This window comes from Pipistrellus kuhlii, unplaced genomic scaffold, assembly GCF_014108245.1.
Source record: "Pipistrellus kuhlii isolate mPipKuh1 unplaced genomic scaffold, mPipKuh1.p scaffold_m20_p_25, whole genome shotgun sequence".
Taxonomy (NCBI): Eukaryota; Metazoa; Chordata; class Mammalia; order Chiroptera; family Vespertilionidae; genus Pipistrellus; species Pipistrellus kuhlii.
This window is the reverse complement of record NW_023425524.1, coordinates 8,040,020-8,184,198: the sequence shown is the minus strand read 5'-3', so window position 1 is coordinate 8,184,198 and position 144,179 is coordinate 8,040,020. Positions and strand designations below refer to the sequence as shown.

The following is a 144,179-nucleotide window of genomic DNA, read 5'->3' as shown; positions in this document are numbered from 1 at the left end:
TAGTAGCAGATGCCAAAAGTTTACAATTCCATGACTGGGGGAAATGCAAAATCTGGGACAAGTTGAACCGTAAGCTTAGCTTTGTATCTGACCCAGGAAAGCAGCGCTTTTATGCCTAGATGTGGACCAAGTGTAAGAGTGCACGGAGAGTTGGGGAGACAGTTTAGGGACGGAGCGCAGGACGCCAGGAGCTGCAGAGGCCGCGATGAGGATGTAGAACACGGGGGCAGCCTTCCTCCGAGGGGATGGCACAGGCCTGCTGGGGCAGGCGGAGGGACACAGCAGCCGGCGGGCCCACTGGAGGAGGCGGTATATTTACGGTTACTCATTGCGGACAGGGACCCATGAGAAATCACATGTTTTCACTTGAGTTAGTTTACAGTTCTTAAACCCATAACATACTAAAGGAAAACAGTAAACCAGCCAGTTGCTACCACAAAATAGCAGCTCTCAAACCATGAAGCAACAGCAGTTACCACAGCATCTCCACGCCAACCACCCACTTAAACCATCTGTCCCAGGACACGTTAGGTCAGCTTAAATCTAGCCAGCGGTGGGCAAACTCATCAGTCCACAGAGCCAAATTTTTAAAACTTAAACTTCTTCTAACACCACTTCTTCAAAATAGACTCGTCCAGGCAGTGGTATTTTGTGGAAGAGCCACACACAAGGGGCCAAAGAGCCGCATGTGGCTCTTGAGCCACAGTTTGCCGACCCCTGATCTAGGCAATTTTCCCTTAGGCAAATGGGAAACCTGTATCGTTCCAGCTGGGATCACAGGACGATGCTGCTTCTATTATATCGGCATTTACTGCAGAGATTACTGCTTGGACAAGAAAAGGCTGAGCCAAGCATTGCAACTAACACAAGGGGAAGCATTTGAACGATAGTGGAAAAGAAACTGGGTGGTGTGTCTTTCTTTGCCTTATATTTTCATAAAGATTTGATAATTTTAAAGAGACCCAATCTATCTCAAAAGTTGGATTCCAATACCGTTTCTGGAGACAGAAGGCCTTGGTTGGAATTCTGACTTCACGATGTGCTAGGTGACCTGGGAGAGAGACGGGCCCTCCCAGTGTTTATAAGACGAGGTAAACAGTACTACGCAGAGGGCTACTGTGCGGGTTACACAAACGAGTGATGTATCCATTACTTACACAGTGCGTGACCCATAGCATAGTGACCACTGACTGCCAGCAGCAGCAAACACATGGCTATTGACAATATGATCCTGTCCTAACATTCCTGTCCTGCAGACCGGTTCTGGCTCTGTGAATTCTCAGAATGTTCAAGAACCGTTGGGAGGAGATCAAATAGCCCGGAGCAGCACCTCCCTACAGTGAAGAGCAAACAGTGGCAGAGTTCACTTGACTCTAGGGCTCCTACCCGCAATGAGGCCTCCTCCCGGGAAGTACAGACCTGAGTGGAAGTCTGTAAGAAGGCAGTGGTTTCATAAATGCTTCTACATGCATGAGGGGCAAGAGCAGAGGCTGAAGAGCCACATCTCCACGTGGAGGACCCTCTCGCCTTGCACGTCTAAGACTATGGAGAGGGCCGCTCTGCAGAAGATGGCATGGAAGAACACCAACACACAGCCGCCTCTGTGCCAGCCAGGGTCCCTGGTGTAGAGCAGCGGCCGCCAGCCGGTGGTCCGGGAGGCCCGCAAGGTGGGCGACTGCTGGTTAAAGCATTTTTATTTTATTGGTTATGGTATCACATAATTGTCCTCAGCCCCCCTTCCTACCCCAAACCCCTCCCCATGTCGGCCCCCACCCCCTGTTGTCCGTGACCACTGGCTAGGCTCACATGCCAAAGCATTCTAAAGTATTAATGTAACAAAAGACAGGAAGAAACAAACCAGAAAAATTATCATCTGAAAATATGTGGGATGGCAATAAATATGTAAGTATGTTTACTTTTGAGACCAATTTTGCCTCAATACTGAAAAAAAGAGGCCTAAATATTTCTATTATTTTAAAGCACAGTTTATAGAAGAGAGCTGACTGTGCTATATTATAGTCACATACTATTAAAATGTTAAGTTAATCTTCTGACAGAGAACTTTCATTAAACTTCATTTTGGTCAATGATTCGCCTTATCGATTTAATAAAATTTTATGCCCTCTCCCTAGTCTGGAACTTAAAACACTTAGCTAACCACTCGGTCTGGGCCTTCCTTCCTGAACAGGCTCTTCTGAATGATCGGACAGCATAAAGCACGGCTGTTTCCTCTGAAAAACCAGAGCCCGTGTTCCTGTGGGTCAGAGCAAGTGTTTTATTTAATTGCCATAAAAAGGTGCTTAGGGAATAGAGAAGGCGTTTGATTACTGAGTTACAAATCCAAAATAACGGTGACGCGGGAGACTGTGGGGTAATTACAATAGCTCCGTCTCCTATAAAACTGTCCTTGGAGTTCATGTTCACACGGCTGAGCGACCCTGTCAGGTCCTGTGCTACCGTTTGGGCTGAGTCCCAGATAATCCTATAGCAACTGCCATTTAACAGAAAACCACATTAAAATGCTGCCTACGGTGCCTGAGCATCTGGCTAGTCATAAAGTGGAGTCAAAAAATCCTCACTGAATGAACTGAGATATTCTAGTGTCTTTTAGACAAAATCACAAACATCCAGGGCTATCTGTTAACTTGCCTTAAAATAAGAATAGATCTATTCCATTATTATTATTTTTTAATTAAGATATTATACGTGTACATACCTCACCAATCCCCACCCCCTATTATTATTTCTAAGAAAATATTCAATCTTTTCATTACTAGAGATGATCTAAAATAAGCACGACTCACTTTCTTGATCTTAGAAAAAAATTATATAACAAAAACATTTTCATTACAATGCTACTTATACATTGTTAATTACTTTCAATCTTCTAAAGTAATTTTTCCTGATTACAAAAGTTTGCCAGTGGGCTTTTGGTTAATAGTATTTCAAGTTTTGTAAATGTTCTGTAAAGCCTTTTTTATTTCTTTTCAAGATGATGTAACCAGACATGAACACATGCACTAAAGCCAGGGGAGCCTAAGTCCTATTTCCATCTGTTCCAGCACAGCTATTCAACCCGCTTCCTCTCCTGCTCAAGTCCGTTTTGATAATAAATGTTAAGGTTAGTCTAAAGCTGGCTTAATTTAGGACTGTAAGTTTTAACAGCTCGTAAGCACAGTCCTGAACTCATCAGTGTGAGTACTCACAACTACATACTTACCTGCTAATACAAGGAAATGTATTTTGTATAAAGCTAAAGTTTCCTCCTCTTTATCAACCAGATTAATTTTCAACAACAAATTATTGTGCTTGCAAAAAGACCTAATTTTTAGGATCCACAAGCTACACACAGATTATGAATTAACTTAAACGAGAACAGATTTAAAAAAATATATATATATTTTATTGATTCTTTACAGAGAGAAAGGGAGAGAGATAGAAAGCTAGAACGTTGATGAGAGAGAAACATCGACCAGCCGCCTCTTGCACACCCCCTACCGGGGATGTGCACGCAACCAGTACATGCATGCCCCTGACTGGAATCGAACCCGGGACCTTTCAGTCCGCAGACCGATGCTCTACCACTGAGCCACACCGGTTTCGGGGGAGAACAGATTTTTAACTGTCAAACCAAGTATCCCTTGAATATTTTTAAGATTAAATCTATTTTATTCATAACCCACAGTTGATGAGAAATAGATGAGCAGGGTATTGTCATCAATTCCAGATCCCATTATCACATCTATGCCAGAAAACCCTCCTGTCAGCACTTGGCTTTAGTTGTGTCTGTCTGGGACTGGTATCAAATATGTTGGCAAAATCCTGAAACTTCTTCTAAGGCTACTTGTACTTGACCATTCCCTTGGATTGGGCTCTAAGCTGCATGAGGTCTGAGACTGAGGCTTACCTACCTGTGCTTCCTCCTGATGCTTAGGTATCACATTATTCTAGTTAGACCACCGAATACCAAGAGTTGAAATGTAGCAAGGAGTTTATAAGCCTATTTCTTTGTGTGTGTTTTTAAATTACAGATAGATATATTTTAACTAGTGGCTTGGTGCATGAAATTCGTGCACATTAAAAGGGAATTAATTAGAGGAAATAATTTAATATTGATATTTGCCCTTTCTCTATAATAGAAGTATCAGAGATGAAAGAAAATTAGTAAAATGTATGAAAACCTTCCTCCTGTCAGAGCCTGGGACGCACCCGGGGGACTTAGAATCAAGTTCCTACCCACCACCTGCACATGCTTCGAAAACACGGGAGACCCAGACCCAGCCGGCCCCATCCCCATCAAGCCCCTCTGGGCAGGGGGCGCAGCCTCTGGACCCCCGCCCGGCGCCAGATGGAGGGGGGCACAGCCTCAGGTCCCCTATCAAGCCCCACTAGGCTTCAGGTCCCCCAGCCTGGTGCCAGGATGGGGGGCGTGGCCTGAGGTCTCCGTCCAGCCCCGCAGGAGTGGGGCGTGGCCTGAGGTCTCCCGGCTCAGTACTGGGGCAGGTGGTGCAGCCTGAGGTCCCGTCAAGCCCTGCCAGGTGAGGGGTGCGGCCTGAGGCCCCCTGGCCTGGTGCTGGGGTGGGGTGTGTGGCCTGATGTGCCATGCAGCCTCAGGTCCCTGCTGTTCAGTCATGACACTACGGCGTCCTGGCTAATTTGCATATTCCTCTATTATATAGATAAACATATATACACTGAATTGCCAGATTATGATGATCTCTGAACGCATAATAATCTGGCCACTGTGTGTGTGTGTGTGTGTATATGTGTGTGTGTATACATTAGAGGCCCAGTGCATGAATTCGTGCATGGGCGGGGTCCGGCCAGCCTGGCCTGTAGTTGGGGGGGAGGGTATGGGCAGTTGGACAGCCTGCCTGCTGGTCAAACTCCTGGTCGAGGGGACAATTTGCACATTAGCCTTTTATCATATAGGATATACACTGAGTGGCCAGCTTATTATGCGTTCAGAGATCATAATAATCTGGCCACTCAGTGTATATTTTAACTGTTGACAGTATTACAGATCTCTCCTGCTTTTTCTTTGTATTGTCCTTAATTGTGACCTATGGAAAAGAGCCTGTCCATTTTTTTACTCACTCCAGAAATACTTCCTGAACACCTACTATGTGCCAAGCACCAGCAAAATAGACGTGAACATGAAGGTCCTGTTCTCAGGGAGCCTGCATTCTTGAGATATGTCCTGGAACCTCTCAGGGCTCCTGAAATCATTACGGTGGGTCACACCAGCATTATTTCAAATGAATAAAAATTACGGTAATGAGATCGAACTAATGAGAGGACATCACACAAAGCAAGGTGTCTCCTAACATTTGTTTCAGGACTGTGTGTGTGTAATGGGTGTGATGTAAAATGACTTCTTGTTGGTCCAGGATAAAACTGAGAAACACTATTCCAGAAGGACCTGTGAGTTTCAGTTTAAATTTCACTTCATTTTATTTTTAATCAAAAATTCTTTTTTCAATTATAGTTTACATTCTACATTAATTTGAATTAGTTTCAGGTGTCCAGCACAGTGGTTAGACAATAAATCTCATTTTAAAGGTTTACTTGCTATAAAGCAAGTTAGACAACTTTGCTTCCATAAAATGTATGCACGCCTGCCATGTGTCAGGGACTGCTCGACACTGGAAACAGGATGACCCATTCCCAGTCCCCATGTGGAGGAGCTCATTAAGAATGCAAGCAATCACAGTTTGATAGGTGTTAAACAGAAATCTGTGCAAATATAGTAAATCAATAACTCATTTTTTTGGATGCCATTCAAAAATAAACCACACTTTCACTTATTTTGTTTTTCATAATGAGAACAGTCCATGTAAAATAAGTAAATCACATTAGGGATGTTCAGGCAAATAATACGCCCGACATTACATAATGAGTGGCTAAGCTATGTAAGTGAGGCCCAGGTTTCTTAGCCTTCACCCACTCTTGTTTTTGTCACGTATCTTGTTTTATCTATTTCACACTAGAGGCCTGGTGCACGAAATTCATGCGCTGGGGGCAGGGAGGGACAGGGTGTCCCTCAGCCAGGCCTGTGACCCCTCGCAGTGCAGGACCCCTCGCTCCTTCCTGCCCGCCTGCTCCTGCCCCTGCTCCTTAGCGCTGCCAGAGTCTAGAGAGGCTCCTGTCACTGCCATTACGCTCGCAGCCGGAGCCTAGCTGCTAGCTGAGCAGCCCTCCCCTGTGCATGGGTAGGGTCCAGCCAGCCTGGTCGAGGGGACAATTTGCATATTAGCCTTTTATTATATAGGATATACACCGAGTGGCCAGATGATTATGCATTCAGAGATCATAACAATCTGGCACTCAGTGTATAAAGAAATAGTTTAGGGCCAGGCCCGGAGCAGCGGCTGCCAGGCTAGGAGCGGCCAGGCCCGGAGCAGCCGGGTCTGGTGTGGCCAGGCCTGGGAGCGTCCAGGCCCGGAGCAGCTGGGCCCAGAGCAGCCGGGTCGGGTGCGGCCAGGTCGGGAGCAGAGGCAGCCAGGTCCAGAGCAACTAGGTCGGGAGCGGCGGTGGCCAGACCTGGAGCAGCTGGTTGTGGAACGAACCAGAGCAACAGAGGCCAGGCCCGGAGCAGCCAGGCCCGGAATAGCTCGCTCCTCGCCTGCCCCTGCCCCACGGCTGCCTCTCAGACATGGCTGGAAACTTTTGCGGGAACTTGAGGGTCTGCTGAATCAAGTGATGAAGGCTTAGATCTGAATGTGTTGAGTTAGTATAGGGCTGGGGTGTTGATCTGTGAGTGCCTTGGGTGGGGCCTGGATGGGGCTGGTTGACCTATTTGGAAATGTCTTTTGTGTGAAATGTATCATTGGGCATATGGTGGTATTATTGATATGAGAAAATGCTAAGTAACTGATTTACTATTGGGGAAAGGGAGGGAGGAAGAGACTGAACATAAACTGCACCTATGGATGAAGACAATGGGGGATGGAGAGGGGGCGGAGGGTGGGGTGGGAACCTGGTGGAGGGGGGAAGAAATGAGGAACCTTTGTAACAATATGAACAATAAAGATTGATAAAAAAAAAGAAAAGAAAAAAAAGAAAGAAATGTTTTAGGGCAATGGTTGGCATGAAGAAATCATCAAAAATGGTAGCTCTTATTTTGGGAAGATTCAATATTGTGTAAATCTATCAATTATCCTAAAAATTATTCACAAATTTAATGTCATTACACTTAAAATTACAGTGAGTTTTTTGAGAAATTGATTCCAAATTTTATTTGAAAAATGAATGTGAGATAAAGTTCTGGGAAACCTCCATCCCCAGATAACAAAACACACTGCAATACTGTAATTAAACACCTAATAAAGGTGCAGGAAGAAGTAACTAAATAGATGAACAGCAAAGAAAGTCAAGAAACAGACTCAGATGGCGCTGATGATTTAGCAGGGGACAAATGTGGCCAGTACTTCCCATTAACCAGGGGCAATGGATCACACAATGAACAGTGCTGGGAAGACTGGCTTTCTACTGGAAACAAAGGCAGGCTATTTGTATCATTTTAAACGTCGTTCCTAGGGACGACATGAAGCTGAAAGGTCACAGACAACAATAGTTTTGGCCACATGCAATTTTCAGCTCTGTAAAGCAAAGGACCCTATAAACCTACTTAACAAGCTTACAAGGGGATTTTAATTTATTTACTGTCATTTCATAATTTATGCCTTTACTTGTCTTCATTTTATACTTGTCTTTTTTGTTTTCTCTCTTACATCACGTGGACTATATTTTCTCTTCTGTTTCCCCTCTAGATCTGATTTTATCCCAACAATACTTCCATTTACATGAAAAAAAAAATTACACCCCACTCTGATGGACTTTCCAATTCCAACAAGAACCAATTGTGCCTACTGGGTTAGTGCTTATGTAGGATGCTATGCTGGATGCTGCTCTCTCTCCCCCCCCCAAGGCTTGGAGAATATAACCTGAGACTTCGTTTTTCGTGTTTCACACCATGTTCCTTCTCTCTGAAGAGGAATTCTGGGTACTGGCATTTTTAAACCTTATATCCATTAGGCTGCATCTATAGTAAACAAGTATGGGTGCCCAGCGGTGACTCTTTTATACTGTCACCGCTTTCTCAGTGGCCTGTCACCTCCGCAGGCGCCTGCATGGGAATGACATGGAGAAGCAGGAGCATCCAGAAGTGGCTGCCCTCACTGCACACAGCGCTGTTTCACTGGGCGCTGCTGTCACGCGTGAGGAGCCTGAAGTAGCTTAATTCTGTTCCCTTCTGGTAACTTCTCTGCCTGTGCGTATGTGTGGGTTTCTGCTTTCTCCTTGAAGTGTGGAAGTTAAGCCAGGCTCTGGCTCGATGTTCCTAGCGTTAAGACAGTCTGCCTAGCACTTCTGGAGATCAACACTGACCCTTACACTCAGGTTCTGAGAGGCTTGCTAAATCTCGCTGTTTTCTCTTCAGTTTTCAGTCTGTCTGTTCAGTAACTCCTTCCGGTTATAGTTTTAAATTCGGCAATGGGCCTTTCACCTTGGGAATGTATCCTAACCTCAGACTGGTCCTTTCTGGATGCTGCCTGCTGTTATTTTCAATGATCTCATTCATCGACGTGCGAATATAATTCATGAATTCCCCCCAAAACATCCTGATTCTTGCTGTACATTTCCTTAAGAGGCACGTGGGCCAACTAATCCGCTGTGGTGCTTACCTCTGCCCAGAACATTCTCTCCCTGGACGTCCCCGGGCAGCCTGGCCCTTTCCGGAATGCCCGCTGCGGAGGCCGTTCTTGGCCACATGCTCGGACCTGCACCCACTGTCCTGCCCGCCCCTGCCTCAGGCTCCTCCTGAGCCGCCTGTCACTCAGCATACCATGTACCTTCCTTCTTTATTAAGCCTATTCTGTTCATAGACGGCTCAGATACAGGAGTTGGGCCTTAACTTATTTAACTACTTGATGTATTTTCTGGATAAATATTTCAAAAAGCAAAAATAAATAAACAAATAAATAAATACATCATACTTTTATCTGGGGTGGGGGTATTATAGAAAAGATGCCAGTTCTTTCTAAATTAACTTATAGGTTTAGTCCAATTCCAATTTAAAACTAATTTATGTGTGTGTGTGTGTGTGTCTGTATATACACACACACAGAGAGAAGAACTGAAAACAGGGACTTGGAAGAGATATTTGTACACTTATGTTCACAGTAGTATTATTTACAACAGCCAAAAGGTGGAAGTAGCCCAAATGGACATTGTCAAATAAACGGCTAAACAAAATATTTATCCCATACAATGGGATAAATATTATTCAGTCTTAAAAAGACAGAAGCTGACACATGCTAAAACATGGATGCCCTTGAGGACACTGTGCAGAGTGAAATAAGCTATGAAAAGACAAGTCCTGTACAATTCCACTTATAAGGGCACCCAGTCAAACTGAGAGGCAGAAAGCAGAATGGAGGCAACCAGGAGGTGAGGGCGAGAGGAAACTGGGAGTTGTTTAGTGGATACAGTTTCCGTTTTGCAAGATGGGCGAGAGGAAACTGGGAGTTGTTTAGTGGATACAGTTTCCGTTTTGCAAGATGAGAGATTTCCGGGGGTTTGGGGCACAACAACTTGAATAGCACACACACTACTGATCTATACAGCAAAGATGGGTTAAGATGGTAAACTGTGTGTTTTGACACAATTTAAGAAAATAAAAAGATTAAAAAATGTATTGTTTCCAGAGAGCCTTATAAAGTATTCATAGAAAAGGAAGTGAATAACAGTCAAGAAAACTTGGGAATATTAAACAAAGGAAGCTGGCCTAGCCACATACTAAGATATGCTGTGAAACTGTAACAGTTAGAATAGTGTAGTGATGAGTAATTGCAAGAATTCTGTATGGCAAGAATTTAGTATGATAAGGATGACATCACGATTTAGTGAGGCAAGGCTTTTATTTCAAACTGGAGACCTGATGCAAGAAATTCCTGCAAAGGAGCCTGACCTCAGTGGATAGAGCATCAGCCTGCGGACTGAGGGGTCCCAGGTTCGATTCCCGTCAAGGGCATGTACCTTGATTGCGGGCACATCCCCAGTAGGGAGTGTGCAGGAGGCAGCTGATGGATGTTTCTCTCTCATCGTTTCTAACTCTATCTCTCTCCCTTCCTCTCTGTAAAAAATCAATCAAATATATTAAAAAAAAAAAAGAAAGAAATTTGTGCAAGGGGCTCAGCGCTCACAGCCCCGGCTTCTGGAAGGTCGTCCGGAAGGTTGTTTGGCTGTCTGGTCTAATTAGCATATTATACTTTTATTGTTATAGATAATGTGGGCTCAATTAATTAATTTGTGAGTTAATGTTTTGGAGCTAGGGAACATCAGAGATATACCAAAACACAATCTGGATAAACTGAAGCATTTTCATGTATCTCATTTCCCTCTATTATTTTTCCTTCCTTATACTTTAAGACTATTTTGGCAGTTTTCCCTTTAAATTCTATTAACCAACTGGGTGACAATAATGTTGCTTTTTAAAAATTTAAATAATCTTATAGAAAATCTGACAGTCAACAAATGCTAAGTACATCCTCTCTTAAGAAAAATGCATTTAATAAAAGAAATCTCCTAAGACAGAAGCTCTTCTTGGTCCCGGAAGATATGTAACTCCTGTTCTATTCAGTTCTATGTTGTTAACGTCTCGTCCTCAGCGTGACCTTGGCCGAACACACTACGCACTGCAGGCCGAGGGCCTGTGCTCACCAGCAGGCGTGGACCCGCACGTCTGCGTATTGCCAGTCACAAAAGGTTTCCACACTCTATTTTCCGAACACTTCACATTCTCCAATGTAAGCTAAAATTTATCCACGCCAAGTCAGGGCTGTGGAAGGAACACTGCACACATCGGGGTTTACACACCTTTCATAGGCGTGTGGAGCAGAATGGCTCCCTACGACGGGGCACTCCGGCCCCCAAACCCGCGGGTGTGTCCATGATGTGCAGAGGGACGTGCAGACGTAATTAAAGTTAGAGGCCTTCAGACAGGAGCTTGTCCCGGAGCATCCTCTGGGTCCCTCTAATGACATAGCCTCTAACAGGAGAGGACTTGCTGGGGGGAGGGGAGGATAGGTGCGGCAGGAGGGGGGCAGACAGGTGTGAAGAGGGGGAGGGCTCACTGCACTTCTGCTGTGAGGTCTGAAGATGAAGAAGGCGGGCCTGGCTCTCCTCGCTGACCCCAGGCCTCTCCCCCATTAGGGCTGCAGCATCGTGGCCCGGCCCAGGGAGCAGGGAAGAGGAAGAGACCGGAGGAGGAGGAGATGAAGTTGGACAGGCGAATACAGTTCCTCAGTTCAGTGCCTTCCCTGTCCTCCCGAAGCCCGGGGCCACAGCGGCTCCTTCCCGGGGAAAGCCTCTGAGCGCCTTCCCCCGCTGCTGCCCCTTCAGCCCAGTGCACCACTCCTTTTCCTCTGGGATTCCCCTGGAGCCCCAGGGGAAATGCAAAAAGAGGTGAGCGCAGGTACCAGAAACATGAAGCAGCCAGCAAGGAGTGAGACCAGTCTTACAACTTCGAACAACTGAATTCTGGGGCAGCCCCAGTACCCTGCCCCCTCTCCTCTCCCCCCCCCCCCCCCCCCCAGCCAGGCAGGCTGACACAGCCCCAGCAGTGACCGCCCAGCCCACCGCCTTCTGATCCACAGGAGTGAGGATAGCTGGGCTGAGTTTCTGGAGTTTCTTATGGCAGCAATGGAGAACAATACACACCGCGAGTGAATTCTTTCCTCACTTCATCTAAACCAAAAAAATAAAAATACAGATGCTCCACGGATAATTAGGAGGACAGACTGATGACTGTCCTCTTTTTTAATTTAGCTAGACCAATGGTTGGCAAACTCATTAGTCAACAGAGCCCAATATCAACAGCACGATTGAAATTCCTTTGGAGAGCCAAAATTTTTTAACTTAAACTGCTTCTAATGCCACTTCTTCAAAATAGACTCGCTCAGGCCATGGTATTTTGCCGAAGAGCCACACTCAAGGGGCCAAAGAGCCACATGTGGCTCTCGGGCCGCAGTTTGCTGACCATGGAGTTAGGACTCATGCGTCAGTTTCTATGTCAAGTGGTGGAAATGGCTCTGGCCCAATATGCATACTTGGTGCAAGAAGATTAAGTCTACAATAGTTTCTACTAACTAGTAAATCGTGTTAAATTCAGGACTGACGATGTTTTCGGAAAGATTGTGTTCCAAGGAATGACTAAGATCCAACTTCAAAAAACAAACATTTAAAAACATTTCCTCAGCCTAGTCCCATGATGCTTAAAAAAACTGACACAGAAGAATAGTTGATATTTCTTCTCTCATTCCCATGATCCTCCCTTTCATTTGGTCACCCTACTCCAGTAATAAAGCTAGAACCCAGCAGTACACCAAGTACAAGGGAAAAAACACAGAAGTAGATATTTGGCACAAACAGAGGGAGATCAGATGACCTTTTCATGCTACTTCAGTGTTGACGCCATCCCTGGTAAAAAGGCCTCATTAAAACCCACTCGGTGGTAAACGTTTACTACAGAACACCTGTGGTGACGGGCCTGTGGCAGACACTGGCCCAGAAGATGCTAGTAAGGAACTCAGTCTTGTGGGATCCACAGAATCACAGGACACGCAGGGACGGAGACAGGTGGGCAGGCCGAGGGCACAGACGTTCACCCATGTGAGGAAGGCTAAGCGACAGCCAGAAGGAGCAGGAGGTGCCGCTGATTGTTTCTGAACAGGACATCTCAAACAGAAGGCCCAGCATGTGCAAAGGCACTGAGGGGTGCGCTAGTACAGTGCAGCCTGCCTGGAAACGGAAAAACTTTCCTTGTGTGAGCAGAGAGTGGACAGGGCGTGTGGGAACTCGCAGGGGATTCGTACGTGGTTACATCATAAGTCAGGGAGCTGTTAGATCATAGAGGGCCCTGGACTGTATCCTGTAGGTGATTTTAACACAAAAATGCCACAATCACTTATGGTTCAGTAAGATCCCTTGGGTAACAGAAGGGAAGATGAGTTAAAACGAAGTAATCCCCAAAAATGACACTAGTAAGAAGGCTATTATATTACTACGCAAACAGATAATTTGAACTTGAGAAGCAGCAGTGGAAATGATGATCAGGTGACCACTTTAAAGAACACTCAGGAGTCCAGCTTCGGGCCCCCATCTTAGAGGAAAGGCTGGGGAGGAGAGAGGAAGGGGCAGGGGGAAAGAACACTCAGAAAATAAAGGATGTGCTAGACACCATAGGTCCCAGCTAACTGCCATTTCCAACTCCCTGCCCCCTCCCCGTAACCCCACAGAGCCGAGGCCAGAGGACCCACGTGACAGCTGTGGACAGTCTCTGGGAAAGCTGTCTATTGAAATGGGAGGTGCAGGCAGACAGGCCTGCTCACCTGTCTGCCTTCCCGTCCTGACAGGGTAGGGTCTGGGGTGCTATGATGTCATTTTCCAACTCCGAGGGGACAACACAGAAGGCAGCGCCGAGGACAGCGAGCGCAAGTGTGGAAGTCCAGGTCCCGATGACACGCCGAGCCACGGGCCTACCCCAGGTCTGTCTATTTGTGGACTTAAGATCCTTATCCTTCCAGGTTAAGCCACCGATTATCAAGTGGTTCCTTCCAGCAAAATCAACCAAACAAAACAGACAGGGTCTGTGACTTAACTGACTGCTTGTTTGCAATGGAGAGGAACTTAGTTTTATTCCCAGGGTTCTGGCTTGGAAGCTGAGCTAGTTACAAAAACCATTTCCACAGAGAGGTGCGGGCTGTGGGAGTAAAGGGGAAGGGTCTGCTGTGGGAAGGAGGGGAGGGAAAGGCTGTTACTGAGCGTGTTGCTGCAGAGATTATGGAATTATTTAGGTGAAGGACACGATCTGATGAACTGCTGAGCTGGGAAGTCAGAGCCTGACACGCCTGCAGGGCCTCAGCTTTCCTGGCGTCTAATGGAGGGGACGGGTGCGGGTGGGGGGTTCAAAAGAATGGAGCAGACCAAATTTCCTTATTTGAAGAGTTCTAGGAAGTGTGTTTATTTTCTATTAAGACTTTGGAGATGTACAGATACTATTTAAAAACAGGAAGAATAGCCAAAACCGGTTTGGCTCAGTGGATAGAGCATCAGCCTTTGGACTGAAAGGTCCCAGGTTCGATTCCGGTCAAGGGCATGTACCTTGGTTGCGGGCACATCCCCGTTAGGGAGTGTGCAAGAGGCAGCTGATCGATGTTTCTCTCTCATCGATGTTTCTGACTCTCCACTCTTCCTCTCTGTGAAAAACCAATAAAATATATATTTAAAAACAAACAAACAGGAAGAATATCAATAAAGTATACTTAAAAATAAAAATAAAAACAGGGAGAAAATTGTTTGACAATCGACAAACATCATCACACTAATGCATATGCTGGTTTTATGAAAATTCATTAGTAGCCAAGATAACACGAGAGCACATGACCTGGAACTACGATAGATGAAGGGCTTGTGCTAGAGTGACTACACCCAACTGTCCCAGCAGCGAAATGATCTGATCATCTGCTTGCCAATGTGGGCCAGTCAGCTGGGAGTATGGGGATAACCTCATTCCCAAGACTCAGAGTAACCCCAGGACATGTTTCATTGGGGGCAGGTTACCCTCCCCCCCAATAAAACATGTCCTGAGAGAAACATAATCACCGAGAAGGTGGCGGGCAGTAATTTACAGCGTGGTCACGAGGTGACGTCAGGGGGATGCTGCTCCTCCTTCAGGGAGGACGGTCACACAGGTGATCCGCACCAGGCAGAGTTAGGGGAAAGCAATGACCAGCAGCTCCCACCTGGCAAACAGGAGCAGGTGGCATCTCACAGCCAAGAGGCACCGGAGGCATGGCAAGAGGCCCCTCAACACAGTGATGATCAGCGCATGTTTACCACAGCCGACAGCAATCCTCACCAAGGGGCCCAGAAGGAGCAGGGAGCACTTTCAAAGATAAAGAACATGCCCTTGACATCAACCAAAAGGACTCAAAAGCCAATCCGGAGTTGAGCATAATAGACACATTTGCACCTCAACCCACTTAATTCTAAAACGCAAGTCATGCTGCTCTGGACCACAACTTTAAGTGGGTCCCCCTGGCTCACAGACACCCCCCCCCCCCCCCCCCCGGCCCAACCCTTCATTCCAGCCCCAAACTAAGAAGAGTTCTCATCAGACTTTCAGTGTGTCTCCTTTCCTGTATCCTACCCTCCTGTTCTTCTGGACCAGCTGCTGCTTCCAAATCCAGCCTGTGCTTCCTGCTCCTGCCATCTCCCCACCTGCCGGCCTCCAGTGTCCCCTTACCTTTCCCTGTCTCCTCACCCACAGCCTGGTGGAGCCCGTCCTTCACTTCTGGCTATGCTCTTATCCAGATCGTGCTCTTCTACTCTGAGTTGTTACTACTACTGCACCTCTCCTGTGACATTCTCAACTCCTTAAACAAGGACAACTCATTGGACAGGGTCATACTTCCGTAATTGTAGATTGCTGAATTAGTGACATGAAACAACCGAGGCCCCCAAAAGAACATCAAAAGCAAGTTTATCAGAAGCCTAATAATTCAATTCTTGACCATTTTGATACACAGTTATATTCCTCTGCAAAGCAACATATAAGAAATGAGAAACGGGAATTGGTGGAGATAATGAATCAGACGGCGGCCTGGAAATTCCAGCCCCTCCCTGCTCTTAGTTACCTGGGCAGGTTTCACTTCCTCTTTCTCCACCTGCTTTCTCGCTACCAAGGTGAAGTGAGGAACTAGTTAACAGTACTAATCTCTTAGGACAGTGCGGCAAACTCAGTAGCCAACAGAGCCAAATACCAACAGGACGACGATTGAAATTTCTGTGGAGAGCCACATTTTTTAAACTTAAACTTCTAACGCCACTTCTTCAACATAGACTCGCCCAGGCCGTGGTCCTTTGTGGAAGAGCCACACTCAAGGGGCCAAAGAGCCACGGTTTGCCGACCACGGTCTTAGAAATATTGCTCCCTTTAAAATATAGTGGTTTCGGCCCTAGTGGGTTTGGCTCAGTGGATAGAGCGTTGGCCTGTGCCTAAAGGATCCTGGGTTCGATTCTGGTCAAAGGCACAATGCGGGGTTGTGGGCTCTAAGCTCCGTGTGGGGCGAGCAGGGGGCAGCCAATCAGTGATTCTCTCTCATCACTGATGTTTCTCTCTCTCTCTCTAGCCCTCTCCTTTCCGCTCTGAAATCAATATATAAAATATACATATTATACATATATATGTACACACATATATATACGTATATATGTATATATCCCTACTAAGTGCCAAATATAGGCCATGAAGAAGAAAAAATAAAATTTAAACCTAGAGTTATTTCTTAACCAGCGACACCAGGCCATGTTTTCTAGGATCCCTGGTTCCCATTCTTCTCTGGAAAGTGATCAAGCTTCAGGCTCCTAAGCACATTATCCTCCAGGCTCTTAGTGGACTCAGTTGAGAACCCACCTCCGGCCCCAGGCGGCCGCCAGGCCCTCCCTCCAGCCCTCCCTCCTCCCCAGGACGCGGGGGAGAAAAAGTTCAGGTCTGGGGCTGGGAACCGAGACCTCTGACCTCGAGGACCTGGGCTCTCCTGCACACACAGTAATGGAGGGACTTTCTCAGGTGCCCAGCCGCTTCCAGCCAACTTCAGGACAAACCGTCCACGACAAAACCAGCTCATCGCCAAAAGCAACCAACCAGGCACCGACCGGGAGCCCCGGCTGCGCTCTGCCCGGGATCCAGGCGCCCGGGCCGGGCCGGGCTGGCTCCCAGGCGGGGTGCCCCGCTCCCGGTCCCGCCTGACACCTGTGGCATCCCCCGGACGGGGTCCCCGGCTCCGGGAGAGGCGCCCCCTCCCCTCCATCGGATGTTTCTGCACAAACGCCCCGGCGGCCAGGGGCGGGCTCCGGGCGCCTCCGGAGGGACCGGCCCGGCCCCCGACGGCGGGACTTTCTGGACGGACTTTCCGGGGGGCGGGCCGGGGGTGCTGAAGCCTGGGGGTGCTGTGCCCGGAGCAGGGTGGTCCGGCGGACCCGAGAGGGATTGGGGGGGAGGCGCCCGGGGCACCTGGGCTGCGAGTCGGAGGTCGGACCCGCGCCGAGCGGGGGCCCAAGGGCAGTTCATGTCGCCCCGGGCCCCGCCGACACCCTCGCCCTCGGGGATTCGGAGCCACGGCTCCCCTCCCCCACCCTCCGGCCTCCGCGGGGGGCGGCCTCCGCGGGGCCCGGGTCCGAGGGGCGCGGGCCGGGCCGCACTCACTCACCATGTCGTACACGTTGAGCACCACCAGCTGGTTGGCCCCCATCCTCCTGCCCGCGGCCGCCGCCTCGCCCCCCAGCCGCTCGGTCTCCGCCGCCCCGCCCCGCGGCCGCCTCAGGGCCCGAGCCGGGCACCTACGCCCGCGGCAGCCGGCGCAGGGGCATCGGGAGGCCGGGCCGCTCCAGGGCGCCGCCGCCGCCGCCGCCGCCAAGACCTCCGCGCCGCCGCCGACGGGGCCGCCGACTGCTGGCCGCCCGCTCCGGGCCCAGGCGCCTCCTCCGGGCGGCAGGCACGTGGGGGAGGGCGGGGCCTGGCGAGGGGCGGGCGCCGGGAGCTCCGAGGGCGGAGCCGGCCCGGCGCCCGAGCCGGGCCCGCCTGCGCTTCTCTTACCGCCGCAGCCGCACCTCGGGCCTAAAATGGCGCAGCCTCCCTCCCCCGCCCCCCCGCGCGTCTCTCCACCTCAGGGAGAGGAGTTCCAGGGAAACTACAGTTACCAGCATGCAGTGGGGCTCACCCGCTGCGTGCCTAAGCGCGGAGGCGGGGTCTCAACTATTACGGTCCTTCGTCGCGGGGTTCTTGCCAAGCCTTGACTACAACTCCCAGCATGCTGCGCGGGTCCCGACCCTATCAGACTAGGGCTTCCCGGGAGACTACAGTTCCCAGCATGCAGTGCTTGGGGAATCTGCGCCTGATCCTTTGCGGCCCGCCCTTGACTGCGGTGTGAAGTCCTCGACGTTCGGTCCCTTTTCATTGGTCCTGGTGATGCTAGTTTTGTCCGTGGAGCCCTGGTGAAGATAACGAAATGTGGCAAAAGACCGCAGCAATGACCTTGTTTTCCAAATCCCTCTTTTTTTTGTTGTTTTTTTTTTGCTAGGGGAGGGGGTGGGGAATAAAGGTAGGCGGGTCACTGGTGGTGGGTGGGGTGCAACATACATCCAGTTAATCCTCAAGGTGGAATTTTACATTTTATGAAACTGTCCTCATGAAACGTGACTCAGATGAGCCCAACCCTAGCACCCAGTTGGTGCTTTTGCATGCATTTAACAAATATTTGTTGTGTCTGCCACGTGCCAGGCCGTGTTGTTGGCCCTGGGAAGTACAGTAATAAACAGGAAGGAGGACAAACAAAATATGGGTGGTTTGTGCTTTGCAGAAAATTAGAATAGGATGAACTGATTGAGAGTAATCTTAAAAGAGGCTGCAGCGTGAAAATCTTTTGCCAACTTGAGTTTTAAGCTGAGATCTGGAATGACAAAAAAGCAGACCTATAAATATCAGGGGACAAGTATCCCATTAATAGGAAACCACAAACCTAATTCATTCAACTAATTAGGAAAGCTTTCCTAAGTGCGCGTCAAAAGGTAGTTTGGATATTGGGGTTGTGGGGGGACACAGAAAATTAGAGAGCTTTGGAATATTTTGGACGAAAAGAGCCACATGCTAACCTGACAAGCTCAGGGAAGGCCTGCGAGGCAGTTTTGCAAACTCAGAGACCTAAAATAACCACAAAAAATGGTCTGAAATTAAATATTTAACTACAAACAGGTACCTTTAGTCATGTCCTGGGCTGATATTTTCCCTGACAAAGATCAACTCAGATCTTCTTTACTGAGCCCATTTGCCTATTTGCCTCTAAGATAACATATCTGTGAGATGTCTGGGTAACTTGTAACTTCCCTTTTTTCCTGGAGCCCTTGGGGCACAACCTAATGTGGTGGGCGCCAGGACTGATACCACAAATTCCTTCTTTATCATGTTAATTGTTCCTGTACCCACCTAAGTATGTGCCCATCATTTTACTTTTTATCCAATCCCAGGGATTTCCCACCACTTTGCTTTATCCCACCTCTTTAACCCGTCACCAATGAATTTCATGTAACCCACCTATGTTACTCCTTTGATTACAATGTATAAATAGAAATGTCACCTGCCATTCTTCGGAGCATTATCTCAGTTCATTGAGGTTCTTCTTCCCGGCATATGTCGACAGTTTGGCTCAAATAAACTCACAAAAATTCTTTACACGTTTCAATTTTTTTTCCCGTTAACAAGAGTATCTAAGACTTGCTAATGGGTTGGGTGTTGAGTTTATTAGGGAGAGAACATTCAAGGATAACTTCTAGATTTTCAACTTGGGAAATTGTGAGGATGTTGGTGCCAAGATGTGAAAATTGGGAAGAACAGGTTGGTAGGAAGAAAGTCAAGAGTTATGGTTTGGTCATGTTAAGTTGGAGGTGCCATTTATTTATTTACTAGAAGCCTGGTGCATGAAATTCATGCACTGGCAGTGGGGAGGGGTGGCCCTCAGCCCAGCCTGCACACACTCCAATCTGGGACTCCTCAGGAATGTCAGACTGCCAATTTCCCTCTCACAATCCGGGACTGCTGGCTCCCAACCACTCGCCTGCCTGCCAGCCTGATCACTCCCTAACCATTCCCCTGCCAGCCTGATCGATACCTAACTGCTCCCCTGCCAGCCTGATTGCCCCCAACTGCCCTCCCCTGAAGCCCTGGTCCTCCTCTCAACTGCTCTTCCCCTATCAGCCTGATTGCCCTTAACTACCCTCCACTGCAGGTCTGGTCCCACCCACCTGCCCTTCCCCTGCTGGCCATCTTTGACCACATGGAGGCAGCCATCTTATGGAAAGGTGTGAGGGTCAATTTGCATATGGAAGCAGCCATCTTATGGAAAGGTGTGAAGGTCAATTTGCATATTACCTCTTTATTATATAGGATTTATTTGTTTTTTTAATCCTCACCCAAGGATGTTTTCCCATTGATTTTTAGAGATAGAGTGGGAGAGAGAGGGAAAGACAGAAATGTCGATGTGAGAGAGACACATCGACTGGTTGCCTCCTGCACACACCCTGACTAGGGCCCAGGCCAGGGAGGAGCCTGCAACCAAGGTACATGCTCTTGACCAGAATTGAACCTTTCAGTTTGCTCTATCCATTGAGCCAAACAGCTAGGGCTGGAGGTGCCTTTTTGACATCTGTCATGTCAATGGGCATTTGGATAAATGAAGCTGAGGGACTGATTGGATTACCTAGGGAAAACTAGTTAAAGAGAAAGGGGTCAAGGATAAAATTCTTAGACCCTTCATTTACAGATCAAGTATAGGAGGAAGAGGAACCGTGTGCCTGGAGAGGATGGTAACACAAAAGCCACAAGACTAGATGTAGCAATATGAAGGTTACTGGTAGCCTTGACATGAGCAGTCTCTGGGAAGGAGTGAGGTCCAAAGAACATCTCGAATGGTTTGAGGAGTGGATGTGAAGTGAAGCAATGGAGACTATAGCAGCTAGGGTACAAATGGGATCCGGCTGTGTGGTCAGTGGAGGCCATTTTAAAGATGAGAATACTAAGGTCTACTTGTATGTAAAGAGGGAACTTGATGATCTAGGAGAGAGGGCGAGGTTCCCAAGGGCAAGGTAAGAAGAGATCCTCCAGTGCGCAAGTGGAAGGAAGTGAAGAGGTTGACCATTAGTAGGAGGGATGCTTTATTCATAGTGGCAGCATGTAAGGTAGATGCAGGTGCATAGCGATGGCCTAGAACAGTGTTTCCCAAAGTGTGGCACGCGTACCCCCAGGGGTACGGGAAGAGTTCGGTGGGGATATGCACTGCACCGTGCTTAGCGACGCCTAATTCTGCGTTCTCATGAGGACGATGGGTACTCAGCGTTACGAAAATTATAGAAGGGGTACACATATGTCAAAAGTTTGGGAAACACTGGCCTAGAAGATACAGAGACATTTGAGGATGGGGAAATGAGAGATTGTTTTGTTTTTTTGTTTTCTGATTTGCTTTTATTTTCTCAATGAGTAAGAGACAAGATGATTAGTGGAGAGTGAGAGAGGGGAGAGGTGGAGTGGAAGGAATTTGAAGAGAGAAGGTATAAAGTAGGAAAAACAAATACATTAGGAAAATAGGATTGAACTCCAGGAAGTGCTGAGTGGCAGTAAATGCTGTGTGCATGACAGTTCTCAGACAAAGTTGTGGACAAACTTTTAGAATTGTCAGCTAGCTGAGGAGAAAGCATAGCTGGGATTCAGAGAATAATACGTTTTTGTCTTAGATGTCTCTGGCTATGAAGTGACTTTTTAAGCTTGTTGGTATGGCAGTGAAATGTGGTTGATCTTTGACCAATCTCTGACTGTAGGGGTTGCAGTCACTGTCCAGGTAGGCACAGCTACTCTGTATCTGGAGTGATAATCACCTTGGCAAAGGTATATAATCTTCCCTGGCTAGGTTCAGCATGGCTTACCTGTCAATCCAGTATTTCATGTATCTGCAGGAGAATTATTCCATGTTGGTGCTAAGGTAGAGATCATCCTTGTTGAAACTTGGGTAATCAGCTGCCCCATTGCCTATTTCAATATATATATTGAATATATATGTGCATATATATATAAATTTCATAGAGGAAGGAGAGGGAGAGATACAAAATCATTGATGAGAATCATTGATCGGCTGCCTCCTGCACGCCCCCTACTGGGGATCGAGCCCACAACCAGGGCAAGTGCCCTTGACTGGAATGGAACCTGGAATCCTTAAGTCTGAAGGCTGACAATCCACTGAGTCCACTGAGCCAAACCAGCCAGGTTCTGTTTCATTTGTCATTGGTACAAGGGGAGCTGAGGCCCAAAACCTGTGACCCGACCAGACAGGAACTTGATTTGCTGTTGGTTATCTGTATGAGGATGTTTACAGGGAATTCCATAGGATCAGCAGGTAATTGAATATTGCTGACCATGTGAGTGTGAACTGTGAACTGTTTCTGATCTTCCTTTCACAGGGGACAGCCTTGCTCCTGATCATTTATATAGAACACCTAGACAAAATAGTAGCAAATAAAACTCATCAATATATTAAAAAATAACATATCCAGATCAGTTTTTGAGATAGTTCCTTTTTATTCATACCTAAGATGATTTAGCTCCAAGGAAACCAAGCCACCTTGGTACTCTGCTCCATGGCCATGAATCAGGCCAGATTCCTTCGTGGCAGACTTCCTGTGAAAACTATCTTCAGGGCCTAGCCAATGACTCTTCTGTATTGAGCAACGTCTGCTAATAAATTCTGTGTCAAGAAGGAAATACCAGTTGTTTATTTTTTATTTCATTCCCCTTGCCTTTGGCATTCTAATTCACAAAACCACCACTTCAAGGTCTACAGGTTTAGTGCCCATGTTTTCTTCTCAGTATCTTACCGTTCCAGTCAAACATTTCTTGGCAAAAAGGGGCCAATGCTAACTAACATAGGGAAAGCCATGCATGGCGGCTTTGCAAACTCAGAGACCTACAGTAACCACAAAGGATGGTCTGAAATTAAAACTTGAAAAGCAGTCCAATGGTGGGTAGTCATGTCCTAGACAGGTATCTACCCTGACAAAGATCAACTCTAACCTTGACTGAGCCAGTTGTCTTTTTGTATCTACACTAATAAAAAAGAGAAAGATGCAAAAAATGACCGTACCTTCGTGACGCCCACCAGCCAATCAGGAGTGAGTATGCAAATTAACCCAACAAAGATGGCAAATTAATTTGTATACTCAGGCACTGAGCGGCCAGGGGTGGGATGGTTGCATCATCACCATGGCGACAACACAGGCATTGCGCACTGCCCCAGCAGCTCCGGGCCTCTGGGCATTGTGGGAAGGCGGAAAGGCGGCTCTGGGCCAGGTCAAAGGCAGTGTCAGCAGCCAGGGGAAGGAAGGTCCATTCTTACACGAATCTTTGTGCATTGGGCCTCTGGTCTACGATAACATACCTTTGGAAAGTCAGGGTAACTTCTAACTTCCCTTTTTTCCAGACCCCTCAGGGCACAGCCAATGCGCCAGGGCAGCTTGATCCCCAGTGGGAGTTGTGCAGGAGGCAGCCAACTGATGACTTCCTTTCTCATCAATGTTTCTATCTCTCTAGTTCTCTCCCTTCCTCGCTCTATGAAAAACAATAAATAATATTTTTAAAAAGATAAATGCAAACACATTAAGAATTAATTTTATTATATGAGATACACATGAAAATATTTGTGCTTTGGATAATTTAGGAACATTTTTTAGATCTTGAGTTTGATGATACTTACTATGAACTTTTATTCTTAGTACTTCTTGGTCAAACACATGTTTTCAATATAAATACAATATATATTTATACTCTGAGTATATTCCTATATATATATATATATATATATATATATATATATATATGGTAAACAAACTTTCATTTTTTCCTAATTATTCTTCTGTTTTCTTTTGTCAGTTGATCCATAAAGATGTTTGTAGATCCTCATGTAATGGAAGTAGCTAAAAGTTAGAATACTGCAGAACAGTAGCATCAGGAGAAAGAGGACAGAAAAAACCAGGTAGCCATTTGGACTGAAATTAAAAAAAAAAAGTCATTAGAAATGATTGTTCACTTTGGTTAATTTAAGTTAGACAAACAATTTCTGAATTGCTAGCTACTATTCCACCGACAGAGAACAAAGATGAACAAGACATCCTGTCCACCCTCAAACTGTTTACCTTTTAGTGGTTGAGGCTGACCAGGCAGGAAAATAGACAGTATGACCAATAGCATGAGAGGCTGCTGCAAAAAGGCGAAGCCCATTCCCCAAAGTTACTTAGAAACAACACATGGCTCTTCTCATTTGCAGATTATTCGCACCATTAACCTCCCATCAGTGCAACAAATTGAGGACTCAGTAATATTTAAAGTAGGGCTATGATTAATGACTTGTTGTGTATGTTTGTTTAATGTTTTACAAAACACACACACACACACACACACACACACACACACAAACAAAAATAAAATCAGGTCCAGGACAGAGAAGCAAAGTCATTTGTGGTCCCAATTTCCATCTAAATATATATTTAAGCTAATATACAAAGTGTCGTCCTGGGAGTTCAATCACTCGCTATGATGTGTGATGACCACTAGGGGGTGGCTCAGAACAAAGGAAGGCCCTGGCCAGCAGCCAGCCGTGAGGGAAGGGAAGTTGGCAGCCACTAGGGATCCTATCTGTGCACAAATTTCATGCACTGGGCCTCTAGTATTAACATAAGACTTTTCTTCTGCTCTCCAAAGAAACTGACATGGAGTCCAGGGAAATGCTTTTACAACCAGTTACCTGGGTGTATTGGGACAATGGACATTGGTCTAGGGCTGATTCTGCTGCCATGTTTGATGGGAAGAAGGTAGCTGTAGAGGATGATGGAATAAAAGCGGAACCCAGCTGAAACTGGTTTGGCTCAGTGGACAGAGCATCGGTCCCAGGTTTGATTCCGATCAAGGACATATACATTGGTTGCGGGCACATCCCCGGTTGGGAGTGTGCAGGAGGTAGCTGGTCGATGTTTCTCTCTCATTGACGTTTCTAGCTCTCTATCTCTCTTCCTTCCTCTCTGTAAAAAATCAATAAAATATATTTAAAAAAAGCGGAACCCAGCCCAGCTGGTTGAGCATGACCTAGGAACCAGGAGGTCATGGTTCAAGTTCAAATCTTGGTCAGAGCACATGCCTAGAGTTTCAGGCTGGATCCCTACTGTGGGCATGAAGGGGACAGCTGATGAATAATTCTCCCCTCCTCTCTGAAATGAATTAAAAATATATTTATATATATTTTAAAAAGAGGAAATTAGCTGCAGTAACACTTCTCAGGAGTTCCCTCCTGCTGGGTCCCTGTTGTAACTGATACAATTTCTAGGACAGCATATTGGGCAGAAATATTAGGTCCCAGGAAAATGGGTGAGGGTTTTTTCCTTTTTAGCTACCACCTGTGTCTTTTACAACTTATTTCTTTAAAGCCTGATTAGGCACAATTATTACCTGGGAATCACTCCATAGGTCTCTATTGCAAAGAGAGCTGTTAGGTTACAGTAACTGCAAATTAAAAAAAAACAATATTAAAGATTAAATTAAGTGCAATACATTAAGGCTCCCTCCACATCTCTATGGTAATGATCAAATCATGTGTAATCTTAGTATCATCTTGACAAAGGAGAGAACAGATACATTTATATAACAGCAGTGATGATTTTTCCGTAGGTGTGCTACAGAATTCCTCGAGCTGGTCACTACAACCTCACTGACCTGCTAACAGTTGTACTTCATTTTGATAGTGGTTCCCAAGACAGATGCAATAACGGTATTAGTAATAATTAACAACAGTAAGTATTGACAAAAATAATAAAGTTATTTTTTTTAATCATTAACACGGACTGCAAATAATACTAATTGAGTATTTGCTAGGTACCAGGCAATGTACCAAATTTATAGCAACTGTTCCTTTTTTTTTTTTTAATATATTTTATTGATTTTGTACAGAGAAGAAGGGAGAGAGATAGAGAGTTAGAGGGAAACATCGATGAGAGTCATCGATCAGCTGCCTCTTGCACACTCCCTACTGGGGATATGCCCGCAACCAAGGTACATGCCCTTGACTGGAATCAAACCCGGGACCCTTCAGTCCCCAAGCCGACGCTCTATCCATTGAGCCAAACTGGTCTCGGCGCAACTGTTACTTTTAGATGAAGAAATGGCGACTCAGATAGGTTAGGGCAGTGGTTGGCAAACTCATTCGTCCACAGATTCAAGTATCAACAGTACAACAATCGAAATTTCTTTTGAGAGCCAAATTTTTTAAACTACTTCTAACACCACTTCTTCAAAATTGACTTGTCCAGGCCGTGGTATTTTGTGGAAGAGCCACACTCAAGGGGCCAAAGAGCTGCCTGTGGCTTGCGAGCCTCTATTTGCCGACCACGGGGTTAAGCTACTTATAAATGTTTACACAGTTGTAAGTGGTAGAGCTGGGATTTGAATTCAAGGTTTTCTGATCAAAGTGCATGTGATGTTTACCTGATGTAGGCTAATTCCTTCAGGAAGCTGAGAACGTTAGGAAGTCAATATAGGAAACTGTTGTTATTATTTCTAAAGTTACCGAGTCTCTTATAATTTAGCATGTTGCTCGAAATGAGACAGGAGATAGCTAAATAAACATTAATAATGTCATTTTACCTACCTTCATGTCGCAGGAAGAAATACAAGGAACTTTTTTATTGGGTATTTGCCAAGTGCCCAGCAAAGTTAGGGATTTTAACCCAGGTTCTTCATTTAATCCCCAGAATACTATAAAATAGGTATTATTATTATTTTTTAAAAATATATTTTATTGATTTTGTACAGAGAGGAAGGGAGAGAGATAGAGAGCTAGAAACGTCGATGAGAGAGAAACATCGACCAGTTGCCTCTTGCACACCCCCTACGGGGGATGTGCCCATAACCAACGTACATGCCCCTGACCGGAATCGAACCTGGGACCTTTCAGTCCGTAGACCGATGCTCTACCACTGAGCCAAACCGGTTTCGGCTAAAATAGGTATTATTGACTCATTTTACAGACAAAGAAATAACCTCAAAGAGACAAAGCAGTTTGCCTAAGACTGCATAGCTAAATTAAGTGCAAAATTAAGACTCTAAGTGCCCTCGCTGGTTTGGCTCAGTGGATAGAGTGTCAGCATGCAGACTGAAGAGTCCTGGGTTTGACTCCAAGGACACATGCCCCGGTTGTGAGCTTGAACTTCAGCAGGAGGCAGCCAATCAGTGATTCTCTCTCATCAATGAAGTTTCTATCTCTCCCTCCTCCTTCCTCTCTGAAATCAATAAAAATATATTAAAAAATAAAAAATGAAAATATATTAAAAAAAAAAAGACCCAAAGTAGATTTTCTAGCACAATGTCCTCAAGGTTCATCCATGATGTTGAAATGGGAAGATTTTCTTTTTTTTTTTATAGCTGAGAAATATTCCCTTGTATATATGCACCACATCTTACTTATCCATTCATCTATCGGTGGGCACTTAGGTGGCTTTCAAGTCATGGCTATTACTGCAATAAACATGGAGGTACAGGTATCTTTTTGAAATAGTGTTTTGTGGGACTCTTCGGTTAATGGTGAGCCCAGATCCCATGACATTTTTTATTCTTTCTGCTAAGTCAGAAAATTATTTTAATAGCTATAAAATATTTTTAACAGAATCAGTATAAAATAGCCATTGATTTCTTCATAATTATCAGAATTATTTACACTTGAGGTCTTGGCTAAGTGGGGCTGAAATCATTAAAGGTCTTGGACTGTTGGCTCAGAAATCAGTCTAGGAAGCCCGCCTTGTTGACATATGTCATGCTTAGCTTTTATGAGATGACCTGGTCCTTTTTGTATTAAAAAAAATATTTTTATTCATTCTTTGGAGGCTTGAATGACTTTGGCAGCGTTCATCAAACACCTTCCAGCTCCTGTCATTTACCACTTCTTCAGCATTCAGTTCAGACAGGATCCATTTCAACTTCATCTGTTCTTTCCTAAGTTGCTTTAATAACATGAAATTGTCCAGATTCTTTTTTTCTCTCTTCTCGGAGGTGTTTTAATGCAGATGAAGTCTGAGCTGTACAGTCTTTTATGACTCTGTCCCTACTGACATGAGCCTCATCAAACTCATAGAGTTGTTTACAGATTTGGCTGGCATCGTTTTTTCCTGCAGAGAGAGCTGTTATAACCGTAGTGTTTAATTCATGTCCTGCCCTGTCATCAGTCGCCCTCATCACCTTAGTAATTCCTGGAACTGGGCAAACTACTTATGGTTCACATGCCACTGGGCACCATCATATTGGACCTATATCTTTTCATTCTTCCTACTAGGAATTTCCTTCCCTCTTGACTTAATGATATTGACATGCCTTCGTGAAGCTTACTTATTGGACTTTGCAGAGTGAAATGGAAATTTTATCTTGTCATTATTCCTTTAAACAAATTCTCTGTGGAATTGTTCTTCCCCATCCCTGGATAAAATATTAAATGTAAGATTTATACCATTCTTTGTGCTCTTCTCGGGCTAATTTTTTTTTAGGAACTTAACTTTCATCACAACACCCCCCTTGTAAAAATGCAAAGGAGGCTCTCTAGGACATGGTTTGAAATGGACTTCAACATTATGCCTTACCTTAGTCTGCCTCCTTTGTTTTCTACCTTCCTCACTCAAGGTGTTTTCCACCTTCCTTCATGACCCACAAGCCAAAGACATTTCCTTATTAGTGTGGCTTCTGAAGGGTGTATTCTAGTCCTCCGGCAATATAAATTCTACCAATGTTCCTTATTCTCCATGAAGTTTTCTTCCGAGTCTCAAAATAGCATTGATATTTCCCATCTTTGAATTATTATTCTGCTCACTAATAATACAAATTATTATATTTGAAAATAACTCAGTATTGCTCTGATTTAACTTCCTTTGGTTTTGTGTGTCTTCCCCATTTTTTCTTTTCCAACCAGTTTAATTATAAGTACCTTAAAGGCTGAGGTTGTGCTTATGTTATATTTGCATCTATCATAACCAAGGAACATAGTAATTGTGAATTGATTAATTAATGTTTAACATGAAATCTTATCTCCCACCCCCATAGAATGCTTGTTGTGATTGCTACAAAAATTAGACAGCAAATATGTAAATCATGACAAAAATTGAATATCGAGGCGACACCAAATCAAATTAAATTAACACAGACAACAGCATGGTGATTACCAGAGGAGAAGGGGTGAGGGAGGTAGAAGAGGGTATGGGAGAAAATGGAAGAAGACTTGATTTGGGATGGTGAACACACAACACAATGTACAGTTGATGTATTAGGAATTGTACACCTGAAACCGATATAATTTTATTAACCAATGTCACCCCAATATATTAAATTTAAATGTAAAAATTTAATTTTTGAGGAATTAATACTAAAATGATTGTAATAAGACATTTATATTCACCTATAGTTTGGATCCAGGATCTTCACTCGAAACACATACATTCCAGTACGGTGCATAGGCCAAACCAAATGGTTCCGGTTAGACTTGTTGATAATCTCGTAGGGTTGACTCAAGTCTCCAGGTTTCCCAATAGCATAAGAAAAACAGTGCTTATAGTTCTGAACAGGAAACAAAGACAAAAAACCCGCTTGGTCAAGCCATCTAGCCTCCGAGAAAACCAATCTTCCCTAGCCTCATGAAGTACGCCTTTCTGGCCGAGGACTTCTCAGAATAGTGCGTCAGCCACGTCTAGAAACTTGAATCCTGTCTTGAGTTGTGTGTGTGTGTGTGTGTGTGTGTAGCCAACAACTCAGTACCCACGTTCTCCCTTTCCTTCTCAAGCTCTAACATTAACTTGGAAGAACATGTGAAAAATGTCACTTTTTCCTTTTGAGTCCTTCAGTTTTTCTTCTGAGAATTTACATCTCTAGAGTTACTTCTTAGATCTTTTATGCAGGCTATTTATCACTGTAGAAGAGTCAGGACCTCGTAGCATTAGCGTGTGCGGCTCCAGGAGCTAGAATGCTAGTATTTCATTCAGGGAGAGAGAGCGCCTCTGGTGGCCATGCTCAGTTAATACACCCTCGGGACCGGTAGCTTTTTTTTCTTCTTCTTTTCTTTTCTTTTCTTTCTTTCTTTTTTTTTTTTCTTCTTCTTTTTTTTTCTTTTTCTTTTTCTTTTTTTCTATTAGTTTATTTTTAAGTAAAGGCCCGGAGGAGAAAGCTGGCTATTCATAGGGGTAGGGCATAGCAAATAATAAAGGCTTTGCTGTAATGGAGATGGAAACCATTGAATGGTTTTGAGCAGAAGAGTGACTTGTTCTCATTTATGTCTTTTTTTTTTAATAATATAGTTTATTGATATTTTGCAGAGAGGAAGGAAGAGGAAAAGAGAGTTATAAACATTGATCAGCTGCCTCCTGCACTAACCCCTACGGGTAATGTGCCCACAACCAAGGTACGTGCCCTTGACCGAGATCGAACCTGGGACCTTTCAGTCTGCAGGCCGACACTCTATCCACTGAGCCAAACCAATTTTGGCTCATTTATGTTTTGGAAGCAACTCTAGCTGCTGTGTTGTGACTAGATTCCTGGTGGGCTAGGCTGAAGCAGGGAGACATACTAGTAGGGATGTTGCTGTTCTAACCCAGATGGCTGGTGATGGAGGAGCAGGGTGGTGACAATTGGGGGGAGGGGGTTGCGGATGGTGAGGAATGACCAAATTCAGAATAGACTTTGACAGAAGAGCCAACAGATTTCCTGAAAGACCAAATGTGGGCATGTGATGATGCTCAGAAGCTTCTTTCCTGCTCAAGCTGGAGGGTGGAATTTCCACTCACCGAGGTGGGAAGGACGCTGGGGCATGTTTGTGGGAGCCAGTTTTCAATGCTCATCATAGTTGACCTGTCTGTCTTAGTGTGGATTTGACACAGTTGATCCCTTCCTCCTGCGAGACTTGCTTTACATGATGTGTGTCTGGAACACCACATTTACCTGGCTTTCCTCCTACTCCTTGGATTATTCCTCTTTCATCTCCTTTGCCCCCACCTCATTTCTCCAATCTCTAAACAGTTGAATGACCCAGCATTTAGTTCTCCTCTTTTTGTCTCTATATCAGGGTTTCCTAAACTTATTGTGTGTGTGTATAAGTTTTTTATGTGGGTCCTTTTGTCAGTTTGATAAAACCGATGAATAACTACCCCCTAACTCCTGCCCTCTCCCTCATAGCAAGCTTTCAGCTCTGCTGGCTGCTCTGCGCCTGCATGCATGCTGCCCAGAGTGGCTGGGGGGGGGGCGGGGCTGCCACCATCTTTGCCAGGTTAATTTGCATACTCATCCTTGATTGGCTGGTGGGTGTTGTAAAGTGATGGTCAATTTGCATATTTCTCTTTTATTAGTGTAGATAATGTATAACAGAATATTGTAAAAATTAAGTTATTAAATTTTTATTAAAATGTTTCTTACATACTGTTATATTGTCTAGGCTGCAGAAATATTCATTGTGGGTTGCATGTGGACCATGGGCCCCGGGTTTGACATGCTTGTTCTAGAGTTATGTTGCTGGAAAGTTAGGGAGTAGTGGATGGAGAGTGGAATGTTTGGAATACAGAGGACAATATACATCATTTGTATATATCTTTGTCTTGACATGCATAGATTCTGATGCAGAAGCAAAGTAACATTCTGATTTTAGGGTGAACATTTTATAGGCTGAAGTACTTTCTCTGTCACTTTTTATTCATGAGATATGATTTGATTCTCCAAATAACATACATTAATTTAAATTTAAGAAAATTCAATTGCAAAAAATTAAAAACGGTCTAGGGTTGGTAATTAGCCTTAAGAAATGTTCTTCTGCTTGGCCAGTGTAGCTCAGTTTTAAGAGTCAGACTATGAAGCAGGAGGTCAAGGTTCCATTTTCAGGCAGGGCACATGCGTGGCGGGCTCGATCCCCAGTGTGGGGCATGCAGGAGGCAGCCCATCAATGATTCTCTTTCCTCATTGATGTTTCTCTCTCTCTCTCCCTCTCCCTTCCTCTCTCTAAAAGCAATAAAATGACATAATAAAAATAAATTAATTAATTAATAAATCAGTTTGCAAGGTAAAATTTTTCTTACCTGAGGTCCCCAAGCTTCTTCCAGTGGGAGGTGCTTGTTAAGTGTGGTCATTGACTTCCACGTCTGGGCCTCATTTAAACAACCACTCTGTCAAGATATATAGATATATATATAGTATATCAATTTATTCATAAGTACTTCAGATATTTTAATGCCATTGGAAAGTATATTTTAAAAAAATGTTTAATTATTTAAATGTTTGCTGATATACAGAGAAACAATAAACTTCTGTATATTAAGCTTGTATGGAGAGAACATCTTAAATTCACTTAATTTGATTTGAACTTAAATCCATTTAATTTGAACTGTTTCATATAAACAGTTATGCCACCTGTGAATCTGACAGTTTCAGTTTTTCCTTACCAATCCTTTTACTTTTTACATAGTTTATAGTTTATATGTTTATAGTTTTCCCCATTACAAAGATCAGGAACAATATTGTACTGAAGTAGTGGTAATTGGCACTCTTATTTCATTCCTAATTTCAGGTTTTCAAATTTTCACCTTAAGTATGATGTTTTCTATAGGATTTTAAAAATCTATATTTTATTAGATTAAGGAAGTTACCATCTATTTATAATTTTCTAAGATTTATTTTAAAAATAGCCGGGACCGGTTTGGCTCAATGGATAGAGCGTCGGCTTGGGGACTGAAAGGTCCCGGGTTCGATTCCGGTCAAGGGCATGTACCTTGGTTGCGGGCATATCCCCGGAAGGGGGTGTGCAAGAGGCAGCTGATCGATGACTCTCTCTCATCGATGTTTCTAACTCTCTATCTCTCTCCCTTCCTCTCTGTACAAAATCAATAAAATATATTTAAAAAAAATAAAAATAAAAATAAAAATAAAAATAATGTTATCCCTAGCCAGTTTGGCTCAGTGGATAGAGGATCAGCCTGCAGACTGAAGGGTCCCAGGTTCAATTCCCAGTCAGGGCAGATGACCAGGTTGCCAGCTCCATCCCAGTGTGGGGCATGCAGGAGACAGCTCTATCCACTGAGCCAAACTGGTTTCGGCAGTATATTGTATTTTATATGTTACTAATCCTCCGGTATAATTTTAAAAGCAGTATTTTATGCAGTTGTCTTTTGAATCAGGAAAAGTAAACAAAAACATTTATATTATCTAATTACCTACATGATTCCCTTTACACCTCCTACTGGGAATGTGCCCAGAACCGAGTTACATGCCCTTGACAGGAATCAAACCTGGGACCTTTCAATCTGCAGGCGGATGCTCTATTTACTGAGCCAAACCTTTTTTGGCTATGGTGGATTACTTTTGATTTTCATTCAACTCTTTTATGTGAAATGAATGAAAATTTGTCTGTTTATTGATTTTTCTTTTTTCTTTTTAAAGAGAGAGAGTGAAACATCAATCAGCTGCTTCCTGCATACCCCCTACTGGGGATCAAGTCCAAAACCTAGGCATGTGCCCTGACCGGGAATTGAATTGGCACCTTTTTGGTGCATTGGATGATGACCAACCAGTTGAGCCACACCAGCCAGGGCAGAATATAATATTGTTATTATATTGATGAGTTTTGTTACTAGTTTGTTTTGGTGTTTTGTATCAATGGTCATGAGTGAGATTGTCTCATAATTCTGTTTTGTTTTAAGATTCTCTTGGATTCCCAAAGCAAGTTGGATGAGAGATTTCTATTTTTTTTTTCTTGGAATATAAGAAGCTTTGGCATTTGTTCATTTTATCCACTTGTCCATTGGCAAACTGGTTGGGATGCATTTATTTGTGACAACCTCTATTACTTGGGTTGTAAAGTGATGATAGTCTAATTCTGACTTTTTTTTTTTTCCATGTGTGAACTGTAATAATCTTATAAGAGATGCTTCCCCTCATCTACTCTGATGAATCACTGGTACCGTTTATTTGAGGAAGGCAGGAAAAGAGGGAAAAGGATATCCTGTGAGGAACGCATATTGAAGGCCTTCAGAGCGTTGAACCCTAAGGCACCCTGGGGAAGTTTGAGAAGCTGGAGAGTAACGGGAGCCTGGGCCACGGATAGAACAGTTTCAGGATGGGGCTGGTTTGGGAAAGGGGAACAGAAGGACTTACACACTGAGTGTTCAACAAGCGCAGGAGGAATGTGTGGTGCGAGCATTATGTTTGGTACCTAACTAAAGGCCAATTAGTTCTGGCAGTACCCTGTTTCCCCGAAAATAAGACAGTGTCTTATATTAATTTTTGCTCCCAAAGATGCGCTAGGTCTTATTTTCAGGGGATGCTTATTTTTCCATGAAGTAGAATACGGTACACATTGATTGTTAAATAAAAATAAAGGAAATTTACTACCTGTATATGGTACGGTAGTACGGTAGTTGTCAACAGAAACCAGACAAACTGTGAATCCTACAGTATCAAGAATTTACTCATTTATTCAATGACAATCATGTCATCATCTTCTGGAGCATCATCATAACAACCCAATTCCTGAATTTCCTGGTGAATTTCTTGTGACTCCATTTCTTTCAGAATCAGTGGACCAAATCTCTCAAGTTTAGCCTAGGGGGGTCTTATTATCTGGGGGGATGCCTTATATTTCACTCAGAAGGAAACCTGTAAGTAGGTCTTATTTTCGGAGGATGTCTTATTTTCGGGGAAACACGGTAGTAGAGGGAGGGGGGGCAGCAGGTGGGAGGAGGTTTCTCAGCTGCCAGCTGGTGGGTGGTTCTTGAAGAATTAAGGTCGCTGATGGGGAAGAGAGTTACAATACTTTGGAAGGAGCAGGTCACTTGGGCTTGTTTGAGCATGCGCTCTCTGGGGACTCTCAGGCATCAATGCTGCAACTTCTAGAGAAGCTCGGTCACAATGCCCTCTCAAGGGCAGAAAGCCCCACGCAGGGGCGGCTGGGAGGAACGTGGGAGTGGGGATGGCCCGGCCTTCGTGCCCGGGCCTGCAGGGTGAAAGGCAGAATGAGGGAGATGCACTGTGCAGGCCACGCTCCAGCAGGCGCAGAAGATGCAGGGAAACGGGGAGGAGAGAGTGCGGACAGCGAAGTCAAGGTCAGCGAGGCACGAGAATCAAAGAACCCAAGCGAGGTGAAGCCGGGAGCGCGTCTGTCTGATTTAGCACAGATGTGATCCATGTCTGGAAGCCAGGGGCAGACTCATAAATTCCCCCAGCGTTAAATATAGTGTGGCGAGAAAAGCGAGTATTGATCTGTCATTGCATCATGCTACTATAAATATTATTTCGTTTCTTCTAACCCCTGTAAGTCGGTTTTATGTGACAATGGCTTCTTTTTCGTAAATTAATTTTAGCAGTCCTAGGCTATAGAGATTATATGCTTCTTTTTTTTCCCCTACCCTCAGCAGGCTGGTTTTATTTTTCTTAGGTAATTTATCTATAGGTTTAAAATAGAAAGGCATGTCTAATCGCAGGCTAAGTTCTGCCTGATTCTAGGATGGCGTACCTTCTGCATCGTCATGTTAAAGCTGTAGTCATCCCTGCCGTGGATCTCCCACACGATGAAATTTACTTCCACGTTTTCGATGTAGCCATTTTCATTGTGTCTGGAAAACAGCAAACACAAAACACCACTGCATCATGCTGCTATAAACGTTATTTTATTTTTTTAAATACATTTTATTGATTTTACACAGAGGAATTGAGAGGGACAGAGAGTTAGAAACGTCGATGAGAGAGAAACGTCGACCAGCTGCCTCTTGCACACACCCCCAACTGGGGATGTGCCCACAACCAAGGTACATGCCCTTGACCGGAATCGAACCCGGGACCTTTCAGTCCGCAGGCCGACGCTCTATCCATTGAGCCAAACTGGTTTCGGCTGGGGAAGCTCCTTCAGCTCTTGAGGCCTCCATGCTCCTGCCTGGGAAACCATCACCGTGCCTACTGTGCGCATTTCCTCCAGCTCTAAGAATACACCAGACAGTAACGAAGCAGGTTTTTTTCTTGTTGTTGTTTTGTTGTTTTTTAACAGTTGGAGCTGTAACTTCTCTTTACCTGACAGGAACCATGTATTGATAAGGCGAGGGTGGCCAGGGCCCTGTGAGCAGGCTGGCAGCAGGGAGAAAGATGGAAGTGAGCGAGGAAGGGAGGGGAGAGCAGAGCAAGATCCCCTGCTGTCATTTAATCAGTGAATGTCCAGTGTGGCCTCGTATGTCCCCGGGGAATGAAACCACAGAATGACCCCTGTGAGGATGGAGATGCTGCAGGTCTCCCTGGAGGAGGCGGCTGGAGGTGGCACTGGGGTCAGAGGGCTGGCTGCCCTCAGGAGAACGGGGGGTAGGCTGAGAAGCAGGAGTCATCAGAAGCTCCTGGAGTGATGGTCACGCACGGAGCATGCTCAAGGACACGTGAAGCCTCTCGCCAGCAACAGGCATCGGCACACGGACAGACTGCCCACTCCCTGACACAGGCACCTGAGACATACACCCCATTGAGATTATTTACCCTAAACTCAGTGAGTTTTAAAAGAGATCTGTTGCCGAAACTGATTTGGCTCAGCGGATAGAGTGTCGGCCTGCAGACTGAAAGGTCCCAGGTTCGATTCCGGTCAAGGGCATGTACGTTGGTTGCAGGAGGCAGCTAGTCGATGATTCTCTCTCATCGATGTTCCTAGCTCTCTACCCCTCTCCCTTCCTCTCTGTGAAAAATCGATAAAATATATTTTTAAAAATAAATAAAAGAGATGTGTTACTTCAAATTAGTAAGATTATTTTTTCCTGCTATCATTAGGAAATAAGCACTTGACCTCGGCTGGCGTGGCTTAGTGGTTGAATGTTGACCTATGAATCAGGAGGTCAAGGTTTGATTCTGGGTCAGGACACACACCCAGGTTACAGGCTTGATCCCCAGTAGGGGGTGTGCAGGAGGCAACCAGGCAATGCCTCTCTCTCCCTTCCTCTCTGAAATATATTAAAAAATAGGGACTTGAGACCAAAGTTAAAGTTCAGGTGCTGATAAAGGCACACTTTTGCTAACCAGAGCTTGTGACTGATTTAAAATGGTTCTGGGTCTGTCTTCCTTCTCTGTCAGTTATTGCTTGTTTTTCTCAATGGAATTGTCCCCCACGCTCCTGGGATGGGCATTTCACGTAAGACCTTGGGCTCAGGCAATCCTCAGTGTCTGATGGATTTTCTGGGTCCCATCTCTGTGTCCATTCATACAAAACAACAGATCCCTGCTGGCTTCTCCTCCTTCACCACCCAGGTCTCTGCTGACTTTGCAGTTATTTTATCTGGCTTCCCAGGCCAGCTACAAATTGCTACCATCCACTCCTGTTTATAAAAAGCAGTTATTGTCCCATTCTCACAAACTGGGCAGAAAAAAAAATTTAAGTGTCAGAAAGTGGTATCTGAGAAGCTATTTCGTTTTCATGTGAATTTTTCTTAGAAATCGTAAAGAGAGATCAGATGTGAGTAACCGAGTAGCGGGCTTGTTCTTGGAGCGGTAGGAAAGTCATGGAGAACTAACATGTGTGGGAAAACACACAATTTTGTATACAGTTTCAGAGATTTGGGTCAGGCTTCAGTAAAGCTCTAATTCTATAACTTCTGAAGGTGCACCATGCTTGATTGCATCTTCTATAAGCAATCATATTTTTTGAATGACTGAGACTAGTTGCAATGAAAAGGATCTTGAACTCTGAGCTGGCATCTTTTAACACTCACAAAAAACAATAAGCTACAGTGCCATCTAGTGGCAATAAGATAAATTGCATGACCCCTGGATGTGGGAGTCCTAATATTAATATTCGGTGACTGGGGAAGATGTGACTTTGGGTGGTGGAAAATACAGATTATGCCACATAGAAACCCACATCTGAAATCTGTATGTTCTTGTTGGCCAATATCATCCCAATCAGTTTAATAAATAAATATTTTTTAATAATGATCTTAATTAATATTTTATTTATTCCATTGAGATTATGGGACAAAAATATTTGCCTGGGTAAGCATGGCTTATTTTCATTAATGTTCACTAATAGAAGATATACTATTACTAAAATCTGGGAAATTTAGAAATGGCACTAGTAGTCAACTAACTGCCTTACAATTGTGACTTCCCTCTTCAATTTCTACTTTTGGGAAGGAGAGACCTCTCAGCTGACGCTGCAGACACATGATTTCAATCCTGGGCCTTGTGACCCTGGAGGGACTGACCTCCCAGGGTTAATTAATTTGTAGAGACAGAGCTGAAACCGGTTTGGCTCAGTGGATAGAGCACATGTGTCAAACACAAGGCCCGCGGGCCAAATCCGTCCCGCCAGGCCTTGCAATGTGGCCCGCACCGCGCTGTCATCACTGCACTCTGCTGCGTTTCCATCACAATGACAGTTTATGACTGTTCAGTAAACCATTCGGCCCGAGATTTAGGCTGGATTTTAGATTTTGGCCCCTTCTCTGATTGAGTTCGACACCCCTAGGATAGAGCATCGGCCTGTGGTCTGAAAGGTCCCAGGTTCGATTCCGGCCAAGGGCATGTACCTTGGTTGCAGGCACATTCCCAGTAGGGGGTGTGCAGGAGGCAGCTGATCGATGTTTCTCTCTCATCGATGTTTCTCTCTATCCCTCTCTCTTCCTCTCTGTAGAAAATCAATAAAATATATATTTTTTAACAAGAAGTGTAATTTGTAGAGATAGCAAATAATTGGCCTTTGAGCATGCCTTTCCTATGCTCAAAGGCCAATTATTTGGCCTTTACAAGTCAACCAATCCAGAGCCCCCACTCCAACCACCTCCTTCCTGGGTGCTCATACTCCAAGCCACTATCTAACTGCCCTAATCACCCAGGGCCAGGTGTCAGACAACTAGTGGCAGCTCTTAGGCCCAGAGCCTGCTCACATTTTTCAAAACAGATGACCCTAAGCCTGATTTACCCTCCTTATTCAGTCCTTCCCACAGAAAACGCTGCAAAGGCTCTCACCTCAGCTTCCCCTCATTCCCTTTGCTCCTGACGACCCTGGTGCTTCCCATGTGACCCTATATGACCTGCTGTGCCTCCTGTTTCTTGGGATCAGTGTGTAGAACAAGTGTCTTCCTGCACAACAGTCATTTCTGTCTATGTGTCTTCCCATCTATATATATATAAAAGCCGAATATGCAAATTGTCCCTTGGGAGTTCAACTAGGAGACTGGGAGTTCAATCGCACATTATGATGTGCACTGATCACCAGCGGGTGGCACAGAATGAAGGAAGGTCCTGGCCGGCAGCCAGAAGGCCCCCATCAGCCCTGATCGCTGACCAGGCCTAGGGACCCTGTCTGTGCAAGAATTTTCTGCACAGGGCCTCTAGTATCTGATGAAAACAAATCCCGAGTGCCCCTAAATAGCCATAATGCCTGTTTTTTAACTCCCTGCCTCAGAGTAGAGCAGGGTGGATTCTGTGGCACCACATTTCAGTTTGGGAAGGATTGTCATGGGCGTTGAGAAAGCAAAGAGGCAGCTGGGATGACTTGCATTGCTGGCTGGACCATATTCCCAGGACTTGCTTCATTCTTTTTTTTTTTTTTTTTTTAATAAATTTTTATTGTTCATATTATTACAAATGTTCCTTTCCCCCCCTTCTCACCCCACCCTCTGCCCTTTCCCCACCCGCCATTGTCCTCATCCATAGGTGCACAGTTTATGTTCAGTCTCTTCCCACATCCCCCTCTTCCCTTTTCCCCAAGAATAAACAGTTCACTCCCCTTCCATACCTCTGATTCTATTATATTCAACAGTTAATATTGTTCCTCAGATTTTTTTTTTTTTTTTAGTTTCCTTGGTTTTTAGATTCACTTGTTGATAGTTACATATTTGTTGTTCATAATTTTTATCTTTATTTACTTTCTCTTCTGAAAGAACCCCCTTCAGCAATTCATATAATTCTGGTTTGGTGGTGATGAACTCCTTTAGCTTTTTTTTATTAGTGAAGCTCTTTATCTGACCTTCGAATCTGAGTGATAGCTTTGCTGGATAGATTATCTTTGGCTGTAGGTTCTTGCTATTCATCACCTTGAATATTTCTTGCCATTCCCGTCTGGCCTGCATGGTTTCTGTTGAGAAATCAGCTGACAATCGTATGGGTGCTCCTTTATAGGTAACTACCTGCTTTGCTCTTGCTGCTTTTAATATTCTCTCTTTGTCTTTTGCTCTTGGAATCTTAATTATGATTTGTCTTGCTGTGGTCCTCTTTGGATTCCTTTTGTTTGGAGTTCTGTGCGCTTCCTGGACTTGTAAGTCTAATTCTTTCACCAAGTGGGGGAAGTTTTCTGTCACTATTTCTTTCAGTATGTTTTCGATATCTTGCTCTCTCTCATTTTCTGGGACCCCCATAATTCTGATGTTGGTTCGCTTGAAGTTGTCCCAGAGGTTTCTTACATTATCTTCAACTTTCTGAATTCTCTTATCTTCTTCCTTCTGCAGAGGAGTGTCTTCTGGCTCTTTATGTTCCAAATCTTTGACTTGATTCTTGCGATCTTCTATTCTGTTTTTAGGACTCCATAAAATATTTTTTATTTCAGACAATGTATTCTTTATTTCTTGTTGATCCCTTATTATTTCTAGTTGATTCCTTTTCATATCCTCATAGGTCTTGTTTATTTTATAGGCCTTTTCTAGGAGATTCTTGAACAACCTTATAAGTGTGGTTTTGAACTCTATATCCAGTCGCTTTTTGTCCTCCATTTCTTTCGTTTGTGATCTATTTGGTTTAGGCATTTTCGCAGGCAGCTTTCCTGATGGGGTGGGGTTTCAGGGTGGAGCCTACAGCCTTGGCTTCCGTCAGCCCCGCCCTATGCGACTCCTGAGACTCAGGGTCCTTCAGTACTTGTTGCGAGCGCCTCTGAGAGAAAGGTGCCCTCGATTTTCGCCTGCTGCCAAACTGTCTATGCTCTCCCCCAATGAGTCCGGTATTGGGGTTCAGTTCAGTTGGTAGTGGGATTGGAGGTGGCGTTCAGAGCAGTCTGGAGCCCCTGTCTCCTTCCCGTCAGGGCAATCCCGCGGCACAGCCGGCCGGCCCTTCTCTGTGCGCAGTGTGCTCACCTCCGGGACCTCCTTTCGCCGCTTCCCCGGAGTCCCACCTTACAGCCCGGCTCCCTATGGATGAGCCTGGATCCCCGGGGTCTGGCCTAGAATTGGGGTTCAGAGCAGTTGGAGCTGGGCCCAGCACAGTCGGAGCTTTTCTCTCCTTCCCGCTTGGGACCGCCAGCCAGGCACTCGGCCTCCCTCCTCTCCGGCTCTGTCCTCTCCGCGCGCGCGCTGCGTGTCTCCGTACCTTGGGCTTTTACAGCTCCTCCGCGCTTCCTTCTGGTTTTCTCCTTGCTTCTTGTTGTAGAATTTCCAGTCAGTCGACTTTCCTGTAGTTCTGGGTAATGTCCATTTTATATTTTAGTTGTATTTTGTTGAAATTGTTGTGTGCGGCTGCAGCTAGTTGCCTACCCGAGCAGCCATCTTGGATTCTCCCACTTGCTTCATTCTTGTTAGTGTTTGATGATGAATCTGTTGTCCTTTTATCTGTAAAATTCTGCCCAGCCTTGTTCCTGAGCCATTCTCTATAGAGGTAAGGTAATCTGGTGTTCTAGGCTACAGGCTAATTTCCCAGGTGAGCAGGGGCGCCAGACCGAGGCGGGGCACTGGCCACCGTCATCGGGGCGAGCCTCTGGTGGTTATCAAAAATTCTTTGCTCCCATGTGGCATGCCCAGCACTCGCACCTGCTGCTGGTGCTGACCCTGGTCGCTCCATGCCATTAGCGGATGCAAGTAGGGCCAGCGCTGTCAGTCAGCACATGGGAGTGGAGCTGTGGGCAGAGAAGGAACAGGGGGCCGTGGTGGAAAGAGCCGGGTAGGGGCATGGAGGATGGGTCAAGACCCGCCCCTGTGCTTACCGCAGCCTGGCAGCCCACAGTTCCTTTCAAGGTGCACGAATTTGTGCACTGGGCCCCAAGTATGAAGTAAACAAAGTATAGTGGGCATTGGTGAGAGGAAGAGTGTGGGGTGCCCAGGAGGAGCAGTGGCCTAAGTGGGTGTAGAGAAGATCAAACTAAACAAGACAGCAGACTAACCGGAGGCTCAGAGGACCCGTGACAGAGGGATTGTGGGAGGTGAGGTAGGAGCGTGAGGAAACAGCGGGGAGTCTTTCAACTGCCATGGTGAGGAGTGTGGGTTTGGGGGGGGGGGAGATATATGCTGGCAGAGGCCTTTTGGATCCTCACAGGGAAAAGTTTGATGGCAAAACTGAATTGGAACTCCTGACTCATTACTCCACACCCACCCACCCTGTGGGATCCCAGAAACTGAATGCCTTGACTACAATTTTGAGGTCTTACACCTAGGATTTTACTTTCAGTAATGCATCCTAATGGCATCTCTAGACTAGAGTCCAAACATGTACATGAGTGGATATTCACTATTATTCTATTTATAACAGCAAAAACAATTAGAAACATGATCATTTGTCTTTTTTATATATATATTTAAAATTGTTGTAACAAGCTATGTGATTTCTGTAATCATAAATCAAGAATAAAGTCAGAGAAGCAAGCAAATGAATATAAAATTACTTGAAAAAGCCTGCCTCAGAGCATTTTTTTACTTAATATTTTAATACCGTTTATAAGAATTAAGAGATATTTCTGAAACCTCACTAATCCCTTATTAGTAATAGTTTCTTTCCTTGCAAGCTTTTGTTATTATTGGCCCATAGAAAGAAAAGTCAGATGTCACCCCAGGAAGGTAGTTTCTATTAAATCTTCAGTAGGAGCTTGGGATGCAATTTAGAGAGGGAAAGCGAGGGTTAAGAGACTGCCTACAATCCTGCCAGCGTGACTGAGTGGTTGAGCATCGACCAATGAACCAGGAGGTCATGGTTTAATCCTCATCAAGGCACATGCCCAGGTTGCGGGCTTAATCCCCAGTAGTGGGTGTGCATGAGGTAGCTGATCAATGATTCTCATCATGGATGTTTCTCTCTCTTCCTCTCCCTTCCTCTCTGAAATCAATATATATATATATATATTTTTTTTTTTTTAAAGAGACTGCTTAACCTCTGAGAAGAGTCTCAGCTTTCTTAAATTGTAACCTCTCTCAACGTGCAGGAACCCTGGGTTATATAACTTTAGTTAACTAGTACTGAAAACCAAATGTCACATATATTGGGTGCCCAAAAATATTTATTATTAAATGCATGATTAATTAGCCCTCTTTTCATCCTTTATTTTGAAACTTTAAAAGTAAGTTCAAATTTTACAATAGTAGAATATACTTACAGTTCAAGCAAAGGGTGAAAATTTGTTCTGAAATCAACTTTTAATGGGCAGCCATATTTTTTCCAACTATATTTTACTCTCTAGAAAAGGAAAAATGCTTTGGTTACTTTCTATATTAGGCTGATTAATAAAATTATAGTTTTCTTACCAAGTTTTTATTTGGTCGATGCCTCAGATATGACCTGGAAAAAGATATTTTTATTATTTATGTTTCCTCTTTTCAAACTTAAACATTAAACCATTACTTGGTTTGGGTAGGGAGTTATCACAGAAGTCAAGTAGATAATCATAATTCCAAAATACTATCAAAATATGTGTACAACAAACAATACAGTTCTAAGTAATACATGAGTGAAAGAAGAAATCTTAAAAGAGAAATTTAAAAATACTTCAAACTAAATAAAAAAGAAAATGCAACTTTTCAAAATTTGTGAGATGCAGTGCCTAGAAGTAAATTTATAGCAATAAATGCATATATTATAAAAGACTGATATTAATAGGAATGAATACTGATTCTAAATTATTGATACTAAATTAATAAAAAATCAGTGCTTGTGTTACAATATTTCTTACTTTTCAATAATGTAAAAGAAATCATGCCGAGGACAATCGTTGTAATCAAATCTACAAAAGGAAACATATTGAAATTGTAATATAATTTATTTTTAGTACTTGCACAAACATTTAATCATTTAACTCAGTAATTCTAAAACTTGAGAGTAATACAGAGTCGTCACATATTGAATTACAATCTCTGGGTTGGTGTGTTGCCCTAGCATTTCTGTTTTTAAAATTCAGTGACACAAATGTTCCTGAAGACACCAGAATTTGAAGTCTATTGATTTATTTCTCCTCTTTGATAACTGTGAAAAATTGATAGGAAATCTATAAAAAATGAAGACAAATTTCTGTGGATGGTTTTATTCCTCATACGTTTTTTAATTTTTAAAATATATTTTTATTGATTTCAGAGAGGAAAGGAGAGGGAGTCAGAAACATCAATGAGAGAAAATAATTGATTGGCTGCCTCTTGCATGTCCCACACTGGGGATCAAGCCTGCATCTCAGGGATGTGCCCTTACCGGAATCAAACCCAGAACCCTTCAGCCTCCAGGCCAATGTTCTATCCACTGAACCAAACCAGCTAGAGAAAATATGTTGTTATTGATTTCAGAGAGAAAGGAAGAGGGAGAGGGAGATAGAAATATCAATGATGAGAGAGAATCATTGATCTGCTGTTTCCTGCATGCCCCCTACTGGGGATTGAGCCCACAACCCAGACATGTGCCCTGACCAGGAACTGAACCTTAACCTCCTGGTCAATGCTGAACCACTGAGCAACACCTGCCAGGACCTCAGACATTTTTTAAAACATACATTTCTAATTTATTCTAGAGACTCAGTTGTGCAGGTAAGAAGCTACTTTAAGGATTCACATATTTCTTTTCTTTTTTTCAGGAACAATTTTTAAAATGTTTTTATTTATTTATTTTTAATAAATCTTTATTGTTCATATTAGTACAAATGTTCCTCTTTCCCTCCCACCCCCTCCATTGGTCCCCTCCACCAGGTTCCCACCCCACCCTCTGCCCTTTCCCCACCCACATTGTCCTCATCCATAGGTGCACAGTTTATGTTCAGTCTCTTCCCACATTCCCCTCTTCCCTTCTCCCCAAGAATCGTCAGTTCACTCCCCTTCCATACCTCTGATTCTATTATATTCAACAGTTAATATTGTTCATCAGATTTTTAAAAAATTTCCTTGGGTTTTAGATTCACTTGTTGATAGTTACATATTTGTTGTTCATAGTTTTTATCTTTATTTACTTTCTCTTCCAAAAGAACCCCCTTCAGCAATTCATATAATTCTGGTTTGGTGGTGATGAACTCCTTTAGCTTTTTTTTTTTTTTTTTTTTTTTTTTTTTTTTTTTTTTTTTTTTAGTGAAGCTCTTTATCTGGCCTTCGATTCTGAGTGATAGCTTTGCTGGGTAGAATATTTTTGGCTGTAGGTTCTTATTATTCATCACCTTGAATATTTCTTGCCATTCCCGTCTGGCCTGCATGGTTTCTGTTGAGAAATCAGCTGACAATCGTATGGGTGCTCCTTTATAGGTAACTACCTGCTTTGCTCTTGCTGCTTTTAATATTCTCTCTTTGTCTTTTGCTCTTGGAATTTTAATTATGATTTGTTTTGGTGTGGTCTTCTTTAGATTCCTTTTGTTTGGAGTTCTGTGCACTTCCTGGACTTGTAAGTCTAATTCTTTCACCAAGTGGGGGAAGTTTTCTGTCACTATTTCTTTCAGTATGTTTTCGATATCTTGCTCTCTCTCATTTTCTGGGATCCCCATAATTCTGATGTTGGTTCACTTGAAGTTGTCCCAGAGGTTTCTTACATTATCTTCAATTTTCTGGATTCTCTTGCCTTCTTGCTTCTGCGGAGGAGTGTCTTCTGACTCTTTGTGTTCCAAATCTTTGACTTGATTCTTGCGATCTTCCATTCTGTTTTTAGGACTCTATAATATTTTTTATTTCAGACAATGTATTCTTTATTTCTTGTTGACCCCTCATTATTTCTTATTGATCCCTTATTATTTCTAGTTGATCCCTTTTCATATCCTCATAGGTCTTATCGACCTTTTCTAGGAAATTCTTGAAAAACCTTATAAGCGTGGTTTTGAACTCTATATCCAGTCGCTTTTTGTTCTCCATTTCTTTTATTTGTGATCTGTTTCCTTGTCTCGGCATTTTTGCAGCTTCCCTGAGTTGGTAGCCTTAAACGTCTCTGTGTTCAGTTGGATGGGGCAGAGTTTCAGGGTGGAGCCTACAGCCTTGGCTTCCATCAGCCCCGCCCTATGCGGCTCCTGAGTCTCAGTGTTCCTCAGGGTCCTTCGGTACTCGCTGCAAGCACCTCTGAGAGTGAGGTGCCCTCGAGTTTCGCCTGCTACCAAACAGTCTAGTCTCTCCCCCAATGAGCCCGGAACTGGGGGTCAGTTCAGTTGGAAGTGGGGTTGGAAGTGGAGTTCAGAGCAGTCTGGAGCTTTTGTCTCCTTCCCGCCAGGACAATCCCGCGGCACAGCCGACCGCCCGTTCTCTGCGCGCAATGTGCGCGCCTCCAGGACCTCCTTTCGCTGCTCCCCTGGGCCTCCGCCTCACAGCCCAGGCTTCCTCTGTATGAGCCTGGGTACCCGGGGTCCTGCCTAGAACTGGGGTTCAGCGCTATCGGGTCTGGGGTTCAGCACAGTCCAGAGCTTTTATCTCCTTCCCGCTAGGGAACACCAGCCAGGCACTCAGCCTCCCCTCCTCTCCAGCTCCGTCCTCTCCACGCGCGCAGCATGTCTCCGTACCTTAGGCTTTTACAGCTACTTTGATTTTCCTTCTGGTTTTCTCTTTCCTTCTCGTTGTAGAATTTCCAGTCAGTCGACTTTCCTGTAGTTCTGGGTAATGTCCATTTTATATTTTAGTTGTATTTTATTGAAATCGTTGTGTGCGGCTGCGGTTAGGTGTTTACCTGGGCAGCCAGCTTGGATGCTCTCCCAGGATTCACATATTTCTAGTTAGGGTTCATGCAGCCATAAGGCTATCATGGTATATGAAATGATAGCATTTTCTGGAAGTTAAATTATTCATTTGACCATTTTCATTGGCTGCTTCCAGTGGAACTCATAAGGATAAACCACGGTGTCTAGATAGATATTGGAAGTCTAGACTATCTCCCGTCTCACATGCAAATTAGACCCCAAGAAATGCCCTCCTTCATTGACAAGTCTCCCGTCAGAAGTACCTTGGGCCCCACAGGTCTCCTCTGGCAACTGTAAAGCGTTAGGCCTCTACAACCACAACCTGCATCTAAGATATTAGGGTTATTTTTAGGTTCCAGAACAGTGAGCCACTGACTAAGAGGCCTGAACCTCCGTCCTGAAGTCTGTGTTTTGTAAACACGCTCTCCCGGTGATTCTGATGAGTCACTAGCTTGACGATCTGCTGTCTAGACCCTCCCACAAGTGGATTGACTCAAACTGATTGGCCCCTCCCTGAGGCAGGAAACCCACATCAAGTAGTACTGGGAATTCATTTTGGTAACTTGTTGCTTAGAGCAGCTATTCTCAAATTTTCATGCCCCTACTAATTTTATGGAAAAAAATTTAAAAATAGAGGTTCTGACTCAGCAGACGTGAGATGAAACCTGACATCTGCATTTCTAATAAGTTCCCAGGGGATGCCTGGTCCATAGACCATACTCTAATGAGCAAGGATGTAGAGCATCTCAGAAACAGCATGTTATGGGCTGTATAAATCAATTAGCCTTTGCGTTTCCTGGAAATGCAGATTCCTTGCTGAATGAGATGGTAATACTTAACACGTTTCAGATGGATCACGAGAATTTGAGTGTTTTCTGTTCTAAGGATTGTGGCCAATCACGAGAATTCTTAAAAAAAAAAATAAAAAAATTAGCTTGTGGCAGCAGAGCTAAACACCTAAACTTGCAGCCTCGAACAACAATTTCAAAACTACAACTGAGTGGAAAGTCTACAACTAGAAGGAAAGAGAAGGGCAGTATGAGTCTGGGTCCCCAGAGTCTCACCCGGAACTGGAGTTGAGAGCAGTGGGGAGCTTGTGTTTTCTTGTGGATTGAAAAAGCCAGCTGCGTACTCAGTTGCCAGCCCTCTCCATGCATGCACCTCTGTACTTTACTTCCGCAGCTCCTCTGGGTCTCAGTGTGCTTTTCCCTTCCCTTCTACAATAGTTGTAGACTTTCCACTCAGCCAGCCTCCCTGTGGTTCTGAATGATGTCTGTTTTGTCTTTTAGTTGTAGTTTTGAAGTGATTGTCTGAGGCTGCAAATTCAGGTGTTTACCTATGCTGCCATCTTGGTTTCTCCTCAAAAAGCTGATTCTCAATTCAGTTTTTTTTTTTTTTTATTACACTATGGACATGTCAGTCATTAGCCTAAATTATCACTAATAATTACCAATTAGTTTACCACTTGTTTTTAAAACGTAGAGTAAGACAGGTCAAATGTAAATATACTTGCCCTTTAACCACAATGTATTTGCTGGCATCACAGCCAATAGCTACTTGGAACACCTAAAATGAAGTAATTAGGTTGGTAAGTTCAGTGGTTCTGACCTACACATTTCTATAGCTAAAAGCAATTCAATTTCAAATTAGAAATAATAACCTTTTAAGTGTATTTTCCTACTTCTTTGGTCACTTTTTAAAAATACATACATACATAAATACACACACACACACACACACACACACATACACACACACACACACACACACACACACAAATATATTTAAGCCGAAACCAGTTTGGCTCAGTGGATGGAGCATCAGCCTGCAGACTGAAAGGTCCCAGGTTTGATTTTAGTCAAGGGCATGTACCTTGGTTGTGGGCACATCACCAGTGGGGGGTGTGCAAGAGGCAGCTGATTGAGGTTTCTCTCTCATCTATGTTTCTAATTCTCTATCCCTCTCCCGTCCTCTCTGTAAAAAATCAATAAAATATAAAAAATTTAAAATTTTTAAAAATACTTTTTTTTAAAATTGATTTCAGAGAGGAAAGGAGAGGGGGAGAGAGAGATAGAAACATTAATGATGAGAGAGAATCATGGATCACCTGTCTCCTGCATGCCCCTACTGGGGACCGAGCCTGCAACCTGGGCATTTGTCCTGACTGGGAATTGAATTGTGACCTCCTGGTTCATAGGTAGAAGCTCAATCACTGAACCACACTGGCCAGGCTATGCATTATTTTTTAAAATTTATTGTTAAATTGTAGTTGATATACAATACTGTATTCGTTTCAGGTGTACAAGATAGTGATTAGACATTTATATACTTTATGAAGTGTTGCCCCCACTCATCTAACACCATACATAGTTATTACAATATTACTGATTATATTCCCTATGCTGTGCTTGACATCCCCGTGACTGTAACTAGAAATTTGTATTCATGTATTACTGAAGTAAATTGCTGCACTGTACACCCTGTGGCTATTTTTATAACTGGAAATTTGTATCTATATATTATTGAAATACATCTTTTTAAACCTTTCACCAGTGTCACTTACCCTTGGGGGTGTTGGGCATGTTTTTCCAAATTCACTGGGCCTCACCTGGATAATCATGAGACCCGTGTTCTGGTCTCTAGGGAGAAACAACAACACAGGTCAGTACAGGCTCACAGGGGAGTAGACATGACTCTGCCTTTATGTAGAGCAGACAAGAGCCCCATGTGCCTGCTGTGACTGGCCCCTCCTGAGAAATGCTGGGGGACTGGGAAAGGGTGGGGTGACAGCTTAAAGCGTACCAACATCCGAATTTCCCCCCCCATTTATTTATTTATTTATTTATTTATTTATTTATTTAAATTATTATCTGTGTACATATTTTAACAATGCCCACCCCCTCTTATACATACCCTCCCTCCCCAGAGTTTTGTGTCCATTGGTTGTACTTATATGCATGTATACAAGTCCTTCAGTTGATCTATTATCTCCCCCAGATCTCCCTACCCTACCTGCTGTAATTTGACAGTATACTTGTTGCTTTACTGTTTCTATATCTATCTTTTGGTTCATCAGTTTATAATGTTCTTTATTATCCATAAATAAGTGAGGTCATGTAACATCCGGATTTTTGGGGTGCCAGAAGAAGAGAGCAAGCAGAATATTGAAGGCCTATTGGAAGAAATAATTACAGAAAACTTTCCCTACCTGGTGAAAGAAATAGACTTACAAGTTCAGGAAGCGCACAGAACCCCAAGCAAGAGGAACTCAAAGAGGACCACACCAAGACATATCATAATTAAAATGGCAAGGGCAAAAGACAAAGAGAGAATCTTACAAGCAGCAAGAGAAAAACAGTTAGTTACCTACAAGGGAGTACCCATACGACTGTCAGCTGATTTCTCAACAGAAACTATGCAGGCCAGAAGGGAGTGGCAAGAAATATTTAAAATGACAAATAACAAGAACCTACAACCAAGATTACTCTATCCAGCAAAGCTATCATTCAGAATTGAAGGTCAGATAAAGAGCTTCACAGACAAGAATAAGTTAAAGGAGTTCATCAACACCAAACCAGGATTACACGAAAATGCTGAAGGGCATTCTTTAAGAAGAGAAAGAAGAAGAAAAAGGTAAAGGTAACAATTATGAACAACAGCTGAAACCGGTTTGGCTCAGCGGTAGAGCGTCGGTCTGCGGACTGAAAGGTCCCAGGTTCGATTCCGGTGAAGGGCATGTACGTTGGTTGCAAGCATATCCCCAGTAGGGGGTGTGCAGGAGGCAGCTGGTCGATGTTTCTCTCTCATCGATGTTTCTAGCTCTCTATCTCCCTTCCTCTCTGTAAAAAAATCAATAAAATATATTTTTAAAAAATATGAACAACAAAAAGATATCAAATATATACCTACCAACAAGTGAATCTAAAAATCAAGTGAATAAAAAATCTGAAGAACAAAATGGACTGGTGAATATAATAGAATTAGGGACATAGAAAGGGATTGGACTAACAATTCTCAGGGGGAAAGGGGTCTGAGGGGTGCGGAAAGAAATTGGACAAAAATTTTACACCTATGGATGAAGACAGTGGTGGGGGTAAGAGCATAGGGTGGGGTCGGGAACCAGGTGGAGGGAAGCTATGGGAGGAGGAAGGAAGGAACACCTGTAATAATCTAAATAATAAAGATTTATTATTTTAAAAAAATATATAAAATCAATTAAAAAAAATAGCACCCCTTTTTTTGCATCTTCACCTGGGTGAGTGAGAACTTCTGATAGGTCAGTTTCCCTTTAGGCACAAGGAATCTTCTACGTTTTTACACACAATACCGATGTCCCGTCTATCCAGACACTTAAAGGAATTTCCAATCTGGATATTTAAAAGGATATGGGGCTATTCAAATAAAAGGATAGCCACAAATCAATAACCTGAATAGCATATTTAGCATGAGCAGTCTCTTCTAAAAGTCACACTCACTGTAGCTTGAAGTAATCATGTACTGCCTCATAATTTATAGTCTGATAAAGCATTATGTCCTGAAAAAAGAAAGTAAAAAAGGTTTTGTAAAGCAGGAAAATTGGAAATGGGAAAAATGGATACTTTCAAAACAGATTTAAATCTTTCTTTAGGTAAGAAAAATAATATATTTAGCGTTTTTAAATTTTTCTTTACTATCTCAGAAACTCCAACTATGTACATATTAGATTCCCTTTGTTACGTTTTCCTTTTAATTTTATATTATTGATCTTATTTCTACTGCTTCTCTCTTCCACTTCATTTGACTTTTGTCATGATATCATTCTTATTTTTCATTTATATCCTGAGCATAGAAGATTTTTCACTTTTCTGTTTTCTAATAACCTTGTTTCTGGAGCATTTTATTTGTTCTCTGATAGTTTTAAGTGATTAAAGATACCATCTTGTCTGCAATTTCTGAGACAATGAAAAATTATCTGTCTGAACCTGTAGTTTTTGAGTCATTAAAAAAAAAAAATCTCCATTTGTTATTTGCATATGTTCTTACAATTTGATTCCATCTGGGATATGTTTCATCTTAATTTCCAATATTTCAAAAGTTGGCTATATTCTCAGGTACAGTCATTAGATGATATTAAAGGCAGAAAATAATAAACCTTGCATTTTTATTTATTTATTATTTTTTAAAATATATTTTATTGATTTTTTACAGAGAGGAAAGGAGAGGGATAGAGAGTTAGAAACATCAATGCGAGAGAATCATCGACCAACTGCCTCTTGTACAACCCCTATTGGGGATGTGCCCGCAACCAAGGTACATGCCCTTGACTGGAATCGAACCCGGGACCTTTTAGTCCGCAGGCTGACGCTCTATTCACTGAGCCAAACCGGTTTCGGTCGCATTTTTAAAGTATAGTGATCTTTCTCCTTACACCTTTATATTTATATATAAACACACACACACACACACACACACACACACACACACACACACACATTAACAGTAGTTCCTTTCTTTGAACATGGAACTAGATTTATTTTTAATGTAATGACTCTCACAACCTTCAACTTTATCACAAGATTGTAGATTTTGTGTTATACCACTCAACATCCAGCTTATGAGTAAGTAAACTTTGTCTCAGAAATGAGATTTTTTCCTAAGATTTTTCAGAGGCACAAGGACTGTTCTGATCACAATATATTAGCCAGCACCAAACTGATCTCCCTCTAAACACACACACACACACACACACACACACACACACACATCATTTTATATCTCTCAAGATAAGTATGAATGAAGAAACACTAAATCAACTCAAAATGAGATTCGTTACTTGAATGGAACACCTGAAACCCTGAACAACTCCTAAAAGAAAATACAGGTGTAAATGCCTTCAGATTGGTTTTGACAATGATTTTTCGGATTTGACACCTAAAGCAGAGGCAAAAAAAGCAAAAGGCAACGCTGTCTCCGAGTGTGAACCAGGAGGCAGTAGATGGCTAGTTACTCCCAGCTGCTGCAGTGAGGATGACTTTTAGGAGAACCTGCTCGTGCTAAATATGCTCGTCAGGTTCTCCATTTGTGGCTATCCTTTTGTTTACATGGCCTCAGATCCTTTTAAATATGCAGATTGGGGCCGAAACCGGTTTGGCTCAGTGGATAGAGCGTGGACCTACGGGGCTGAAAGGTCCCAGGTTCGATTCCGGTCAAGGGCATGTACCTTGGTTGCGGGCACATCCCCAGTGGGGGATGTGCAAGAGGCAGCTGATCGATGTTTCTCTCTCATCGATGTTTCTGACTGTATCCCTCTCTCTTCCTCTGTGAATATTCAATAAAATATGTTTTAAAAAAAATGCAGATTGAAAATTCCTTCAAGTGCCTGGATCGATATGAAATCGGTATTGTGTGTGAAATGTAGAAGGGTCCTTGTGGCTAAAGGGAAACTGACCAGTCGGAAGGTTATTTCCTCCTTCTGGGAGCAGATGTTTGCAAAGATGGCTGCAGGGACTCCTCTCCCTCAAGCGTGCAGGACCCTGGACAGCACACTTGAGCTGTTCTATTAAGAGGTGGGCGGAGTCTGTTTCCCCATCCTCTTAACCAAGGCTGGTCTTGTGAACCGCTTTGATGAATAGGAGGAGGCCAAGTCCAGGCCTCAGGAGGCCGGGTCGCTTCCTCTCTCCCTGGTGTGGAACATTGCCCTGAGCCTGCCACGCAGGGAAGCGGGACCTCCCGTGCAAAAGGCAGCCCCATGGAGCAGAGACAAGCCTCCAGCCCAAGCCCCTCACTCCAACAAGCCAGTGCGTGGACCGGCCACTGGACCCGTGAATGAGGCCACTGAGACCATCCTACACAGGCAGGTCGCCCAAGGACCACAGCTTCCTGAGTGAGTCCAGGTGAAACGCCCTGTTACTCACAACCCTAACTGTGGATTTGATGGCAGAACCAGGCACTAAGAATAAAATAAAAAGATAAAAGGAAGAACACAGTCCAACTGACAGATACTTTTTGCAGGAAAGAGGCCTTAGATATTGCAAGTGGAAACTGTGGCTCGGGAATTAATGGCTTATCATATTATTTATGAAAAAAACACGCATGTTTCTCAACATGTTCCAAGCTAAACCTAGAAGGGAAATCTGTTTTAAAGAATATTAACATTATGCTTTTACATTTATTAAAATCAAATGACATTTTAAAATAACAACTTACCATGGTTTTAGTGCAGAATCCTGAAGCAATTTCATACTTATTATGGAATTTGTATTCTAATAGTTTTGGGCCATAAAGTTCCATAATAATATACAAACCTTTATTTTCTGGGTAGACTATTTGAGCCCAAATTGACAGTTTCTTTTTTTTGTCCAAGATGTAAAAAACACGATCAATATTATTATGAAATGCTACAAAGGGGCATTTTTCTTTTGTTTTGTAAGTTGCACTTCGTATTTCCAGACTTAAGGGAAACTCCTGTACACCTAGTGTGCCATTTTCAAAAACACTTACAAAATTTACTTGACTAACTGAATTCAAAAAAAATTGTGTTTTTGTTGCTTTGTTTGTCCATAAAGGTAGCTTCACTGCATCTCTAACATAAATCTTGAAAAAAAACAAGTTATTGTTTTCCATTTTTACCAAGATATTTCCATAGTAATCTGGAAAAGAGAGAGAGAGGTTTGTTATTCTAAGTAACCATAAATTCATGCTTTTGTTTAAGTGGACTTTTAACCAAAGTAATCTTTTTATAATGACTATTTATGTACTTTGAGAAAATTAGGGTGTCCAGGCACAAACCTGCAACTTTACACAATAGCTTCTCTTCCACTTCACAGTACAGTAGGTTTTTCCTGCATTCACGATATCACTTATATATCACATCATATATAGGGGGAAAAAAGAGCTTACTAATGTGTATTAGTGAGAATGAGCATGACAAGAATGGCATTATTAGGAAGCATTTCAAACTAAATGTGTATATCCCCCATTCAAATGCATATGGTGAAGTCTTAACTGCCATTGTGACTGTATTTGGAGATAAGTCTTTAAGGAGGTTCTTTAGATTAAATGAGATCATAAGGGTGGGGCCTTATTCCTATGTGTCTGGAGTCCTCCGAAGGAAAGGCACTGGATCTTTCTCTCCCTCTCCATGCTCCCCGCTCCTTTCCCTGCATGCACAAAGAGGAAAGGTCATATGAGGACATAGTGGGAAGTTGGCTGCTGTCTCCAATCCAGGAAGAGAGTCCTCATCAGAAACCAACTTGCTGACACCTTGATCTTGAACTTGTAGCCTCCAGAACCATGAAAAAATAGATTCCTATGGTTTAATCCACCTACTCTGTGGCATTTTGGTATGTCAGTCCTAGCAGAATATAATTGGGATGAAGAATGGGGTGGGGTGGGCACTTCTTCATGTTCACTCTGTAAATAATAAGTTTTCTTCCCTTAATAGAGTATTATGTTTAAGACTTAGAGGTTCATGGTACATCTACACAATGGAATACTATGCTGCCATAAAAAAAGAAGAAATTCTCATCATTTGCAGCAACCTGGATGGAATTGGAGAATATCATGCTGAGTGAAATAAGCCAGTCAATGAAAGAGAAACACCACATGACCTCACTCATTTATGCATAATAAAGAACATAAACCGATGAACCAAAAGATAGATATAGAGACAGTAAAGCAACAATCAGATGGTCAAATTACAGTGGGGAGGGTAGGGAGATCTGGGGAAGATAAGAGATCAACCGAAAGTCTTGTATACATGCATATAAGTACAACCAATGGACACAAAACTCTGGGGAGGGAGGGTATGAATGGGGGGGGGGAAGGTAAAATATGTACACAGATAATAATTTAATTTAAAAAATAAAAAGAGAAGGAAAACAAAATAAATAAATAAATAAATAAATAAATAAATAAATAAAAAGAATGGGGTGGGGTGGGCATTTCTTCTAAATAATAAGTTTTCTTCCCTTAATAGAGTATTATGTTTAAGTCTTAGAGGTTCATAGACAGTCTCTTAACCACTTTGGTTCTATAGGCATCTTTATGAAATGAACATTTAGTTCACTTCATTGCTTTCTTTTCAGATACAACATTCTTGGTGGGCCACTTCTAGCCCGGGGGTCCCCACACCGTCCCATGATATGCTGAGCAAGAAGGCTCAAGTTCAGGCGCTGCTTCTGCCACTTCCTAGCTGGCCAGCCTCGGGCTGGTGAACTGCCATCCTGGAGCCCTAGGTACCCCCCAAGAAAGACATTGAAGTTCTAACTCTCATTACTACTTTGGAATGTGCCCCCCCCCCCTTTTTTTTTGAGATAGGGTCATTACAGCTGTGCTTGGTTAAGACAAGGGCATACCAGAGTAGGGGAGCCCTGTTGTCCTTAAAACAAGATGGCACGTGAAGTCACGGGGAGCGTGCTATGTGATGATCGATTGGAATGATGTGGCTGCAAGCCAAGGGATGCACGGTTTGCTAGAAGCCACCAGAAGCTAGGGAGAGGAAGGAAAGATTCCTCCTCGGGTATCAGAGGGAGCATGGCATTGCTGACACCTTGAAAGCAGACTTCCAGCCTCCAGAACTGGGAGACAATACATTGCTGTTGTATTAAACCACCCAGCTTGTGTAGTTTGTTACAGGAGCCCTAGGAAACGAATGAGACCATGTCACCTCCTACACTGAAGATGCACATGTAGTTCTTATTTCATATCTGCTGATTGGCCAAATAATCTGGGGGGGGAAAAAGAACTCGAGTTTGCCATTTTGCTATAAAGATCATAGTTAATGTTAGTAGAATTTGATACCCATTTTAGGTGATAAGAATTCCCCTTTACCTATCAGTATTTAATGTACATTTAAATTTGCTACATCTTCATAAGAAAGTCATCTATTATGAAATCAAGAGCATTTTTTTTTTGCACAATGAGAATGCCTCACCTAAATAAACATCATGAATAACACTGTCATCTGATAATTTTGAAAGATTCCCAAATTCTGTAGGTGTCTGTATAACTCCATTAGCAGAGAAATCGTGATAAGAATAGTAGATCCTGTGTTTGTCCCATAGTATTAATTCTGGCATTGATGAATATACAAAATGTGGAGTTATAAAAGTGTCCCTTGTGACATTTAATGAAAAGTCTTTGAGCAACCACTGTCTCGAATCTTCATTATATATCCCTAGGTAAATTTGTTTCATGACATTACATGTAAGACAGTAACTTAAAAACATGCCAAATTCAAAAGGATGCGCTGTATACACAATACTGTGTATACTCAGAGTAGCAATTGAGGGTATATATATAGATTCCCTCACTTTTTTCATATTTGTTATTTCAACAAATTCAAGAGAATCATATCCAAGATAAACTGCATCTCTTGTCCAGATTGCCAAGTTGCTTCTTTTATTAGCCTGGAAAATGGAGAATAGAAAATAATTAGAATATCTTCAATTTTTAGGGATAGTCCTAACAATTCTTGTCTTCTAACTTGCTATATTTAAAAGTAAAACATAGTTCAAAGATCTAGACCAAGCTCTCCAAAAATTCATCTGGAATAAAAAATACCCCGAATAGCCACAGCTATTTTGAGAAAGAAGAACAAAGTTGGAAGGATCACAATACCAGATATCAAGCTATATTACCAAGCCATGGTTCTCAAAACTACCTGGTACTGGCAGAAGAACAGACATATAGACCAACCAGTAGCCCTGCACATGAATCTGCGTGCCAATTCCTTGCTAATAGCTCACTGCTGTCCTCCAGTAGCTCTTTGCCTGCTGCCCCACCCTCCTCTAGTCCCCTGCTCCCCCCCTCCCCCCCCCTCCACTCCTCCCACAGCTTGCTGCCCTGCCCCCTCTGTAGCTCTCCACTACCTGCTAGTAGCTCGCTGCCCCAACCTCCTGCTGATCCATGATCTGGTCATTAAGTGGTCAGTCATTACGCTACATGGCGTAATGACTATTTGTATATTACATCTTTATTATATAGGATGGAACAGAATAGAGAATCTAGAAATTGACCCAAGCCATCATACTCAATAATTAATATTTGACAAAGGAGGCAAGAGCATATAATGGAGTCAAAACTGTCTCTTTAATAAATGGTGCTGGGAAATTTGGTCACATGAACAGACATATAGATCAATGGAATCGAATCGAGAACCCAGATATCAACCCAAATCACTATGCTCAATTAATATTTGACAAAGGAGGCACGAATATACAATGGAGTCAAGACAGTTTCTTCAATAAATGGTGTTGGGAAAATTGGACAGACACTTGCAAAAGAATGAAACTAGATCACCAACTTACACCATTCACAAAAATAAACTCAAAATGGATACAGGACTTAAACATCAAACGGGAAACCATAAAAATACTAGAAGCATCCACAGGCAGCAAAATCTCAGACGTATGCCAAAAGAACTTCTTCACTGATACTACCCCTAGGGCAATGGAAGCTAAAGAGAAAATAAACAAATGGGACTACATCAAAATAAAAAGCTTTTTTACAGCAAAAAAAAAAAAAACCATCAACAAAACAACAAGAAAGCCCACTGTGTGGGAGAACATATTTGCAAATGATACCACTGATAAAGGTTTAATCTCCAACATCTACAAACAGCTTATACAACTAAATAAAAGGAAGATGAATAATCCAATTAAAAAATGGGCAATGGACCTAAATAGAACATTTTCAAAAGAAGACAGAAGGAAGGCCAAAAGGCACATGAAAACATGCTCAAAGTCACTAATTGTCCGAGAGATGCAAATCAAAACAACAATGCGGTATCATCTCACACCTGTCAGAATGGCCAACATCAACAAGTCAACAAACGACAAGTGTTGGCGAGGTTGCGGAGAAAAAGGAATCCTCGTGCACTGCTGGTGGGAATGCAGACTGGTGCAACCACTGTGGAGAACAGTGTGGAGTTTCCTCAAAAAACTGAAAATGGAACTCCCATTTGACCCACTAATCCCACTTCTAGGAATATATCCCAAGAAACTAGAAACACCAATCAGAAAGGATATATGCACCCCTATGTTCATAGCAGCACAATCTACAATAGCCAGAATTTGGAAACAGCCTAGGTGCCCATCAGCAGATGATTGGATCCAAAAACTATGGTACATCTACACAATGGAATACTATGCTGCCATAAAAAAGAAGGAATTCTCATCATTTGCAGCAACCTGGATGGAATTGGAGAACATCATGCTGAGTGAAATAAGCCAATCAATGAAAGAGAAACACCACATGACCTCACTCATTTGTGGATGATAAAGAACATTATAAACTGATGAACCAAAAGATAGATATAGAGACAGTATATCAACAAGTAGACTGTCAAATTACAGCAGGGAGGGGAGGAAGATCTGGGAGAGATAATAGATCAACCGAAGGACTTGTATACATGCATATAAGTACAACCAATGGACACAAAACTCTGGGGAGGGAGGGGATGTGTGGGAGGGAAGGAGGGGGGCAAAAAAAAATCAATAAAATATATTTAAAAAAATAAATAAATAAAAATAAAGAGCAAAAAAAAAATAAAAATAAAAAAATAAATAAATGGTGCTGGGAAATTTGGTCAGATACATAAAAATAAAAAAATAAAAAGGAAGGAAGATCACCAACTTACACCATACATAAAAATAAACTTAAAATGGATAAAGGACTTAAATGTAAGATGGAAAACCATAAAAAAAATCAGACAAGACTCCATAGACAGCAAAACATCAGACATGTGTCGTAGCAATATCTTTGCCAGCACAGCTCCTAGGGCAATGGAAACTAAGGAGAAAATAAACAAATGGGACTACATCAGAATAAAAAGCTTCTGCACAGCAAAAGAAACCATCAACAAAACAACAAGAAAGCCCACTGCATGGGAGAACATATTTGCCAATATTATCTTTGATAAGGATTTAATCTCCAATATTTACAGGGAATTCAGACAACTTAACAAAAGGAAGATAAAAAACTCAATAAAAAAAAAAAAGAAAGAAAAAAGGGCAAAGGACCTAAATAGACACTTTTCGAAAGAGGACATTCAGAAAGCAAAGAGACATATGAAAACACTGGTAGCCCACACGAATTCGTACGCCAGTAGCTCTCTGTGGGACCTGGCAGCTCCCCCCCCCCCCCCCGGGAGGACCTCCTTGGCAGGGGCGGGACCCTTGCCTCATTGCCACAGCAACAAAGCAAGCATTCCACCAGGCTGCTCACACTGCCGGCTCTCAGTGGCTGCTCCCCCAGGACTGGGGGACTCTGGTAGAACTGAGGGGACTGGGCATCACCATCTTGTAGCTATGGATGCTGCCATTTTTGTGATGGAGTGATGGTTAATTTGCATATTACCCTTTATTAGATAGGATACTCAAGGTCACTAATTATCTGAGAGATGCAAATCAAAACAACAATGAAGTACCATCTCACACCTACCAGAATGGCTCTCATCAACAAATCAACAAATGACAAGACCTGGAGAGGATGCAGAATAAAGGAAACCCTCATGCACTGCTGGTGGGAATGCAGACTGGTGCAGCCACTGTGGGGAACAGTATGGCGTTCCTTAAAAAATTTAAAAATGGAACTGCCATTTGACCCAGTAATCCCACTCCTAGGAATATATCCCAAGAAAACAGAAACACCAATCAGAAAGGATATATGCACCCCTATATTCCTAGCAGCACAATTTACAATAGCTAGGATTTGGAAACAGCCTAAGTGCCGATCAGCAGATGAATGGATTAGAAAACGATGGTACATCTATGCAATGTAAAAAAGAAGGAATTCTTACTATTATATTTGCAACAGCATGGATGGAACTAGAAAGCATTATGCTAAGTGAAATAAGCCAGGCAGTGAAAGAAAAATACCACATGATCTCACTCATTTATGGATAATAAAGAACATTATAACCTGATGAACAAAAAGATAGATATAGAGGCAGAGAAAATTACAGCATGAAGGCTGGGGAGGGTTGCAGGGGTGGGGGAGGTAAGAGATCAACCAAAGGACTTGTATGTATGCATATAAGCATAACCAATGGACGCAAGACACTGGAGAGGGGGTGAGGGCAGGTGCCAGGGGTGAGGGAGAGTGGGGCGCGGGGAGAGGTTAGGTAGGGGAGGCCTGGGGAAGGTCAATGGGAGGGAAAAAGGAGACATATGTACTACTATTTGTAATATTTTAGACAATAAAATAAAATTTAAAAAGGTAAAACATAGTAACTAGAATGGTTTCTTTTTTCATACATTTTTGAAAAATACTTCAGGCGCAGAAATATATGGCATAGAAATATGTCATATTACAATAAAAAGAAATTATTCCAGTAATTTTATTTTTTATCAGTAGAAATAATTAATCTTAATTCCTTTTTAATTCTTCAAAGACTATCGATCTTCTCTTTTCCTATGTATATATTTACTCTGGTCAGGAGTGCCTCTTTGACCTTGCTGTTTACTAAGATCGATCTATAATGACACCTCAAACATTAATTATTATTATTTTTTAATTCTAGCTTCTGTGGGTATCAGATAAAGGGAAGAGAGAAATTAAAACTTTAAACAAATCAATACTTCCCTTTTGTGGGCCCAGTCTGTTAGAGACAAAGGCTATTCAGAGACTACGTCTGAAATCCAGTGGTCCTAATTTCATTCAGTAGGCCCTTCTCCAGCTGTTTCTAATTCTTTTAAAAATATATATTTTATTGATGTTTTTTTACAGAGAGCAATGAGAAAGAGTCAGAAACATCGATAAGAGAGAATCATCCATCAGCTGCCTCCTGCACACCTCCTAATGGGGATGTGCACGCAACCAAGGTACTTAAAAAAATATTTTTTATTGATTTTTTTACAGAGAGCAAGGGAGAAGGATAGAGAGTTAGAAACATCAATGAGAGAGAACCATCCATCAGCTGCCTCCTGCACACCTCCTACTGAGGATGTGACCGCAACCAAGGTACATGCCCTTGACTGGAATCGAACCTGCTCTATCCACTGAGCCACACCGGTTAGGGCCCTCAGCTATTTAAGTATTTCACAATCTTCTGACTTCCATTCATCTCATCCAGTTGTTGTATTGTCTTTATTTATAATTTGTATTGTCTGTTTGAATATTTTTGATACCTCTTATTAGTTTCTGATACCATGCAATATCATTATTTTGTATCTCAGTGGACTTCCTTTTTTTCCTGTATCAATCAGAATTTATTAGTATTTTGGGATTTAGTATTGATATCTTTATTGAACTCTGAAACATTCTCAGCTCTCTCCCATTTTATTAATCTTTTATTTTGGAATTCTGATTAGATATATATTGGATTTTCTCTTTTCCACTCATCTCTCTCTTCTACTCTGTTTTCCATCCCCTTTTCTCTCATCTTTTCATTTTATTTCATTTCTTATCTAATTTATAAATTTAAGTATTTTTGTTGTATCCAATCTTCTATTTAAACTTTCCATTGAATTTTATATTGCAGTTATTAGTTTTATCTAAGTTTACTACATCAAATGTCATATTTCAACATTTATTCTTATATATTGATATATTTGAAATAGAATTCACATATAGAAATGGACCAAATGGAAATATATGTAGCTAAAAGATTTATCACAAAGCAGAGTCTAACAAATAGAATCTTGTCAGAACTCCCAAATGCCACTCATTGTTTCCCAATTACTACATCTTTCCTTTCAGGATAACTACTATCCTAAATTTTATGATAATGAATTCCTTGCTTTTAGTATTACTAATTGCCTTGACATTTGATAGACTTTAAAAAATATATATATTATATATATATTATTGATTTTTTACAGAAAGGAAAGGAGAGGGATAGAGAGCTAGAAACATTGATGAGAGAGAAACATCGATCAGCTGCTTCCTGCACAACCCCTACTGGAGATGTACCCGCAACCAAGATATATGCCCTTGACCGGAATCGAGCCTGGGACTTTTCAGTCCACAGGCAGACGCTCTATCTATTGAGCCAAACCAGTTCTGGCTTGATAGACTTTTTATCAATTTATTTAAGTCCAGTAAAAATATGTCATATCTGTCAGTCCCAACATCTGATGTCCTCGCAGGAATGATTCTGCTCTTTATTGTTTCTGCTGACTCCTGTTACATCGTACTTCTTCATATATTTGCCTTTTGAATATGAGCTCAGTTTTGCCAGAATATTATTTGTGGAAAGTTTTCAAAGCCTAACTTTATGGTTTGTTCCTCCAGGAGGGATTTGTGTTTGCTTCTGCCTGGTACAAGACTTGGTATTTCTTTTTCTTTTTTTAAAAATATATTTTATTGATTTTTTACAGAGAGGAGGAGAGAGGGATAGAGAGCTAGAAACATCGATAAGAGAGAAACACTGACCAGCTGCCTCCTGCACAACCCCTACAGGGGATGTGCCCGCAACCAATATACATGCCCCCGACAGGAATCGAACCTGGGACCCCTCAGTCCGTAGACCGATGCTCTACCACTGAGCCAAACCGGTTTCGGCTAGACTTGGTATTTCTTGGCCCGCTGTGAATTTGGGCCCCAAAGTCCATGTGGGTTGTTTTTTGGTCATGAATTCCAAGGACAAGACTTTTTCTGGCCTTTTAAGAGTTAAAGTGGAGATACATTTAATTATGTTGGGAAATTTTGGAAGGTTCCTGTTTTATGTAAAAGAATTAGCAGATGCCCTCCTTTGTTCAGGTCCCAGGCTTTGTTTTAAATACCAGATGTCTAAAAGCTTGGGACCAGCACTGGCCTCGGAGCCGAGATCTTGGCATTTGCTTATGTCTCTGAATTAGTGCTACAGGACTCCGCTTTCCTCTTGAAATTTTCCTTATTTCCACAGAGGCCCAGTTATGTGCCTAAAGAAGTTTAAAATTTTTTATGCAGCATTTCAGGTGTTCTGTAATGCTCTAACTTAAGGATATCTTATTCACTCTATTGTCAGAAACTAAAGAGTTAATTCATTTTTGAGAGCACACGGGAGTTTTTGTTTGTGGAAAATAACTTTTTGATCTTTTGCCTATGACAAGACAAAATAAAACTCTCATAATATAACTATATGACACTGTGCAATAATACACAAGATTCATTTTATTCTCTGTTATCAGAGGTTCAGCTCTGTAAAGGGCTCTGAGAAGTTAGGTCAGGAAGATAGAGCTATTTTCAGCCATGTAAAATAATTCTGCACAAAATCTTACAGAGTATAGTCTAATATTTCACTGAATTGAAAGGTATGGTGAATATTTAAATGTGTAAGTGTGAATACATCCTACCTAATAAAAGAGTAATATGCAAATTAACCACTACTCTGCTACACCCACCAGCCAATCAGAGTGAGTATGCAAATTAATCCAACCAAGATGGCTGTAACCACAGATAGCAATTGAGAGGCTTGGTCTTCCCCAGCAATAGAGGAAGCCAAGCTTTCCACACACCCTGGCCAGCTTAGGCCTCCCCTCAAGGATACAAAGTTTCAATTATAGAAGATAAATCCCAAGAAAAATGGTGGCAGCCACGGAGCTGGAGAGAACAGGCAATGCAGGAAGCCAAGCTTTCCACCTGCCCTTGTCAGCATAGGACTCCACTCAAGGATATAAAGTTTCAATTATAGAAGGTAAACAAATCCAGACAGATATGGCGGCAGACACTGAGCGAGCAGGGGGCTTGGCTTGGCTCCAGGCTACAAAGTTTCAATTGTAGAAGGTAAATAAATTCCAGATACCAGGGCCTCCCCTTGGGTCGCCAGCGGGGCATGGCTGGTCTGCAAACCACCACAGGTCCCTCGCCCCAAGGGAACCCCCACCCTGATCCGGCACACCCTTCAGAGCAAACCGGCTGGCCCTCACACATGCACCAGGCCTCTATCCTATCTAATAAAAGAGTAATACGCAGATTGACCATCACTCCAACACACAAGATGGCTGCCCCCATGTGGTCAAAGATCCTGCCCCCAGGTGGACACAAGATGGCCAGCAGGGGAGGGCAGTTGGGAGACACCAGGCCTGCAAGGAAGGGCAGTTGAGAGGGTCCAGGTCTGCAAGCGAGGGCAGTTGGAGGCAATCAATCCTGCAGGGGAAGGCAGTTAGGGGTGACCAGGCTGGCAGGGAAGCAGTTAGACATCAATCAGGCTGACATGGGAGTGGTTAGGGGGTGATCAGGCTGTCAGGCAGAAGCCGTTAGGGGCAATCAGGAAGGCAGGCAGGTGAGCAGTTGGGAGCCAGCAGTCCTGAATTGTGAGAGGAATGTCTGACTGCCCAGTGGGATTGGGTCTAAACAGGCAGTTGAACATCCCTCGAGGGGTCCCAGATTGGAGAGGGTGCAGGCTGGGCTGAGGGACACCCCCTCACCCTGTGCATAAATACTGTGCACCGGGCCTCTAGTATGTGTAATATTTTACTAACCTTCAATAAATAGTTTATCCAACACCATTTTCTTGTTGTAAGGCCAATAATTCCACCATCAGGAATATTTTCCTTGCTTCCCAGTTTTACAAATGTGGTAGTATTTTTTAGATAGAGGACACCATTGATTAAAAAAAATACGCCATCAGGGGATATGCTCACACCAGACACATTGCTTCTTTCTTCGTCAGTCAGGATGCCTGGAGGCACTCTGATTGTTGTCCAAGTGCGAAATGAATCGTTGGTTTGGAAGGTCTCCATATGGGCTACCAGAACAATAGATGATGGAACACAGGCAGCCGAGACTATCATTAACTGACTGCCACGTGGTGAAGAGATTGGTAAAAAGCCAGGAATCTCAGGGATTGTCAACCAAGGAAAACCCAGCAGGAAAAGGACATCTGAAACAAAGCAATCTTGAAAAGTCACCTGATTTCCTTTGATATCTTTTATTATATCATTTGCTGCCATTGGTACTGAGATATGCCAGGCCCTAAGAAAAGGACAGAAAATATAAGAATTAGCCGAAACCGGTTTGGCTCAGTGGATAGACTGTCGGCCTGTGGACTGAAAGGTCCCAGGTTCGATTCTTGTCAAGGGCATATACCTTGGTTGCAGGCACATCCCTGGTGGGGGATGTGCAGGAGGCAGCTGGTCGATGTATCTCTCTCATTGATGTTTCTAGCTCTCTATCCCTCTCCCTTCCTCTCTGTGAAAAATCAATAAAAATATTAAAAATATATATATATATATTTAAAAAAAAGAAAGAAAAGAATTAAATGGTCTCTCTTCTCCCATCCATCTTGCAGAGTGTTGGCATTTATCATCTTTACAACTTAAAAAAAATTTATCAACATAAACCTGGGTAAAATAAATCAAATAGTATTAAAATGCTACCCATTTCTCCTCATTCTTTACTCTTGTTCCCAAAGGATAACTATCTTTTTTTTTTTTTTTTTAAGTTTTTATTGATTTCAGGGAGGAAGGAAGAGCTAGAGCTAGAAACATCCATAATGAGAGAGAATCATCAATTGGCTGCCTTCTGCACACCCTCTACTGGGGATTGAGCCCACAATCTGGGCATGTGCCTTGACCAGGAATTGAACCATGACCTCCTAATTCATAGGCTGATACTCAACCCATGAGCAACACTGGCTGGGTGAAGGAAAACAGTCTTGACTCTTACTGCTCCTTCATATTCTCAAATAAATATTCTTAAGTATAACTTTTACACATTGGCTTCTTATACAACAGATGAAACTGCTATCTCTCATAGCGTATACTGTACCTTCTGACGCATCTTTTCTTTCAAATGTCACAATGTTTAGCTAACTAGTGTTTATATTATTTTTTTAAAATATATTTTATTGATTTTTTACAGAGAGGAAGGGAGAGAGATAGCTATTGGGTCGGCAACTAAGTACTTGCGGATTTTTTAAAGAAAATCAAAGACAATTTTTTCATGGAACTAAATAACTTTATTCTGTAATGTATTGCCCATTTTGATCAATGACCTTTTACCATCTTTCAGGCAGCATCATAATCCCACGTTCAAAAAACTTCTGGTTTTTATTAGCAAAAAACTGAATCAGGTACGATTTGACATCATCATCATTATTGAAATTTTTACCATTCAAGGAGTTTTGTAAAGATCGAAACAAAAAGTAATCAGATGGTGCAAGGTCAGGACTATATGGTGGATGTGGCAAAACATCCCAACCAAGCTCCATTAATTTTTGCCGAGTGACCAAAGATGTGTGTGGCCTTGCATTGTCATGATGGAATACAACACCTTTTCGATTTGTCAATTCGGGCCGCTTTTCTTCAACTGCATTGTTTAATTTCATTAGTTGTTCAATGTAGACATCAGAATTGATCGTTCGGTTGGTTGGTAAGAGTTCAAAGTAGACAATTCCTTTGTAATCCCACCAAACTGATAACAAAACCTTCTTTTGATGAATATCAGCTTTTGATGTTGTTTGAGTTGGTTCACCTGGCCTGCTCCACGATCTTTTCCGCTTGATATTGTTTTAAACAATCCATTTTTCATCGCCAGTTATCAGTCATTTTAAAAATGGATCATTTTCATTATGTTTCTTTAGCAAATCGCAGCTGCTAATGCGTTGCGTTAACTGTGATTCTTTCAGTTCGTGAGGAACCCATGTATCGAGTTTTTGAACATAGCCAAGTTGTTTTAAGTGATTTTCAATGCATGTATGTGATACATGAAGCTTCTCTGCAATCTCACGTGTTGTACTGTGACAGTCCGAATTGATTATTGCTTTGATTAGGGCGTCATCAACTTCAACTGGACGACCAGAGCGTTTTTCATCTTTGAGTGAAAAATCACCAGAACGAAATTTGACAAACCAATTTTGACACTGCCGTTCTTTTAAGGCTTCGTCACCATAAACAGCACATAACTTTTTATGAGCTTGCAATGCGTTTTTCCCTTGTGGAAATAAAAAAGCAAAATATGACGAAAATGTTCCTTTTGATTTTCCATTTTTCAACGAACGCCAAACGAAAACTACAAAACAGATCAAAAAACTTTTTTCACTGATTAACAGCTGAATAGCCAACTACCAAATAACAAAATGTGTTTTACATTTGTACTACGTCTGCAAACCTAAAAATTCAACTGAAGCCATATGTGTGTGAAACCCGCAATTACTTAGCTGCCTACCCAATAGAAACGTCAATGAGAGAGAAACATCGACCAGCTGCCTCTTGCACACACCCCACTGGGGATGTGCCCGCAACCAACGTACATGCCCCTGATTGGAATCGAACCTGGGACCTTTCAGTCCACAGACCGATGCTCTACCACTGAGCTAAACCGGTTTCGGCTAGTGTTCATATTATTATTAACATGTATATATTGTTTACTACTGAGCCAGTTATTATACTAAGATTGTTTTCTTTGATAAATGTATATTTATAATACTTTCTCTAGAGTTAATATTTTATTTTGAAAATTTGTTTAGTGTTCTAACTTTTCCAATAGGTAGCTGAAATGGCCCTTCACCATGGTTTCCATGTAGTGAATGCAGAGGTAATCTAGCACTTGTTTGCTGGGCTTTCCCTTCATTTCTCTCTGGGTTGAAGCAGCATTTACTGGATCTAATACTTTGATCTTGTTTTGCTAACATATATTCTTCAGTAAGTACTCTTTGTCCAAGTGCATCTGAAAATAATTCTTTTGAGATCCCGAAATTCAAAAATATCTTTAACACATTTGTTTTATAATTTGTCTGGGCAGAGACTTCAGAGCCTGGTCAGCATTTTCTCCAATCTGTTTGTATTCAGGGTTACTAATGAGAGTGACACATTGATTACTTAAATGGCTTGCCTTTCTATACTTTTTTAGGGTCTTCCCCTTTGTTCTTGGAATTCTAAAATTTGACAGGGCTGGGTCTTATCTTTTGAAGTGGACACATAAGGAATTTGTGGAAACAAGCACTCAGACATATATCTTAGAAGTCAGGGGAAGTTCTGAGGAACATTTCTCAGCAGGCCCATCCAGACACATCAGGCTGCAGAATGGTCAGGAAATCTTCATTAGTTTCCTATTTCCTCAATGAACACACACTTGGGTTGGTGGTGATGGCATTCTGCCCACTCAGAATGAGGTCTTGCCGGGTCAAGAGGATGCCATATTGGAGTAATTATAGGGTTGTCATCAAACCTCTATGCCCTATGAAAATCGGTGCAACTCTGATTCTGACTCTAACATCTATTTCAAGTTCAATTACAAAAACAGAAAATCACCAGTACCATTTTGTGACGTTGTCCACTGGCTATAATAATCTCATACTAAGGTGAACACCTACCTGTGTAGTAGTCACCCAGATCCAGATTCAGAAGATACCAATATTGTGGAAAGTTAATGTCTCTCCTTTCCTCTTCTCTACCTGCCACATTTTTGTTTGCATTGTGTCCACATTCCTGTGCTTTTAAAAACTAGTTTTGCCAAATGTATGTCTTACTAAGTCATAGAGAATGCAAGGAAAAAATAGAAAAATCCACTAGTAGAGAGACTTCAAATTCCCTCTGTCAGTAATGAACAAATCTAGAAGATAGAAAATCAGTAAAGACATAGTTGAAGGAACAATACCATCAACCAATAGATCTAATTGGTTTAAGACTACTTCATCCAACAACAGCAGAATATACATTCTTCTCCAGCTCACATACCGTGTTTCCCCGAAAATAAAACATCCTCTGAAAATAAGACCTACTTACAGTTTCCTTCTGAGTGAAATAAAAGGCATCCCCCCGAAAATAAGGACACCCCCCCCCCCCAGGCTCTGTCTCAGAATGAGAATTAATTTAAAGTAAACTGGTCGCTAGGGCCACCCTGACTGGTGTCTAGCAACCAATGATGTTACGCGGAGTCCTGACGTCACTGCTGTGTGGAGGAGGAGTGGAGGTCGGAGTGAGCGGTGAGCGCAGGGCGGGAGAGAAGAGGAGACTTTTGCAGATGCCTGTAGAAGAACAGGAGGATTAGAGCAGACAGGACACGGCGAAGGTGGTGAGTGTTGGTCTGTCTCTGGTGACACTACCTGATGCTCGCGGCTGCCCTCATGATGACTGAAGGTTCTCAGTCAGTGGCAGACCTGCTCCAGCCCAGATCCAGGCCCCAGCAAACCCAGTGACAGTCCCCAGGCAGGCCCCATGGGGTAAATGTCTGATAAAGGGGTAGAGGGGATGTCTGGTGAAGGTGTTCAGTGGCAAAGGGGTGGGGGGAGGGGGATCACTTAAAATGACACAGGAGGATCAGAGGGGGCAATCAAAATGACACAGGAGTATCAAAAGGGGTTACTAAAATGGTAACCCCCCCCTCTGATTCTCCTGTGCCATTTTGATTCCCCCCTCTGACCCCCCTTGTGTCATTTTAAGTGATCCCCCTCCCCCCACCTCGATACCCCAATTCCTTATTTTTACCCCTAGAAATAAGCGCGAAAAGAAAAAGCTACTCCATGGAGTATAAGAAAGGAATCGTGGAAGACTCTTGGGGCCAAAATCTTACTGCTTTCTGCAAAGAGAAGATGTTGAGTATCTGATTGGTTCGAAAATGGCGAGCAGAGTATGGTAACCTCATTGAACAAGTTGACAAGGGAAATGCTAAAAAGCACAAGTGTGGATCAGGTCGGCAACCATTATTTTCCGAGCTGGAAGACCTGATCTGTGAATGGGTTGCTGACAGGAGAGCAAAGGCTTTGGTTGTAAATAGGGCTCAGATTCAAGAATTTGCCCTTGCAATGGCACCACAGTTTGACATAGCCCTCGAAGACTTCAAAGCATCACAAGGCTGGCTGGATAATTTCCTTCAGCGAAGTGAACTGTCTTTAAGAAGATCTACAACATTGTTTAGGTTGGAAGATACTCAAGTTATTAAGCGAGCATTTGCATTCAAGTCCTTTATTGATGATGCTGACTTCTCTAAATACAATCTTTCCAACATGATTGCTATGGATGAAACTGCAGTGTTTATGGGCCAATCATCTCAAACAACAATTGGACAGCAGGGTGCCTCCTTAGTGTACATTCCCTCCACTGCTTACGAAAGTGCACGTGTTTCCTGTATTTTGGCAATTCGCCTGGATGGCACTAAAATCCCACCTTTAATCATTTCTAAGGGCATGAAGGAAAAGATTGAATGTGTTTTGGGTGTTTTTATTATTGAAACTGAAAAAGCCTGGGCCACACAAGCAGTTATAAGGAAGTGGGTGGATTTAATGCAGCCGCTTGTTATGCGAGGGAGCCAAAAAGGTCTGCTAGTCTATGATACAGCCAGCACTCACCGTGCTAAAGACATGAAGACATTTCTTCACAAAAGAAAAATAGGTCAGCCGAACCTGTTTGGCTCAGTGGATAGAGCGTCGGCCTGCAGACTGAAGGGTCCCGGGTTCGATTCTGGTCAAGGGCATGTATATTGGTTGCGGGCACATCCCCGGTGGGGTGTGTGCAAGAGGCAGCTGATGGACGATTCTCTCTCATCAATGTTTCTAGCTCTCTATCCCTCTCTCTTCCTCTCTGTAAAAAAAAAAATCAATAAACTATATTTTTAAAAAATAGATCAGATAATGATTACCACAGGAATGACGACCTATCTCCAGACTCTTGATATTGCAATAAACAAGCCGTTCAAAGACAATTTGCACATGGAAATTAATGACTACATTGAAAATAGAATGGAGAGAAATCAGTGTGGAAACTTTGTGAAACCTAAACTGCAAGAAGTTGTGACTTGGGTGAAGAATTCATGGGAGAAAATCACTGACAGTTGCATTGCAAATGCACTGGGAGCAGGCTACCTTGACGAGAAGTACTCATTTAAAGACAGTGCTACTGCTAAACATGAGAGATTTGGTCCACTGATTCTGAAAGAAATGGAGTCACAAGAAATTCAGGAGTTGGATTGTTATGATGATGTTCCAGAAGATGATGACATGATTGTCATTGAATAAATGAGTCAATTCTTAATACTGTAGGATTCACAGTTTGTCTGGTTTGTATTGACAACTACCATACTACCGTACCATATACAGGTAATAAATTTCCTTTATTTTCATTTAGCAATAAATGTGTACCGTATTCTTCTTCATGGAAAAATAAGACCTCCCCTGAAAATAAGACCTAGCGCATCTTTGGGAGCAAAAATTAATATAAGACTCTGTCTTATTTTCAGGGAAACAGGGTAGAAACATCGATGAGAGAGAATCATCGATCAGCTGCCTCTTGCACACCCCCTACTGGGGATGTGTCCACAACAAAGGTACATGGCCTGGACCAGAATCGAACCCAGGACCTTTCAGTCCTCAGGCCGATGCTCTATCCACTGAGCCAAACCGGTTTCGGCTCAAGTGAAATTTTTAAAAATATATATATTTTATTGATTTTTCACAGAGAGGAAGGGAGAGATAGAGAGCTAGAAACGTCGATGAGAGAGAAACATTGACCAGTTGCCTCTTGCACACACCCTACCAGGGATGTGCCAGCAACCAAGGTACATGCCCTTGACTGGAATCGCACCCGGGACTTTTCATTCCGCAGACCGACGCTCTACCACTGAGTCAAACCGGTTTCGGCTCAAGTGAAATTTTAAGTAGTCCAAACTAAATGAAAATACAACTTACCAAAATTTGGGGAATGAAGTGAAAGCAGTGTTTAGAGGGAAATTTATAGCATCAAATGCTTGTATTAGAAAAAAAAATCTAAAATAAATAATCTTAATTTCTACCTTAGGGAACTAGAGAAAGAAAAACATTATAAACCTAAAGGAAGAAGAAGAAAAGTAATAAAAATCAGAGCACAAATCAATAAATGGAACACAAAAATGCTGGAAGCCAATTCCAGCATGTCAGTAGGGCTGAATCATCTGAGATGGCTAAAAACCATCTCCCCCAAACCTGAACAGGATAGTCGTCTGCTGCCAGACAGCTCAGGGCATTTTATTGCCTCCTTTTGGCCAAATACCTGATGAACAGCTGTCGGCTATTCCCCAAACTGACACTGCTTCTGAACCCTACCCTTTGAAGTGTATGTCTCCACCTTTCCTTAGGACAAATTTTGTTAATAAAAAACAAGGGTCCTAGACAAGGAAGTAGTCTTCTAGCTCCTTCAGCTGAAGCAACTCTGACCGCCAATGCCTTTCAAAATTATCTTTCATCTTTGGACTTTTTCTTAATCTATGCATCAGCCTCTTTCTCCAGATTGCTGCACCCTTTGTAAGGCTGGGACAAGAACCCCCGGCACAAAAACAATGGAGAAAATCAATAAGAAAAGCTGGTTCTTTGTGAAGTTCAATAAAATTGATAAACTTTCTAGTTGAGCTAAGAAAAAAAGAGAAAGGACACAATATACTAATATCACAGATGAAAGTGAGGGCATCATTATTGATTGCATTGGCATTAAAGGATAAAAAATAATACTATGAACAGTTCTATGCTCATAAATTTGACAACTTAGATGAAATGGACCAATTGAAAGACAACCTACCAAAAATCACATAGGGAGAAATAGATGTGAATAGTAATATATCTATTAAAATAAATTGACAAGTAATAACCTTTCAAAACAAAAAGCACCAGGCCCAGATTAGTTCAGTGGTGAATTCTAACATTTAAGGAACATGTTATGCCAATTCTCTACAATCTCTTCCAGAAAATAGAAGCAGAGGGAATATTTCCCAACTCATTTCATGAGGCCACTATTACCCCAATACCCCAATCAGGTAAACACATCACAGATAAAGCTACAGACATTTTGAATCCAACAATGTGTAAAAATAACTATGTACTGTGACCAAATGGGACTTCTTCCAGTTATGCATATATGGTTCAACATTTAAAAATCAACTAATGCGCCGAAACCGGTTTGGCTCAGCGGTAGAGCGTCGGTCTGCGGACTGAAAGGTCCCAGGTTCGATTCCGGTCAAGGGCATGTACGTTGATTGCAAGCATATCCCCAGTAGGGGGTGTGCAGGAGGCATCTGGTCGATGTTTCTCTCTCATCGACGTTTCTAGCTCTCTATCTCTCTCCCTTCTTCTCCGTAAAATATCAATAAAATATTTTTTTTTTAAAAGAAAAGGAAACACAAGTTGAATTTTTTTAAAAAAATAAAGATCAACTAATGTAATCTATTATATCACATCAACAGGTTAAGGAAGAAAATGTATATAATCATATCAATAAATGGGATTAAAAAGCATTTGACAAAATCCACCAACCATTCATGATAAAAACTCTCAGCAAACTATCAACAGAGAGGAACTTCTTCAATTTGATAAAGAAGCATCTACAAAGAACGTACCAAGAACATAATGATGAGAAACTATAGCCTTTCCTCCTAATAACGGGAACAAAGTATAATGTCTCCTCTTACTACCCCTATTCAACATCATATTAGAAGTACATATTTTATCTTTTAGCTATAAGCTCCTTGACCTGTGCCTAGGAGGTTCAACAGATTTAAGAAAGGCTGTCTAAACCCCATGATAACTTGCCAACTTAACAGTAACAGATTTTACTTCTCAAGTGGAATTTGTGATGTGCAGTTATATATATATATATTGGCAGAACTGTGACATCGGTAGAAAATATCCTATATAATAAAAAGCTAATATGCAAATTGATCAAACAGTGGAACGACTGTTCGCTATGATGCACACTGACCACCAGGGGGCAGAAGCTCAATGTAAGAGCTGTCCCCTGGTGGTTAGTGTGCTTCCACAGGGGGAGCACCACTCAGCCAGAAGCCAGTCTCACAGCTGGTAAGTACAGCGGTGGTGATAGGAGCCTCTCCTGTCTCTGTAGCGGTACTGAGGATATCCAACTGACAGCTTAGGCCCACTCCCTAAGCTGGCAGTCAGACATCCCCCAAGGGCTCCTGGATTTCGAGAGGGTGCAGGTTGGGCTGAAGGGATATCCCTCCCCCTGAGTGCATGAATTTCATGCACCGGGCCTCTAGTTTTACGATATTGCCAGGATGTGCCACCATCCTGAAGGTTTAGCTTTTAATATAAATTGTGAGACTATAATCCAGGAGTGTGACTGGCAATTTCTGAGTTGGTAACTAGGTCTCATTATCACTTTTTTTTTTTTTGGTATCATAAAATAATCTTCTTGGAAGTTACACATAAGATATTCCATGAAATTTTGCTAGGGTTTTAAAACCTCTTTTGCTTTAAGTCTCTGATACTTATTTTACTGAATTATATAGATGAATTTTATATTTGAAATTTTAAAAATTAAATACCCATCCTTCAGTTTTTCATCTGAAAGATAAAATTTTCTCTTCAGAAGTGTACGTATGCTTGGCCTCTGTCCCAAAGTGGCCATCTGCCTTGTAAGTACATAGGAATTCTGTAAAAAAAAATAATAATAATAATAAAATTATTTTTACTCTTTTCATAACCAAATTTACTTAGAAATTATATCATGTTATATTGAATCAATTATTTTATCGATAGTTAAGACACTTTATAAATTTACCAATATGTGAGTATACTATGCACAATCAGAATACTGAATGAGATTAACTGGATACGATTAACCAAGATGGCTGCTTAACTGCAGCCTCACACAACAATTTCAAAAAAATACAACTAAAATACAAAATGGACATTATCCAGAACTACAGGAAAGTTGACTGACTGGAAATTCTACAACTAGAAGGAAAGAGAAAACCAGAAGGAAAATCAGAGGAGCTGAAAAGCCTAAGGTACAGAGACACGGTGCATGCATGGGGAGAGGACGGAGTCAGAGAGGTGGGGGTGGCTGAGTGCGTTGCTGGCATTCCCTAGTGGGAAGGAGATAACAGCTCCAGATTGGGCTGAACCTCAGTTCCAACTGCACTGAACCCTAGTTCTGGGAAAGACCCTGGGAATCCCAGCTCATACAGAGGGATTCTAGGCTGTAAGGCAGAAGCTCAGGGGAGCAGCGAAAGGCAGAGCCCTGGAGTCGCGCACATTGTCGCAGAGAATGGATTGTTGGCTGTGCCGCTGGATTGCCCTAGCGGGAAGGAGACAAAAGTTCTGGACTGCTGAGCCTTAGTTCCGACTGCACTGAACCCCAGTTCTAGACCAGACCCTGGGGATCCAGGAGCATAAGGAGGGAATCTGGGCTGTAAGATGGAAACTCAGGGGAGCGGTGAAAGGCAGAGCCCCAGAGTTGCGCACATTGCATGGGAAGGAGACAAAAGCTCTGGATTGCACTGAACCCCACTTCTAACCCCACTTCCAACTGCACTGAACCCCAGCTTCGGGCTCATTCAGGGAGAGACTAGACTGTCTGGTAGTGGATGAAACTTGAGGGCACCTTTATCTCAGAGGTGCTTGCAGCGAGAACCAAAGCAGCAAGTACCAAAAGACACTGAGGAACACTGAGACCCAGGAACCTCATAGAGTGGGGCTGACAGGAAGCCATGGCTGTAGGCTCCACCCTGAACTCCGCCCCATCCAAGCTGAACACAGAGGCTTTTGCAAATTTCCAAGTCTAGTCGAATAAGGCTGTCTCTTGACATAGACACAGCTGACCCTCACAACCAATTGGCCTGGAGGTCACTTCCTCCCAGTGATACCAACAATAATCAAGACTTAACTACAATAAGGCTGTACACACACTCCACAAAGGGGTTCTCCAAGAGTGTCCACCTCAGGTAACTGGGAGGCTGACCCACTGAACCATATAGGATACCTGAGCACACAACGCCACCCTATCAACTCAAGGAAGCTGAGAAAATGCCGAGATAAGGAAACAGATCACAAACGAAAGAAATGGAGAACAACAAGTGACTGCATAGAGAGTTCAAAACCACGGTTATAAGATTTTTCAAGAATTTCCTAGAAAAGGCCAATAAAATAAACAAGACCTATGAGGATATGATAAGGGATCAACTAGAAATAAAAAGGGATCAACTAGAAATAAAGAATACATTGTCTGCCGGGACTGGTTTGGCTCAGTGGATAGAGCATCAGCCTGCGGACTGAAAGGTCCCGGGTTCGATTCTGGTCAAGGGCATATACCTTGGCTGTGGGCACATCCCCAGTACGGGGTGTGCAAGAGGCAGCTGATCGATGATTCTCTCTCATCAATGTTTCTAACTCTGTCCCTCTCTTTTCCTCTCTGTGAAAATTAATAAAATATATTTTTAAAAAATACATTGTCTGAAATATAAAATATTATACAGAGTCCTAAAAACAAAATGGAAGATCGCAAGAATCAAGTCAAAGATTTGGAACATAAAGAGCCAGAAGACACTCCTCTGCAGAAGGAAGAAGATAAGAGAATTCAGAAAGTTGAAGAATGTAAGAAAGTTGAAGAATGTAAGAAACCTCTGGGACAACTTCCAACAAACCAACATCAGAATTATGGGGGTCCCAGAAGAAGAGAGAGAGCAATATACCGAAAACATATTGGAAGAAACAGTGACAGAAAACTTCCCCCACCTGGTGAAAGAAATAGACTTACAAGTCCAGGAAGCACACAGAACCTCAAACAAAAGGAATCCAAAGAGGACCACACCTAGACACATCATAATTAAAATTCCAAGAGCAAAAGACAAAGAGAGAATATTAAAAGCAGCATGAGAAAAGCCGGTAGTTACCTATAAAGGAGTACCCATACAATTGTCAGCTGATTTCTCAACAGAAACCATGCAGGCCAGATGGGAATGGCAAGAAATATTCAAGATGATGAATAGCAAGAACCTACAGCCAAAAATACTCTATTCAGCAAAGTTATCACTCAGAATTGAAGGCTAGATAAAAAAACTTCACAAATAAAAAAAAGCTAAAGAAGTTCATCACTGCAAAACCAGAATCATATGAATTGCTGAAGAGGGTTCTTTAGGAAGAAGATAAAGATAAAAATTATGAACAACAAATACGTAACTATCAACAAGTGAATCTAAAAACCAAGAGAATTAAAAAATCTGATGAACAATATTAACTGGTGAATATAATAGAATCAGAGGTATGGAAGGGGAGTGAACTGATAATTCTCAGGGAAAAGGGGAGTGGGAGGTGCAGGAAGAGACTGAACATAAACTGTGCACCTATAGATGAGGTCAATGGGAGGTGGGGAAAGGGCAGAGGGTGGGGTGGGAACCTGGTGGAGGGGAGCAATGAAGGGAAAAAAATTAGGGAAATTTGTAATAATATGAACAATAAAGATTTATTTAAAATTTTAAAAAAAAGGGTGGGGGGGGGGGAGAATACTGAATGAACTGAGACTATCAGGACCCTTAAATAAATACCCTTAATTTTACTACCAATAGAATACATAATGGAGTTTCTAAAACATATCTGTTAAAATTATTTCTACATGGGTTACCTTCAAAGCAACATACTCTTTCAAGGCAGATTTCAAATGATATCTGGAGAGTTTTTTGTTTGTTTTTTAATATATTTTATTGATTTTTCACAGAGAGGAAGAGAGAGGGATAGAGAGTTAGAAACATCGATGAGAGAGAATCATCGATCAGCTGCCTCCTGCACACCCCGCACTGGGGATGTGCCCACAACCAAGGTATGTACCTTGACTGGAATCGAACCCAGGACTCTTCAGCCCGCAGGCCCACGCTCTAGCTACTGAATCAAACTGGTTTTGGCTATCTGGAGAGTTTAAGAAAAATTATCTTAGTAACAGACAAATATGACATGCTATCTCTTTTTCTCAAGAGATTTAAGGAGAAGTTGAATTGACTAGAATTATTCCTAATAAGGTATTTTTAGAATATAGGGAATAGTTTTTTTATGGGGAATCCCTAGAATTAAAAAATCAGATAATAAGGGTCAGTCTAAAATTCCATAGATCCTTTCTGCCCTATTCCTCTAATAATGCTCCTGTTTAATTTTCTAGAAATACTAGAGGCCTGGTGCATGAAATTCATGCATGGGAGGGGGGGGGTGTTCCTCAGCCCCGCCTGCATCCTCTACAATCCAGGATCCCTCTCACAATCTGGAACCACTGGCTCCTCACCGCTCACCTGCCTGCCTGCCTAATGCTCCTAATTGCTCCCCTGCCAACCTGATCCCCCTAACTGCCTATCTGCTCTCCTCTCCTGGCCTGATCCCCCTAACTGCCTAACTGCTCCCCCATCCTGGCCTGATCCCCCTAACTGCCTAATTGCTCTCCCCTCCTGGCCTAATCCCCCTAACTGCCTAACTGCCACCTCCTACCAGCCTGATCCCCCTAATTGCCTATTGGCTCTCCCCTCCTGGCCTGATCCTCCTAACTGCCAATCTATGCTCCCCTCTTGGCCAGATCCCCCTAACTGCCTATCTGCTCTCCCTTCCTCGTCATGCCCTTTGAACCCCCCAGCACAGGCATGCTGAGAGCTCCCTGCTGCGCCCTGCCCCCATCCTGATTGGTCATTATGTGACAGTGTTCCAGGCAATTTGCATATTTGTCTATTATTAGTATAGATATCAACCACCTACAAAGGAGCCTTTGAGTTTGTCATGATGAGTGTCAGAGAGAAATGGAGAGGGAAAGAGAGAGAAAAAAAAAATCAATGATGTGAGAGAATCATAGATTGGCTGCCTCCTGCATGCTCCCTACTGGGGATCAAGCCCGAAACCCAGGCATGTGCCCTGAGTGGGAATCAAACTGACCTGACCTCATGGTCCATAGGTCAATGCTCAACCACTGAGCCATGCCAGCCAGGCAGGACTATTTCTCTTTTGATTAGCTGCTTGGAAGTGTGATTACTAGGTCAAAATTATAAATACTTAAAAAAATTGTTGATACATATTACCAAAATGATTTCTAAAAGAACTATGACAATTAACTCTATTATTGGTTATGTATAACAGAATAAATTTCACTGTACTGGTGTCAACTTTTGCATTATTATTTTTAAATTACTTTTCTAGTTGTAGCATAAATATATGCCTTTGTGTCTTTGCTTATGAAATTGCTCATATTCTTACTTCTCTCCTCACATTTTAGGTTTCAAGTCAGGTATCTGCCTCTAAGATGCCTGCCATTTTCAAATCAGGATGTTTTCACATGAGTAGTTTGAGAAATTGTTTTAGTGCTACAATTTTGATAAGTCATCCACAAAATAATTTTGGCAAAATGTAAATTGTCTGTTTGGGTTTTCATTAGCCAATGTGCAATGTGCCGAAGAGACACCCACGTCTTAACTATCATGACTCTTCATTCTCATTCCTAAACACTTTTGGCTGAACTGTAAATAATCACCATTTTTAATGCATTTTGAACCTCATCCCACCTATAACTCAATAAGAGACTGAACAGATTTTTGAAAGATGACTTCAAGATAGATGCTCAATGAATACCTATAAAGCACTTTAAAGATCAGCTTCTTTTTGCCGAAGCCGGTTTGGCTCAGTGGTAGAGCGTCGGTCTGCAGACTGAAAGGTCCCAGGTTCGATTCTGGTCAAGGGCATGTGCAAGAGGCAGGGAGTGTGCAAGAGGCAGCTGGTAGATGTTTCTCTCTCATTGACATTTCTAGCTCTCTATCTCTCTCCCTTTCTCTCTGTTAAAAATCAATAAAATATCTTTTTTTTAAAAAAAGATCAGCTTCTTCATGAATAATGAGATGCATAAAAAATGCAAAAAAAATGCTCAGAAAAGAATTTTAAAGGAAAATTTATAAGTGTAGAGATAGAGCACAAACTCAACTTAATGGATAATTAAAATGCATTTAGTTAGTTCTGGGCCACTTAAAATAAATTATTCACAGCCCTTAAAAAAGAAATGTAGGGTATTATTTTATCTATGATAATGTTTCCACCTACTAGTGATGGTGCATCTGCTTTCAATTGCAATTCAGCTGGGTCAGCATTTTCTGGATCATATACCCATATCATGATAACCTACAAAACAAAATGTTTGCATTTCTTTAATTTTGGACAACTTTCATTTTTTTAGTTATAGCAAAACATAACCATAAAAATGTTGATATATTTTTTTAACTTTGATTATCTCTTTTTTTTTTTAATCAAAGCATTATGTATTGTTTTTAAATAAGGAAAACTACTCAAAAGACATACGAAGGAAGAGTTAATAATATTCCTCTGAACACCTGAGGTAAAACTTCATAGGAATGCTCATCTATCTTTTTCTGGATTCACAGATGGACACAGCATCTTCCCTCTCCCCAACCCCCTCCCCCACCAACCACCACCACACACACACATTTTACAGAGATGAAGCCACACTGCACAGGTTATTTGTAGCTTGCTTTTGCCACTTGGTGCGCCATGGCCATCTCATTAGCTGTAGGTCTGATTCTTTTCTTTCTTTATAAATTCTAGCATCACGTGGGGAGAATGGTTTTAGCTCTGCCCTCTCCCACAGGTTGGAATCTTCCCTTTCCAGCTTCACACACCTTGGAATCTCACCCCGGTCTGCTAGGGATTACATTGTGTCTAATACCCTTAGCTAAGAATTTAACCTTATATCCTTGGCTTTTGGTTCTTTAGTTATTTCTGACCAATAGAAAACTCCTTTACTTGTTTTTAAGTTCTATACACATACCTATATTAACACACTAAGCGCCCAGCCTGTTTTGTCTTCCGGACAGAAAGTATAGTACCAGTCACCGGTGGCTGACATGGGGCTTAATGTGTTAATGCAAAAGGCGGTACTAGTATTTTATAAACATATATTCTCTTTTAAAAAATGTTTTGTTTTGTTTTGTTTTTCAGAAAGAGGGAGGAAGACGGAGAGAAACATTAATGATAAGGGAGAATCATTGATTGGCTGTCTTCCACATGCCCCTCACTGGGAATCGAACCATGATCTCCTGGTTCATGGGTTTATGGTCAGCCACTGAGCTACACTGGCTGGGCCAAACATAATATTTTCTAAAGGCATTTCTGCGTGTTTTGAGTGAGATGGAGGTTATTCTGCATTATTTTGGTGTGTAATGTGTATTCTACTTCTAGAAGTTTCTCCACTTTCTTTATTTAAATTATTTATTCCCAAATAATACTTTCTTGCTTTTTCATGTAAGAATTATAATTGTAAAACATTGCATGATGTCAATTGGATTTGGGACAGGAGTACAAACAGACGCATTCAACCATCTGGATGTGATATAGGAAGCTTATTCATTATTATTATTTTTACTGCATCTTTTTCTAGCAAATCACTGCTTTTAGAAAATTAAAATATCTATAGTATTTTAACTTCCAAATATTATAACCTGATTTCAATTTAAACATTTTGAACATATCTATCACACTAATGATCCATATATTAAAAAACCACTGAACTAAAGACATTTATTGTCTTGAAAGTTATTGAGCATACCATAAAGCTTTTATCTTATGTGGGTTACGTTTCTCTATATGTATGATATAACAAATTAAAAATATTTATTAACTTGTTTTAAAATTAAGATAAACATATTTACGTGCTAACATAACCAACATGCTTTTATGAAAAAAAAACAAAACTATTTTCCAAACAAACAAAAACAGTAAGAAGAATGGTTGTTTTACATTATAAAATTTTTTTAATATCTTGCTTCATAGAATAGCTGGATTTTCCTCTATGTTTCTGCATCAAGTTACTGTATGTGTTGTTTTGGTGAAAGCATATTGGGAGAATCTGTCCTCATGCAAATACGAGGTTGGAAAAGGGTAGACCTGAAAAGGCCTGAGCCCTAAGGATCCTCAGACCATACCTTAGTACCATGCTCTACACACATTTCATTGAAAAATTAGTTTGGAAAATTCCTCTTCTGGTAATTATGGATGATAAGAGAGATATAATATAGTAGTGATATATAAAGGATACATAAAATTAAAAAAAGTTTTACCTGGGTAAAATTGTGATAGTATTGACTGTTGGAAAAAAGAGGAATCATATGTTAATAAACAGTATGCTAAATATTAGTTTGAATACCTTACTTTCAATATACATGACTCTAAATCAGGCGTCTTCAAACTACGGCCCGCAGGCCACATGCGGCCCGCAGAGGAGTCTGATCCGGCCCGCCAGGTTTTTTGGGCAGTGAGCGCAGCCGAGGTGTTACAGTAGGAATTAGTAGTTCATATAGTCCGGCCCTCCAGCTCTCTGAGGGACCGTAACCTGGCCCCCACTTTAAAAAGTTTGAGGACCCCTGCTAAATCTTAGAATGTTCCCTTTATATTCCAAAAGAGATAAATTATTACAGCTAAATGTAATAAAAGTCACATATGGCTGTGGCTGAGGAGCTCAGGTGGTTAAAGTGTCATCCCGATATGTCAAAGTTGTGGATTTTATTTCCGGTCAGGCCACATCTGGAAACAATCCAAAGACACAGACAAATGTGGTGATGGCTAGTGGGAAGGGGGGTAGGTGAGAGCTGGGTGGAGGTGGGCAAAAGAGAGGGAAATGGGAACATTTTAAATAGTGTCAATAATATAAAGTAAAAAAAAATCAACCAATAAATGCATAAGTAGAACAATAAATCAAAGCCTCTCTCTCTCTCTCTCTCTCTCTCTCTCTCTCTCTCTCTCACTCACTCTCTCTCTCTCTCTCTTTCTCCCCCCCAAAAAAAGTTACATATGTCTAAAATTAAATATAACTATGATTCTCACAAAGGCTAAGTGAGGGGCCTGAATCTGCATGCTTCCTTAACAACAGTGCACATTCACATAGCCAAAATGCATGACTATTCTTCTTTTAAAATCTAACATCATCATTTCACATCTGCAGCAGCAGAAAAGCTCAACAGAGCCAAACGATGGTTCTCTGAAAAGGCTAATAAGATAGCAATACCACGAAGAAGAAGAACAAGAAAATAGAAGGGAGGCACAAATAAAAATGTTACAAAGGTAAGACAGGAATCACTGCACCAATCTAAGAGGATAAACAAAAATAAGAGGACATTATAGACAATTTTATGACATTAAAACTTATACTAAAATTGCCAACTGAGGAAACAGATAAATTTCCAGAAAATACTACTGTTGAAAATGGATCTTACAAGAAGAAAAATTCCAAACTAGCACAATAGCCATTAAATTAGGAAATTTCCACATCCTCTCCCCACAAAAAGAACCCAGATTCAAGTGAATTTCTATGCAAGTTTCTATCAAATATTCAAAGAATATGTATTTCCAATCTTATACAAAATGTTTTAGAGGAAAGAAAAAATGACTAATAACTGAACTGATGAGTCCAGCACAGTCTTGCTATCAAAAGTAGAAAAGGATGGTATGAGGGGAGAAAAATCACAGGCCAACCTTACTCCTGAATACACACACACACACACACACACACACAATACTAAACAAAATATTAGCGCCGAAACCGTTTGGCTCAGTGGATAGAGCATCAGCCTGTGGACTCAAAGGTCCAGGGTTCGATTCTGGTCAAGGGCATGTACCTTGGTATGGGCACATCCCCAGTAGGGGGTGTGCAAGAAGCAGCTTGTCAATAACTCTCTCATCGATGTTTCTAACTCTCTATCCCTCTCTTTTCCTCTCTGTAAAAACTCAATAAAATATATTTAAAAATATATATATTAGCAAACATGGGAATATAGAATCTTCTATTACCATATTGATGTTTTCTACATTAAACCCTCTGTCTTTAAATATATTTAAAAAATATTAGCAAACAAAATCTGTTAATATATATGAAAGAGAATTCATCAACACTAAGTCAGATTATTCCAGAAATATAGGGTCAGTTTAAAATATAAATATTAATGAATGTTATTCCTCCAATTAACATAGTTAAGGAGAAAAGCCATATTAACTTTTAAGTGGAAACAAAAAAACTTTAAATAAATTTTAACACCAATTCATATGAAAAATTCACCACTATCTGGGATAAAAGGAAATTTCCTTAACTGGGTAAAAGTTAACACTATTTATTGAAGAGACTGTCTTAACTCCATTTATGTTCATGCTCCTTTGTCAAATATTAATTGAGTATAGAGGTTTGGGTCAATATCTGGATTCTCTATTCTACTCCATTGATCTATATGTCTGTTCTTGTGCAAGTACCACACTGCTTTGTAATACAGCTTGAAATCTGGTATGGAGATCTATCCTACTTTGTTCTTCTTTCTCAATATTGCTGTGGCGATTTGGGGTATTTCTTATTCCAGATGAATTTTTGGAGAGTTCTTTCTAGGTCAATGAAATATGTCATTGATATTTTAATGGGAAGTGCATTGAACCTATAAATTGCTTTGGGTAGTATGGACATTTTAATTATGTTGATTCTACCAATCCACGAACATGGTATGTTCTTCCATCTGTTTACATCTTCCTCTATCTCTTTTTTCAGTGTTGTGTAGTTTTCTGCATATAAGTCTTTTATCTCCTTAGTTAAATTTATTCCTTTTGGTGTGATGGTAAATGGAATTGATTTTTTAGTCTCTGTTTCTGTAAATTCACTATTAATGTATAGAAAGGCCATAGATTTCTTGGTGTTAATTTTGTATCAGGTTTTTTATGTACAATATCATGTCATCTTCAAATAAGAACAACTTTACTTCTTCTTTTCCAAATAGGATGCCTTTTATTTCTTCTTCTTGTCTAATTGCAATGGCTAGTACTTCCAGTACTATGTCAAACAGAAGTGGTGAGAGTGGGCATCCCTGTCTTGTTCCTATTCTTAGGGGAAATGGTTTTAGTTTTTGCCCATTGAGTATGATGTTAGCTGTGGGTTTATCATATGTAGCTTTTATTATGTTGAGATATGATCCTTCTATTCCCACCTTGCTGAGAGTTTTGATCAGGAAAGGGTGTTGGATTTTGTCAAATGCTTTTTTTACATCAATTGATATAACTATATGATTTTTATCTCTCAATTTGTTTATGTGATGTATCATGTTTATTGATTTGCGGATATTGTACCATGCTTGCATTCCTGGGATAAATCCTACTTGGTCATGGGCAAGTATGATCTTACTTATGTACTGCTGGTGCAGATTTGCTAGAATTTTGTTGAGGATTTTGGCATCTATGTTCATGAGGGATATTGGCCTGTAATTCTCTTTCATTGTGTTGTCTTTATCTGGTTTTGGTATTAGGGTGATGCTGGCTTCATAGAATGAGCTTGGAAGTGTTCCTTCCTCTTGAATTTTTTGGAATAGTCTGAGGAAGATAGGTTTTAGTTCTTTGAATGTTTGGTAAAACTCTCCTGTGAAGCCATCTGGCCCTGGGCTTTTGTTTGCCGAAAGCTTTTTGATGATTGCTTCAATTTCTTCCATAGTTATTGGCCTGTTGAGCTGTTTAGATTCTTCCTGATTGAGTTTTGGAAGGTTATATATTTTAAATATATTTTATTGATTTTTTACAGAGAGGAAGTGAGAGGGATAGAGAGTTAGAAACGTCGATGAGAGAGAATCATCAATCAGCTGCCTCTTGCACACCCCCTACTGGGGATGTGCCCGCAACTAAGAATAGAACCCGGGACCTTTCAGTCTGCAGGCCAACACTCTGTCCACTGAGCCAAACCAGTTTCAGTGGAAGGTTATATTTTTTTCTAGGAATATATCATTTCCTCCAGGTTGTCCAGTTTGTTGAAATAGAGTTTTTCATAGTATTTTATAACAATCCTTTGTATTTCTGTGGGCTCTATTGTTATTTCTCCTCTTTCATCATCAGCTTGTGTGTGTCTATTTTCCGGAAGTGGGTTTCTTGTAGACAGAAACATATGTGGGTTATGTTTTCTTATCCAATCTGTTACCCTATGTCTTCTGATTGGGATATTTAATCCATTTACATTTAAAGTTATTATTTTTTAAATATATTTTATTGATTTTTTTAAAAGAGAGGAAGGAAGAGGGATAGAGAGTTAGAAACATCAATCAGCTGCCTCCTGTACACCCCCCACTGGGGATGTGCCCGCAAGCAAGGTACATGCCCTTGATCAGAATCGAACCCATGACCCCTCAATCTGCAGACTGACATTCTATCCACTGAGCCAAACCAGTTTTGGCTAAACTTATTATTGATAGGTACTTGTTTGTCTCCATTTTTATTCTTTACTCTGGTGTTCCTTCCTCGCTTCCTATCTCTTTATTTCACAGCAAATCCTTTAGCATTTCTTGCAATGCTGGTTTGGTAGTAATAAACTCCCTTGCCTTTTCTTGTCTGTGAAGCTCCTAATTTCAACTTCAATTTTGATTGATAGCCTTGCTGGGTATAGTATTCTTGGATTCAGACTTTTTCTTTGCATGACTTTGTATACTTGATTCCATTCCCTTCTGGCCTGATGTATTTCTGTTGAGAAATCAGTTGCTATTCTGATAGGTGATCCTTTGTAGGTAACTTTCTGTCTCTCTCTGGCTGCTTTTAAGATTCTTACTTTGTCGTTGGTTTTTGCCAGTTTAATTATAATGTGCCTTGGCGTCGGTCTTTTGGGGTTCATTTTGGTTGGGACTCTGTGAGCTTCTTGAATTTGTGTGGGTTTTTTCTTCCTTGTATCAGGGAAATTCTCTGTCATTATTTCTTTAAACAGGTCTTCTATTCTTTGCTGAGTTTCCTCTCCTTCTGGCACCCCTATTAAGTAGATGTTGTTTTGTTTCATGTTGTCCCAAAGTTCCCTTAGGATCTCCTCCTGCTTTTTTTTTTTTTTTTTTTTAAATATAAATCTTTATTGACATAGTACTGGAAGTACTAGCCATTGCAATTAGACAAGAAGAAGAAATAAAAGGCATCCTATTTGGAAAAGAAGAAATAAAGCTGTCCTTATTTGCAGGTGATATGATAATGTACATAAAAAACCCGAAAGACTCCATCAAAAAACTATTAGACTTAATAAATGAATTCAGCAATGTAGCAGGATACAAAATTAACGCCAAAAAATCTATGGCATTTCTATACACCAATAGTGAACTTACAGAAAGAGAGACCAAAAAAAGCAATCCCATTTACCACTGCACCAAAAACATTAAGATACCTAGGAATAAACTTAACTAACAAGGTAAAAGACCCAGGGAGGGTAGGGAGATCTGGGGGAGATAATAGATCAACCAAAGGACTCGTATACATGCATATAAGTTCAACCAATGGACACAAAACTCTGGGGAGGGAGGGTATGTATGGGGGGAGGGGGAATGTTAAAATATGTACACAGATAATAATTTAATTTAAAAAGGTAAAAAAAAAAAAAAGAAGAAGAAGGTAAAAGACCTATATGTGGAAAACTACAGGACACTGAAAAAAGAGATAGAGGAAGATGTAAACAGATGGAAGAACATACCATGTTCATGTTCATGGATTCAACATCATTAAAATGTCCATACTACACAAAGCAATCTATAGAGTCAATGCACTCCCCATTAAATTACCAACAGCATATTTCACAGACCTAGAAAGAACTCTCCAAAAATTCATCTGGAATAAAAAAAAGACCCCAAGTAGCCACAGCAATCCTGATAAAGAAGAACAAAGTATGTGGGATCTCAATACCCGATTTCAAGCTATATTACAAAGCCACTGTTCTCAAAACAGCCTGGTACTGGCACAAGAACATACATATAGACCAATGGAATAGAATAGAGAACCCAGATATCGACCCAAACCACTATGCTCAATTAATATTTGATAAAGGAGGCATGAGTCTACAATGGAGTCAAGACAGTCTCTTCAGTAAATGGTCCTGGGAAAATTGGACAGATACATGCAAAACAATGAAACTAGGTCACCAACTTACACCATACACAAAAATAAACTCAAAATGGATAAAGGATTTAAACATAAGTTGGGAAACAATAACAATACTGAAGGAATCCACAGGCAGAGAAATCTCAGACGTGTGCCGAAGCAAATTCTTCACGATACCACTCCTAGGGCATTGGAAACTAAGGAGAAAGTAAACAAATGGGACTACATCAAAATAAAAAGCTTTTGCACAGCAACAGAAACCATCAACAAAAAACCATCACTATAGGGGAGAACATATTTGCAAATGTTATCACTGATAAAGGTTTAATCTCCAACATCTACAGACAGCTTATACAACTTAATAAAAGGAAGTTAAATGATCCAATAATAAAATGGGCAACAGACCTACATAGAATCTTTTTGAAAGAAAACTGAGGAAGGCCAAGGAACATATGAAAATATGCTCAAGGTCATTAATTATGTGAGAGATGCAAATCAAAACGACAATGTGGTACCATGCCACACCTGTCAGAATGGCTGTCATCAACAAATCAACAAATGACAAGTGTGAAGAAAAACCCTGCACTGCTGGTGGGAATGCAGACTGGTTCAGCCTCTGTGGAGAACGGTATGGAATTTCCTCAAAAAACTGAAAATGGAACTCCCATTTGACCCAGTGATCCCACTCCTAGGAATATATTCCAAGAAACTGGAAACACCAATCAGAAGGGATATATGCACCCCTATGTTCATAGCAGCACAATTTACAATAGCTAAGATTTGGAAACAGTCTAAATGCCCATCAGCAGGTGAGTGGATTAGAAAACGATGGTACATCTACACAACGTTATAAAAAAGAAGGAATTCTTACCATTTGCAGCAGCATGGATGGAACTGGAGAGCATTATATTAAATAAGCCAGGCAATGAAAGAAAAACACCACATGATCTCACTCATTTATGGAAAATAAAGAACATTATAACCTGATGAACAAAAAGATAGATACAGAGGCAGTAAAGCACTGAACAGACTGTCAAATTACAGCGGGAAGGCTAGGGAATGTTGGGGAGAGGGGGAAAGAGATCAACCAAAGGACTTGTATGCATTCATCTAATGACACAAGACACTGGGCACATGGGATGAGGGCATGCGGCAGGGAGTAGGTTAAAGGGGAAAAATAACGGAGATATATGTACTACTATATGTAATACTTTAAACAATAAAAATAATAAAAATAAAGTAAAAAAAAGAAGCAGTGTATGTTCAAATAGTGGTTGTGATTGTTATTTTCACTGTTAGTTTTTCAATATAAGTTTGGCAGCATATTTGAGAATATATTTTAAAAACACATATATTTTTATTGATTTCAGAGAAGAAGGGAGAGGAAGAGAGAGAAACATCAATGATGAGAGAGAATCATTGATCGGCTTCCTCCTGCACACCCTTCTGGGGATCGAACCTGTGCCCTTGACCAGAATTGAACCCAGAACACTTCAGTCCACAAGCCAAGGTTCAACCCACAGCGCCAAACTAGCTAGGGCTATTTGAGAATATCTTGATTAGTGAAAGAAAGCTTATATGGAAACTGTAATGTAGATAACCCATTTGTTAATTTTGTTAATTAAGATTTAAAGCTAAACACTCTTAAGAAGTATTAATAACCTTTGTATTAAATATTGCATTACTTACGCAATTTTAAGATACCACAGAAAGCAAATATTAGTACTGTCCACAAATAAATTGCGTTCGTCTTCTAAATCCTAAAAGAAATTGCAAAAGCAACTATGATATATGAAATTAACTTAAAAAAATACTAATTTAATACAGGCATCAAAGTCACAGAGGAACTAAGTTAATTATCTAAGATTAGAGGAAGTAGAATGAATAAATTTCAGAATAGAACTAATAAATATTCATATAATACTAGTCCAGTTCTTTAGTTACTGTCTGTAATTGAGGATTTACTATCATGGGTGGAGACAAACTTAGATGGCTTGTTCTTTCTGTTATATTTGACCTAGTGTAATAATATATACTAATAAAAGCTTAGGTGGCCCTCATGTGCGATATTGTCACAAGATGGCCACCACAAGATGGCCACACACATAGAGGTGGGGCCTGGCGGCCACTCAGTGTGATTAGGCCTGAGGGTCCCACAGCTCTGCATGGCATGGAGGTGGCCGATCTCTGCAGAGGAGGTGGGTAGTGGCAGGGAAAGGCAGTTGTGGGCAATCGTGTCAACAGAGAAGGGCAGTTATGGGCAATCAGGCTGGCAGGGGAGCAGTTAGGCATTGATCAGGCTGGCAGGGGAGCAGTTAGGCATTGATCAGGCTGGCAGGCAGAATCGGTTAGGGGGCAATCAGGCAGGCAGACAGACGAACAGTTAGGAGCTAGCCGTCCCAGATTGTGAGAGGTTTGTCCCAGATTGGAGAGGGGGCAGGCTGGGTTGAGAGATACCAGCTCCCCATGCAGGAATTTCGTGCACGGGCCTCTAGTAAGAAATATATGTCTTTCCCCCCAGTTCCTGAGTCTTTACCATGATGCCTGACACAGAGCCCCCTAGGCTCTTGTAATTTCCCAGGCGATGGGAGTGAGGGTCTGAGGCAGAGCTCCTACAGTTTTCCCCACAGAAACACACACAATTCAACAAATGTCCTTGTTTAATGGTTATCAGCCAGAGGTGATTTTGCTCACCAGGGGACATCTAGCAATGCCTGGAAATACTTTTGTTTCTTTTTTGAGTGAGTTTCAAAAGTCACATGTCCCTCCTGATAGGTTGTAAGATCTGATAACACTATACGTAAATGACAAAGATAGTCCTATGTATGCATATACTTGTGTATGCTTATTTTTTTACATAACATGTTTCATAATGTTTCTAGAGGTTTCCAACATACAAAAAAAAAAAAAAAAAAAAAAAAAAGGAGGGTGGGCGGGAGAAGGAACCTGGCTGGCATGGCTCAGTGGCTGAGAACTGACCTATGAACCAGGATGTCATGGTTCCAGTCCCGGTCAGGATACATGCCCAGGTTGGGGGCTTTTTACCCAGTGGGAGGCATGCAGGAAGGAGCTGATCAATATTTCTCTCTCATCACTGATGTTTCTATCTCTCTCTCCCTCTCCCTTCCTCTCTGAAATCAATAAAAATATATTAAAAAAAAACAATGAAAGAGTAAGGAATCCTTTACATTGGAGTTATGTTCATGAAACTTAAAAAAACTCATAAACTCAAAAAGCCAAATTCAAATATTTTTCTATCTATAGGGTTTTAAATGAATTAATATTCATCTGGCCTTTCTCCTATCACTCTACTTGTTTCATGAAAATGAAGATTGTTAATGAAAAAAAAAAAAAGGCACAGCCGAAACTGGTTTGGCTCAGTGGATAGAGCATTGGTCTGCAGACTGAAGGGTCCCAGGTTCGATTCTGGTCAAGGGCATGTACATTGGTTTTGGGCACATCCCCAGTAGGGGGTGTGCAAGAGGCAGCTGATCTATGATTCTCTCTCATCGATGTTTCTAACTCTCTGTCCCTCTTTCTTCCTCTCTGTAAAAAAATCAATACAATATATTTAAAAATAATAAAATAAAATTTTAAAAAAGGCACAAGCCCCAGCAGAAAGGCAGGATTCGTCACACGGAGTCTCGGTAGCAGTAGGTTTATACACTTGTGTGGGAACGTAAGCTGTGAGGTGTGGGGCCAGTACTCTGTTACTAATTGACAAAGTGCCAATGTTTTGGAATGCTTGCCCTGGCTGGTTTGGCTCAGTGAATAGAATGTTGGCCTGGGGACTGAAGGGTCCTGGGTTTGATTCCTGTCAAGGGCACATGCCTGGGTCTCGGGCTTGGAGGCAGTTGATTAATGATTCTCATCATTAATGATTCAATCTCTCTCTCCCTCTTCCTTCCTCTATGAAATCAATAAAAAGTATTAAAATGCTTTACTTTTTTTTTTGTAAACCTGAAAGAATTCAACATCATTCATTTATTTGCATTCACATATAGATTTTTTTTTTAAATAACAAAATCTTCTAGAAATGGCTCTTTATCCTTGGCATTGTCATAGAAGTTTATGATGTGAGCCCTCTTAGCCGGGAGTACTGTTATCCTTACAATGGTGACTGGGGCTTTACCCTGCTAATAAAATGGCTAACTGAAAATCACATATCATTTCACTAGTTATAATTTGCAAAAACATATCTAAAAATTAATGACATTTTCACAGTATTTTTAAAATGCCTTTTACTTATACCGTATTTTTCGGACCATAAGACGCTCCGGACCATAAGACGCACCAGTTTTTAGAGAAGGGAAATGAAGAAAAAAAGATTCTGAAACAAATAGTGTCCTAAAATATTTTATGTGCATTAAAACCCAACATCACAGTCATAAACACATGTAATCAACCCTGTAAAGTAAACAGCAGCATTTATTGGGTCGGCAAGTAAGTAATTGCGGGTTTCACACATATATGGCTTCAGTTGAATTTTTAGGTTTGCAGACGTAGTAAAAATGTAAAACACATTTTGTTATTTGATAGTTGGCTATTCAGCTGTTAATCAGTAAAAAAAGTTTTTTGATCTGTTTTGTAGTTTTCGTTTGGCGTTCGTTGAAAAATGGAAAATCAAAAGGAACATTTTCGTCATATTTTGATTTTTTATTTCCACAAAGGGAAAAACGTATCCCAAGCTCATAAAAAGTTATGTGCTGTTTATGGTGACGAAGCCTTAAAAGAACGGCAGTGTCAAAATTGGTTTGCCAAATTTCGTTCTGGTGATTTTTCACTCAAAGATGAAAAACGCTCTGGTCGTCCAGTTGAAGTTGATGACGCCCTAATCAAAGCAATAATCAATTCGGACTGTCACAGTACAACACGTGAGATTGCAGAGAAGCTTCATGTATCACATACATGCATTGAAAATCACTTAAAACAACTTGGCTATGTTAAAAAACTCGATACATGGGTTCCTCACGAACTGAAAGAATCACAGTTAACGCAACGCATTAGCAGCTGCGATTTGCTAAAGAAACGTAATGAAAATGATCCATTTTTAAAACGACTGATAACTGGCGATGAAAAATGGGTTGTTTACAACAATATCAACTGGAAAAGATCGTGGAGCAGGCCAGGTGAACCAACTCAAACAACATCAAAAGCTGATATTCATCAAAAGAAGGTTTTGTTATCAGTTTGGTGGGATTACAAAGGAATTGTCTACTTTGAACTCTTACCACCCAACCGAACGATCAATTCTGATGTCTACAATGAACAACTAATGAAATTAAACAATGCAGTTGAAGAAAAGTGGCCCAAATTGACAAATCGAAAAGGTGTTGTATTCCATCATGACAATGCAAGGCCACACACATCTTTGGTCACTCGGCAAAAATTAATGGAGCTTGGTTGGGATGTTTTGCCACATCCACCATATAGTCCTGACCTTGCACCATCTGATTACTTTTTGTTTCGATCTTTACAAAACTCCTTGAATGGTAAAAATTTCAATAATGATGATGATGTCAAATCGTACCTGATTCAGTTTTTTGCTAATAAAAACCAGAAGTTTTTTGAACGTGGGATTATGATGCTGCCTGAAAGATGGCAAAAGGTCATTGATCAAAATGGGCAATACATTACAGAATAAAGTTATTTAGTTCCATGAAAAAATTGTCTTTGATTTTCTTTAAAAAATCCGCAATTACTTACTTGCCGACCCAATAGAACCATTTTAGAGCCGGGCAAGCACACAGAGACCACACAGAGCCGGGCAAGTAAAAAAACTTTTTTTTAAAAGTATATGTGTAGGCTATATTTGGACCATAAGACGCAGGGACTTTTTCCCCCCACTTCTGGGGGAAAAAAAGTGCGTCTTATGGTCCGAAAAATACGGTAGTTACAATTTATACTAGTTAAAATAGGATGAATTAGGTTGAAAGATAAAAAATAAAAAAAAGGAAAAATGAACTGGATTATTCAAGTTTAATAATTAAGATCAACTCACTGGCCCTGTAACAATTGGTTTTATATTCTGAAAGCCTGGAGTAGAACAGCGCAGCTCTGTCTTCGGCGAACTAGCATTTAAAGAGAACAAGAAGGGAGAAATAAATAAAGATGCATACGATATTAATAAAAAGTTCCCTACTCTTCTTCAGGCCTAAAAACTTAAAATAAGAAAAGTAAAAATACAGCAATATTTGCCTTCTTTTTTCAAGCTGATTTTTTCTTTTCACATCTATTTAATGGGAAGAAATTGACATTCAGTCACAGCCTCGAGTCTGAATTCATGCTATGTAAATGCTTTGTTACATGTAAATACACATATATTGACATTCACAACAAGAATACTACCGTTTATCTTTAATAGAACAAGTTCTTGGCACACTCCACTCAGAAAATAATGTTCCTTCATACTCTAATGTAATCTAAAAAAAAGAAGATGAAATAGTTAAAACAAATCATTTGCTCCAAGATATTCATCTCATTGTTCAGATGTACGATTCAGTTTTCTGGGTCCTTACTAAAGAAACTAGAGGCCCGGTGCCCAAAATTCGTGCATTGGGGATGGGGGAGGGGCCTTCAGCTCCACCTGTGCCCTCAGTCTGGGAGCCCTCAGGGGATGTCCAACTGATGGCTTAGGCCCGATCCCCACAAGGAGCGGGCCTAAACCATCAGTTGGACATCCTCAGCACAGCCACAGAGTCCAGAGAGGCTCCCGCCACCGCTGCTGGGCTCACCAGCCATGAGCCTGGCTTCTGGCTGAGGGGCGCTCCCCCTGTGGGAGTGCACTGACCACCAGGGGGCAGCTCCTGCATTGAGCATCTGTCCCCTGGTGGTCAGTGCATGTCATAGCAACCGGTCATTCTGCAGTTCGGTCAATTTGCATATTAGCCTTTTATTTTATAGGATAATAATTAAAATTTGATGTATTTGAAATTACACAAAGTAATACAACAAAGGAAAAGTAACAACTTTTCTGGAACAATTCAGTAGTCTCCCTACCAAATAAGATTTTTATTTTATTTCAAAAATAATATATTAAGTATCTAGGAGGTACTCTAGTAGGTTCTGAGTATTAAAATAAGAGGATAAATGAGACAGAGTCATCCTATCTGCATCATGACGTTATTATTATTATTTTTTAAATATATTTTATTGATTTTTTACAAAGAGGATGAGAGAGGGATAGAGAGTTATAAACATCGATGAGAGAGAATCATCGATCAGCTGCCTCTTGCACACCCGCCACTGGGGATGTGCCCACAACCAAGGTACATGCCCTTAACCGGAATCAAACCCGGGACCCTTCAGTCCGCAGGCCGACGCTCTATCCACTGAGCCAAACCGGTTTCGGCATGACATTATTTTTTGAATATTAATCACAAAACACTCAAACTAACACCACTTGTTTTTGTGACTTGCATATTTAAGAACTATTACTAGAGAGGGAGATCTATATGAGGAAGATAAATGAAATATGAAAAAGAAATAAAAGAATGACACTGTGCTATACAACTGAATATAATTAACTCTGCCCTAAGGTAAAAAACAACAACCCACAAACAAAAAAACTTGACTATAGTTTTAAAAAGTTAAACACTTACAGTAGTTCTGGTACTAAAAATGCGGTAGTTTGGGCTGGCAGCATGATATCTGTGGAGGAAAAGGTCAAATAAGAATATGAAAATTAATTTCTCCTCCAAAGAAGAGGGATTCTATGCATGGTCAGAGCATGCCTGGGCTGCCAAGAGCTTTACATTTCTGCCCAGGCATCTTCCTGGAGAGCACAGTCAGGGCTAAAACTAAGGATTACCCATGAACTCTACTCACCACTCAAGATGTTAGGGTTAGCTCAGAATCTGAAGACACTAGAATGAGAAGTACAGGTGCCCCTTGACTTACAGTGGCTTTACATTACAATAAACCCATTGTAAATTAAAAATATTATAATTCAAAAATGCATTTAATATACCTAGCCTACCAAACATCATAGCTCAGCTTGGTCTGCCTTAAACATGCTCAGCACATTGACATTAGCCTATAATCGGACAAAATTATTTAACATGAAGCCTATTTTACAAGTAAGTGTTGAAAAATCTCATGTAGTTTATAATGCATATGGCTTTCACACCAACATAAAGTCAAAAAATCATTAAGTGGAACCATCATATGTCAGGGATTGTCTGTAAATACTTTTTAATACTAGAAGCCCAGTGCACAAAATTCGTACACGGGTAGGGTCCCTAAAGGCTGCCAGCTGCTGCGGGGGCCTCCCTTCATTCCACACTGTACCCTCGTAAGCACATGTCATAGCAAGTGATCAAACTCCCTGTTGGTGGAATTCGGGGACACTTTGCATATTAGGCTTTTATATATATATATATATATATATATATATATATATATATATATATATATATGATATTTTTATTGATTTCAGAGAGGGAGAGATAGAAATATAATGATGAGAATCATTGATCAGCTGTCTCCTGCTTGTCCCCTACTGGGGATCCAGCCTGCAACCCAGGCACCTGCCCGTGACTGGAATGGGACCTGAGACTCTTCCGTTCACAGGCTGATGCTCTAGCCACTAAGCCAAACCAGGTAGGGCTGTTTATGTTTTAGGATGAAAACTATTAAGAATACTGGCTGTATTTCCTTCATTTATAAACTGAGCTTTTAGCTGGGACCGGTTTGGCTCAGTGGATAGAGCGTCAGCTTGGGGACTGAAGGGCCCCGGGTTCGATTCCGGTCAAGGGCATGTACCTTGGTTGCGGGCATATCCCCAGTAGGGGGTGTGCAAGAGGCAGCTGATCAATGACTCTCTCATTGATGTTTCTAACTCTCTATCTCTCTCCCTTCCTCTCTGTAGAAAAATCAATAAAATATATTAAAAAAAAACAAAACAAAAAAAAAACTGAGCTTTTAAAAAAAAGTGAATAAAGATTAAAAACCCATAAAACAATATTCGTTTGAAACACTGAATTAAAGAGCAAATTTCTGTGAGTCCTTGTTCATTTTAATTTCTATTATTCAGGGTCCTTGAATCTACAATATCTAAATCTATCCAACATAAATATAATGCAAGCCACTTATATAATTTAACATTTTCTAGTGGCCACATTAAAAAAGCAAGAAGAGACAAGTGACTTTGTTTTTTTAATGTTAATTTTATTTTTTTTAATGTGAAAATTTTTTTTATCATCCCCTGAGGATATTTTTTCATTGATTTATCAGAGAGAGTGGAAGAGAGAGGGAAAGACAAAATTTTCCATTGATTTTTTTTCATAGAGAGTGGAAGAGAAAGGGAATGACAGAGGGAAATATCGATGTGAGAGAAACAGATCGGTGGGTTGCCTCCTGCACACACCCCAACCAAGGCCTGGGCTTAGGAGGAGCCTGCAAACCGAGGCACGTGCCCTTGACTGGAATTGAACCTGGAACCCTTCAGTTTGTATCCCGACTCTCTATCCACTGAGCCAAACTGGCTAGGGCAAGTAAAATTGATTTTAATAATATATTCAACATGTGATCAATATGACAATTTTTAATGGGATAGTTTACATTTTTTTGTACAGTCTTTGAAATAAAGTGAATATGTATTACACTTACAAAAGATCTTAATTTGGACTAGCCATATTTCACCTTCTCAAAAGTCACAGGTGGCCAGTGGCCCTCTTAAAGCATTATTTAAAAAAAAAAATTTACAGTTCAGTATTTTAATATTGTTTTGTATTCAGCTGTACAGCACAGCGGTTACACAATCCTATACTTAGCAAAGTGCTCCCCCCGATATTTCCAGTGCCCACTCGGGACCACACATCGTCATCACAATACGATGGACTCTATTCCCTGTCCTGTACTTTCCATTCCCATGACTACTTTGTAACTGCCATTCTGTACGTCTTAATCATTCCTTCACCCCTTTCCCCCAGACCCCAGCCTCTCTCCCCTCTGGTAACCACCAGTCTGCTCTCTGTATAAGTCTGTTTCAATTTTGTTCATTTATTTTTTAGATTCTACATGTATGTGAAATCATATGGTATTTGGCCTAGCCAGTTTGGTTCAGTGGGTAGAGCACTGGTCTGCAGACTGAAGGGTCCTGGATTTCATTCCAGTCAAGTGCACATGCCCAAGTTGTGGGCTCCATCCCCAGCTGGGGGCATGCAGGAGGCAGCTGATCAATGATTCTCTCTCACCATTGATGTTTCTATCTTTCCCTCTCCTTCCCTCTCTGAAATAAATAAACATACATTTTTAAAAAATCATATGGGCCGAAACCGGTTTGGCTCAGTGGTAGAACGTCAGTCTGCGGACTGAAAGGTCCTGGGTTCGATTCCCGTCAGGGCCATGTACATTGGTTGTGGGCACATCCCCAGTAAGGGGTGTGCAAAAGGCAGCTGGTCGATGTTTCTCTCTCATCGACGTTTCTAGCTCTCTGTCTCTCTCCCTTCTTCTCTGTAAAAATCAATAAGATATTAAAAAAAAAAATCGTATGGTATTTGTCTTTCTCTGCCTGACTTATTTCACTTTGCATAGTACCCTTTAGGTCAAATATGTCAAACTCACGACCTGCGGACCACAATGAATATTTTTTTGGCCCAGCCAATATAATGGTATGTAAGAAACGTTTTAATAAAAATTTTGTAACTTAATTTTTACAATGTCCTATTATACATCATTATTAATGACGAACTACAATGTTTGCTAATGACTGATTATTATAATCATGCTGCATTCATTTCCCTTACACGCCTTAGGCACTGACATACCATTTCTCTCCACTAATACCAGCAGCGAATATTTTAGCAGCCGATGGCCACATCTTTATAAGCTTTACGCTTATTAATTTGTGCAGTTATCCCGTGTCTGTTAATGTTCAAGAAAAAAATATTAATTTTTATTAAAATGTTCTATTATTTTATAACTCATTTATTTCAACCCTTTGTATTCAGCATGTCTCTGTCATGCTGATAAACCTTTCATGAAAATGGGAGCTTTTGGTTTTTTTGTGGTCCGCATACACTTACACCTTGTTTATCTGGCCTGCCTTACAGCCTTTGAGTTGGACATGCTTGCTCTAGGTCCATCCATGCTGTTGTAAATGGTAAGATTCCATTTTTTGAGGCTGAGTATTATCCATCGTGTGTATGAACCACAGCTTTTTTACCCACCCCAGGAGAGAGGTTTTTCTGTTTTATAGGGAAGAAAAAAGGCTTTCACTCTTGTTAAAATGTCCCCTTTTTGCTTTCTCATGACTTCTCTGACCTTTCCCATGACTCTTTTATTTGACACACACACACACTCGTTTCCAGTGAGATACCTGGGTCCTTTCCATCTGAAACCTCTGTAATGGTTTGGCTGACTGTTGGTATTCTTAACACTTTTTAACGTTGGGGAGCAATAATAACTGTGGGAGCAAAACCTCCATTAAACATAATATTCGGCCGGAACCGGTGTAGCTCAGTGGATAGAGCCTCGGCCTGCAGACTCAAGGGTCCCAGGTTCGATTCCGGTCAAGGGCACCTTGGTTGCGGGCACATCCCCGGAGAGGGGTGTGCAGGAGGCAGCTGATTGATGTTTCTCTCTCATCAATGTTTCTGGCTCTCTGTCCCTCTCCTTTCCTCTCTGTAAAAAATCAATAAAATATATATTTTTTAAAAAGAATATTCGCAGGGTGTGCTTTTTTTCTTCCTGGTTAACCCCCTAAATTTTAACTCATGGATACCCTATGGAAACCTTCCTAGAATATTTTCATACACTTCGTTCAACCACCAGTGACCTAGTTACCCTAGTGAAGTCCGCCCCCTCATCCCTCATCCCCCCCCCCTCCCCCAGCTGGCGACCATGTTTGGCTTCTCCTTTGCTCCTCTCCTCGCGGGCAAAAGCCGTTTCAGGATTCCTAGGGCTCAGCGACGAGAAGTCCCCACAGCGCCCCCTCATTTTGGGCCTCCAGGCCCTGAAGGGGTGGCGGGGCGGCGGTCCTGGGGGGCTCGGGGAGCTGGGGGCCCGGACAGGGGTCTGCGCGGGCGGGTGGCCGGGGCCTCTGAGGCGCTGGGATGGGGACGCCCTGCTAGGCCCGGGAGCCACGGGAGCCCCGTCCTCCATTGGCGCCTCTACCTCCACAGAGCCGAGCCGCAGCAGCTCAGACAGGACAGCAGCACCGCCAATGCCCCAGCGGCCATGGCGCCCCGAGGCTCCGCGCAACCGCCCCGCCTCGCGGGTCCCGCCCACCCACTCACCCACCGCCAGTGCGCGTGCGCGTATGCGTGCGCATGCGCGTTAGCGGCCCGGCGCGGGCGCCTGCGCATGCGTGTCAGCGGCCCGGCGCCTGCAGGGGGTGCTTGGGTGGAAAATCTAAACCTGGCTGGGCAGAGGTGGGAGGGAGGGGAGGAGGAGGAGGAGGAGAGGAAGAGAGGAAGAGGGGGAGAAAAATGGGAGGAATCGGTCATGCCATCCACAAGAACAAATAAAATCTAAGCCAGGTTTTAGGAAAGGCAGAGCCATGCTTTTTTTTTTTTTTTTTTTTTTTTTTTTTTTTTTTGGAATGGACTAGCAAAACCACTTAAGAAAACCCGGGGTGAATGAAGATTAAAACTTTCCAGTTGGTGCATCTTTTAGACCCAATCTTCCTTGCCTGTGCTGCAATAACAAACGCGCACCTGGCCGTGCACACCAGGTGCAGGCACAATCTCTAGAAATGACTTTTAGATGGAACAGAAATGAGCAGTAACAGGTGCTTATTGAGCACCTACTGTATGCCCAACGCTGTCTCGTGCACTTGGGTAAAAAAAAAATAATAATAAATAAATAAAAAACAGAGAGTTCTGGTTTACAAAGGGGCTTGTAATCTTGTGGTAAAAAAAAAAAGATGAACACCGAAATTTTCCCACGCAATACTGTAATTCATCTGTTTACTTGTTGGTAGACCAGATAATCTGCATCCTGAAGGGCTGCAATTGTGTCTTTATTCCTCCTTATGTCATCAGGGCCTCATGCCAGAGCAACTGTGGCCTAGAAACACTACCTTAATTTATTGCAGGTTCTCAGTGTTTAGTGACTTAATGAATCTTTGAATAAAAATTATAAAAGATGCTCTGGGAACCATTAGAGAACATGATTGCATATGTATGATTTGAACACACACACACACACACACACACGCACACACAATCTTTTTTTTATTTGGGAGACACCACATTTAATGTGATTCTATGCACACCTTTTTCCCCAAAGCAACTTCATTTATTTATTTATTTATTTATTTATTTATTTATTTATTTATAAATATCTTTTTATTGATTTCAGAGAGGGAGAGGGAGAGATAGAAGCATAAATAATGAGGAAGAATCATTGATTAGCTGCCTCTTGCAAGCCCCACACTGAGGATTGTTGAGCCTGCAACTCAGGCATGTGTCCTAACCAGGATCAAACCCTGATCTCCTGGTTCATAGGTCAATGCTCAACCACTGAGCAACGCCTGCTGGGCATAAGCAACTTTATATCAGAATTCTATATCAGAGTTAATTTGTGTTGCAGGTGGAAGATACTCCGCAGGAGATATACTCTGGAGTCTAGGGACACCTGAGTGGAATAGACACAAAAGGTCTGGGCTGTGGACTCTGGTTGCTTAGATAGCAATTAAGCCCTCAATAGAACAAGTTAACTTTTAAACCCTGTAAAATAAGGGTAAGATAGTATGACCTACCTTGTATGGTTGTGGGAATTAAGAGAGCTAAGTGCATCACAGTATCTGGCATATACTACCTATCTGACATCGGGGATACACTCCTCCTCCCTGTTACTAAAGTGTAAAATGAGAAGGGCTAGGAGTCTACTTGATCCCCAGATTTTCAGGTCTAACATGCTCTATCTTATTGCTTTACTTTTGAGTTGGCTCTATTTGATCCCTGTTCCCATCTCTGTTCTTACCCCTAGTCCTTAATTTCCAATTGGAAACCTATACTTTCCCATTCCACTCCATTTGAATTATGAGGTTTCGCCCTTTTTGTTCTGCACACAATCTATTCCCTTAATAAAAACAAGTCATTAAAAAATAATTCCCCCTCCTCACTGCCGCTTCAGTGCCTGCCGCCTATGGGAAGAAGCCAGACAATGGTTCAAGGCCACAGTTGCTTTGGCATGAGGCATTGTGAGAGACTCAGGGGGTCGGGCGTGCCATAAATGCAAAACCACGAATTAAAAAATAATTTAAAATTGAACGTTTTCAGCCCTAACTGGTTTGGCTCAGTGCATAGAGTGTTGGTCTGCGGACTAAAAGGTCCCAGGTTCGATTCCGGTCAAGGGCATGTACATTGGTTGCGAGCACATCCCCAGTGGGGGGTGTGCAGGAAGCACCTGGTCTACGTTTCTCTCTCATTGATGTTTCTAAGCTCTCTTTTCCTCTCCCTTCCTCTCTGTAAAAAAATAAAATAAAATATTACAGTAAAAACAAGCAAACAAATATATAAAATTGAACGTTTTCAGGAGCTGAAACCTACATGGGGCAGACACTCTGCTCCCAGAATACTTCACTTCAGCGCAGAGCGGTGCATGCCGGGAGTTGTAGTCCGACGCTGGAGCACGCACCCGCGTGCCCTCCAGTTTGAAACGTTGGAGACAGGGAGGGTGGGCGGGGCGTGGAGGCTGGCGCGCGCTCTAAGCCCCGCCCCTGCCGCTTCCGTTCTCGGGTTTGCGGGGGCGGGAATGGCGCGCCCGGCCCTGGAAGGGGCGTGGCTTCGGTTCCGAGAGGCGGCGGCGGCGGTTGCGGCCATCAGGGCCCCTCCCTGCAGGCGGAGCTGCTGCCGGGGCCGGCCGGAGCGGGGCAGTCATGGTCCCCCCTTGAGCGGGCCGCGGCTGCGGGGCGCGGGGTGGGGCGTGGCCGGAGGGGGCGGCCCGGCGGGGGCGGAGGCGGGGCCGGGGCGGGGCCGCCGCTGGCCGCGGCTTCCTCTGCATGTGGCTCCGGGCTGCAGAGCAGCAGTTCCGTCCGCGCCCTCCCCGCCGCCGCCCTCCGCCTCTCCCCGGGGCTCTCTTCTCGTCGCCGGAGCCATGGCGTTGGCCGAGACCCACCCGGCTGCATCCTCGCTGCCCAACGGCGACTGCGGCCTCCCCAGGGCGCGGCCCGGGGGGAACCGGGTCACCGTGGTGCTCGGCGCGCAGTGGGGCGACGAAGGCAAAGGGAAGGTGGTGGACCTGCTGGCCCAGGACGCGGACATCGTGTGCCGCTGCCAGGTGAGGCGGCGACCCGGCTCCGGCGACGACGGGGAGAGCCGGGCCCGGGAGGGAGGAGTTCGGGCCCAGAACCTGGGATCGATCCCCTCTCCAAAACCCGGGATCCCCTCTCCAGAAACTCGGGATCCCCTCTCCAAAAACCCGGTGTCACCTTGAGCTTAGCTTCCCTCCTCTTGGCTGTGAGCCGCGGCGACCTGGAGAAATGGCGGGAGGGCAGAGACCCCCTCCTCCCTGACCTGGGTGGGGGTGGAGGGGGTCTCGGGCTTGCGGGCTTGGGGTGGCTCTGCAGGGAAATGCGGTTTGAAGGGGGGAGCCTTGGAGAGATGATGCGCGATGCCAGGCCGGGGAGCAGGGTCCGGGCTGGGGCACCAGTTCTCAGCTCAGGACGCGGGGATGGATGCGGGGCGGGTTGGAGGAGCTGCAGCCCGAGGCCTGCCTGCTCCTTACTTCGCCATCCTCCTCCTCCATCACCCACCCATCCACCCACCCACCCACTCGGGAATCAGGTGGGTGTGGATCGTTCCGAAATGCCCCGCAATCTAGACCCACCCACCCACCCCGGCCCGCACCTGCAGGCCCGGAGCGGGCAGAGCCTGGCCTCCTCGCGGGGCTGTGGACCCGGTCATAGCCCCGTTGTTGGGCTCCCTACTTACTCTGCGTGTTAATATTAAACGGGAGATTATTTTCTTCTTCTTTATTTATTTATTAAGGTATTATATGTGTACATATCTTTGTACATATCTTTCCATGGCCCCCCCCCCCCCCCGAGTTTTTCATCCATTGGTTTTGCTTATATGCATGCATACAGGTCCTTCGGTTGATCTCTTAAGGGGGAGGTTATTTTCACTTGTGGGTCCCCGGAGGGCGGAATCTCCCAGTTCTTTTAACGAGCGACGCAAGGAAATACAGGATGTCCAAAAGCTGGTTATTTAGAAATATTTACCTTGTTACGCTGACATTGAAAGCGAACTTTGAGGGGGGAAACGGAATGGTAATCATGTACTTCCTCCTGAGAGGCACGTGGTGTTCGGGGTAAGCTTTCTTCCTATTTGTCTGTTTGCCTCCAAGTACCTAGCCTGGAGGCTAGGTTCTTTGTAAAGGCTCCTGTTACTATAACCAATTTCAAAATTCGGGCGAGTTGAGCAAGAGCCCGTTTCAAAACAGACTGTCATGTAAGGTCGGAAGCCTGCTTTTCGTTCGCAGCATGTTTCTTCTTCGTGAACATGCATGGCACAGTAGGATGATGCCATGTTGTATGTGTTCTGACAAGTTCGTAGGCCCCCTTGATGGGAAGCTCTCGGCCTAAAATTGAATAAATACCATTTGAGCGTGCAGAAACAAGGAAGTAGAAAGCCAAATACAATCATTCTAACTTACTTTGTGGTTTTTGTTTTGTGTGTTTTTAAAAATATGTATTTTGTATTGATTTCAGATAGGAAAGAAGAGAGAAACATCCATGATGAGAGGGAATCATTGATTGGCTGCCTTCTGCATGGCCCCTACTGGGGATCCAGCCCGCAACCCTGGGGAATTTATTGAACCTGGGACCCTTTAGTCTGCAGGCTGACACTCTATCCTCTGAGCCAAGCCAGCGAGGGCTGTTTTGTGTTTCTTTGCATGCAGAAATCTACCCATGCAGAAATCCACCCTGGCCATTCTTCAGCTAAGATAGTTGCCCAACTGGCTCTAAGTATTCTCATTAGCACCACCATCTCCTCTCCCTCCATTCTGCTCCTCCGGCAACACACCTACCTTCTTACTAACACACCTGCCTTCTTACTAACACTCCTGCCTTCTTACTAACACACCTACCTTCTTACTAACAGACCTACCTTCTTACTAACACTCCTTCCTTCTTACTAACACACCTGCCTTCTTACTAACACTCCTTCCTTCTTACTAACACTCCTACCTTCTTACTAACACTCCTACCTTCTTACTAACACACCTGCCTTCTTACTAACACTCCTACCTTCTTACTAACACTCCTGCCTTCTTACTAACACACCTACCTTCTTACTAACACCCCTACCTTCTTACTAACACACCTGCCTTCTTACTAACACTCCTTCCTTCTTACTAACACTCCTACCTTCTTACTAACACTCCTACCTTCTTACTAACACACCTGCCTTCTTACTAACACTCCTACCTTCTTACTAACACACCTGTCTTCTTACTAACACACCTGCCTTCTTACTAACACTCCTGCCTTCTTACTAACACTCCTACCTTCTTACTAACACTCCTGCCTTCTTACTAACAGACCTACCTTCTTACTAACACTCCTACCTTCTTACTAACACACCTGCTTTCTTACTAACAGACCTACCTTTTACTAACACACCTACCTTCTTACTAACACTCTTACCTTCTTACTAACACACCTGCCTTCTTACTAACAGACCTTCCTTCTTACTAACAGACCTACCTTCTTACTAACACTCCTACCTTCTTACTAACACTCCTACCTTCTTACTAACACTCCTACCTTCTTACTAACACACCTGCCTTCTTACTAACAGACCTACCTTTTACTAACACACCTACCTTCTTACTAACACACCTGCCTTCTTACTAACAGACCTACCTTTTACTAACACACCTACCTTCTTACTAACACTCCTACCTTCTTACTAGCACTCCTGCCTTCTTACTAACAGACCTACCTTTTACTAACACTCCTGCCTTCTTACTAACACACCTACCTTCTTACTAACACATCTACCTTCTTACTAACACACCTACCTTCTTACTAACACTCCTACCGTCTTACTAACACACCTACCTTCCTACTAACACCCCTGGAGGTGTTGGCCTTGAACTGCTGCCTCACGCTGCCTTCGAGTTGCTCCAGGAGCCCAGCCTTCGCTTCCTTTTGTCTTCAGACCAGATCTGGCCATGCTGTTGGGGAGGAAGTCTGGGAATACACACCTTGCTGGGTAGAAAGAGGGAGCCCGGCCTGTTCGCTCCTGCACGCACTCCTGCCATCTTCCTATCTGGAAATAGTTGGGCTCAGGTGGAGCTACGTTATGTAGCTGGAAAGAAGGTTTTGGGAGTGGTATCACTATACCATTTATTAGAGAAGATCTCCAGTTTTAATAGCAGCATTAGTTTGTAGATGGGTTACTGTAGAGTAGGCCTGAAGGAGGCCCTGGACCAGTCTGCTCTGCTCTCCTGGGAAGGTCTGGAGGGAATGATTGACAAGGAGCCAAGGGTGGCTTTCCAATGTGAGCTGCAGACAGAGGAGAAACAGGTGAGCACACTTGTTAGGCAGGCTTGCCTCACTTGTAAATTTTTTTTTTTTTTTAAATATATTTTATTGATTTTGTACAGAGAGGAAGAGAGAGGGATAGAGAGCTAGAAACATCGATGAGAGAGAGTCATCGATCAGCTGCCTCTTGCACACCCTCTACTGGGGATATGCCCGCAGCCAAGGTACATACCCTTGACCGGAATCGAACCTGGGTCCCTTCAGTCCCCAAGCCGACGCTCTATCCATTGAGGCAAACCAGCCTCGACCTCACTTGTAAACTTTTGACTTACTACCTTCCTTCCATCATCCTCAAATCTTTATATTCCTACAGTGTCTTTTCAGAGCTCATATTTTGAGTTTGGATTGCCTTATTTGATGATTCAAGTTTTGTGGATTGTTGAAAATAGGTACTTTGTTAGAATTTAATATTTAATATATTTTTTGTGTGATATTTATCCCATAAACTCAAATTTTGTACAGATTGTTTCTTCAGAAGATGTATGTACATCATGTATTCATGTCTCAACAATGGAACCACAAAATAAGGAATTTCTTTCAATATAAAATACAGTTTGTAAAAGAACTGGCCCAGCCAGTGTGGCTCAGTGGTTGAGCATTGATCTGTGAACCAGGTCATGGTTCAGTTCCCAGTCAGGGCACATGCCTGGGTTGCGGGCTCCATCCCTAGTGGCGGGGTATGCAGGAGGCAGCCTCTGTTGGTCAGTGATTCTCATCATTGATGTTTTTAATCTCTCCTTTTCTGAAATCAATAAAAAGATATTAAAAAAAACAATAACTATGTTTTTCTTTTTGGAAAGAATGGATGTAAAGCCAATGGCATTTTTATCACCATAGCACTTAAGGCCTGTGTTTCAGATGCAGGATTTATAAGGAATTGTTTATAACTTGGTAGATACTCTTGATATATGCGCCCCTGTGTTCATTGCAGCATTACGCTCAGTGGCCAGGCGTCCTTCACTAGGTGTTTGGATAACGAAGATGTGGTCCCTCTCTTCTGTAGAATACTACCCAGCCATGAGAAAAGATGAAATACTTCCATTTGTGACAACATGATGGACATTGAGAATATTTTGCTAATGAAATAAGTCAGAAAAAGCTAAGAACCATATGATTTCATTCAAATGTGGGACATCAAACTGAAACTCATAGGCAGACTCAAGGGGAAGGGGAGAAGATGTAAAGAGTAAAGGGGGCCAAATACTAGAATATGGTGACAGAAGATGACTTGACTTTGGGCGGTAGGGTAAAAAGCTGAAAAGGGCAGAGACTGTGTCTACATGGAGCATATACACTGAGTGGCCAGATTATGATGATCTCTGAACACATAATAATCTGGCCACTCAGTGTATATCCTATATAATAAAAGGCTAATATGCAAATTGTCCCCTCGACCAGCAGGCAGGCCGGCCAACTGCCCATGTCCCCTCCCTCTGGTCAGGCTGGCCAGACCCCACCCATGCATGAATTCATGCACCGGGCCTCAAACACACACACACACACACACACACACACACACACACACACACTCTGAGTAGCTAGATTATTATGTGATCATCATAATCTGGCCACTCAGTGTAGTCCGTGGATCACGGGTGGTCCATGAGGTCCGAAAGGTTGTTGACTGCTGGTCTAGTGGACAGCTTACGGAAACCAGTATTGCCAAGGTGGGGATGGAATAGGCTGCTACTACAGGTTTGCCCAAGGGTCAAAGTAAGGGTATGGGACGGCCTCTTTCTGGTGGCACAAAAGTAGTTTTATTAGGAAGCGTATTACCGCTGCTCCACCTAAGTAGACTATACCATAATTCCTTCATGCTGTGTAGAAACCACAGAGAAAATTTTAACTATTGTAGTTCACACCAGGCCTTAAGCCAAGGCTTGTTTATTGTTCGTGGAGAAGGCAAGCTCGTAGTCCTGGATACATCATGTCCTGGACAGACATGACATTGCGTGTGATCAGGACCAGCCGGAACATTTTTTCCTTTGTGTTTCCCCCCAGGGCTAAAAAGTTATATAAAGGGAAAATATTAACTAAAATTAATTATAAAGGGACAGTGCATTCTGTCACGGTTATATAAAAAAGCTTGTCATAAACAAACTCAATGGAAAAACTGTTAATTTGTAGCTAGAGGCTAGTAGGCTGACGGCTCTGAAACCAGCTATTAAAAGGTGGTAACGAGTAGAAAAGACATACCAGCAGCAAACGGACTTTCTCCTGAAAATACGCAGAACAATTGAAAAAAAAAGAACAACTTAAGTGTTACTGAGTGCCTTGACTTGCCCAAACCACTGCCCATTATTTAGGAGATGGAAGAGAATTTAGCATTTAAGGAAAACCATTCTTCAGGGTTAATAATCACTATTTCTGTGTCTCCAACAGGGCTGCCTATTATACACATAGTTTACGGTATTTCCCAAGTGCATAAGGGTGTACCAGTTGTTGTTGTTTTTGAATACTTGGTTAAAACTTGCTTTCTTGGATTATTGTGCCTTCCCTCAAGGATGTAGTTTTCTCAAAAAGAAGATGTTTCCTGTTTGTTTTCTTCCAGGGCAATCAGCACTGTGTGAGGCAGAGAGGAAGTAAACACTCAACATTTGTTTAGTGACTGGATCACCCCAATCATTAGTTTTACCCTGTCCTGCAAATTATTTTAACAATCTCACTGACTATCAGAATGAGTTTAAGGTGGAATCACCAGCATTTTTTGGATGAACTTAGTATTTGAACAAGTATTTTTTACATGGTACCATTATGTTCAAAGGCTTTAATAGTTTATATTAAAGTCTTCTCATATCAATGAGAAAATAGGCAACTGGTACTTCTTTTTAGAGTATTTTCCTTAGCATATACTAGTTGAATGCCATGCAATTTTAGTAAATAGTTTTTCTCTGCTGAGGGCAGAAGACCTTCAAGTTTGGTCAATGTGGATGTTCTAAGTTGTTTGCTATTTAGGCCTATTAAAAAACGTATCTTTATTGATTTCACAGAGGAAAGGAGTGGGAGAGAGAGAAACATCAAAGATGAGAGAGAATCACTGATCAGCTGCCTCCTGCAAGTCCCCTACTGGGGATCAAACCCACAACCCAGGCATGTGCCCTTGACTAGAATTAAACCTGGGACCCTTCAGTCCACAGGCTGAAGCTCTAGCCACTGAGCCAAACCAGCTAGGACCATCTCTACTTTTAAGGCATAAAATTTTAAATTGTATGGGATCATCTCAGCGGTGTCTAACCAATATTTGTTTTTTAAATTTTGGTGGGAATGGGTGGGTTACTTGGATAGTTGCAAGTATTTCTAGGAAAAAGTGTTGCCTAGAACAAATCTAGAATGAACTGGTAAACTGATAGATACTTACTAGCTTACTCACTGTAACTGGATACAAAGATAGTTGTATTACCCTTTGGAGACTATGTCAGATTTTGACACTAAATATTAGAGTGGATGTAGTACAAACACTAAATATCAGTGTGGATTGTAAGAATTTATCAGTAGGAAAAGGGACATTGAGGTATTCAGTGTAGCCTGGTCAAGGCAATTGAAAAGAACAGCAAATGGAGGACAGTTCCCATGGCTATGCCACCTCCAAGATGGGATGGTACTTTACATCGAACCAACCTTTAATTAAATTTAATTCAGTGTGATACAATTCTTCTTATAAAATTTTAAAAATGGTGTTTTTGTCTCTTATCCAACTTTTAAAAACCTTTTTAAAGGAAGGATTTCATTTGGGAGAGAAAACTTTTTTGATTGACACTTATAATACATTCATAAATGGCATGAGTAGGTGAGTTTTTATCAAGCATTTACAAAGTTGCATGGCACCATTGGCTTAGGCAGTCTTTGGTTGTATATCTGATCCTCCTACCCATGACCTTGATCATCTCTGACCCTCGTTCAGGAAGTGTTCAAATCCAGTTTGGTACCTAGAGTCTCAAGCTTCTTAATTAGGATCTTAAGATGCCTCTTCCCACTTACATTGTGAGAAATGGCTTTATAACGGCAATTTAAGGCCCAGAATACAGGTACCTGAGACTTTTCCCACGTGTGCCATTCCCTGTGTGTGTAGCCGTGAGGTGAAGGGGATAGCCTATGCCTTTAAAAGGTAATGCGCTTGGATGTCATTGCTGAAAAGAAATTCAGATACCCTGTGCGTGTTTTCCTATCCGGTGTGTCTGGTTACTGTTGAAGAGTTTAATTTGATCAACTTACTGGTAGTAACGTAACCTGCTCTACTTGGAAATCAAAAGCTAATTGCAATGACATGGATGTTTTCACAAAAGAGAAGCCATCCTTAGAATTACTTTGTTGCTGTGGATTGACAAGTCTTTTCGCTTTGGCAGCAGTGAAATGTTTAATCTGAAAGAGACACAGGTCTTACAGTTTTTACTAAGAAAGCAGCACAGTGACTCAAAAGATGGTTGTGTTCCCAGGAAGCTTGAAGGCTAGGCAAGAAATAGGAACCTGTTTTTGGTTGCTGGAGTAGTTCAAAGGCATGGGATGTGAGGCATCACTGCTCTCTGTTATGATCCATAGTGGATCATAGGACAAACTCTGACTTCTTTTTTTTTATGTCCACTTTTGGAGATTATATATATATATATGTTAGAGGCCCAGTGCACGAAATTTGTGCAAGAGTAGGCCTTCCTTCCTCCGGCATGCACCTGGGACCAGTCTTCCCTCACAGCCCTGACTTCATCTGGAAGATCGTCTGGAAAGACATACCGTCTAATTATCATATTATACTTTTATTATATATATATATATATATTTTTTTTTTAAAATATTTTTTTTTATTGATTTTTTTACAGAGACAAAGAGAGAGGGATAGAGAGTTAGAAACATTGATGAGAGAGAACCATTGATCAGCTGCCTCTTGCACACCCCCTACTGGGGATGTGCCCGCAACCAAGGTACATGCCCTTGACCTGAATCGAACCTGGGACCCTTGAGTCTGCAGGCCGACGCTCTTATCCACTGAGCCAAACCGGTTTCGGCTATAGATATACATTTTATAGTATATGTGCTGCCGAAGTAAGTACCAACATTGGATATATTTTATTGCCCTATTGGATTGCATGTTCCTTTTTAAAAAAATATTCTTTCAATTTTATTTTGTATTGGTTTCAGGTGTACAGCTTAGTAGTTAGATAATGGCATTCATTACTAATCCCTTATTAGATATATCATTGGCGAACATACTCTCCTGTTTTGTAGGTTTTCTTTTAATTTTGCCAGTGATTTCCTTTGCTGTGCAAGAACGTTTTAGTTTGGTGTAATCCCATGTGTTTATTTTACTTTTGTTTCCTTTGCCTGAGGAGATATAGCAGAAAAAATATCATTGAGAGAAATGTCAGAGATTTTACTAAGTTTTCTTCTAGTAGTTCTATGGTTTTGAGTCTTCCATTTAAGCCTTTAATCCATTCTGAGCTTATTCTGTATATTGGTGTAAGGAGGTAGTCTAGTTTTAGCTGTTTTTGCATGTATCTGCCCAAATTTCCCAGCTCCATCTATTGACGAGAGTGTCTTTACTTCATTGCACTTTCCTGCCTCATTTGTCAAATATTCATTGACCATATAGACGTGGGTTTATTTCCTGGCTCTCTATCCTGTTTCACTGATCTGTTTTGATGCCAGTACCAGGCTCCAATGGGCTTGTTGACTGATGTTCACTTTGGGCGGATGATCCCAGCACAGTGTCCTGTATCAGAGGGAAAGGGGAGGAGAAGTGGGCATGAGTCTTAGCCTGGACAGACAGGGGCCTCCACTGTCCACAGGGACCATTTTTCAGGCTCATAACACGTCAGGGCAGGAAGTCAGCTGGGGAGTGACTTGGGACGTGAAAGACTTAATAGCGAACTAATTTAAGGATTAGGAGGCACTTTTGCAGACTAAGGTTATTTTATTCCCTTCCAAACTTTTTTTTTTTTTTTTTTTTTTTAATCTCCTCTTGACCTTTGGAGCTTCTCAGTTAGAAACTTCACATAACAACACTTCTGGATCTCAACTTCTGTCCCGCAGTTGTGCTTGACAACCTCTGGTTCTTTGGAGCCATCAAAAGTAATTTCAAAAGCCCTGTCTTCTGACTTCTGTAAGCTTCACATCAAATGGGGAAGCAAAAGCATACCTGGAAAAGCTGGGAACAGTACAGAAAACACCCCTGTATTCTGAGTTTTGTTCTGGACAGCATACATGTTAAAGCTTAGAAGTTAATCATTTTTATATGTGTTTATCTTTAGTGAAAGATGCGAACTTAAAGAGCTAGCTGTCTACACACTCTGGAAATGAGTTTGTTTTGTCAATCATTTGGATTTTTTTTGTTTGCAAACAATGGAAAGAGCCGGGCTTCACGGGGTTTGTTTGAAAGAAGAGCAGGATGGCCTAGCCTGAGTGGCCCCAGACAAAGGCAGCTCTGGGGTCAAAGGTCGGGACTGGTGGCCTTTCTCTTGAGGATGTGCCCTTAGGTGACTGGCGTCTCTAACTCCTAAATGCCTTCTTCTCTTCTCAAATCAAATGCCCAAGAGGGCGGAGCTGGATTGGCCCGGGCTGGGTCAGGTTTCCCACTGGATCTAATGGCTGGGCCAGCGGGGTGATTTGCAAAGTAAGAGGAAGGATGGGAAGAAGGGGGACTGACCTCAGAGCCATGGAGGCCCTCCTTGTAGAACAGCTAACTGAACATTTTCTGTGCTAAATTCAGTTAAATCATAGAAAACACAGCCTTGATTAAAAAGGTGTTTGTTAAACGCTACACGAGGGACTGGGACCATAGAGCTTTGGGACTATAGCAAAGCAGCAAGAGATCGTTACAAGTAACTATTCATATGAATGTATGATTACTTCTATATCTGGGGATGATTCACCAAGTTTGGCTTGGGAAAATTTTGGAATGAGTCAGGAATAGTACATCTCTGTTAAAAACAGAACAAAAAATACTGATCTCCTATCATTTATATAGTATTGTGTGGCCAGTGCTAATTAAGGAGAATTGTTAGACACGATTAAATGAATATATCCATGTACATATGCCGGTGCACACTACATAGAGCTGCCTGTGTGAGAAGCAGTTCCATCACAAACGTGGGAACATGCGTGCAGGTCAGAACAGCTGCCCTTGTAATTCTTGGTGGGCTTGTTAACTGATAATACATGTAGATACCTTGTCAGGAGCTCCTGTGAGCAGCTCGCACTCTGAGCACCTTTTCTGCACAGCCTGTGCCTCCTGGTTAGAAGCTACCACACCCACCGTCCCCACAGGGCTCTGTGCCCACGGGGACTTATCTGACCAGCCCGGCACTGTCTCCCCTAGCTCCTTACCAGGATAATCGGGGTTAAATGTAACCACATTTTCATACTCGAGCAGAATTTGAATGAGATTAAGACTTTATAGTTATCCTTAATAAGACATGGGTTATTGAAAACTGTTGGTTAATGTTTGAGTGAGCAAACTGTTAATTAAAATGTGATTTCAGCCAAAACCGGTGTGGCCCAGTGGATAGAGCATCAGTCTGCGGACTGAAAGGTCCCAGGTTCGATTTTGGTCAAGGGCATGTACCTTGGTTGCGGGCACATCCCCAGTGGTGGGGGTGCAGGAGGCAGCTGATCAATGACTCTCTCTTATTGTTGTTTCTAACTCTCTATCCCTCTCTCTCTTCCTGTCTGTAAAAAATCAATAAAATATATCGTAAAAAAAAGTGATTTCAAGCCGTGTGCAGCTGAACTTTTCCAGCCAAACCACAACCTGTAAACTTGGGAGAACTGAAGGAATTAAACCGGTTTATCTCCCCAAAGTCATCTGTCACAGCAAACCCAAGCTCCGCAAACACACACACATTTCAGCATCATCTCTCCACTGTGGTTGTGCCATCAGTGCTGCTGTTTTTGTACAATGTTATCTCAGAGAGTAGGTTTTGGTTGTGCAACAAGACCCCTGTGGACCACTGAGTTAGCCACTGTGTCACCAAATGATTGTATTAATATCTGTACAAATGATTTGTGTAAAGTAGTAGGCTTACTTTTAAGGTCTACTCCAAAAATTAAAGAGTAGTTTGTTTTTTTATAGAAAGCTAGTTTTAATTTAAATAATAATGCTTCATTGACTGATTGTCTCAAAGTTACTAATACTTTATAACAATTTAGTAAGCGTTTATTAAATTTAGTGATTTATAATAATTGAGACTTGAATAATTGTAATAGCAAGTTAGCATTTTTCTGGGCTCTAAAGAAAAATTGAACAGACCAGTATGTCCTTTTGGTATGTAATGCTTGCTTTAGGAGTCTTCTATCAGAATTGGTGATAAACTTACACAAGTGTGAAATAATAAAGTATGTACTGGGAAGTGTACTGTAACATTATTCCAAAATGACAAAAGATTGCAAACATCCTGAATGCCTCTTGTATGAGTCAAATTTAATGAATTGTGTGTCCATATGAAAAGGAATACGGTACAGTGCTGCTGTTAAAAGAATGAGACTGTGGCGTGATATCCGGCATCTAGAAAGGTTCAGGAATCTGGAGGAGGGTCTTGGCGTAAATTAATAAAGGGACTAGAAATATAATATAAATTTGTAATCCATGGGGGAGCCAGAGGAGCTTAGCTGTAGGAACCAAGTTCCCTAAGTCTCTGGACCCCTTGCTCTTTATTAACACAAATTGCCCTAAGCAAAGCAGATATACATATCAAAGGCTAAGGTTTAGCATACAGAGACATTGTCAGTTTTGGGGGAACTGCCTTCAGCTGTCTGGTGTTTGGCCAGCAGGAGGCAATAACATGTAGATTAAAATGCCCTTGGCTGTCTGGTAACAGGCAATAATATATGCAGATCTTCAGGTTGGGGAATTGCCTTCGGCCATTCCGCCCTGCGGAAGCCTCAAGGTTCCATCAACCTCTTGATGAAACTTCTTGCATTTATGACCTGCTGGAATTAGCCTCCAGCATGAGACAGTTCTGTTTGCAAAGTTATGGAATTAGCTCTAAGATTGCTCCAAAAAAAGCAAGCCGTTCAGGTGTATATAGTTTGCTCACATTTGAGAACATGGAATAAAACAATCTTCTATATATATAAAAGTCTAATATGCAAAGTGGTCCCTTGATAGCTCGATATGATGTGTGCTGACCACCAGGGGGGCGGTGTGGAACATGGCAGGTGACCAGTGGCAGCAGTGGGGCGTTGAGGGAGCAAGGGAAGGGGGAGAGGAGAGATGGGGGGAATTGCATGATGGCGGTTCGTGGGCAACAAGAGAAGGAGGAGGTGGGAGCCTGATGGGCCCTGATCGCCAGCCAGGCGTAGGGACCCTACCCGTGCACGCATTTTGTGCACCGGGCCTCTAGCACATAAATATGTTTGTATATGCAAAACTACCTCTGGGAGGACGCAAAACCTGTGGTACCTGGGTGCCTTGTCCAGGGAACAAGGGCAGGCTCGGGTTGGAATACTGCTCATCCTCTGTGCCTCTGTATCCTATGCAGATGTTTCCTGTTAAAAATAAATAGTAAGAAGTATTCACCTTTGCCCTTGGTATCCAGGGAGGGAGGTTTTGCTTAACACGCCTGCTTCTGTCTTCCTGTGTCTTGCCTTCCACTTGTCATCTTGTAAGACTATAGGTCACCACTGTCAAGTCGTTTGTTTTTAAACATACATGACACACGTAGCCTTCAAACAGGGATTCTTTGCTTTGTAAAGTGTAAGTAAGCATTTACTTTTTTTGAAGAACCGTTTTTCTGAATTCATGATTGTTAAGGATTTAATAAAATGTAAATAACATTCACTTTGGCCAAAATTGTTTTGTGGTCAAGTTAGACTAGTCATACTCTGGAGATACTATTTTGACGAGTATTTTTTATAATGCCCCACGAAAATGTCAATTTTTTTGTTGCAAATATATTCCTAGTATGTGGTTTACTTTGGAGTTAAAAAAATTTTTATAGAAGTTTAAAACTATAATTAATTGATTTGTGTTTCCTCACATTTTTTAAACTTAGAAATTAGAAAATTTATCTGGTCACTTAATATTGTATGCCTTGTGCCTAATTTTTATCATTTGACTTCAAATTTTGCTTTAATTGCCTTTTAAGCTTGAGGTTCCCAAAGGGGATATTTCACGCTGGGTCGACAGTATGATTCCCAGCTTTAGAGGGTCTTTGACCTAGCATTATCCAGAGATGAGTAGATCCCAGGATTCTGTTACTAACCAAACTCACAAGACTGATTTATAAATTTAAAAGTTTGAGTCTTAGGATAGCCAATATTTGAGGTAGTTACTTGGGAGATTTGCTAGTTGATAAGTCCATGTAAGAATGCAAATATCAGCCGAAGCCGGTTTGGCTCAGTGGAAGAGCGTTGGCCTGGGGACTGAAAGGTCCCAGGTTCGATTCCGGTCAAGGGCATGTACATTGGTTGTGGGCACGTCCCCAGTTGGGGGTGTGCACTAGGCAGCTGGTCGATGTTTCTGTCTCATCGACGTTTCTAACTCTATCCCTCTCAATTCTTCTCTGTGTAAAATCAATAAAATATATATAAAAAAAAAAGAATGCAAATATCAGGTCACAGAGTTGTTTGACACTCTTAGGACCATGGGAATTATATGAACACTAAAGGCTCGGTGCACAAAATTTGTGCACTCGGAGGGGCAGAGGGCCCGTTGGCCAGGCCTGTGCCCTCTCGAAGTCTGGGAGCCCTTGGGGGCTATCTGACTGACAAGCTTAGGCCTGTTCCCCACAGTGAGTGGGCCTAAGCTGTCAGTTGGACATCCTTAGTGCTGCTGGGAGGCGGGAGAGGATTCCGCCACCACTGCTGTGCTTGCCAACCATGAGCTTGGCTTCTGGCTGAGCAGTGCTCCTCCTTTGGGAGCACACTGACCACCAGGGGGCAGCTCCTGCATTGAGCATCTGCCCCCTGGTGGTCAGTGCATATCATAGTGACAGGTCGTTCTGCCGTTTGGTCAATTTGCATATTAGCCTTTTATTATATAGGATTTATATCAAGTTAGGATAACTGGATGGATTACCCTTTTCTATTTTAGAGATTTTTATTTTGGAATATCATGGATAATTAATTAGATTAGTATGTTTCCTACATAGTGCCCCAAACAATAAAAATTATGTTTCTTTTCTTTTCTTTCTTTCTTTCTTTCTTTCTTTTTTTAGTCTTTTTAGAGGGCATGTCTTCCCATCTTCCAGAAATCTGAATTCTCCAGTGTTCAGGAGTGAGGCATGGAGAGAGGTTAGCAAAGCTATTATAAAGTCTCCAAAGAATTAGTATCTGTGACAAATGATTGGGTTTCCTTAAGTGATAGTGACATTTTAGCAGGAAATCATTAATTTCCTTCAGAAGGAGATCTATTACTTGTCATATTTATTGTCAGGTTCATTTTCCCATCATATGTTTCAGGGAGGAAATAATGCCGGCCACACAGTTGTTGTAGATTCCGTGGAGTATGATTTTCATCTTTTACCCAGTGGAATAATTAATCCAAATGTTACTGCATTCATTGGTAAGTATAGAATGAATCCTTTGAGAACCCTCCCACCCCCAATTCATAACAGTGTTCATTTTTCATTATCAAACTGATTTCATCCTTCACTAATCAAATGATTAATCTTGACCTTGGTATCATCTGGAATTTACCTAACTTTGGCTATTTTACAATTCCTTTTAGATCTTTTAGCACTAATACTTTATGAAATGATTGCTTTGCATTTAACTGTGTTCATTGGTAATCTTAATTCTATAAAGAACTAGTAGGTCATCTGATCATTTTTTCAAACATGACACAATAAGGCAAACAAGTATATGTTTTATAAATTGATTCTGAGCCCTTATAACATATAGTGCAATCTGATATGTTCTAGTTTTTTATTTTTAAAATGCTAATTACAACCCACTAACTTAATGTTATTAACAGTAATAGTGTGATTCCCAATTTGAAAGACATTGACCTGGTTTAATATGTCTAAAACTACATAACTAGTTTGTTTCAAAATAAGTTTCACAGAAATTATAAATTATATTGAGTGTAATTTTAGTGTTTTTTGTTTTGTGTTTATGTTCTTTTGTGCACTTACATTATACTACTGTCTAAAACTTGGAATCCTCTCTGTGATAACATTTTGATAAATCAGAATATCCTGTAAAGTCAAGTCCCTCAATCTCCTATGCTCTAGAAAGGGTAATTGTAGATGTCTCTATTTTAATATCATTATGTGTGTCTGTATTAGTAAAGTGTAGATGTTTAAGGTTGGGACTAATTTGTTTGTTTTCCTTTAGGAAATGGTGTGGTAATTCATCTACCGGGATTATTCGAGGAAGCAGAAAAAAATGTTAAAAAAGGAAAAGGTATGAAAGAATGAGTCTGCTTTGCGTAGTAACCAGCTAGTATTAATTATTATTTTTGGTAAAGTTTTATTTGGATTTCACACCAGCTACTTAACATTTATTTATTTATTTTCTTTATATTTCTAAAATATATTTTTATTGATTCCAGAGAGGAAGGGAGAGGGAGAGAGAAGAGAGAGAAACATCAATGATGAGGGAGAATCACTGATTGGTTTCCTCTTGCACTCTCCACATTGGGTCTTGAACCTGCAACCTGGGCAATATGGCCTGACCAGGAATTGAACCGGGATATCCTGGTTCATAGGTCAATGCTCAACCACTGGGCCACATTGGCTAAGCCAGGCACTTCATGTTTTTGTCTTGTACTTTAAAATTGCAGGTTATTGAGGACAAGTTGTTTAATGTCAGTCGTTAAATTTTATCAATTCTAATCCACATTTAATCAAGAGACAAACATAATAAGGTCATTGTGTAAGTCTTGGTCACTTTACCGATTAAACTTGATCTCTAGGGAGCTAACACTACTTACTCTATCTTGTTGGCAAAGCTCTGGGAGATTTATGAGTTCACCTTGTCGTTTATGCTCAGGTTGGCATATCCTTCTGCACGAACCAAAACTGAGTTAGGGCATGAGGAACCACAGAAGCGCAATGCGCACACTGCCAGTCTTGTTTCCTGGCTCGGAGCTCCGTGGTTGCCACAACCCAGGGATAAAGGATGGCTGTTAGGTCCCTCCTTCCAGACGAGAGAAATGCTCCTCTGTGCCATGGATCCGTCGGTCTCCTTAAAAAAATCTTGAGCCCAAACCGGTTTGACTCAGTGGATAGAGCGTCAGCCTGCCGACTGAAAGGTCCCAGGTTCAATTCCAGTCAAGGGCATGTACCTTGGTTGCGGGCACATCCCCAGTGGGGGGTGTGCAAGAGACATCTGATGGATGATTCTCTCTCATCGATGTTTCTAACTCTCTATCCCTCTCTCTTCCTCTCTGTAAAAAATCAATAAAATATATATATTTGTAAAAAATCTTGATTTCCTACCTTCCCTCATCCCTTTTGGATTTTTGGAAGTCGACTTGACTCCCTTGCTAGGGTTTGAGGAATTGGGCAATGCAAAGAATAGACAATGGAGGGAAATCATTAGTGGGTTTCTCTTTTGCTTGGCTCGGATTGAAAATACCCAGTTTTGCTACATCCTTCAAGTCCATTGTTCAGGCTTAGAAGGAGCGATCTGTCCTCCAGCGTTTCGGACCACTCAGTCTGGCTCCACAGATCCCTGTCTCGCTGCCCAACGCCTCTGAATCGGGGCCAGCTCTTTCATTGCCCAGCCGGAGGCTCCCGGGCTGCTCTGCTCTGCTCTGCTCCGTCCTCTGAAAGCTTGGCCCTCCTTTCTTTTCCCTCCGGCCTGCTAAGCCAGCTGAAGCCACGGTACTGAGTTTCTTTGTAGTGTATGTTTTGTAATGCTTGTTGAGCTAACTTCAGAGTGCATATTTTCATGTCAAAACCAGCTGGAAAGGGGAAGGGTTCCTATTATGACTTATAGCACATTATCAAGAAGTCCTTGTATCTAATCTATCGTAATGCCCAAGTGTCATAAACCCCAAAGACTACCAGGGAGCCGAATCCGATGCAATTGCAGAAAGCCTGTATTTATTTCGGACTAGTCCCAGCTCAGTCCTACTTAACACCAGCGAGGGCATGGTGAGAAAGAACTTAACATATCAATGGGTTTTATAGGGAGGGTGGTGCCGCTACCTTGGCTGACCTGATTGGTTGGGTTAGGCCTGGGGTCCAGTTACCAGGAGCTGGACCCGCCCCACCCTGCCCTCTTGCCCCGCCCTGCCCCCTCACCTCGCCCTGCCCTCTCACTATAAGGAATAATTTTAAAATAAATCCTTAGATATTATAAAAATGAACAATTTTTAATATCTAACACAAGTTTTGAAAATGTTGGGGGTATGTGTTTTAACGAATATATTATAGCTTACAAAGGTGTACTGTCTTTAAAAATACATATTTATTGTCCAGCCAGTGTGGCTCAGTGGATGAGTGTCACTATAAACCAGCAGTCACGGTTTGATTCCTGGTCAGGGCACATGCCTGTGTTGTAAGCTCTCTCCCCAGTGTGGGGCATGCAGGAGGCAATTGATCAATGGTTCTCTAATCCTTTTTTTTTTTTTAAATCAACCTTTATTGTTCATATTATTACAAAGGTTCCTCATTTCTTCCCCCTCCACCATGTTCCCACCCCACCCTCTGCCCTTTCCCCACCCCCCATTGTCCTCATCCATAGGTGCACAGTTTATGTTCAGTCTCTTCCTGCAGCCACCACTCCCCTCCACTCCCCTCCCGTATCTCTGATTCTGTTATAATCAACAGTTAATATTGTTCATCAGGTTTTTTAATTTCCTTTTTTTTTAAATTAATAAACTTTTATATTTTTAAGAATAAATTTTAAAATCTAATAATTTTAAACCTTGTTTTTTCTGCCTTGGGAACTAAGAAGCAAACTTGTTTACATGTAAACCTGCCCTTAGGCTATCAAAAGGCGTAGCCATTCAAATGTAAATGAACACATTGTTTAAAGATAGCTGCTGGCTGGAATTGGATTACCTGTTCTGGGTGGGAAGGGCTTGTCCTCCCTTTTCTCCTTTAAAATTAAGGTGTTAGCTTTAAAACCTCTTTTTGGCAAGACACCTTAAACTTTCAGAACTTTAAATTTTTTAGGTAGCAAATCAATTACTTAGCATTTTCTCAAATCAATAATACCTCCACATGCCCAAGAATACACTTCACACAAAAGACATTTCCAAATAGATCAACCAACCTCATCCAGACCCCACACAAGGCACTCACAGATCAACACTCCAGCGCTATAATAACTCAACACATCCAGATCTAAGCCTTCATCACTTGATTCAGCAGACCCTCAAGTTCCCCCAAAAGTTTCCAGCCATGTCTGAGAGGCAGCCTTGGGGCGGGGGCAGGCGAGGAGCGAGCTGTTCCTGGCCCCGCTGCTCCGGGTGTGGCCGCTGCTGCTTGGGGCCCGGTTGCTACCACTCTGGGCCTGGAAGCTGCTGCTCCCGACCCGGCTGTTCTGGACCCGGCTGCTCTGGGCCCGATTGCTCCGGGCGCCGCTCTGGGCCTGGCTACTCCCGGCCTGGCTGTTGCTGCTTCGGGCCTGGCCGCCCTGGGCTTGGCCGCCTCCGCCCCAGGCCTGGCTGCTCTGGGCCTGGCTGCTGCTGCTCTGGTTCTGGCTGCTGCTGCTCCGGGTCCGGCTGCTGCTGCTCTGCGCCCGGCTGCCACTGCCCTTGGCCTGGCCACGATGGGCCTGGCCACCGCTGTTCCAACATTCTGTCTTTTTTTTTTAAACGCATTTATGTTGCAGTGTTGGCTACTGAGTTGAGTTCTGTCTTAATCTTCGATTTTTCAAGATCTTCTTTATATTCTTTCTTAAGTAATTTTACTATCTTTTGCTATAACTTGATTTCTTCTCATTGAAAACTTCTTCGGTTTCTTCCTCCTCGTCCTGGAAGCTCAGCAGGCTGGCCTGCGGCGCCCCTTTGTTCTCCGCGGCCTCCTGCACGGCTTCAGCCTGTCGCTGGGGTCGGCGCCGCCCAGGAAGCAGCCCCCGGCCTCAGCACCGTGGCCGGCGATCAGCGGTTAAGGGCCCAGCGGCACGGCCCTGTTGCCCGGCTCCTTGCCGGCGCCTGGCTTGCCGGTGCCTGGCGGTGGCTCCTGCTTCTCATTGTGTTCTTCCCAGTCTGGAGCTTTTGTCTCCTTCCCGCTAGGGCAGTCTAGCATCAGAGTTAACAGACCGTCTTCTGCATGCAATGTGCGCGACTCCGGGGGCCCTGCTTTTCGCCGCTCCCCTGGGATTCCGCCTCACAGCCCCGTCTCCCTCTGTTCGAGCCTGGGTCCCCAGGGTCTGGCCTAGAACTGGGGTCCAGTGCTGTCAGGTTTGGGGTTTAGACCAGTCTGGGGCTTTTATTTCCTTCCTGCTAGGGGACGCCAGCCAGGTACTCGGCCTCCCCCTCCTCTCCAGCTCCATCCTCTCTGCCTGCGCGTGTAGCGTGTCTCCGTACCTTAGGCTTTTACGGCTCCTCTGATTTTCCTTCCGGTTTTCTCTTTCCTCCTTGTTGTAGAATTTTCAGTCAGTCGACTTCCTGTAGCTCTGGGCAATGTCCATTTTATATTTTATAATAGTTGTGTTTTATTGAAATTGTTGTGTGCGGCTGCGGTTAGGTGTTTACCTGTGCAGCCATCTTGGATCCTCGGTTCTCTCATCCTTAATGTTTCTATCTCTCCCTCTCCCTTCCTCTCTGAAATAAAAATGTTAAAAAAATATATTTACCTTCATTTACCTCCTCACTCAACCATTTTTTTGAACATTTATTGGATGAGTGGCCCATGTTATAAGACCACATGGCCCCTGCTCGCAGGCATTCACAATTGGATGGGGAGGTATATTTACAGCTTGCTATACTAAGTAGAGTAATTGTAATACTTTGAAGGGCTTAGTGAGAACCTTCTATTATTTTGTTTAATCACATTTTTTATAATTGTTTTGGGAAAGGGTGCCATTCCCAAGATTAGCAACTCCCTTTACTGGAATTCTCCTCCTATTCTACAACCACCTCCTCTTTCCCCAACTCCTACAAATATGTCTTTTTTTTTTTTTTTTTTACCATTTGCTGTTTGGGTTCCTAGAAGTGTTTTATGTGGATAGAGCTGGCTGTGTTTGGAGCTTTTATGAGCAAAACATTTAGAAAGCATGTGCGAATGGGTTTGTATATGTAATGAATGACAGGTGAGAAAATTCTCGTTAAACATGTTTCCTATGCAGGAGAAAAGCTACGAAAATGATAACTTCAATGGAAAACACTTTTAAACACACTGTTTCGAAAGAAATTAAGATGAGAGAATTATTATACAAAGTGTTCAGTGAAATGTATTTCCCCCTTTCCTTCTAGGTCTGGAAGGCTGGGAAAAAAGGCTTATCATCTCTGACAGAGCTCACATTGGTAAGGGGGACGTAAGCATAATGCATTTATTTTTAACTCTCCTTTCCCCGGAAACTTATCACCAAAAGCATTCTGTAATCAACTTTGTCTTTCATTGGGTCGATTGTAATAACTGGGTTCCAAATACATCAAGTCTGATTAATTTTTTCTTCTTTTTATTTATAAAGGATAGGCTAAAATTTGCCTATTTCTGAAGGAAGAATCAGCTAGTCAAATGAATAATATAAGCAATATTTCATGAGACTGTCTAACTACAAAAAAATACGGCATGTCGAAATATCGAGAGCATTTATGTCTACACAGATAAAAGTAGATTTACCATCTGGCAAATCAAGTGACTTTTTTTTTTTTAATATATTTTATTGATTTTGTACAGAGAGGAAGGGAGAGAGATAGAGATTAGAAACATTGATGAGAGAGAGTCATCGATCAGCTGCCTCTTTCATACCCCCCATTGGGGATGTGCCCGCAACCAAGGTACATGCCCTTGACCGGAATCGAATCCGGGACCCTTCAGTCCCCAAGCCGACGCTCTATCCATTGAGCCAAAAGGGTTTCGGCTCAAGTGACTTTTTGCGTCTCAATTGTAATAATGCTGCTTTTTAAAGGATCCAGCCTTTATTCAGACTAGCCTTCTCTTCCATTACTTAAAGCAAACTGGATTCTAAAATTATTGCAATAATTCAGCCACCACCGATAAATTTGAGGTTTGTCTCCCTATCATCCTATTGCTGAAGTGATAGAATTGTTTATTAACGGTGACACCATTAAGAGATAGTACCCAGGAAAGAGGAAGAAGAGCTGTAGGCCATGTAAGAAACTTTTATGAGTGATTGAACTCTTCAATTCTACCTGAATCTGTAGTTCTCCTGAGGCAGTTGCTGCTCTAGTTTGAACATTGACCTTCATTTAAGAGGCAGCCCGATCAAAGTTCTTAAAGTGTCAGCCAAGAAAGCAAATTAAAATCCTTTGGACGGAAGCAGTGAAGCTGTAAATCTGTCATTTTTGTTGGCTATTGTAAGCTTCTGGTTTAAAAAAAAAAAAATCATAATCTCAGCTGTCACCTATATAAAACATATTCTTTTGGTTATTAGCTTATCTTAGTAATTTTGTTTTATACTTTCATATGTCATCACTAGAGTTCTTTAAAATAGAAAACAATGTAGTGTTATTAATATTTTTTTATACTGACAGTCTCTTAGGTAATGAAAAATGTATTCTTGTGCATTACTTTATTTTTATCTGCTCACACTCACTAATTATTACCTTGTACGTATTCTGATGTCATGAATATTTTGTTACATCATCGTTAACTTCATGGGTTTTACGTGTAGCGTCCTGTGTTCATTGCCTCTGTCCTGTGTTGAGAGAGGGAAGCCATGCTTCTCTTCGGAACTTTCTCCTGGTCCCTGGCAGCTGCTTGTGGAATGCAGAGTCTGAAGCCGAGCGCTACCATTTAGATTGCACACTTGGGTGATTCCTAGTGTGTGACCTTTGAGTGAATTATAACCTTAACGTATGTAACCAGATAGTTCGTATAGGTATTCTTGTGCATTACTTTATTTTTATCTGCTCACACTCACAAATTATTAGTCATATAAGCATGCTGGTGATGTCACCCGTGTTAGGAGAGACTTGTATCCCTGCCTGGATTCTCCCTCTTCCTTCCTCGTGACTAATGTCCTGGGTGTGTCACATGACAGTGTGTATTCTTGGGTGTAAGCACATGGCTGAGCAAGTTACTTAACTACTGTAGACTACAAAAAACAAAGACAATAGTAATGCAAAGGCACCAAAGGAACAGAATAATTGGAAAGTAATGTGGTTTAGATGCGAATTCATTTTATATTTTTATTATGTTTCTTTAGTAATGATTTTTTTTCTTTTTTATAAATGTACATCCTTAAAGGAAAGGTTTCCTGGTAGAGGAGGAAAGTTCAGACTAAAATTTAGATGTTAGTAATAATATGTGTAATAATACAGAGTGGGGCAAAAGTAGGTTTACAGTTAGTTGTCCATATAGAAAAATAATACAATAATTAATAATAATACAAGAATAAACTCCATGTTTTGTATACTCAAAACTGTAAACCTTCTTTTGCCCCTCCCTGTATATGTATGCTTTAACATGTGTTATTTTAGCCTGTGGCTTAGTGGTTGAACATGGACTTATGAACCAGGAGGTTATGGCTTGATTCCCAGTCAGGGCACAGGCCTCGGTTTTGTGCTTCAGTGTGGGGTGTGCAGGAAGCAGCCACTCAATGATTCTCTGTCATCATTGATGTTTCTGTCTCTCTCTCCCTCTTCCTTCCTCTCTGAAACCCAATAAAAATGTATTAAAAATAATAAATAAGTTTCACACTTTTTTTGTTTTGTAAATTTTTTTTATTAAAGTATAGTTGGCATACAATATTAGATTGTTTCAGATTTGTACATAGTGATTCAACATCTTTATAACTTGTGAAGTGATTACCATGACAAATCTAATAACCTCTGTCACCGTACAGTTATTACAGTATTGTGACTTTAATCTCTGTGCAGTACATCACGTCCCTGTGACTTACTTTTATAACTGGAAATTTACACCTAATCTCCCTTACCTTTTCACCTATCCCCTCTGCCAGCTGTCAGTTTAGTCTGTGTGTATGAGAGTCTCTTTCTGTTTTGTTTGGCTTGCTTGCTTGTTTTGACCTTCAGATTCCACATAAAAATGCAGTCATGATATTTGTCTTTCACTGCCTGACTTACTTCACTTAGAATAATACACTCTAGGTCCAGTCATGTTGCAGCTGGCAAGATTTCATTCTTTTTTATGGCTGAGTCATATTCCATTGCATACATATACCACATCCTCTTTATCCATTCTTCTGTTGCTAGGCACCTAGCTTGCTTCTGTATCTTGGCTGTTGTAAATACTGCTGCAATGAAGATAAGGTGCATATATCATTTTGAATTAGTGTTTTTTAATTTTTTTTTTTTTTCAGATAAATGCCCAGAAGTAGAATTGCTGGGTCCTATGGTAGTTCTGGGTTTAATTTTTTGAGGAACCTTTGTACTGTTTTCCATAGTGGCTGCACTACATTACCTTCCGTCCAGCTGGGACCTCCAGGTTCCCTTATCTCCACACCCTCCCCAGCACTTGGTATTTGTTGCCTTTTTGGTGATGGTCATTCTAATAGGTGTGAGGTGATAGCTCACGTGGCTTTGATTTGCATTTTCCTGATGATCAGTGATGCTAAACATCTTTTCATACGTCAATGGGCCACTGGTGTCTTGTTTAGAGATATGTCTATTCAGGTCTTCTGCCCAGTTTTTAACCAGATTGTTTATTTTTCTGCTGTTGAGTTGTAAGAGTTCTTTATGTATTTTTCTTTTATTTTCTTTAAAAATTTTTTTATTTTCTGTATATTTTAGATGTTTAAACCTTTATCAGATACATCATTTTTTTCAGCAATAGAAAGCCATTGAATTAAGGCAAAGGAATGCTGACACCATATCTGTGTCTTGGAAAGCTGGCTTTGGCTACATAAAAATTGTGAATTAGAGGTGTCCCAGAGGAAATAGGTACGCTCATTAGGAGGCCACAGTTTTGGTGAAAGATGAGGGAGGATTGGGACTAGTGAGGGAGAGGGAGATGTCAAAATAATCCCTAGATTTCTGTAGCCCAGAACTTGACGAAAAGAAGATACGTTAGTAATCTGAGCTTCATAAAATTATTGGGTAGGGTTTTCCAAAACAACCCTCTTCATTTTTTAAATCATATAGATTGCAATAAATAGGAATGTACGATCAGACATTTTTATATTAACATACCAGTTGGCGTTGGAACCTTTACTCCCACCATTATTGTTGCTGCTTAAAATGAACCTCATTTCTCATAATGAAGTTGGACTGAAAGGATTTATAGCCTCGGTCATTTAAAATACAATCTGTTTTGCTTTTCTGTGTCATCTTTGCTTCAACAAAACTGCTCTTGTTTTGTTTCTCTGCAGTGTTTGATTTTCATCAAGCAGCTGATGGCATCCAGGAGCAGCAGAGACAAGAACAAGCAGGAAAGAAGTATGGGTTTTTTTCTTTGTTTTTTTGTTCTTGGTGCAGCTGAAGCATATCCACACCCTTATGCTTAATTTCTAGGCCAACCGTGCAGGTTCCCTTTAAGCTTTTATATAATATAAATGTAGGTTGGAGAAAAATAGTTTAGATTTCAGAGAACATCAATAGGGTTGTGAGAAGAAACGTACAGGAAATAGCATACACAGAAAACAGTCCACCTGGCCGTAAGAATTGCATCTTGTCTAACTGAAAGTTTGTTTGGGTTTATTTTAAAGTTTGGGGACCACCAAAAAGGGCATAGGCCCCGTATATTCTTCCAAAGCTTCTCGGAGCGGCCTCAGGATGTGCGACCTCGTTTCCGATTTCGACGGCTTCTCTGAGAGGTAACTGCCTTGGGCTTCACCATGGGAAGAGCAAATGGAATGGGAGGATTTTTAAAACTCACATTGCAGACTGGTAAACCAGTATGCTACTTGGACAGTGGCTGGCATGTTTGTTTTATCTAGAGCACATGTGTCAAACACAAGGCCCGCGGGCCAAATCCGTCCCGCCAGGCCTTGCAATGTGGCCCAAACCGCGCTGTCATCACTGCACTCCGCTGCGTTTCCATCACAATGACAGTTTATGACTGTTCAGTAAACCATTCGGCCTGCAATTTAGGCTGGATTTTAGATTTTGGCCCCTTCTCTGATTGAGTTCGACACCCCTAATCTAGAGCATTGTTAAAGTCATTTTTATTGCATTTTCATTGGCCCTTAATTTCAGATGAACTTTGTGAAAAGTGACATGATGCTATCATAGCAGCACTCCCAAGAAGACAAAACCAGAATTATGTTTAAGGAAAGCCAGATGGTGGTTCCGGGATGGGGGTTACTTGGTTGCATTTAATGATAGGTGACCTCAGAGGCATAATTTCCAGACAGTGGTTTGTCTGCACTGTCAGTGCATCTCCACCGAGGATATTACGGGCTGATTGATAATGTCTGCCTCCTTCTCTGTTAAAAGTGTCATGTACACCATCCCTTTTATTTTATTTGTTTACTTTTAAAATATATTTTTATTGGTTGGGAGAGAAAGATAGAAACATCAGTGATGAGAGAGAAACATTGATTGTCTGCCTCCTGCATGCCCTCTGCTGGGGATGGAGCCCACGATCTGGGCATGTGCCCTGACCGGGAATCGAACCTTGACCACCTGATTCATAGGTCATTGCTCAATCATTCAGTCACTTTTGTTTTAAACACAGTATAATATAATTAATTCAGATATAAGTCTTATAGTTACAGATTTCAGCTATTTTCCCCCCTACATATACCTAAACTTGAGTAAAAAATCTTAAGAGTGTATCATTTATTCATATGACTAATTTCCTTTATTAGATTTTATTTTTCAGAACATACTTCATTTTGAGGGTTAATTTGTTAGATCACTCATTGACAGGAACCATTTGAATAAAATGATATTACTCAGACTATTTGAAAGAGAGCCAATGTCTTGATTTTTTTATATTTCTCAGGTTCAAAGTTCTGGCAAACCAGTACAAATCTATATACCCCACTTTGGAAATAGACATTGAAGGTGAATTACAAAAGCTCAAGGTAATGCTTTCTGACCTTTTTAATGTCCTTTTAAAAACCTGTTTGCCAAATTGGTATCTAGAACTTTCATTCATTCAGGTTTTGTGTTAGGGACTGGAAATATAAGGATGAAGAATATATGGAGACTTAGAAGTTATAGATAAAATAGTTTGTAGTATAATAAGTGCCACACAGATATGTGTGAAGTATTATAGATAAAAACTGGGAAAGCAAAGTGTTTGCCCTTTTTAAACCTAAAAGCATGCAGGCTAAAAGGAATGGTATGCTTGAGTAGCATAGGACATGAAACAAAATATTGAGTGGGGAGCAGAGAATAGGGGTAAACTACCTGAAAATAAAGTTAGACAAGTAGGAACCAAATCGTAGGTCTTATATTTTCTTATGTGGCTTTGGCCAAGCACGTAAATGGGAGATAAGCTTTTATTCTGGAGATAATGAAAAACTACTGAATAATTTTGTGCTGAATAAAGACGATTTCTATTATATAAAATCACTCATAGCAATGTGGAGGCTCATGAACAAAGGGACAAGTAGACAGCTCTGGAAACTAACCAGCTCCTTTAGAAGTGATAACAGACAGCGACATTCTCTTCAGAGACCAGTAGGGTAATTGGCCAAAGGTTAGGCCCAGTTGGCAGCTGTTAGTTGTCAGTGGTGCCTGAATTAGTCATTAGTCAAGTCTCCTATATGCTCCACCCTCCATTCCTCCACAATTCTTGGTGAATTTCAAGCTGCTTCCCGTGAATCTGACTGTTATTCCTTCTCTTCTATAAATAAGTATAAATATCCACTCCAGAACTGAATAGAAGCTTTCCAACTTCATGTGCCATTCTAAAACGGTTGCAGACCTTAGATCTCTCCCCTTACTAAAATCCTAAAAAATAAAAGACCTCCAAGGAACAGTCTAAATATGATTTCAGTGTACTGATGGTTGCTTAGACGAGATCGCCATTTCCTTTCAATTCTGCCATACAACAATTGTTTTAACGTGTTAAGCACCTAGCCTGACATGGCGCTTATGCATAATTAGCAACATGGAAATATTTATGTACTAAAATATGGATATGGCTTTTCAATTCTATTTTATACACGTTCCATGTGAATGAAAAGTAGATGAATATAATGAACAGAATTGAGTAAGAAGGTTCTTCATAGGTAATATATGTTGAACCAGGTCTTTAAGGAACAAGGGATGGATGGGTTGGTCATTTTAGGCATTATAAAAAAGACTAAAACAGGAATGAGCATGAGACTGGAGACTAGAGCCAAGAAGAGGGACCATGATTTTTCAGCAGTGGATAGAGTGCACTTTGGTGAATTCATGAATGGAAGTTGGAACTTCCATACTAGTCTGGCGAAATATTTAACATAGTTGAAACTGGATTTTATTGCAGTTATACTTTATACCATAGGCAGTGGGGCAACTCTTGTTTATACTACATTTTTAATGGAATTCTAAAATTAAGCAGTATTATTAACATAAATATGTTTTGAGAAAGTTTTATAATGCTCACGTGTAAAATAGTACTGGATATTGTCTACTAATAATACCACTGAGATTGTACGGTAATGGAATCTAATGGAAGAAGAACATTAGCAATCAATTATTGATGTTTGCATGCTTGGCAGTGCCACTGGTGGCCCTCACCACATTTTGAGATGCCAGTTTTAAAACTCATGGTTACATGGCTTACAGATTATTAAATACGTCACAAAATGTAAAATCGCAATGTAATATACTCTATTGTTTTCATTTTCTTGAAAGCTGGTTTATGAATTGTGAGCACGTGGCTGCTCAGAAGCTGTCACCTTATTTGCAGTGAGGTTAGCTTTGGATGTCATTGTATCTCTGCTGCTGTTGAGCAGGTGTCTCTCTCCTGGTCCTGGGGGTCAGCACGAGAGACCGGAGGTAACCCCAGTGCTGCGGTAGGATGGGCACCGTCACCTGCCCCTTTCTACTTGGCCTTTCCACTGTTGTCAAGTCAAGGAATTAAAAAAGTTTTTTTTAATTGTTTTTTTTTTTTACTAGAGAGGAAGGGAGAGGGATAGAGAGTTAGAAACATCGATGAGAGAGAAACATCAATCAGCTGTGTCCTGCACACTCCCACTGGGGATGTGCCTGCAACCAAGGTACATGACCTTGACCGGAACTGAATCTGGGACCCTTCAGTCCGCAGGCCGATGCTCTGTCCACTGAGCCAAATTGGTTAGGGCAAGTCAAGGAATTTTCACTCATATTGGTCATATTGTAAATGTATTAGTGTACATTGGAATTGGTTTTTGTCTTTGTATATAGGGTTATATGGAAAGAATTAAACCAATGGTGAAAGACGGAGTGTATTTTTTATATGAGGCCCTACATGGACCACCAAAGAAAATCTTGGTAGAAGGTGCAAATGCAGCACTTCTGGATATCGATTTTGGTAAGTGAGATATGACTTAGGGGGAGCAAGACTGAGCCTTAAAGTGCTTAAGATATAAATAATTCATGTTAGCATTAAGGGGTTTTAAAACAAGGCTGTTAGCTTGTCTACATATTCAGGAGTGGTGGAAGATTATCATCTTATGCTAATCTTTTTTATTTTTTTTAAGGATTACCGTGGAAAACACAATACATAGATTAAGTTTTGTTATTTATTAGAAAAGTCAAATTAATATTTGGGTCAGTAGATTTGAAATTCTGTAAACTGAATTTATTAGTATTTGGTTCATGGGCCAATTCCAGACCTCACTTCCGTAGGACTGTAAGATGATCAGATGAATGCTTTGGAACAGTGGTTGGCAAACTGTGGCTCTCGAGCCACTGCAGCTCTTTGGCCCCTTGAGTGTGTCTCTTCCACAAAATACCATGGCCTAGGCGAGTCTGTTGAAGAAACAGCATTAGAAGAAGTTTAAGTTTAAAAAATTTGGCTCTCAAAAGAAATTTCAATCGTTGTACTCTTGATACTTGGCTCTGTTGACTAATGAGTTTGCCGACCACTGGCCTTTCTGTTTTCCAAAAGAAAACAGATTGTCTAATTAGCATAGTGAATAATTTTAAGTATGAAAAGGATCTTGGGTTGGGGGCATATCACTCTTCACTTACTCTTGTCATTTCTGAGATTATTCCTGGAATAGACATCAAAAGAGAGGAAAATGCTAAAATACCATACAGTTTTTCTACTGTTGTCACTGCAGGTTGCTGCTGTACTCTATTTAATAAAGGGAGTAAAATAAATTTGTTTTAAACCAAAAGGAGAGTGTCCAAGTACATCGATTATAAGTCTACATGGTAGATTAACACCAGGGTTTCGTCATTGCATTATTTAGCAGTCCGTTAGGTGACTATCTACCCTCCAGAGCTGAGTAAGCCCGTGCGTCACGGAGCCACTCCAGTGTACGCGCTACAGGCATAGCTCTGACCTATGCTTTTATCTCATTACAGTCAGGACTCAGGACCAAAACACTGAGGCTCTGGGAGAGTGGTTACAGCTAGATTCAAGTTTGTCAAAGACCTAGAATATAATCCAGTGCAGAATCTTCATAGCAATTCTGTTTTAAAAGAATTTGTACCTATGTGTGTATAATTAATATTTGTGTCTCTTTTTAGGAACTTATCCCTTTGTGACCTCCTCAAACTGTACAGTTGGAGGTGTTTGCACTGGGTTGGGTATGCCCCCTCAGAACGTTGGAGAAGTGTATGGAGTTGTGAAAGCTTACACCACTCGAGTTGGTATCGGTGCCTTTCCTACAGAGCAAAGCAACGTAAGCCTCTTTCTCAGAGAATCTAATTCGAAAGTTTTATAAGAGAAATTCATGCTTTTTCCCCTTAATGAATTCTTACTTTCCATGCATTTCATTTAATTTGCAAGACTGATCAGAACAACATTATGAAAAATGTATGCACACATTTATCGTTAATGGCAGCAAAAAAGGGGGGATTAGAGGGTACTTAAAGGTATTGTCATTGCGAGGCTGATGGAAGGCGGGATTATGAAGGGCGTTGAGATAGGGGAGGTGGAAGAAGTTGTTAAAATGACACCAAAAGCTCAGTAGGAGACAGGGATGAGGGAAATGATCTCCGGACATTGTCTGCTCATAGCCAGCAGCATGGGGGTGACCTGGGCCAGGCACTGCTAAGTGCTCTATGCCTATAAGCTCTTTGGATCCTCAGAATACCTCCTTCCCCATTGTACAAAGTAGGAAACTGAGGCACAGAGGACTAAAGTAACTTGCTCCAGGCCACGCAAACAGGGCTGGGAATCCAACATGACAGAGCAAACATCTTAAAAATACATAACTGTAATAATGTCAAAATATAAGAGGTAAGAAATGATGACTCTAATCAGAAAGGTGTAAATTATGGAATAGAGAGATAAGAGATGGGAAAGGTAGGTTGTAGGAAGTGTAACTTGAGCATCATTTTCAACTTTAATTGTCTCCAAAAGAGCATTGTTATATCAGCAAGTACTTATTAGATGCAAGTTTGCTGCCTTATGGTTTTGAGGAAAATCATCAAGCTATAGTTCTTCTTTGGACAATTGACTTGTTTTTAAAAAAAAATATTTTTATTGATTTCAGAGAGGAAGGGAGAAGGAGAGAGAGACAGAAGCATCAATGATAAGAGAGAATCATTGACGGGCTGCCTCCTGCACGCCCCCCATTGGGGATTAAGCCCACAATTCAGGCATGTGCCCTTGACTGCAATCAAATCCTGGACCCTTCAGTCTGCACACTGATGCCCTATCCACTGAGCCAAACCAGCTAGGGCTTGACTTGTTTTAATATACCAATCAGCATTTATATATTTTTTATATATTAACCTAAATTTTGGGAAGCAATCTATTTAATATATTACATCATAAAAAAAGTATTGGTTTTAAAATAAGGTGAAAAATGAAGCCAAAATTGGATCTATTCCAAATAATGCCTCCTTCACATACAATCCATCATCTCTATAGAATTGTCTTCAACTAACTGTATTTTTCGGACCATAAGACGCTCCGGACCATAAGACGCACCAGTTTTTAGAGAAGGGAAATGAAGAAAAAAAGATTCTGAAACAAATAGTGTCCTAAAATATTTTATGTGCATTAAAACCCAACATCACAGTCATAAACACATGTAATCAACCCTGTAAAGTAAACAGCAGCATTTAGAACCATTTTAGAGCCAGGCAAGCACACAGAAACCACACAGAGCCGGGCAAGTAAAAAAACTTTTTTTTAAAGTATATGTGTAGGCTATATTTGGACCATAAGATGCAGGGACTTTTTCCCCCCACTTCTGGGCGGGGAGGGGGGGGGGGGAAGGGAGTGCGTCTTATGGTCCGAAAAATACGGTAATTATTTTCTGGAAGATATTTATCTCAAAGAGACTCTTGTCTGACCTTAAGTATAATTGTTCTAGATGGACAGCAGTGGTATCCTAATGATGAAGCTCTATTTCCTGTCCCCTAGGAAATTGGAGAATTATTGCAGACACGGGGTAGAGAGGTTGGTGTGACTACTGGAAGGAAAAGAAGATGTGGCTGGTTGGATCTCGTGTTGCTTAAATATGCTCATATGATTAACGGATTTACTGCGTGAGTTTTCTTAGAAACATTCATTTCAGGAAATAATGGGATAATTCATGACCACAGGTTAAATTTTCGAAATGTAAACTTCAGGCAGTACCCCAATACACAAGATTCTCTCTTTAAGCTGTGAAGTTTTAGTTCAAGGTAGAAGTGGACCAACATATAAGAGAAGGGAAGCAAGGAGAGGGACCCCAGGCGATCTTCCTGAACGTCCAAGGTTGGAAGGAAAGAATCATAATACTCTTACATGGGTATAGTACAGAGGGAAGTGCAGGTGGGTAGGTGAGTAGATAGTAAGGAGTGCAAGGGTGGGGTATAGATACTTAGCGGAGGACATACCACAGTGATTTTGTGCATGGGCTTGATTGACGTCTGACTTTTGGATTTAAACTTCAGATCTGTGCATTGTGCTGTGTGACCTTGGGCTCGTTATTTCTTCTGTGCTTTTTTTCTTTTTCTTTTTATTTATTTATATTTTATTGTTTTTTTGTTTTTATTTTTGTGTGTTTTTTTTTTGTTTTTTTTTACAGAGAGGAAAGAAGAGAGATAGAAACATTGATGAGAGAGAAACATCAATCAGCTGCCTCCTGGACACCCCCTACTGGGGATGTGCCTGCAACCAAGGTACATGCCCTTGACTGGAATCAAACCTGGGACCCTTCAGTTCGCAGGCTGATGCTCTATCCACTGAGCAAAACTGGCCAGGATCTGTTTTCCTTTTTAATCATCTAGATTAGGGGTGTCGAACTCAATCAGAGAAGGGGCCAAAATCTAAAATCCAGCCTAAATCGCGGGCCGAACGGTTTACTGAACAGTCATAAACTGTCATTGTGATGGAAATGCAGCGGAGTGCAGTGATGACAGCGTGGTGCGGGCCACATTGCAAGGCCTGGCGGGACGGATTTGGCCCGCGGGCCTTGTGTTTGACACATGTGATCTAGATAATAGTATTGCCTGCCCAAACCTGGTGTTGTATCTGATTGCCACAAATTCCCCCTTAAAGTTCTGTTTTCCGGTTTTTTGGGGGGAGAGAGTTGATGTGTCAGGAAGAGTCCTTGATGTGTTTTCCTCAGCCTCCTTTGACAGTGTCTGACCGGAGGGGTGGAGGGGACTGTATCAGAGTGAGGAAATGAGGGCTGCTGGCATAGGTGTGAATATGCATGCATCTTGTGGTCAGCCCTGTGGAACAGTGAGGCCCGCTGTCCCACGGCCACAGAATGTGTCCTGTGCCCCAGACAGCCGGCCCACAAATATGTGGTGATCATAAGAAAGCTAAAGAAGAGGGTGTGGGTGAATCAGTGAAAATCTGTTTTCATTATAAGACGAGTAACTTACACTAGTAGATTAAGTCATTTAAAAAAAAAAATTTTATTGACTTTTTACAGAGAGGAAGGAGAGGGATAGAGAGCTAGAAACCTCAATGAGAGAGACACATCAATCAGCCGACTCCTGCACACCCCCCACTGGGGATGTGCCTGCAACCAAGATACATGCCCCTGATTGGAATTGAATCTGGGACCCTTGAGTTCGCAGGCCGACGCTCTATCCACTGAGCTAAACCTGTTTTGGCAATTAAGTCGTTTTTTTTATTATGAGAATTCATCAGTATGTTGTCCTGTTGTGTTTTATGTGTATCATATTTTAAAACAAATTCCTAATTAGTTTTCAGAATTGCTTTGGAGCATTTAGCTTTAAAAAAAAAAATATATGTTTTTATTGATTTTAGAGAGGAAGAGAGAGATAGAAACATCAATGATGAAAGAATCATTGATTGGCTGCCTCTTGCATATTTCTCTCACACTGGGGTTCCAACCTGCAGCCCGGGTATGTGCCCTGATTGGGAATCACACCCTGACTTCTGGTTCATGGGTGGACACTCAACCACTGAGCCACACTGGCTGGAGCTTCTTAGCTTTGTATGAATTTTCCTTTATCCCTCATCATGTTAGATGTTAGAGCCTTTAAGAATTTGCTGTTTTAACATTGTCTTTTCTCCCAAAATTAGGTTGGCACTTACCAAATTGGATATTTTGGACACGTTTACAGAAATTAAAGTTGGAGTTGCTTACAAGTTAGATGGTGAAATTATACCTCATTTCCCAGGTATTTTTTTTTTAAGCTATGTATAAAGAATATTTTTGGGTGAATATATTAGAGCAGTTTCCTAAAGCTTTTCTGTATGATTTATGATATATAGCCACATGGTTATTATGCCCTTGTGAACAGGGCCAGTACATTCACTTAGTATTGGCATTTGTTGCATAATTGCTATACATTTGGGTGCTGGATTGCTGCAAGCAGAATAAAACATAGGAATGAAGAAAGAAACATGTTATTTTTGAGCCCAGCTATGCTGCCCCTGAATCTCACCTTTCTTTTCTTTTTTTCTTTTTTTTTTTTTAATATTTTTTTATTGATTTTTTACAGAGAGGAATGGAGAGGGATAGAGAGTTAGAAACATCGATGAGAGAGAAGCATCGATCAGCTGCCTTCTACACTCCCCACACTGGGGATGTGCTCGCAACCAAGATACATGCCCTTGACCGGAATCGAACCCGGGACCCTTCAGTCCCCAAGTTGACGCTCTATCCATTGAGCCAAACCGGTTTCGGCTGAATCTCACCTTTCTTAATCGATGTAGGCATTCCTTCATCCCTTGTGAAATGTGAGGTAGGAGGAAAGAGCCCTGCTTGTCAGGCTCGGCAGGTCCTTCCTACATTAAGCCATCTTGTCATTCAAGCCACGTTTCTCTAACCGCTAACCTGTCTAACATGGATGGCTGTAGGGAGACTTTCTACATGAAGAAATGTGTTTTTTCAGACTTACCTTCAGTTAAATGATTTCCTCAGTTACTCAGGAAGCTCTGGAAATGTTTCCAGCTTCCAAAAGTAGGAACTGGTCATTTGTTTAGCCATCCTGTAAGACTGGGGATATGCCAAATGAAAGCACATTGACCAGCTCAGTGAAGCTTGGTGGACTGGTAGGTTTTTGTGACTTGCTAATGGCCAGTCAATGGGAACTGAGGCTACCTGCTAGTTCTTTGAAACGTGTGACGTCACTGTGACATCATTGTCTATTAGTCCGACTTCTGGGCCATCCACAGTTTGGCTTCTCTTGGCCATTCTTTCCCTTGACTCTGAGTCACTGTTTCTATGTCTGAATATATTTAAGAGGCTCAGATTCTGCTATCTTCCTCTGAAGCATATTGGCTTTTGTTTTAGGGAACAATTAAATTACTGGCTGATCATCTTGAACTTATTTAGCCCTGGTTTTATGCTTTGTTGGTGCAGTTACATGATGAGCCCACGAAGTATTATAGTAGGCCATTCTGCAGGCCACCAGCAAATCTAGGGACTCAGGGTTTCTCTGTGCATCAGCTCAGGTGTCCCCTCCAAAGTCTCAGGGTCCCATTTCCCCCCAAATAAGGGCCCTGGCCTTGTCACAGCAGATTTGCTGGATTGGAGAACTCACCTTTCTCTGGAGCTCTGCTGTCTGTGTGACCGAGGCCAGTGCCTGAGCCTCAGCTTTCCTGCCCTCTGCTGTGGGAGATGAGATTCTCCTTAGAATCTGCTGCCGGAGGCCCTGCCTTTCACACTTGCCTGAAGCCAATGAAAGACAATCTTTCATTGTCTTTCTCCAGTTCATTGAGAGCCATCCGATCCTTGGTTACCATGTGCTTATTTCCCAGTGCTTCAGATACTGCCAGCGCTGTGCTCTGCACCAGCAGGGAGGGCATTCCCAGTCTCCTCTTATGAAAGTTTTAATAACTGCAACATGCCAGAGACTGCCCGTGCTCTGCCTGACACCACTGATGGACCTCTCTGCCAGCCAGCTGGCCATGGTCCAGCTCCAGGACCCCGTTTTAGAGCCTTCTTCCTCACTCCACTCCCGGCACCAACTGCCTTACATTGCATTCCCTGGGAAACAGACTTGATACAGAGACTTCGCATACAGGTGGTTTATTCGTAAGTGCTCTGAGCAGCAGTGTCTGGGAGAGAGTGAGAGAAGCAGGCGTAGGCAGAGGGAGAAGTTGAACTGCAAAGTAGCTTCATAAAAAGCCCTCAGCTGGTCCCATGGATGAGCCTTCAGAGTTGTCCCAGATTAGTAAGTGGCCTGGTCCTGGGCATCCTCACGCAGGAAGCCATTGGGAAGCGGGCAGCTCGCTTCGGTGGAGGCATTGCAGGGGGCATCCTGACCAGGGTGCTCTGTGCAGGCAGTGCTCCCACATGAGGGCATGGCTGTGCCAGCCCTAGGGGGATCTGTACATGGTTTGGCATCCACCGTATGATCTCTGGTCCAAAGAACTGGTCTGGACCAGTCCATTTCCAGCTTCTCCTAGGGCAGTGGTCGGCAAACTCACTAGTCACGAGCCATAGTTTGCCGACCACTGTCCTAGGGGATGCAGAGACAGTAGGTTGGTGAGACGAATAAAGGAATGTGTGCTAAGCTTTGGCACACAGTCACAGAAGCAATGACCTTCCTGGATGAGAACAAGGGGAGCCTTCTTTCCGGGAGCCTGCGGACATTCCACAGATCCTGGTGTTGAAACCACTAATCCATCTGCTTACAGAGCATAATCCTGTGTTGCTGTAGAAATATGCTTGGTCATAAAACTCCACCCCAGGTGCACTGTTTTTTCTTTCTAACCTCTGAAAATTTCTAATTGCAAAGCGCATCTGGCTTCAAAGATTTTAATAAGAGATTGTGAACCTATGAGATACCAAAACGTTGTTGAACTAATACACTTGCTCTTTAACTCGCAGCAAACCAAGAGATCTTAAATAAAGTTGAAGTTCAATATAAGACTCTTCCCGGATGGAACACAGACATATCAAATGCAAGGACGTTCAAAGAGCTGCCTGTGAATGCGCAAAATTACGTCCGATTTATTGAAGATGAGCTTCAGATTCCAGGTAAATAGAAAGTTACGAACAACTGTCTTTGCTTTCTCTACTTTTGACTGGACTGTTACCTTTGAAATAGGAAAAAAGATTATTATCCATAGAGCACTTGTGATTTGTATAGATGCCCAGGAAGAAATGAAAGAAATTTATTCTTTAGAGTAAATATAACCATCTTTCTCTAATCCTTCATGTGCCTGAAGACAATATATTCCTCTCACCATTTTTTATCCTGTCTTAATTCTGTTAGCCTGCTTTTCACCCTATGACATTGATTCTTGTTTCCTTCTCCCTCTTAAATCACCTCCTTTTGTGTCTTCATTACCACCAAAATAGTGCGGTGTTTTGTTGTTGTTGTTATTGTTTGTTTGTTTGTTGTTTTGTTTTTTTTAATACCACCTTATATTTATTTTATTTTTAATTTTTAAAAATATATATTTTATTGATTTTTTACAGAGAAGAAGAGAGGGATAGAGAGCTAGAAACATTGATGAGAGAGAAACATTGACCAGCTGCCTCCTACACACTCTCTACCGGGGATGTGCCCGCAACCAAGGTACATGCCCTTGATTGGAATCGAACCTGGGACCCCTCAATCCACAGACAGATGCTCTATCCACTGAGCCAAATTGGTTTCGGCAATGTGTGATTTTTTTCATTTGGAGTTAACCCACCATTGAGAATTGGAGGAGTTTCCTGACTAGACATTAGGAAATAATAGGTACAGAAGATAGGAACTCTAGTTTGAAAAAAATGTAAGAGAAGAATAGAGAAGAAAAACATGTCAGCTGGCCAGAGGATTAGGCATGACCAGGTTATGGCCGTGACTAGCTATGTGAGGTCTTTGCTTTACCATGTGGCTTTCCTCTTTTATTTGCACTGATGGGATCTGAGAGATAGGAAGTGAAGTGGGGGGAGGTAACCTCCGTATAATCTATTCTGATTTTTCATCTCAAACATGAATTATGTTTTCTATATTGCTACCTGCTCCTTCCAGTTTGTCAAATTCAGTCAACTCACCCTTTAGTCAACATTGTTTGAAATATAAACAATGAATTTAACAGTGGGTTCTGTAAAATTCATAAGATTTGCCCAGGAGGTGCAGATGATCAGAGATGCCAATAGGCTGGTACAGTAGGCAACTCCTAAGGCCGTGCAAGTTAACACAGTGTTCTCTTCTAGAAAGTTCTACTCTTATGAGATATAAAAGGTACTGTGACACCTCAGTATCATCTTAGCATCATCCATTCATCAAAGGGGCTTATCTTTTCTAGTTATTAGGAACTTAACCAAAGGTTCTTTAGGTCTCTGCTGGTTGGGCCGATATTTTTTATCCTAATTATTAGGAAGTGAGGAATTGTAAATACTGTGCATTAAAACAGGAACTGGTAAAGCAAACTACTCTGTGCTGGATCTCACCTGCGTACTCTAATGGTTTAGAAATTGGCACCATCTGCTACAGAACAGAACAAAAGGGAACAAAAGTCACTTAGGGCAAAGTTATGTGGTGACAATGAGAAAATTGGGGTGGGGTGGAGGAAAGAAGGGGAGTCTCTTATTCCAAAGATTCAACATTATAAACGAATTAATACAATTCTTATACTTTATGTTCCTCTCTCAGTTAAGTGGATTGGTGTAGGGAAGTCCAGAGAGTCTATGATTCAACTCTTCTAAGGATTTCCAGTCACCCAAGAAACACTCCTTGAGAAGGGGACAAAGGACTTGCTTCACTATGTCATTATGATCTGCAAACTTCAAGAATAAAGACATTGACGTGCATTGTAAGCTCTATAGCTGTTTCCAGTCTTTAAGATGGCTGGCTGGTGTGGAGGTAAGCTTCGGCATATTCCAGTGTCAACGGCCTTGGCTGGCACAGTTGCCGAAATCATCTGTTGCTCCTGCTGCTCATGGTGCCACGTTTTCTTTCGTGTTTAGTAATAGTATAATCCATGTTGTTTGAAACCCAAACTAGAATGACTTTCAATGTGGTTTTTCTTTATTATCGTCCTTGTGTGTTCATAGGTTTACCTCTATTAAATGGTAAGAACAATTAATGCAGTTTTGCACAAATATTTTTACATTCTGATTTTTCAGTTCTGTCATTGTAACCTTTGCTGTTAGAACAAAAAGGATAAGAGAGGAGTTCTGTAAACTTTTGTAATGCTATGAATTCTGTTTAAATTGTGAACTGTTTATTTTCTGCTAAGACCATTGCGAATTCGAGCTTTGGCGGGGGGAGGGTGATATATTCATGGGTCCTTTAATTTGTACAGAACACAAAACTTATTTCTCTCTATAAATTATTTAATACATTGAACAAATGTTCAAAGAGATAAGGTGTTCACTAATACAGTACTCTTAATGTTAAAAAATAGTCATTAAAAGATCTATTGTGATATTAAATCTGGAATGAATTGGTTTCCTGTTTTATCTTACCATTATTTTTTAATTTAGTGCATTGTTTTTTCAACATTGTGCCTGCCAGTATGCCTACAAAATCATCTGCGAGTGTCCAAATGAACCCCAATTGTTGGTCATGCCTTTATTTCTCTTTTCTTGGGGGGAAAAAAATAAAAAAGAGGTGTTATTTTAAGCATTCGGCTTCACATATTGTGTTGTAGATTATCCTTCAGTGAACTATCTTGAATGTTAAATTAGGTGCCACTTAAATTTATTTTATTATTCCATCAATAGCTGATTAAAAAGAACCAGATATTTCTAGTATACTTGCATTGTGTTTTTGTTTTGGCAAGAGAAGTTGTGGTAATATTAGAGTATATAAGAAGGAGTTTTATCCCTGCTGTGTGGGGGGATAAGGTGGGGAGAGAGCAAGACAGAATCTTTGAAAACACTTAAATACAATTTATCTACACTATAATAGATATATTTTTTATTAATACTTAGTTCAGGAAAAGTATTAAAATAAGTGCAGTCTTGTTGGATTTAATAAATAAGAAGGATAATACAGATAATCTTACAAAGCTCACTGCTGATCAGTAATGATCTTTATATAAAATAATAATTTATACTTGGTACATAATAACTAAAGTTTACTTATTCTAATGGAAGTTGACTTGGCTTTTATTTATTCTTGCTTTTTTTCATCTTCCTACTTGGACTTTAAATTAGATTAGCTGCCCAGAGATGTAAGCTCCATTAGAAGTAAGCATGTCTTTTGTTAGTTTAAATATATTTTTATTGATTTCAGAGAGGACAGGAGAAAGATAGAAATAACAACTAAGAGAGAGAATCATTGATCGGCTGCCTCCTGCACGGAATGGAGCCTGTAACTTGGCATGTGCCCTGACTGGGAGTTGAACCGTGACCACCTGGTTCATAGGACAACACTCAACCACTGAGCCACACCGACTGGGCACATTCTTACCTGGCTGCAAGCATTACCGTACTGAAACATTTTCAGCAATGGTCCAGAAGCAGACAGAAATAACCCATCTTTGAGTCAGGAGTGTACTAAATTTTTACCCAAAAAGTGTTACTCTTTTTTTTTAAACTCCAGTGACCCTTGGTTGGCTCTTTACAACTGAGACTGAGACAATGCAAAGCTACATGAATCCGTTCTTGGGGGAAGCTTTTGACTGGTAGGCTTCACTTTGGGGTATTGAGTTGGGAACCAATTAGTATGATGGGGAGTCTCAGGGGCCAGGCGGTAGGAGTCTTTACTTTGGGATTTAATTGCTTAGAGAAGAACCGCTAGCTCTTGGCCTGGGGACTTGATGCCTAGTTGTCAACTTTCTCCCAAGGAGAGGAGTGGTAACTCTTATGTTAAATACCGTATTTTCCGGCATATAAGTCAACCCCCTAATTTTACAGTTAAAACATAGGTTTAGGCCTATATTCGCTGTATAAGACTACCCCCCACTTCAAAGAAAAGACTTACTTTGCTGTCAAGATCTGCAGGTAATTTTTGTGCAATTTTGGTCTTTTGCCCCTGATTTTCAGTAGACTTTTTTTTGTTTCAAAAGTCGTCTTATACACCAGAAAATACGGTACTAGAGGCCCAGTGCATGAAATTCATGCAAGAATAGATCTTCCTTCCCCCAGCTGCTTCCCTCTGGCTCCCAGGACAGGGGCTTCCCTCCAGAAGGGCGCCTGGAAGGACATTCGGTCTAATTAGCATATTATGCTTTTATTATTATACATGTGTTCATTGATTTCAGAGAGGAAGGGAGAGGGAGAGAAAGATAGAAACATCGATGAGAGAATCATTGGCTGCCTCCAGCACGTCCCC

At 41.8% G+C, this 144,179-nt stretch overlaps 3 protein-coding genes and 1 pseudogene across 5 annotated transcripts in view; 1 reads left to right on the top strand and 3 right to left on the bottom strand.

The window, feature by feature from the left end:
- DESI2 (desumoylating isopeptidase 2) overlaps positions 1-17,532 on the bottom strand; it is a 34,486-nt gene extending 16,954 nt beyond the window's left edge. Inside the window, exon 1 of one of the 2 annotated variants that reach the window (XM_036453631.2) lies at positions 17,274-17,532. In XM_036453631.2, the coding sequence (XP_036309524.1) occupies positions 17,274-17,315 (42 nt within the window). In that variant the 5' untranslated portion in view covers positions 17,316-17,532. The remainder of the gene's footprint in view (positions 1-17,273) is intronic. The other variant, XM_036453629.2, reaches the window with a different exon arrangement.
- A 5,721-nt stretch (positions 17,533-23,253) lies between these two features.
- CATSPERE (catsper channel auxiliary subunit epsilon) lies at positions 23,254-100,187 on the bottom strand. Its single transcript, XM_036453626.2, has 22 exons — positions 100,084-100,187; positions 95,568-95,616; positions 94,315-94,388; positions 93,968-94,037; positions 89,656-89,726; positions 82,173-82,197; positions 80,143-80,220; positions 74,631-74,737; positions 64,868-65,360; positions 56,395-56,869; positions 53,667-54,109; positions 50,957-51,015; positions 49,045-49,120; positions 47,995-48,047; positions 43,536-43,586; positions 43,111-43,144; positions 42,963-43,042; positions 35,166-35,265; positions 31,738-31,824; positions 29,082-29,239; positions 25,100-25,153; positions 23,254-23,646 (listed from the first exon to the last, which is right to left on the bottom strand). Exons 1-22 carry the CDS (start codon positions 100,146-100,148, stop codon positions 23,502-23,504), a joined length of 2,847 nt encoding a protein of 948 aa, XP_036309519.1. The 5' UTR covers positions 100,149-100,187; the 3' UTR covers positions 23,254-23,501.
- Positions 27,072-28,670, bottom strand: LOC118727717 (annotated as a pseudogene).
- Positions 100,188-102,918: 2,731 nt separating the features above from the next.
- On the top strand, positions 102,919-141,984 carry ADSS2 (adenylosuccinate synthase 2). 2 transcript variants are annotated; one of them, XM_036453486.2, is made up of 13 exons: positions 102,919-103,194; positions 117,857-117,959; positions 118,733-118,801; positions 123,771-123,821; positions 127,814-127,880; positions 128,150-128,257; positions 129,391-129,472; positions 131,769-131,895; positions 133,062-133,216; positions 134,911-135,035; positions 137,035-137,132; positions 139,793-139,942; positions 141,552-141,984. In XM_036453486.2, exons 1-13 carry the CDS (start codon positions 103,012-103,014, stop codon positions 141,602-141,604), a joined length of 1,371 nt encoding a protein of 456 aa, XP_036309379.1. In that variant the 5' UTR covers positions 102,919-103,011; the 3' UTR covers positions 141,605-141,984. The 2 variants fall into 2 exon arrangements, with proteins under 2 accessions (XP_036309379.1, XP_045443089.1); XM_045587133.1 differs by lacking the exon at positions 128,150-128,257 and having other exon boundaries at positions 102,924-103,194.
- Positions 141,985-144,179: the final 2,195 nt, after the last annotated feature.

Excerpts from the sequence above, each read along its gene's own strand:
- CATSPERE (XM_036453626.2), bottom strand. The coding sequence starts at position 100,148 with ATGGCCGCTGGGGCATTGGCGGTGCTGCTGTCCTGTCTGAGCTGCTGC. Across the intron at positions 43,145-43,535 it reads TTCTTTTACATTATTGAAAA|GTCATATCTGAGGCATCGAC; the intron begins GTAAGAAATATT and ends ATCTTTTTCCAG. Across the intron at positions 43,043-43,110 it reads ATCGACCAAATAAAAACTTG|AGAGTAAAATATAGTTGGAA; the intron begins GTAAGAAAACTA and ends TTCCTTTTCTAG.
- ADSS2 (XM_036453486.2), top strand. The coding sequence starts at position 103,012 with ATGGCGTTGGCCGAGACCCACCCGGCTGCATCCTCGCTGCCCAACGGC. Across the intron at positions 118,802-123,770 it reads AAATGTTAAAAAAGGAAAAG|GTCTGGAAGGCTGGGAAAAA; the intron begins GTATGAAAGAAT and ends CTTTCCTTCTAG. Across the intron at positions 129,473-131,768 it reads GTGAATTACAAAAGCTCAAG|GGTTATATGGAAAGAATTAA; the intron begins GTAATGCTTTCT and ends CTTTGTATATAG.